The following is a 127,374-nucleotide window of genomic DNA, read 5'->3' as shown; positions in this document are numbered from 1 at the left end:
GGGATCATTTGATACAACAGCTCAACAATAGCTCAGTCTCAAGCAGTCTTTGTGCACCATCTATGTGGCATTCTGCTCATTACACCAAATCACTTCTTTTTTTCTTCTTCCTGAAAATGAATTAGACTTCAGTTACAGGCTCAGGCCACTGTGTGTCTTCATTGAGCGGTAAACATATTCGACGAGAGGAGATACCCAGTTCACAATGGGTTAGTGCTATCAGGAATCCTTGGGACGTCCCTAACCCTAACCTTAATCCTTACCTAACCCTAACGTTAACCTTAACCCTTACCTAACCATAACCTTAACCCTAACGTTAACCCTTACCTAACCTTAACCTTAATCCTTACCTAACCCTAACGTTAACCCTAACCTTAACCCTTACCTAACCTTAACCTTAACCCTTACCTAACCTTAACCTTAATCCTTACCTAACCCTAACGTTAACCCTTACCTAACCCTAACCTTAACCCTTACCTAACCCTAACCTTAATCCTTACCTAACCCTAACGTTAACCCTAACCTTAACCCTTACCTAACCTTAACCTTAACCCTTACCTAACCTTAACCTTAACCCTAACCTTAACCCTTACCTAACCTTAACCTTAACCCTTACCTAACCCTAACGTTAACCCTAACCTTAACCCTTACCTAACCCTAACCTTAACCCTTACCTAACCTTAACCTTAATCCTTACCTAACCCTAACGTTAATCCTTACCTAACCCTAACCTTAATCCTTACCTAACCCTAACCTTAACCCTAACCTTAATCCTTACCTAACCCTAACCTTAATCCTTACCTAACCCTAACGTTAACCCTTACCTAACCCTAACCGTAATCCTTACCTAAACCCTAACGTTAACCCTTACCGAACCCTAACGTTATAACCCTTACCGAACCCTAACGTTAACCCTTACCCTAACCCTAACCATAATCCTTACCTAACCCTTACCTAACCCTAACGTTAACCCTTACCTAACCCTAACCTTAACCCTCACCTAACCCTAATCCTTACCTAACCCTAACCTTAATCCTTACCTAACCCTAACGTTAACCCTTACCTAACCCTAACGTTAATCCTTACCTAACCCTTACCTAACCCTAACCTTAACCCTTACCTAACCCTTACCTTAATCCTTACCTAACCCTAACCTTAATCCTTACCTAACCCTAACGTTAACCCTTACCTAACCCTAACCTTAATCCTTACCTAACCCTAACGTTAACCCTTACCTAACCCTAACCTTAATCCTTACCTAACCCTAACCGTATAATCCTTACCTAACCCTAACCGTATAATCCTTACCTAACCCTTACCTAAACCCTAACGTTAACCCTTACCTAACCCTAACCTTAATCCTTACCTAACCCTAACGTTAATCCTTACCTAACCCTAACGTTAATCCTTACCTAACCCTAACCGTAATCCTTACCTAACCCTAACCCTTACCTAACCCTAACCCTTACCTAACCCCTAACCCTTACCTAACCCTAACCCTAACCCTTACCTAACCCTAACCTTAATCCTTACCAAACCCTAACGTTAATCCTTATCGTAAACATTTTAAATGTCTACTTCAATGGAGTTACTACTGACGTCCCAAGGATCCCAAATAGCAAGGGCCAACGTTAGGTTAAGAATTGTTTGGTTTAAAGGGGCATTCGGCAGTTGCCACGTCCATTTTTTAAATAAATGATTAAGTACCCATTTAGTCTTGAGGAATATAACTTATAAATGCCTCATAAGCTTAGTTTAATTGTCGTACCCCATCAGAACCCAAAATATAAGCTTGTTTTACTCGAATGGTTGTAAGCAAAGTAAATGTAGCCTCAAAACATGGTTACAATTATAACATATAAATAATTGTGACACCATGGATGGTCAGACCTTGCATCCATAGCTTTCACTCGCTGTACGTGGGTGTTTATATTTCTCCAGCCCCATCCCTCAGTTTCTTTACAAAAAACGCTTTGTTGTTGTTTCAACTGCTGATTGCTCCTTTAAAGGGGAAGTGGCAGCCATGGATCACATTCATTCATCTTTATCAGTTCATTACAATCCTGTACTTTCACCTGTTTAGTGTGAATGTATAAAACCCTAAATGAATGTTGTCTTCTCTACCTCACAGTCATTGTGTGGATTGGAAAGTACCTGCCTGGCTTCCCAGCTGTGGTGGTGAATCTGATCTCTCCCTGTTAAGGACTAGTTGTGTGTCATCAATATTGTCTAAATATGGGCACTTTGCTCATAGTCATGTGATTCCCATGGTGGTTTATTTGATCTTGTGGTTTCACGTCATTCTCTTTGTTTGAGAGTGCAGCAGAAGAATTTAGATATATCCTCCATCTCTCCTCATTGGCAGACCGTGTGAGAAGAAACCCCCACTTTGTCCTTTGTTAGCAGCCCTGGCATATACAAGCACATTTTTCCCAATTCCCAGTCACATTCACAACAGTCTGATGCAGCACTATACTGATCCCTTCAATTGCTCATCCCTAACAAGACTCAGGACAAGGCCCAGATGCAGAAGCAGGAAGCAGACAGTTAGAATCTCAGATGCTTATTACAAAACAGGGGTTAGGCAAACTGCAGGTCCAGGGCAGGCAGAGGTCACTAATCCAAGGCAGTGTAAATCAGGGAAAGAACTGCAGGCAGGCTCAGGGCGGGCAGGATGGTCAGAACCGGGAGGACTGGAAACCAGGTAAACACGCTGGTAAGACTTGACATGACAAGACAAACTGGCAACAGACCAACAGAAAATGCAGATGTAAGTACAAAGGGGATAATGGGAGACACCTGGTGGGGTGGAGACAAGCACAAGACAGGTGAAACAGGTCAGGGTGTGACAATGCAGCTTTTCAAAAACAGCGGTCCACTCCACACCACTCCACACCACTCCACACCACTCCACACCACACCACTCCACACCACTCCACTCCACACCACTCCACACCACACCACTCCACACCACTCCACCACTCCACACCACCCACTCCACTCCACACCACACCACTCCACCCACACCACACCACCCACCCACACCACTCCACCCACACCACCCACACCACCCACACCACCCACCACTCCACCCACACCACCCACACCACTCCACCCACTCCACACCACCCACACCACTCCACCCACTCCACACCACACCACCCACACCACCCACCCACCCACACCACACCACTCCACCACACCACTCCACACCACCCACCCACCACACCACACCACTCCACTCCACACCACTCCACCACCCACACCACTCCACACCACACCACCCACCCACACCACCCCACCACCCACACCACTCCACCACTCCACACCACTCCACACCACACCACTCCACACCACCCACCCACTCCACTCCACACCACACCACACCACACCACCACACCACCCACCCACACCACACCACCACACCACCCACACCACACCACTCCACCCACACCACACCCACACCACTCCACCCCACCCACACCACACCACTCCACTCCACACCACACCACTCCACACCACACCACTCCACACCACACCACACCACACCACACCACTCCACACCCACACCACACCACCACACCACACCACACCACACCACACCACACCACACCACACCACACCACACCACACCACACCACACCACACCACACCACACCACTCCACACCACACCACACCACACCACACCACTCCACACCACACCACCCACACCACACCACTCCACACCACACCACACCACACCACACCACACCACACCACTCCACTCCACTCTGAAGAGAAGCTGCCATTGAAAAGAGACAGCCTACTACTTCCTGGTCCAGTGAATGGGATTTCTGTGTCACAATCATACTTGTCATTCTGAACCTCAGAATGCCTCTCTCTGTTTCTCTGTGCTGGACAAGACCTCTAGTACAGATGTAGGATCTTAATTTGAGCCTGTTTGCTACAGAAATAAAATAATCCTGCATCAACAGGAAATGTGAATTATTATGTGGATTATAATGAATGGACATTTTTTGTTGTTGTAGGACTTGATAAAAAAATATTTGGTATGGAAAATCAAGTCTGGATTTTTTTTTACGGAAATGACAAATCTTAAAATCCTTTGTAAACCTTGAATACACTACAAGTTTGCATTTCCTGCCGTGCAGGAAACTTCCTGCAACATCAGGATGATCAAACGAAGATATGCCATGCAGCTCCGCTGTCTGTGGTTATTTGCTGCGTGTGACTGGAGGGGAGTGGTGCAGTAGTGCTCACAGGCTACCATTTATTATACATTTTACTTGCAAACGACTGGTGGCTTTATGGAGTGCATCATTAGGTTGCTCTGAGCTAGTCAGTGTAACTGGTATAGTGACACAAGGACCAAACGAGCAAGGCGAATGCCCCGCCCACCTGAGGATTTGTCTTTTTCAGCAATCTATTTCCTGTGTTTGAGGGTTGCAAAATCCACTTGTCACTTAAATCTCTTTCATAATCTTGCTTTTTTCCCCCCATTAACGTTACGACCACGGAAATGTTTCAAACAAACCCCATTAATGGCTGAAATGGGCTCAAGGGGATACATTGGTTTTCCACTGAATCTGTAAGAATACGAAAGCTTCGTCTGGGATTTAACACACTGTCTCGACACTTACATCACAAAAAGAGAGGAAAGATAGCTTTATTTTGATGGGTGTAGATATTTCATTGGAATTGAAAAAAAGTGATAATTTAACACAGTTTAAATGTTTACAAATCAGAAGCACTGAAATTAAAGAAACTTCCGAAAATGACCACTCAGATTATAGTGATATTATATCTGATCTCATTAATAATGTATAGTATGTGTAGATAAATGTAATCTAGAGCCAAGCATGTTCATTTTTAAACTGGGGGTATCCTGCTACAGTAAACATGTCATCCCCCACAAATTATAAAGCACCCCCCCTTAGGCCAATTGAGATGTCATGTGAGACTAACACATTTCAGTTCATTACTATAGCTCCAGCCTTGGGCCAATCAGTGTAATTTTGTAAATGACGGATCTCTATGGCAAGACGTGTGTTGTTTTAGGTACTAGTCTAGAAAATATTGGGTTGAGAGACCTTTGTCAATGGATGCCACATATCAAGATTCTTGCAGATCGGTAATTCAGTGCCAGAAGACTAGCGTTTAAAGGGTTTTTCACAAAATTCAAAATGTCAGAAAATTCATAATGTCGGACCTTATGGTTTCCTTGTGAGGAGAGGGACATATGTACCGAATTTCAAGACTATAGGTCAAACTTGGTGAGGGGTGTGACCTTTCAGAGTTTGCATTTTCAATGCTTGTATAGCGACACAATCTGCCCAATCAGTGTGCTTTTTAAATGCTGGATCTCTATGGCAAGACGCATCGTCCACGAGTTCCCTCAAAATCAGGCCAAAGTTGTCTGATATATCCTGTGTGGCTGACTAATATGCGAACGAACGTACAGACTGACAGAGACAGATCCACAATCCCTCCCCGATTTCATGGTGACAATGAGGCAGTCTAGACAGAGCAGGTGAGTGCAGGTAGGGTAGACAGAGCAGGTGAGTGCAGGTAGGGTAGACAGAGCAGGTGAGGTGCAGGTAGGGTAGACAGAGCAGGTGAGTGCAGGTAAGTGCAGGTAGGGTAGACAGAGCAGGTGAGTGCAGGTAGGGTAGACAGGTGAGGTAGGGTTGACAGGTACGTGCAGGAAGGGTTGACAGACAGGTAAGTGCAGGTAGGGTAGACAGAGCAGGTGAGTGCAGGTAGGGTAGACAGAGCAGGTGAGTGCAGGTAGGGTAGACAGAGCAGGTACGTGCAGGTAGGGTAGACAGGTAAGTGCAGGTGACAGAGCAGGTACGTGCAGGTAGGGTTGACAGACAGGTAAGTGCAGGTAGGGTAGACAGAGCAGGTGAGTGCAGGTAGACAGGGTAAGAGCAGGTAAGTGCAGGTGAGTGCAGGTAGTGCAGGTAGAGTAGACAGAGCAGGTGCAGGTAGGGTAGACAGAGAGGGGCAGGTAGGGTAGACAGAGCAGGTAAGTGCAGGTAGGGTAGACAGACAGGTAAGTGCAGGTAGGGTAGACAGACAGGTACGTGCAGGTAGGGTAGACAGAGCAGGTGAGTGCAGGTAGGGTACAGACAGACAGGTAGGGTTGAGACAGGTAGGCAGGTAGGGTAGACAGAGCAGGCAGGTAGGGTTGACGTGCAGGTAGGGTAGACAGAGCAGGTGGGTGCAGGTAGGGTAGACAGAGTGCAGGTAGGGTAGACAGACGTGCAGGTAGGGTAGACAGAGCAGGTAGGGTAGACAGAGCAGGTGGGTGCAGGTAGGGTAGACAGAGCAGTTACGTGCAGGTAGGGTAGACAGAGCAGGTGAGTGCACAGGTAGGGTAGACAGAGCAGGTACGTGCAGGTAGGGTAGACAGACAGGTAAGAGCAGGTAAGTGCAGGTAGCATAGACAGAGCAGGTGAGTGCAGGTAGAGTAGACAGAGCAGGTACGTGCAGGTAGGGTAGACAGAGCAGGTACGTGCAGGTAGGGTAGACAGACAGGTAAGTGCAGGTAGGGTAGACAGAGCAGGTACGTGCAGGTAGGGTAGACAGACAGGTAAGTGCAGGTAGGGTTGACAGACAGGTAAGTGCAGGTAGGGTAGACAGAGCAGGTGAGTGCAGGTAGGGTAGACAGAGCAGGTGAGTGCAGGTAGGGTTGACAGACAGGTAAGTGCAGGTAGGGTAGACAGACAGGTAAGTGCAGGTAGGGTTGACAGACAGGTAAGTGCAGGTAGGGTAGACAGAGCAGGTGTGTCGTGGTTGCAGCCCTGTTCCTCACCGCTATGTTAATTTATTAATATATGCAAATAGACCTAGACCATCTGTGTGAAGGTGTCTTAGGCATGTTGCAAGGGGGCATGAGGACTGGAGATGTGGCCAGGGCAATAAATTGCAATGTCCGTACTGTGTAACGCCTAAATGACAGAGCTACAGGGAGACAGGATGGGCAGCTGATCGTCCTCGCAGTGGCAGACCACGTGTAACAACACCTGCACAGGATCGGTACATCCGAACATCACACCAGCGGGACAGGTACAGGATGGCAACAACAACTGCCCGAGTTACACCAGGAACGCACAATCCCTCCATCAGTGCTCAGACTGTCCGCAATAGGCTGAGAGAGGCTGGACTGAGGGCTTGTAGGCCTGTTGTAAGGTGGCTCCTCACCGGACCTCACCTTCAACAACATCACCTATGGGCACAAACCCATCGTCGCTGGACCAGACAGGACTGGCAGAAAGTGTTCTTCACTGACCAGTCGCTGTTTTGTCTCACTAGGGTTGATGGTCGGATTTGCGTTTATTGTCGAAGGAATGAGCGTTACACCGAGGAGGTGGAGGGTCCGTCATGGTCTGGGGCGGTGTGTCACAGCATCATCTGACTGAGCTTGTTGTCATTGCTGGCAATCTCAATGCTGTGCGTTACAGGGAAGACACCCTCTTCCCTCATGTGGTACCCTTCCTGCAGGCTCATCCTGACATGACCCTCCAGCATGACAATGCCACCAGCCATACTGCTCGTTCTGTGCGTGATTTCCTGCAAGACAGGAATGTTAGTGTTCTGCCATGGCAAGTGAAGAGCCCGGATCTCAATCCCATTGAGCACGTCTGGGACCTGTTGGATCGGAGAGTGAGAGCTAGGGCCATTCCCTCCAGAAATGTCCTGGAACTGGTGGAATAGAGGGGTAACATCTTAAAGCAAGAACTGGCAAATCTGGTGTAGTCCGTGAGGAGGAGATGCACTGCAGTACTTAATGCAGCTGGTGGCCACAACAGATACTGACTGTTACTTTTTTTTTAAACTTTTGATTTTGACCCCCCTTGTTCAGGGACACGTTATTCCATTTATTTTAGTCACATGTCTGTGGAACTTGTTCATTTTCTGTCTGTTGTTGAATCTTGTTTTGTTCATACAAATATTTACATATGTTAAGTTTGCTGAAAATAAACCCAGTTGACAGTGAAAGGACATTTCTTTTTTTGCTGAGTTTATATGAATGCATTCTAAGAAATTGTTGTTGTTTTTTACAATAAAATGAAAACCCGAATTCACACCAAAATCACTGAACTCCATTCATTATTTGTCCGTGCCAGTAAAATGTTTTATATTCTATAACCCTAACCCTAACCTTAACCCTAACCTTAACCCTAACCTTAACCCTAACCCTAACCCTAACCCTATCCCTAACCCTAGGCCTATTCCTAGTTCTGATAGAAACCTATATATCCTTTCAAAGATCCATGGCCTAGCTCTACAAAGAGCTCTACAGGGCCCAACCCTAAGGAGGATCTACAAGAGCCTTAGTTCCCCATCACCTAAAGCCCAATCCCCAAGGCCCAAGGCCCAATCCCCAAGGCCCAATCCTAAATCCCCAAAGTCCCAATCCCCAATGCCCAATGCCGAATCCCCAATCCCCAATGCCCAATGCCCAATGCCCAATCCCCAATCCCCAATCCCCAATGCCCAATGCCCAATCCCCAATACCCAAGGCCCAATACCCGAGGCCCAATCCCCAATACCCAATGCCCAATCCTCAAGGCCCAATCCCCAAGGTCCAATCCTCAAGGTCCAATCCCAAAGGCCCAATCCCAAGACCCAAGACTCTTCTGAATGTATTACTCCTCATGCAAATGTGGCTTTCCAAGGACAGGACTCCAGTTCTCCTTCAGATGAATCACTTCCATTCAGTCCCCAGAACAGTTGACTATTATACCAGACTGTACATTATAATTACCATCCTTCCTTGTTGAAAGACTATGTGCATCTGCACTGTGCGTAATACATTACTACCATACTTCCACAAAGCCAATGAGTGTATCTATCTCTAATCCATCTCCATCTAAATTATGTGGAGACTGACTGATATGTAACTGAGTGGTTGTTCTGCATGACTCAATGGTCTTTTGGTGGCTTGCCGCTGGTTAAGGGACAGTGAGCATCAGTTACGTGGCGGCTGGGACTCGGCGGGAGGAGGGTGCCCCTGGAGAGTGGGTGTGAAGGGGAGATTCTGTGAGCTCCTTCCAGGGGCGGGAGGCTGACTCTCAGGGGCACAGTCGGCTGCAGCTGTTCTCTGAGCTGGTTCATGGCTGCAGATGGGCAGAAGTGAGTGGTGGAGCACAGCATGGCTCTGTCATACCCCCCCCACCAGGGCAAACTGGGTGGGGGCGTGGGTGGGGGGGGCTTTCTTCTGGCAGGGACACAGAAGATGAGCCCACCATTCCACAAGTGAATCCGAAGGCCTTGGGTCAGCCATGTCCAGTGTGTGTGTGTGTGTGTGTGTGCATGTTTTGCGTGCATGCATGCGGGCATGTGTGTGTGTGTGTGTGTGACACTCACACGTTGCAGTCATGAGGTTGGCTCAATGGCTGTGTTGATCCACTCTCCACGGAGGGTGTGGGAGGGTTGTGGGGGCGAATGGGTGACCAATGAACACACTGTCTTATTGTATGGGTCGCTACTGGACATGCTGGGATTTGTAACGCAATATGGATTTCACTCATTTGATTGGCAAGTGAGGCTGGACTTCCTTTTGATTCATCACGACCTGTTTGATTAGTGTGAGGGTTAGGATTGGTGGAATTAGTGGGAGTGGTGATGCAGAAGGTGGGAGTGCACTTTTCTGTCATATAGTGTGGAAAGAAGAGGGAGGGAGGGAGGGAGGGAGAGAGAGAGAGAGAGAGAGAGAGAGAGAGAGAGAGAGACACCAGTCTTGGCTGTGTTTTTGCTGGTCACCAGTCTTTCGCTGTGTTTTGAGCAGTGTTGACCAACATACCAGTATAGTGTACCAGTATATGTTGGTCACTAGTGTACCAGTATGTGTTGGTCACCAGTGTACCAGTATATGTTGGTCACTAGTATACCAGCATCAAGGTGCTTCATTATTTAAGACATTACATTACTTACAGGTAACTGCCAGAATAAAGGAATCACCAGCATAATGTCTTATCTGGAGTACTCCTGTCTTATCCGGTGTCCTGTGTGAATTTAAGTCTCTAATTCTCTCTTTCTCTTATTCTCTCTTTCTCTCGACGAAGAAGAACCTGAGGGGGGCTAGGGTCAGTCTGTTATATCTGGAGTACTTCTCCTGTCTTATCCGGTGTCCTGTGTGAATGTAAGTCTCTAATTCTCTCTTTCTCTCATTCTCTCTTTCTCTCTCTTAAAGGACCTGAGGGGGGCTAGGGTCAGTCTGTTATATCTGGAGTACTTCTCCTGTCCTATCCGGTGTCCTGTGTGAATTTAAGTATGCTCTCTCTAATTCTCTCTCTCTCTCTCTCTCTCTCTCTCTCTCTCTCTCTCTCTCTCTCTCTCTCTCTCTCTCTCTCTCTCTCTCTCAAAGGACCTGGGGGGGGCTAGGGTCAGTCTATTATATCTGGAGTACTTCTCCTGTCTTATCCGGTGTCCTGTGTGAATTTAAGTATGCTCTCTCTAATTCTCTCTTTCTTTCTTTCTCTCTCTCGAAGGACCTGAGCCCTAGGACCATGCCTACCAGGACTACCTGCCATGATGACTCCTTGCTGTCCCCAGTCCACCTGGCTGTGCTGCTGCTCCAGTTTCAACTGTTCTGCCTGAGGCTATGGAATCCTGACCTGTTCACCGGACGTGCTACCTGTCCCAGACCTATTATTTCACCATGCTGGTCATTTATGAACATTTGAACATCTTGGCCATGTTCTGTTATAATCTCCACCTGGCACAGACAGAAAAGGACTGCCCACCCCTCATTGCCTGGTTCCTCTCCTGGTTCCTTCCTAGGTTTTGGCCTTTCTAGGGAGTTTTTCCTAGCCACCGTGCTTCTACACCTGCATTGCTTGCTGTTTGGGTTTTTAGGCTGGGTTTCTGTACAGCACTTTGATATATCAGCTGATGTACGAAGATTTTTTTGTGTTGATTTAACAGGGCGTTGGGCCACGGCCAGCTGTCAGAACAGCTTGCAACACCACTCTCCCAACAGAAGTACCATCATTTGGTGTTTTGCTGATGGTAGTCGGAACACACTGTCTCAGGCGCTGCTCCAGAATCTCCTATAAGTGTTGAGATTTGGTGACTGACTGACTGACACACACACACACACACACACACACACACACACACACACACACACACACACACACACACACACACACACACACACACACACACACACACACACACACACACACACACACACACACACACACACACACACACACACACACACACACACACACACATACACACACACACACACACACAGGAAACATACTATGTAGATGACTCTAAGTATAATAGGTCGTTAATTGCTTAATTATCTCAGGAACCACACCTGTGTGGGAACACCTGCTTTCAAAATACTTTATATTCCTCATTTACTCGTGTCTCCTATTTTTGGCAGCTACCTGTATATCACAAGACCTTACTTCGAGGGCCTAGTTTTTCCCTGATAGAGTGGCCACATCAGGCCTGCAAGTCACATTATGCTTCCAGTCATTGCGCTAACGCTAATTAGCATTGGCTCGTGAAACTACCTCTAACTTCCTTCATACTAAAAAAGTATATCCATGATGGTATCTCTTGTAGCTAATGATATTCATAAAAATCCCCCTAAAAATATTTTAAAAATGAGATATTCACATTTTTTTGTGGACCCCCCCAACAGCTCAGACCCCAGTTTGAAAACCCCTGAGCTAGACCATTCTGGACCAGCATCACCAGCATAAACTGGTCCACAGCATCACCAGCTGGTCAGCCAGTCTAACCAGCTAGATCATGCTGGTCAGACCAGCTTGACCAACATAGATCAGCTTGAAATGTAGACTGGCCTATGCTGTATTTTGCAGCAGGCCAGTCTACATGACCTACCTGTTATGAGAATATGGTTTCCTGAAAAACAAGATCTCTGAGGATTTTTCCTTTTACTTTGGCGCATTGATCAACAATTAGCTGTGGGCTGTTGTATTGATTTTCCACTGGGCGTGACAGAGGGTCAGGAGTGTTGAGGATGAAAACAACCACCAATCCTCCCGTCTTCTCCTCCATTTTTAATGCACTGCGCTGGAACAGCTCAAGGGGAACAAAACCAACTGTGACTAACGTCACCATTCCTCTTGAATGATGACCCCTCTGGAAATCCTGCATCACACCACTCCAGACCTCTCACAGGGAAGAGAAATACCTTTTCAATTCCTCTAGCTTCCAGTCTATTCCAGTCATTCACTCCACAACCTCCTTATCTCAAGGCCAAGTCATCACATTGTTCTGCGATAGGCGAGGTGCCGTCAATTAAGTCAGCTAAAATAAATTGAATACAAACACCATTTCATGGGTGTGAAACAATGGATGCAGAGGAAGCAAGCGAGGGGAGGATGGGATGGAATGGAATAGTGTGGGATGGAATGGAATAGTGTGGGATGGAATGGAATAGTGTGGCATGGAATGGAATAGTGTGGGATGGAATGGAATAGTGTGGGATGGAATGGAATAGTGTGGGATGGAATGGAATAGTGTGGGATGGAATGGAATGGAATGGAATAGTGTGGGATGGAATGGAATAGTGTGGGATGGAATGGAATAGTGTGGGATGGAATGGAATAGTGTGGGATGGAATGGAATAGTGTGGGATGGAATGGAATAGTGTGGCATGGAATGGAATAGTGTGGGATGGAATGGAATAGTGTGGCATGGAATGGAATAGTGTGGCATGGAATGGAATAGTGTGGGATGGAATGGAATAGTGTGGAATAGTGTGGCATGGAATGGAATAGTGTGGGAATAGTGTGGCATGGAATGGAATAGTGTGGAATGGAATAGTGTGGGGGATGGAATGGATGGAATGGAATAGTGTGGCATGGAATGGAATAGTGTGGGATGGAATGGAATAGTGTGGCATGGAATGGAATAGTGTGGGATGGAATGGAATAGTGTGGGATGGAATGGAATAGTGTGGCATGGAATGGAATAGTGTGGCATGGAATGGAATAGTGTGGCATGGAATGGAATAGTGTGGCATGGAATGGAATAGTGTGGCATGGAATGGAATAGTGTGGGATGGAATGGAATAGTGTGGCATGGAATGGAATAGTGTGGGATGGAATGGAATAGTGTGGCATGGAATGGAATAGTGTGGGATGGAATGGAATAGTGTGGGATGGAATGGAATAGTGTGGGAATGGAATGGAATGGAATGTGTGGGATGGAATGGAATAGTGGAATGGAATAGTGGGGATGGAATGGAATGGAATAGAATAGTGGGAATGGAATGGAATAGTGTGGGATGGAATGGAATAGTGTGGCATGGAATGGAATAGTGTGGAATGGAATGGAATAGTGTGGCATGGAATGGAATAGTGTGGGATGGAATGGAATAGTGTGGCATGGAATGGAATAGTGTGGGATGGAATGGAATAGTGTGGGATGGAAATGGAATAGTGTGGCATGGAATGGAATAGTGGGGATGGAATGGAATGGAAATGGAATAGTGTGTGGGATGGAATGGAATGGTGGGATGGAATGGAATAGTGTGGGATGGAATGGAATAGTGTGGGATGGAATGGAATAGTGTGGCATGGAATGGAATAGTGTGGCATGGAATGGAATAGTGTGGCATGGAATGGAATAGTGTGGGATGGAATGGAATAGTGTGGCATGGAATGGAATAGTGTGGCATGGAATGGAATAGTGTGGGATGGAATGGAATAGTGTGGCATGGAATGGAATAGTGTGGGATGGAATGGAATAGTGTGGCATGGAATGGAATAGTGTGGGATGGAATGGAATAGTGTGGGATGGAATGGAATAGTGTGGCATGGAATGGAATAGTGTGGCATGGAATGGAATAGTTCATGGAATGGAATAGTCCTGGAATGGAAATGGAATAGTGTGGCATGGAATGGAAAATGGAATAGTGTGGCATGGAATGGAATTTGGGCATGGATTTTGGAATAGTGTGGGATGGAATGGAATAGTGTGGCATGGAATGGAATAGATTAAAATGGAATCAAACCTTGATGAATGAATAGTTGATTGGATTGGAATGAAATGGAATAGCTGTGGAATGGAATAGTGTGGATGGAATGGAATAGTGTGGAATAGTGTGGGATGGAATGGAATAGTGTGGGATGGAAAATAGTGTGGGATGGAATGGAATAGTGTGGATGGAATGGAAAATAATGGAAATGGAATAGTGTGGGATGGAATGGAATAGTGTGGCATGGAATGGAATAGTGTGGGATGGAATGGAATAGTTTGGAATGGAATAGTGTGATGGAATGGAATAGTGTGGGATGGAATGGAATAGTAACGGAATGGCCTCAATGGAATAGTGTGGGATGGAATGGAATAGTGTGGGATGGAATGGAATAGACCATTGGAATGGAATAGTGTGGGAATGGAATGGAATAGTGTGGGATGGAATGAGACCATTGGAATAGTGCATTGGAATATTGGGGAATGGATGGAATGGAATAGTGTGGGAGACATGGAATACTATGAGCCGTGGGATGGAATGGAATAGTGTGGGATGGAATGGAATTCTCCCCATAGTGTGGGATGGAATGGAATAGTGCCCTGGAATGAATAGTGTGGCATGGAATACTGTGTGGAATGGAATGGACAGGAATGGAATAGTTCATTTAATGGAATAGTCTCCTGGAATGGAAATGTGGATAATGGAATAGTGTGGCATGGAATAGTGTGGGAGATGGAATGGAATGAATTAGTGTGGCATGGAATGGAATAGTGAGAAAACATGGAAAAATAGTGTGGGAGGAATGGAATAGTTCTGTGTGGGATGGAATGGAATAGTGTGGGATTTTAATCTCTTGGGGTTTGTAGAATGGAATAGATGGAATGGAATAGTGTGGCGTGAAAATAGTGTTTGGAATGAATAGTGTGGATGGAATGCCACTGAGGGGAATAGTGGCTCAATAATAATGTGGGATGGAATGGAATAGTGTGGGATGGAATGGCATCAAACACCTGGAAACCAATGTGTTTGATGGATTTGAATAGTTGGGATGGAATGGAATCCAGTGGAATAGTGTGGGATGGAATGGAATAGTGTGGCATGGAATGGAATAGTGTCCTCCCGAATAGTGTGGCAAATGGAATAGTGTGGAATGGAATAGTGTGGGGAAACTCCTGTGTTAGTGATGGAATGGAATAAAATCACATCTGGAATGGAATATATTCAGAGTGTACACAATGGAATAGTGTGGGATAATGGAATAGTGTGGGATGGAATGGAGTGCTCTGTGTGACCTATGAGCGCAAGGGTTTCACAAATACCCTCTGAATGGCACAATGGAATAGTGGCATACACAATCCATGTCTCAATGGAATATCTCAAATGTCTTAAAAATCCTTCTTGGAATGGAATAGTGTGGGATGGAATGGAATAGTGTGGCATGGAATGGACACTGATTGAAGTGAGTTTAAACAAATCATGGAATCAATAAGGGATCATAACTAGTGTGGGATGGAATGGATTCACCTGGTCAGTCTATGGAATGGAAAGAGCAGGTGTCCTGGAATGGAATAGTTTTGTACATGGAATGGAATAGTGTGGGATGGAATGGAAGACAGCAAAATAAATCCCACCTTAATTATTTCACCAGTTTCATTAAATGACCGGTTACCACCACCCAATGACATAATTGCAATCTCCTGATTTGTTTCGGGGAAGGGGGACATGCCACTCAAAATAATGACTGAACAAACTAATTATGGGGCAATCTAATTTATTTGTAATGGAGATACTCTCCCCAACTATTCACACAGATGGGAAATACAAAAACCTCCCAGATTATAGGGATTACCCAAATCAGACAAAGATTTTACGGACCCCACATTGTTGAATGACAGCAGGGGTTTTTGGAAGGGTTAAGATTTATAGTCATCTTTATCTCTCTCTGGTTCATCGTTAGGGAACAAATCACTGTTGTTCCTCTAGTCCCATATATCACTGTTGTTCCTCTAGTCCCATATATCACTGTTGTTCCTCTAGTCCCATATATCACTGTTGTTCCTCTAGTCCCATATATCACTGTTGTTCCTCTAGTCCCATATATCACTGTTGTTCCTCTAGTCCCATATAATCACTGTTATTCCTCTAATAGTCTCATATATCACTGTTGTTCCTCTAGTCCCATATATCACTGTTGTTCCTCTAGTCCCATATATCACTGTTGTTCCTCTGGAATAGTCTCATATAATCACTGTTGTTCCTGGAATAGTCCCATAATGGATCACTGTTAGTTCCTCTAGTCCCAATATATCACTGTTGTTCCTCTAGTCCCATATATCACTGTTGTTCCTCTAGTCCCATATATCACTGTTGTTCCTGTCCCATATATCACTGTTGTTCCTCTAGTCCCATATATCACTGTTGTTCCCTTGACTGAATAGTGATTAAATGGAAAGTAGTGTAGTCTCATATATCACTGTTGTTCCTCTAGTCCCATATATCACTGTTGTTCCTCTAGTCCCATATATCACTGTTGTTCCTCTAGTCCCATATATCACTGTTGTTCCTCTAGTCTCATATATCACTGTTGTTCCTCTAGTCCCATATATCACTGTTGTTCCTCTAGTCCCATATATCACTGTTGTTCCTGGAAAAATAATCTAGTCTCATATATCACTGTTGTTCCTCTAGTCCCATATATCACTGTTGTTCCTCTAGTCCCATATATCACTGTTGTTCCTGTCCCATAGATCACTGTTGTTCCTCTAGTCCCATATATCACTGTTGTTCCTCTAGTCTCATATATCACTGTTGTTCCTCTAGTCCCATATATCACTGTTGTTCCTCTAGTCCCATATATCACTGTTGTTCCTCTAGTCCCATATATCACTGTTGTTCCATGTCCCATATGATCACTGTTGTTCCTCTAGTCCCATATATCACTGTTGTTCCTCAGTCCCATATATCCCTAGTCCCATATATCACTGTTGTTCCTCTAGTCCCATATATCACCTCTAGTCCCATATATCACTGGTTACCACCAGTCCATATACACTGTTGTTCCTCTAGTCCCATATATCACTGTTGTTCCTGTCCCATATCTCACTGTTGTTCCTCTAGTCCCATATATCACTGTTGTTCCTCTAGTCCCATATATCAGTCCTCTAGTCCCATATATCACTGTTGTTCCTCTAGTCCCATATATCACTGTTGTTCCTCTAGTCCCATATATCACTGTTGTTCCTCTAGTCCCATATATCACTGTTGTTCCTCTAGTCCCATATATCACTGTTGTTCCTCTAGTCCCATATATCACTGTTGTTCCTCTAGTCCCATATATCACTGTTGTTCCTCTAGTCCCATATATCACTGTTGTTCCTCTAGTCCCATATATCACTGTTGTTCCTCTAGTCCCATATATCACTGTTGTTCCTCTAGTCCCATATATCACTGTTGTTCCTCTAGTCCCATATATCACTGTTGTTCCTCTAGTCCCATATATCACTGTTGTTCCTCTAGTCCCATATATCACTGTTGTTCCTCTAGTCTCATATATCACTGTTGTTCCTCTAGTCCCATATATCACTGTTGTTCCTCTAGTCCCATATATCACTGTTGTTCCTCTAGTCCCATATATCACTGTTGTTCCTGTCCCATATCTCACTGTTGTTCCTCTAGTCCCATATATCACTGTTGTTCCTCTAGTCCCATATATCACTGTTGTTCCTCTAGTCCCATATATCACTGTTGTTCCTCTAGTCCCATATATCACTGTTGTTCCTGTCCCATATCTCACTGTTGTTCCTCTAGTCCCATATATCACTGTTGTTCCTCTAGTCCCATATATCACTGGTGTTCCTCTAGTCCCATATATCACTGTTGTTCCTCTAGTCCCATATATCACTGTTGTTCCTCTAGTCCCATATATCACTGTTGTTCCTCTAGTCCCATATATCACTGTTGTTCCTCTAGTCCCATATATCACTGTTGTTCCTCTAGTCTCATATATCACTGTTGTTCCTGTCCCATATATCACTGTTGTTCCTGTGACATTTTGTTGGGGGGGCCCACCTGGGGGGGGCACGCTCACCTTGCGAAGAAAGCATTTTAGTGCCCCTTTTCTTGACAGTGCATAGAAAACATTTAAGTTTAGGGTTCATTTCCTGCAATTCTACACATTTTGCAATGGTGTGTAGAGAAAATATTGCAGTTTTAAAATCAAATCAAATCCAATTTTATTTGTCACATACACATGGTTAGCAGATGTTAGTGCGAGTGTAGCGAAATGCTTGTGCTTCTAGTTCCGACAATGCAGTAATAACCAACAAGTAATCTAGCTAACAATTCCAAAACTACTACCTTATAGACACAAGTGTAAGGGGATAAAGAATATGTACATAAAGATATATGAATGAGTGATGGTACAGAGCGGCATAGGCAAGATATAGTAGATGGTATTGAGTGCAGTATATACATATGAGATGAGTATGTAAACAAAGTGGCATAGTTAAAGTGGCTAGTGATACATGTATTACATAAGGATGCAGTAGATGATATAGAGTACAGTATATACGTATACATATGAGATGAATAATGTAGGGTATGTAAACATTATATTAGGTAGCATTGTTTAAAGTGGCTAGTGATATATTTTACATAATTTCCCATCAATTCCCATTATTAAAGTGGCTGGAGTTGAGTCAGTGTGTTGGCAGCAGCCACTCAATGTTAGTGGTGGCTGTTTAACAGTCTGATGGCCTTGAGATAGAAGCTGTTTTTCAGTCTCTCGTCCCAGCTTTGATGCACCTGTACTGACCTCGCCTTCTGGATGATAGTGGGGTGAACAGGCAGTGGCTCGGGTGGTTGCTGTCCTTGATGATCTTTATGGCCTTCCTGTGACATCGGGTGGTGTAGGTGTCCTGGAGGGCAGGTAGTTTGCCCCCGGTGATGCGTTGTGCAGACCTCACTACCCTCTGGAGAGCCTTACGGTTGTGGGCGGAGCAGTTGCCGTACCAGGCGGTGATACAGCCCGCCAGGATGCTCTCGATTGTGCATCTGTAGAAGTTTGTGAGTGCTTTTGGTGACAAGCCGAATTTCTTCAGCCTACTGAGGTTGAAGAGGCGCTGCTGCGCCTTCTTCACGATGCTGTCTGTGTGAGTGGACCAATTCAGTTTGTCTGTGATGTGTATGCCGAGGAACTTAAAACTTGCTACCCTCTCCACTACTGTTCCATCGATGTGGATAGGGGGTGTTCCCTCTGCTGTTTCCTGAAGTCCACAATCATCTCCTTAGTTTTGTTGACGTTGAGTGTGAGGTTATTTTCCTGACACCACACTCCGAGGGCCCTCACCTCCTCCCTGTAGGCCGTCTCGTCGTTGTTGGTAATCAAGCCTACCACTGTTGTGTCGTCCGCAAACTTGATGATTGAGTTGGAGGCGTGCGTGGCCACGCAGTCGTGGGTGAACAGGGAGTACAGGAGAGGGCTCAGAACGCACCCTTGTGGGGCCCCAGTGTTGAGGATCAGCGGGGTGGAGATATTGTTGCCTACCCTCACCATCTGGGGGCGGCCCGTCAGGAAGTCCAGTACCCAGTTGCACAGGGCGGGGTCGATACCCAGGGTCTCGAGCTTGATGACGAGCTTGGAGGGCACTATGGTGTTAAATGCCGAGCTGTAGTCGATGAACAGCATTCTCACATAGGTATTCCTCTTGTCCAGATGGGTTAGGGCAGTGTGCAATGTGGTTGAGATTTCATCGTCTGTGGACCTATTTGGGCGGTAAGCAAATTGGAGTGGGTCTAGGGTGTCAGGTAGGGTGGAGGTGATATGGTCCTTGACTAGTCTCTCAAAGCACTTCATGATAACGGAAGTGAGTGCTACGGGGCGGTAGTCGTTTAGCTCAGTTACCTTAGCTTTCTTGGGAACAGGAACAATGGTGGCCCTCTAGAAGCATGTGGGAACAACAGACTGGGATAGGGATTGATTGAATATGTCCGTAAACACACCAGCCAGCTGGTCTGCGCATGCTCTGAGGGCGCGGCTGGGGATGCCGTCTGGGCCTGCAGCCTTGCGAGGGTTGACACGTTTAAATGCTTTCCTCACGTCGGCTGCAGTGAAGGAGAGTCCGCATGTTTTAGTTGCGGGCAGTGTCAGTGGCACTGTATTGTCCTCAAAGCGGGCAAAAAAGTTATTTAGTCTGCCTGGGAGCAAGACATCCTGGTCCGTGACAGTGCTGGTTTTCTTTTTGTAATCCGCAAGCTAGCTGCAATACTACACATTTTGCAATGGTGTGTAGAGAAAATATTGCAGTTTTAAAGCTAGCTGCAATACTACACATTTTGCAATGGTGTGTAGAGAAAATATTGCAGTTTTAAAGCAAGCTAGCTGCAATACTACACATTTTGCCATGGAGCGTAGAGAAGATTTTGCAGTTCTACAACTAATTCCATGCAATTACTACACAAATGTTTCCATAGGGTGGAGAGAAATGTTTGCAGTTTTGAATATGATATCTGAGTTAAAGTGACTATAAAATAAATAGGAGCCACCCCGGTCTGTAATTTTACCATGATTATTACAAGTTTAGATACTGTAGCTGGCTAGACTAATTTACCAATCTTAAAAATCTTACCTGAGATGCGCTAATTGAGTGACTGCCAGTGACTGACATAACAAGAGGAAAACTACTGATTCACAACCCAACTTCAAAATTTCACCTGGTGTATTCTACTATTCTAACTCTCAACAGTTGAGACTCTGGCTGACTTTCATTTTTATTTTATGTGTTAATAATTCGCATCAACAATTTGCCCTTTTCTTCCTTCTTTTTTTTTAAGGGGGGTGCGTGCTAGTTGCCCATCCCTGGATTATACAATAGGACTATTGTAAGGGTGCTATGACATATTAGTGAGTGACCATATCAGGGTTGCCTTCCCAGCCATTTACTATTGCTGAGTAATTTCCTCAGTAAAAAAAAAAAACAGGGTCAGCTTTCTGTCCATGACTCGTTGGCTGAGTGACTCACTCAGTTGGTTGGTCAAACTACCTCCACCCAACAAGGGTTGGCCTGGAAACCAACGACATAGAATGGATATGTGCGTGGTCAGCTGATTGGAGGTTCTGACTAGAGGGAGCATAGCTACGACCAGAAGTTTATTTTTTGTAGCAGGTTACGAGAATTTATGCAGAAGGGTAGGATGACTAACTTGGCAGGTTAGGAGAAGGTTAGGATTGGGGTTGGCTATTTGACAACACACAGTTAAGGCAAGGTGAAACTCCACGTATTCTGAACAAAGTTATTCTAGCTAGGTGGAAAGAAACTAATGCTATATTGTTATGTTCCTCTGCACCTTTGTAGAAAAACAGAGACTTTCACATACAGTAACTGTGGTTATTTCAATAGGGAGGTAAGAGAAGGAAGTGGTGTGTATTTATATAACAGATTCTGGTTTGATGAGGAACGCTTACTTAAACCTCTTGGCCCCTTGGGAGCATCGGGCTTCCACCATGGCTCTCCACCTCAGTCTCTTCTGTGAGAAGGCGTTTGCCTCTAGCAAGGAGATCCCCGCTTTACTCAGTGGAGCGTCTTCACTTGTTTTTTGGCCTTCCCTGCCTGAACATATTACTTAGAACCTTTGTATCAATCTGTGACAAGTGCATGAACTTTGAACTCAACAAAACAAACCACACCTCTGAAGAAAATAGTCCCAACAGGGCAATATCATGCAAATTCTCAGGGTGCAAAGTGTTTGGGTTGGATGAATTGCACAACGGGTAGAGTCATGGGTTATAACTCAGCCAAGAGAGAGAGAGAGAGAGAGGGCCAAGGGATGAATGAATCATCCTAGGTATAACGTAAATTAAAGATATCAGAGACAATGGTCACATTCTGCCTCTCTGGGGAAATGAAATGATGCCTACACTCAGATGATGTTCTTTTTGTAAGAGCAAGTTGATGAGAACATGTGGAAAGGGGTTAAGCCTGGTCCCAGATGTGTTTGTGCTATCATCAACTTGCCATGACAATGAGAGACAACGAGTTGACATGATAGAACAAAGATCTGGGACCTGGCTAGAAAGAGGTTGCTCTGTTTACCACTTTTTTTTTTTGGTTATATGCGACATACAGCTTCTGAGAAAATGCCAAAGATCTATTGTAATCATGCTGTACCCATGCAGATGGCGATTAACAAACTGAATAAACATCTACTCCAATATGTTACACCCTGAGTAAGTTAATATGTAACCGACAGGTGTCTTTATTTTGTACGACACATTTATTGTAATAGGCGTCCGTCTGACCTGCCACAAGAATTTATGCTCGTTCATGTCTCCAAGTATGGCGGCCTCTATTTTCTAATAAAGTGGAGCTAAATAGGCTAGTTTGGGATCTCAGACTTGTTTGTTGTAAAATAAGTAACATTGCAAACTGACTAATTGTAGACTGACTAACTGTCTAATACAAAAAATAAATAAAAGTTAAATGTCACTATTGCATGCTTTAAATCATACATATCTGACAAATTATCTCACAAGAATCTGTCGATGATTATTGATGATGATATATGCCATCAGTTGAATAGAAATTCCAATGACATACTTTGATTCATAAAGGACATCGTGGCGGGAAAAGGACTATGTATGCATGGCACATGAAACATGTAATCTGTCACTAGTCAGAAAGGAGCATACTGCTTGTGTAAAATACCACATAAAATTGACATGTAAAACGATAATAATTAGCAGCCCATTGACAAGTTAGTAAAATAGATACCACACCGTACATATCATTCTTAGGAACAGTTGTTTTATTCATCCGCGACAACCGACGATTTGCAATAAAGTTCAGCCTAACAACGACTGTGCGGAGTGATTTATTTAAAGGACTACACCCAAGCGCAACCCGTTGGCTGTGTGGCTTCTCTTCTTCTGCCCAAACCCAGAAGACAGCGGGGACGAGACGGAGCCGGGGAATTGTTGGAGACTTCAAAATCACCGAAAGAAAATACAGCTTAATAGAACCACCACTGTTGCTCTAGAGTACCTGTCACATATATATATTTAAAAAAAAATCTCTATATATTTCCACATTTGAACTAATACGCAAGTATGTCCTGGCAAGGCTACGTGGATAACCTGATGGCCGATGGCAGCTGCCAGGACACCGCCATTGTTGGTTACACGGACGCCAAATACGTCTGGGCATCGTTTCCCGGTGGTACATTTGTTAACATAACGGTAAGGACATTTTAATAATAATTAAAAGACGAATCTACGAACCCGGTAAATGCTGGTATTTTAGTCTGTTGTTTAAATATGGGTGTTGGGGCCCTGCCTATAAGAGGGAAAGCCCCAGACGGAACGATAAGGCAGACAGGCAGCATGTGTTAACTAGTGAGTTCACTAACACATGGTATCCGGTGTTCTTCGGTACAGCTATTAGACTTTTCACATGGTTATTTGAAATATTTAGTGACTAGGTTTAGGACCACACAATACATTTTTTTTTAAATGAGTTGTGATCTAGCAAACTAACTGTTAACTTTAACCAGCCGACTGACATTTTTTTTTAAACTAGTTATCAACACATTAGCCAGGCTATTTTTGGCTTCTCCCCACATTTTTTTAAGCGTTAAAAGCGTGCGTTCAGAAACTTGTTACCACAAATGATCAATTATATCTAGCCGGCAATGCGGGCTTTGGGAGGAGCGGCGGCGAAAAATGGCACAATATCTCAGGTCATCCAGATTCCAATATAATTAGGCAACGTTGGCGGATCATTGCGCTTCATGCACAGTTAAATGTACCATTGTGGACTCCGCGGAGTTCGTAAATGCGTTTGTGAATCAGGGCCTTCGCTGCAATTCTGCCGCCCCTTTTTAATTTCCCAAGATGGCGCCTGCATTCATTTGTACCCTTCCAGTCTACACAAGTAATCGTATGGAAACTTAAATGTATAGGCACCAGCTCGAAGCACATTGGTCGTTGTACAATAATCTACCATACAATTCGTTTGGAAGTGTATTAAGTTAACGTATTGCGTCACTCTTGGTCATTCATGAACCCTCCATTTTGTTAGTTCGCAAGCATGGAAATGAACTATTTAGCTAAGTAAGATTGCTTGTTAATTTCCAGATTGCAGCGTTTACATTCGCTCGCGCGGCAGGGCATTTCTTCTGTAGTTTCCGTCAGGCTCGTAGTTGGATACATGCTGGATTGATAAAACATGTTTTTTAGCTACCAAACGTTGACTTATCTTTCTAGCTAGGATGGGACTGCGGCAGGATGTATGATACCACACTACAGTTGAAATTGCGGGTCCTGTATCGATATCCGTGTGCTAAATGGGGGGTTAAATTTTAAGTGAGCTGCTTCCTTGTCACTATTCAAGTTAGCTAAGCTGTGGCTAGACAGTTAATCATTAGCTGTTTGGTACCCTGGGCACATTCTCATGGATGTGAAATGAACGAGTTGGCACTTGCTCTGTTAGTCTTATGCTCAAATGTTACAGGTTGTAGGCAAGCTGTCAAGTTGTCCTACTGTATATTGCCTCTGTGGACAGCGTTGCTCTGGTTTCAGCTAACCTCAAGGTCGTTATTGTAAATAAGAATTCTCCTTGCTCCTCCCTGGGCTCGAACCAGCAACACAGCGACAATTAGCGCGTGCTAACTAGCTAGCCATTTCACTTCGGTTACACGAGCCTCATCTCGGGAGTTGATAGGCTTGAAGTCATAAACAGCGCAATGCTTGACGCACAACGAAGAGCTGCTGGCAAAATGCACGAAAGTGCTGTTTGAATGAATGTTTACGCGCCTGCCTCTGCCTACCACCGCTCAGTCAGATTATATGCAACGCAGGACACGCTAGATAATATCTAGTAATATCATCAACCATGTGTAGTTAACTAGTGATTATGATGTTTTTTTATAAGATGAGTTTAATGCCAGCTTGTGACTTTTACCTTATATAATATAATAATAATATATGCCATTTAGCAGACGCTTTTATCCAAAGCGACTTACAGTCATGTGTGCATACATTCTACGTATGGGTGGTCCCGGGAATCGAACCCACTACCCTGGCGTTACGAGCGCCATGCTCTACCAACTGAGCTACAGAAGGACCACATTGGTTTACTACATTTGCATAACAGGCAACCTCCTTGTGGAGTGCAACAAGAAAGTCACAGGTCGTTATTGCGTTGGACTAGTTAACTGTACGGTTGCAAGATTGGATCCCCCGAGCTGACAAGGTGAAAATCTGTCGTTCTGCCCCTGAACAAGGCAGTTAACCCACTGTTCCAAGGCTGTCATTGAAGATAAGCATGTGTTCTTAACTGACCTTCCTAGTTTAATAAAGATTAAACAAAGGTGTAAAACAAATCGGCGCCCAAAAATACCGATTTGTGATTGTTATGAAAACTTGGAATCGGTCCTAATTAATCGGCCATTCCGATGAATCGGCCGACCTCTATACAAAACGAAGGGGTGGTATGGTCTTAGCAGTTAGTAGATGGGTAGCCTGGCAGGTAGGAGTGTTGGGCCAGTAACCGAAAGGTTGCTGGGTCGAATCCCTGAGCTGACAGTAAAAATCTGCCATCCTACCCCTGAGCGTTGTAGTTAACCGGCTGTTCCCCAACCCCCGAAGACGTGGATGTCTTATGGCAGCCCCCCCCACACCTCTCTGATTCAGAGAGGACGTTGGGTTAAATGCGGAAGACACGCATAAGTTGAATGCATTGTTGACTAGGTATCCCCCTTTCCCTTAGTACTGTATTATCGTTGAAATCTAACTGGTCTTTTTCCAGCTAGAGCTACTTACTAGCTGTGCCATGGTATGGTCTACTGAGAGTACATATTCAACAAACCACATGAGGAATTTGGACACTGTCCTATGGTTACGCTGTATCAGTCTCTAGCACAAGGTACCCTGAACAAATAATTAGGCATGTTTTTTTGTGCCTGGTAGGATAAATGTGACCTGCAATACTTATGAAATGAACTGGACAACAGCGACTCCAAACAATTCCTGATTTTATTTCCAAAGTCAGACTGCATTTGACTGCCAAATAATGCTCTCAGGAACTTTGCGTATTTTTATTTAGCTGAGAGTCCTGCTATTTTAGACGGTGTATTGCAGAAAATAAGGCTGTAACATTGGCCCTCAACTTATTGATAGTGGAATAATGATTTAAAAAAAAATATATATATATTTATTGAAAATGAATGGCTTTCAAACTTTACATGGTCATCCGTAGGTTGAAGAAATCGACATCATCGTAGGAAAAGACCGAGAAGCGTTCTTCTGCGGTGGGCTGACCCTAGGCCAAAAGAAATGCTCCGTCATCAGAGACAGCCTCCACACCGACGGGGACTGGACAATGGACATCAGGACAAAGAGTCAAGGAGGAGAGCCCACGTATAACGTTTCCATAGGCAAAGCCGGCAAAGGTAGTGTCCATCCCATTTATTCACTGCTCACTCAAAACATTAAACGCTGCAGTTTGCTGTGCATGTACAATATACTGGTATTAACTTACGGTTCGTGCAGTATAATGGTTTTTAACTTGTCCGGGGATGGTTAAATTTAGATGGGGAATGTTCAATTTCAAGTGTTTATTTTTTTAAAATATTTTTTTCAGGTCAAGAAAGCCAATCAAGTAGAAATGTCAAATAAGTGTTAGTTTTGTATCAGATCTGATTCGAGCACACTGATTTAACTGCTAGCCAGTCAAATTATCCACCAATTCTATGTTGATCGGCCCAATTTTGAAGGTGAGATGGTCATTTGAAAAACAATATGCCTGTGAGTTGGGCCTTTTCCCGGTTTCTATTCTGCCACACCCCCTATAGCAGGATTAAGTCCATAACTCCCCCGACTTGCAATACACAGGTGGGAGGTTTTCTGTCGCTGGGCAACCTTTCTCTTTTGGTTTCGGTTCTTCCTCCTGATAAGACTCCCCTATCCCTCTAATTGACGCACCTTTCTCCTCACATCAAGTTACCCCCCTCTTCAGATAGTGGTACTGAAGGATTTTTGCTTCTGTTGAAATGTATTGAGGTACTTGCAAGCATACTGTATTGTGTTTTAATATAGGTGTTAGTGAGTTAAAGCATTCCCTTTCTCATTACTCCTTACTGCTGGCATGCCGTGTGGACTCGGTTCCGGCATGCCGTGTGGACTCGGTTCCGGCATGCCGCGTGGACTCGGTTCCGGCATGCCGCGTGGACTCGGTTCCGGCATGCCGCGTGGACTCGGTTCCGGCATGCCGCGTGGACTCGGTTCCGGCATGCCGCGTGGACTCGGTTCCGGCATGCCGCGTGGACTCGGTTCGCTAAGTAGAGGATAAAGGAAAGGCTTCAGACCAGGGCATTTTTCTTTCTAATTTACCAAATTTGTCTTTGCTGCCCCCCTCTTTTTATATATATTTTTTATAATACTCTTCCTCGGTTTAGAAACTGAGCCATTTGTGGTCGTTGCTTACTGCAGTTAATGTCAAGGCTTCCAAATGGGTAAAGACACCATTTATGGACTTTGCTAACATAAGGGAATGATTCAGACATTCCACTTATTATTTCAGAAGAGTAGGAAGGTTAATGTTAGCGTACAGTAAAATAGGCTAATGGACTGGTTTGGAATCGTCAGCGCTATTGCATCATTTTAGTGACCGCGTTGCATGTTTTTCTTCCCCCCCGTCCAAGGCCAGAAGCTTTTAACAAAGTGAATGCTTGGCATATTGGCTATGGGTGGGAGCCTCTTCCTGTCTTCCTTCATACTATAACCACCTGCTTGTTTTGATTGGACTTTTCTTGAACTGAGAAAAAAAAAAATGATTTTAACGATCTTCCATCTTCAAATTCTCTAAATTTTCCTTTTTTTTTCAGTCTTGGTTCTTTATAATGGGCAAAGAAGGGGTCCATGGAGGTGGATTGAATAATGTGTAATGGCTAAATATTTGAGTGATTCGGGGTTCTAGTCTTGACTTGGCCTTAGTGTTGTAGTTGAGGGGAAAGTTGTTCTTTTCAAGCAGTCCTATTTAAAAATGTCCTGGAAGGGTTAGTAGCAGTACAGGATCACATGGTCAAGACCCTGACATCCACAATGTAGCCCCCCCCCCAACACATCTGTTCATTTCTGCTCTTGTCCCCCCTTGTGTACTTCAGCGTTGGTCTTAGTCATGGGAAAGGAAGGTGTCCATGGAGGACAGCTCAACAAGAAGGCGTTTACAATGGCTGACTACCTGAGGAAGGCTGGATACTAAAGCAGCATCGGCCCAGCCACCTAGCAGCTCACCCATAACACACACTTCCAGTTCTAGTTGGTAGTTGCTTACTTTTCTCCCCAGACCCTCCTTTTGTCCCCTGTCCCCCCCCCCCTCTTTTTTTGTGTTTGATTCCCCTTTTCTCTTGTTCTTTCCCCAGTCATCTTGATGCATTCACACTGTGTGTACTCAATCCCATTCTAGCACTGTTGCACCATAGTGAGAAAAAAAAATATTAAAAAAATAAAAAGAGCATGTTGTTAACAGGACATTGTGACAAATCTATACTTGTTTAAAAAAAAAACTTTTAAAAAACAACCTTGCACCATTCTGGCCAATGCTCAGTGAAAAAAAAAAAACTAAAATAAGAAAAAAATAAAGTGAAGGAAACCTAAAATTGATGAGCTGAGATTTTGTGTGATTGTCCCCCGGAAGTTCACTCTTGAGCAGCCGATGCCTTTGGAGCACTTGAGCTGTAACCAAGCTCATTGTCTTCCTTTTCTAGAGCATGTTTTTTTTTTTTGTGGGGGGGTCATGCATATCTTCGAGGCTACTGAAATACTGTTGTTCCCTCTGCCCCCTCCCTGTAACTCCTGCCAAATGTCTGTAGCTCCTTCCCCCTCTTCCTGTTTGTCCATAGGTGACACTACATCAGTACGCGGGGGGAACACTCCATTAACCAATCACTACACCCTAAAGTCCCCTGTATCTCCCTCTCTGAGCCACACTACTCTACCGGATGGGGGGGGGTGCACTTCAATGCAGTCATGGCAGGCTTATCAGTTCTGGTATTGATTGAGTCAGAAGGCAAAACCGACATGGTTGATGCAGGCAGAATCTCTTCCATGTCCTCTTCATGACTACATGAACCCCATCATGGACATTCCATCGTTACAATGGCTCAGACACTTAACTGTTTGCCAGCTCCTGTAATGCATTTCCTTTATTTTTAAAGGCTGCCATTTTGGACAGTAGATACATCCAGTTTGACATTTTTCATAGGACCAATTTTAGTGACAGCTTTGGGTATATATACAATTGCTCTAAATCATTGTGAAGGATGCCTTCTAGCCTCCTCTTTCCCGCTGAAGGCAAAACAACACTAATGTAAAACCACATCTTTCTGTTGAAGGCAAAAGGGAGGGAGGGTTTGCGGTGGATGAAATCGAGCGGTCATAAGTTGACAACTTCCGATTTTTTTATTTTTATTAAAGAAATGAATTACTGCATTTCTAAACTCATGCTGTGTGAAGAAACGACTGTGGAATAAATGGCCTTGTACTCGTGTTCAACTAAGATATGGTATCTTTTCAAGCTCTGTACTTAAATGTAATGTCCAATTTGAAAAGAACTTTAAAAAAAAATATATATAAAGTAGAAATTACACAATTGAAATGGGAGACGGGATTGGTTGGAATAAAAACTCTTTGATTGTCTTGTGGAAACTTGTATACCAAAGCTGTGTATCCTGTACCATAATGTTGAAACATCGATTTCTATTGTATAATGGATTTTTAACAGCTGCCCAGGAAGGAGTCATTTCATTGGCACTTTTTTTTTTTTTTTTTTTTTTTTGCATCAGTGCCAATGTTCAGGCCTTGTGGGGTGTGTGTGTGTTCTAATTAAACTTAATTTGCTGACTTTCTTTCCCGACACTTCTTTTCTTAAACTTGGGATAGTCTCTTTAACACTTCATATGCATAAACCAAGAAATGCCATACATTAATTTATCACCTTGTTTACAGACAGATCAAATAAATCAATTCCAACCAGATTGCTTTTGTGCTTTTTTTTTTTTTCTCCAGTTGAACTGTACCCTCTTTTCGGCAGGGGGAGGACCTTTGCTCTGGGGAAAGGATTTTTGAGCCAGAGCAGCAGTTTTCAGAAGGCTGTATGTAATTGGTCAGTTTAAAAAAAAATATATATATTTTTTTTACCATCCTAGCCTGGTGCTCAATAGTTCAACTGAGATGCTCTTTGTTAACCCCACCCTGAAAAGAAAGTTGTTGGGAAATGTGGAAGTGTTCCTTAGTAGAGGCATGAGGCACATTTACACCTGGGATTTTTTTTTAAGACTTGATATTTACTGAATGTGTTGTGTTTCTGATCAAAGTAACCAAACTAGGAATATAGAGTCAAGTTGTTGCAGTGACATTCATTACGTGTGATTTGACTTGGTCTCCCACCTTAAATACAGCTTTCTCATAAAGGGTGTAGTCCACGACTTGGCAAGTATCAGACCATTGGAACAGGCTTTTCCCCCTCGTGTAACCTGCATCAATTGGACACAATACAACTTGTTTTTTCCCCCAAGCTGGCGTCGAAGTAATTTGTCTCGTTATGTCATGGGGAGCGATCTAGGCCACCATGTAGCCTGTTTACCTACAGGTCTGATCCAAGAGACGGGGTTTCAGAAACCATTGTCCTGGCTGCAGTGTTATACTGTAACGTTGGCGATTTGAATGGTTTACTGATCCTCAATACCTGTCCTGATCAATTATTACAATTCTGTACAACCGTAGCCCTGTTTCTACCTAGTGCAAACGTGAGGTACTGTGTCCTGGTCTTGTCTATACATTCTGATTGTTTACAAATGGTATTAAAAATGTCTGCACTGACATTTCCTAGGGTCTTTAATGCAAATTTTAACAGCTATTCTTTCAATATTTTAAGACTCATTAATCTGTCACTGGTGCCACCTGTCAATGATTAGAGAGGGTGGATTTAATAAATGATTTCTCTGTTCAGATCTGTCTACACTTGTAAGATATCCAGACACAATGCGTGTTTGACTAACCTCTCGGTGTTCAGAATGATCTGCTTACACTATTTGGCAACGTGGGTACAAACAGAATTTGGACCAGATCAGGACAAAGGATCCAAGTGAGCACAGGACTGAACACAATCACTGAGGCTGTGTGCCATAACTAGAACTCTTGAACTGAATGGAGGGCATCAGAATTCTGTAGACGTAACAAATGTGTTTGTTTATTGAAGTGAAATTAGATTGAAAGTAGACAGTGGTAAGACATATCACATAGAAAGGAAAGGCAACAAGGACTTAACGAAACGCTTCATGTTAGGGGAAAAAATATAAATGCAACATGCAACAATTTCAAAGATTTTACTGACTTGGTTCATATGTAAATTGAAATAAATTCATTGAGCCCTAATCTATGGATTTCACATGGCCGGGCTCAGCCAATCGGAATGAGTTTTTCCGCTACAAAAGAGCTTTACTCCTTGGCAACCCCCCCCCCCCCCCACACAGGTAAAGAAGTCAGATGTGGAGGTCCTGGGCTGGCGTCGTCTGTGGTTGTGAGGACAGATGGACGTACTGCAAAATTCTCTAAAAATGAAGTTGGAGGCAGCTTTTTGTAGAGAAATTAACATTAAAGTATCTTGCAATAGCTCTGGTGGACATTCCAATTGCACACTTATCTCAAAACATGTGGCGTTGTGTTGTGACCTATTGTCCTCATGTGTAATGATCATCCTGTTTATTCAGCTTCTTGATAAGCCACACCTGTCAGGTGGGTTATTTTGGCAGAGGAGAAATGCTCACTAACAGGTATGTCAACAAATGTGCACAGAACAAGATTTTTTTGTGTGTGTGTGTGTATGAAACATTTCTGGGATTTGTTTATTTCAGCTCATGAAACATGGGACCAACACTTTACATGTTGCGTTGTATATTTTAGTTCTGTATACTTGAACTACCTACTTACAGTATTAATGATATGACACCAAATACATGTGGCAAGACCTATCTACCAATGATGTCTTGTATTTCAGGGAAATGATCTCTCTGGTATGTCTAGATCAAGACCTATCTACCAATAATGTCTTGTATTTCAGGGAAATGATCTCTCTGGTATGTCTAGATCAAGACCTATCTACCAATGATGTCTTGTATTTCAGGGAAATTATCTCTCTGGTATGTCTAGATTAAGCCAACAGGCTGCTTGTATAGCAGTGTAGACGTGGGTATTAATCTGAACATAACGGTCTCCCCACCCCCATTCTGCTTGTATTACATATTGACTTCTGAGAGGAAACACATAACATTGGGGCAAACTAACAACTTCCTTTGGCTGAATGCAGCACCACAAACAGGTTGTTTTGGCCTTTGCATTATCAACGTACCAGCTCAGTCGTATCCAAATCGTACTCTACGACTCCATTATCTCTGGCTCGAGACCGATTGACCAAAACCCTGTTCCCATGGCCTCGTTTCTATATATACCTTATGGGAAAGATCAGTTCAATCCATTTATAAAAGGCTGCTGAATACTGCTTGATATTTCTATACAAGCAGTAAGTGTGTATATATATATATATATATACAATATTAGAACTCCTCACCTTCTGATACAGAGGCATACAGATACGCAGGCTACCAAAATAATGTTTTAAGATGTTACGGATAGTGATCTATACATTTTTTTTTTTTTTACACACACACACACAACGCATTCCTTCGTAGTTGGTGTCGAGCCCTTTCTCACAGTGATGAGTGTAACCGCAGTCGGAGGATTGTCTCCGGTGTTCTTACCACCCCATACAGACTTAACTACAGTGAAATGCAGTGCAGTCTACTGCAATGTTCCTGTGAAATCAATGTCGTCGGTTAGCCCAAAACACACGATGACACTGCTCAGTAATCAGGTTAAACATACAACAAACAGATTATTATGGTGATTTGCATTCTAAACTTAAAGTGGGAGATAAAACTAATTTTTTTATTAAACGGGGACTTCCAAATGAAACACACAGTCACGGGTGAGTCTCCAGCGTGAGTCTCTGCTGCTGCAAGCCTGTAGGGTGAGTGGGGAGGGAGAGGCGTGGGAAACCGGGTCACCTGTCCGTCAACTCAGGCCAACCAATCAGGCGCGTCATGGTCATCGGGACGAGGCTCCTGCAGCTGGACCACCACCGTCTCAGTCTCCACGGTGACGTCCTCCTCCTCGCTGTCGTCGCTGGTGTCTTCGTACTCCGAGGACTCCTGATCGGGCTCGGAGCGAGAGGCCCCCGTCGCGGTGCCGAAGGAGTGGCCGCTGGCGGAGGCCTGGGAGCGTAGCAGCGGAGTGCTCTCAGACACCTCGTTCTCCTCGGTCCCGCTGTCGTCCTCCGAGTCCGAGTCGCCTGCGGAGGGGACCACCTTCTGCTTGCACACGGGACATGTCTTCTTGGTCTTGGTTAGCCAGGGGTCCACGCATTTGCTGTGGTAAGCTACAGGGAGGGAGAGGAGACACGACCCAGGTCATTACAATCAGAGGCAGCATCATGGAGGTGTTTTACCCTGGATACAGATCATTAGGGTTGGAAATCACAAGGTAATCCTGAGTTTAAATGTAAATCGGTTCATTTCCTTCCAATAAAAGTCATGAATTAATTCAAGTTCACAAAACCCAAAATACGGATGTGACATTGAATTCTATTCGAGACGTTCCCCAAAGTTGAGCAGCGTCCGATGTCCAGGAGCCTAGTGTGGTTTAGTGTTCCCACTGAGATATCACGTTCACATGACCTGTTGGGGGTAGAGGACAGTTGGTTGTTGGGTGTATGTGTTGGGGGGGGTAGACGACAGTAGGATGTTGGGGGGGGTAGAGGACAGTAGGTTGTTGGGTGTAGAAGACAGTAGGTTGTTGGGTGTAGAAGACAGTAGGTTGTTGGGTGTAGAAGACAGTAGGTTGTTGGGGGTAGAGGACAGTAGGTTGTTGGGGGTAGAGGACAGTAGGTTGTTGGGGGTAGAGGACAGTAGGTTGTTGGGTGTAGAAGAGAGTAGGTTGTTGGGTGTAGAAGAGAGTAGGTTGTTGGGTGTAGAAGACAGTAGGTTGTTGGGGGTAGAAGACAGTAGGTTGTTGGGGGTAGAGGACAGTAGGTTGTTGGGGGGGGTAGAGGGCAGTAGGTTGTTGGGGGTAGAGGACAGTAGGTTGTTGGGGGTAGAGGACAGTAGGTTGTTGGGGGTAGAGGACAGTAGGTTGTTGGGGGTAGAGGACAGTAGGTTGTTGGGGGTAGAGGACAGTAGGTTGTTGGGTGTAGAAGAGAGTAGGTTGTTGGGTGTAGAAGAGAGTAGGTTGTTGGGGGTAGAAGACAGTAGGTTGTTGGGGGTAGAAGACAGTAGGTTGTTGGGGGTAGAAGACAGTAGGTTGTTGGGGGTAGAGGACAGTAGGTTGTTGGGGGTAGAGGACAGTAGGTTGTTGGGGGGGGTAGAGGGCAGTAGGTTGTTGGGGGGGTAGAGGACAGTAGGTTGTTGGGGGTAGAGGACAGTAGGTTGTTGGGGGTAGAGGACAGTAGGTTGTTGGGGGTAGAGGACAGTAGGTTGTTGGGGGTAGAGGACAGTAGGTTGTTGGGGGTAGAGGGCAGCAGGTTGTTGGGTGTAGAAGACAGTAGGTTGTTGGGGGTAGAGGACAGTAGGTTGTTGGGGGGGGTAGAGGACAGTAGGTTGTTGGGGGTAGAGGGCAGCAGGTTGTTGGGGGTAGAGGACAGTAGGTTGTTGGGTGTAGAGGGCAGCAGGTTGTTGGGTGTAGAAGACAGTAGGTTGTTGGGGGTAGAGGACAGTAGCTTGTTGGGGGTAGAGGGCAGCAGGTTGTTGGGTGTATGTGTTGGGGGGGAGAGGGCAGTAGTGTGCTGGGGGTGTGTGTTGGGGGGCATGGCAGGTCAGGCTCACCGTGGGAGCAGGGAAGAACCCGGAGCTTGTCTCCATCCTCATACTCGTCGAGGCAGATGGCGCACACATCGTAGACGTCGCCTGGGTCAAAAAGACAAAGCTCAATGGCAGGACGATATACAGAAACATCCTCCTTATGAAGACATTGTGTTGCCTGCATTTATTTAAATGACGAGCTGAGTCAGACTACTGACAACTGACTCATTCCCCTACATTCTCACACCACACTGGTCATTCCCCTACATTCTCACACAGGTCATTCCTCTACATTCTCACACAGGTCATTCCCCTACATTCTCACACCACACTGGTCATTCCCCTACATTCTCACACAGGTCATTCCCCTACATTCTCACACCACACTGGTCATTCCCCTACATTCTCACACCACACTGGTCATTCCTCTACATTCTCACACAGGTCATTCCCCTACATTCTCACACTGGTCATTCCCCTACATTCTCACACTGGTCATTCCCCTACATTCTCACACTGGTCATTACCCTACATTCTCACACAGGTCATTCCCCTACATTTTCACACAGGTCATTCCCCTACATTCTCACACCACACAGGTCATTCCCCTACATTCTCACACCACACTGGTCATTCCCCTACATTCTCACACCACACAGGTCATTCCCCTACATTCTCACACCACACTGGTCATTCCCCTACATTCTCACACCACACTGGTCATTCCCCTACATTCTCACACCACAGGTCATTCCCTACATTCTCACACCACACTGGTCATTCCCCTACATTCTCACACCACACTGGTCATTCCCCTACATTCTCACACCACACAGGTCATTCCCCTACATTCTCACACCACACTGGTCATTCCCCTACATTCTCACACCACACTGGTCATTCCCCTACTTTCTCACACTGGTCATTCCCCTACATTCTCACACTGGTCATTCCCCTACATTCTCACACTGGTCATTCCCCTACATTCTCACACTGGTCATTCCCCTACATTCTCACACTGGTCATTCCCCTACATTCTCACACTGGTCATTCCCCTACATTCTCACACCACACAGGTCATTCCCCTACTTTCTCACACTGGTCATTCCGCTACATTCTCACACAGGTCATTCCCCTACATTCTCACACAGGTCATTCCCCTACATTCTCACACAGGTCATTCTCCTACATTCTCACATTGGTCATTCCCCTACATTCTCACACCACACTGGTCATTCCCCTACATTCTCACACCACACTGGTCATTCCCCTACATTCTCACACAGGTCATTCTCCTACATTCTCACATTGGTCATTCCCCTACATTCTCACACCACACTGGTCATTCCCCTACATTCTCACACTGGTCATTCCCCTACATTCTCACACCACACTGGTCATTCCCCTACATTCTCACACCACACAGGTCATTCCTCTACATTCTCACACCACACTGGTCATTCCCCTACATTCTCACACCACACAGGTCATTCCCTACATTCTCACACTGGTCATTCCCCTACATTCTCACACTGGTCATTCCCTACATTCTCACACTGGTCATTCCCCTACATTCTCACACTGGTCATTACCCTACATTCTCACACAGGTCATTCCCCTACATTTTCACACAGGTCATTCCCCTACATTCTCACACCACACAGGTCATTCCCCTACATTCTCACACCACACTGGTCATTCCCCTACATTCTCACACCACACAGGTCATTCCCCTACATTCTCACACCACACTGGTCATTCCCCTACATTCTCACACCACACTGGTCATTCCCCTACATTCTCACACCACACAGGTCATTCCCCTACATTCTCACACCACACTGGTCATTCCCCTACATTCTCACACCACACTGGTCATTCCCCTACATTCTCACACCACACAGGTCATTCCCCTACATTCTCACACCACACTGGTCATTCCCCTACTTTCTCACACTGGTCATTCCCCTACATTCTCACACTGGTCATTCCCCTACATTCTCACACTGGTCATTCCCCTACATTCTCACACTGGTCATTCCCCTACATTCTCACACTGGTCATTCCCCTACATTCTCACACTGGTCATTCCCCTACATTCTCACTGGTCATTCCCCTACATTCTCACACCACACAGGTCATTCCCCTACTTTCTCACACTGGTCATTCCCCTACATTCTCACACTGGTCATTCCCCTACATTCTCACACTGGTCATTCCCCTACATTCTCACACCACACAGGTCATTCCCCTACTTTCTCACACTGGTCATTCCGCTACATTCTCACACTGGTCATTCCCCTACATTCTCACACAGGTCATTCCCCTACATTCTCACACAGGTCATTCTCCTACATTCTCACATTGGTCATTCCCCTACATTCTCACACCACACTGGTCATTCCCCTACATTCTCACACCACACTGGTCATTCCCCTACATTCTCACACAGGTCATTCTCCTACATTCTCACATTGGTCATTCCCCTACATTCTCACACCACACTGGTCATTCCCCTACATTCTCACACCACACTGGTCATTCCCCTACATTCTCACACAGGTCATTCTCCTACATTCTCACATTGGTCATTCCCCTACATTCTCACACCACACTGGTCATTCCCCTACATTCTCACACTGGTCATTCCCCTACATTCTCACACCACACTGGTCATTCCCCTACATTCTCACACCACACAGGTCATTCCTCTACATTCTCACACCACACTGGTCATTCCCCTACATTCTCACACCACACTGGTCACTCCCCTACATTCTCACACCACACTGGTCATTCCCCTACATTCTCACACTGGTCATTCCCCTACATTCTCACACCACACTGGTCATTCCCCTACATTCTCACACCACACTGGTCATTCCCCTACATTCTCACACCACACAGGTCATTCCCCTACATTCTCACACCACACTGGTCATTCCCCTACATTCTCACACCACACTGGTCATTCCCCTACATTCTCACACCACACAGGTCATTCCCCTACATTCTCACACCACACAGGTCATTCCCCTACATTCTCACACCACACTGGTCATTCCCCTACTTTCTCACACTGGTCATTCCCCTACATTCTCACACTGGTCATTCCCCTACATTCTCACACTGGTCATTCCCCTACATTCTCACACTGGTCATTCCCCTACATTCTCACACTGGTCATTCCCCTACATTCTCACACTGGTCATTCCCCTACATTCTCACACCACACAGGTCATTCCCCTACTTTCTCACACTGGTCATTCCGCTACATTCTCACACAGGTCATTCCCCTACATTCTCACACAGGTCATTCCCCTACATTCTCACACAGGTCATTCTCCTACATTCTCACATTGGTCATTCCCCTACATTCTCACACCACACTGGTCATTCCCCTACATTCTCACACCACACTGGTCATTCCCCTACATTCTCACACAGGTCATTCTCCTACATTCTCACATTGGTCATTCCCCTACATTCTCACACCACACTGGTCATTCCCCTACATTCTCACACTGGTCATTCCCCTACATTCTCACACCACACTGGTCATTCCCCTACATTCTCACACCACACAGGTCATTCCTCTACATTCTCACACCACACTGGTCATTCCCCTACATTCTCACACCACACAGGTCATTCCCCTACATTCTCACACCACACAGGTCATTCCCCTACATTCTCACACTGGTCATTCCCCTACATTCTCACACTGGTCATTCCCCTACATTCTCACACTGGTCATGCCCCTACATTCTCACACAGGTCATTCCCCTACATTCTCACACAGGTCATTCCCCTACATTCTCACACCACACAGGTCATTCCCCTACATTCTCACACCACACTGGTCATTCCCCTACATTCTCACACCACACAGGTCATTCCCCTACATTCTCACACCACACTGGTCATTCCCCTACATTCTCACACCACACAGGTCATTCCCCTACATTCTCACCACACTGGTCATTCCCCTACATTCTCACACACTGGTCATTCCCCTACATTCTCACACCACACTGGTCATTCCCCTACATTCTCACACCACACTGGTCATTCCCCTACATTCTCACACTGGTCATTCCCCTACATTCTCACACTGGTCATTCCCCTACATTCTCACACTGGTCATTCCCCTACATTCTCACACTGGTCATTCCCCTACATTCTCACACTGGTCATTCCCCTACATTCTCACACTGGTCATTCCCCTACATTCTCACACCACACAGGTCATTCCCCTACTTTCTCACACTGGTCATTCCCCTACATTCTCACACTGGTCATTCCCCTACATTCTCACACTGGTCATTCCCCTACATTCTCACACCACACAGGTCATTCCCCTACTTTCTCACACTGGTCATTCCGCTACATTCTCACACTGGTCATTCCCCTACATTCTCACACAGGTCATTCCCCTACATTCTCACACAGGTCATTCTCCTACATTCTCACATTGGTCATTCCCCTACATTCTCACACCACACTGGTCATTCCCCTACATTCTCACACCACACTGGTCATTCCCCTACATTCTCACACCACACTGGTCATTCCCCTACATTCTCACATTCTCACATTGGTCATTCTCCTACATTCTCATTGGTCATTCCCCTACATTCTCACACCACACTGGTCATTCCCCTACATTCTCACACTGGTCATTCCCCTACATTCTCACACCACACTGGTCATTCCCCTACATTCTCACACCACACAGGTCATTCCTCTACATTCTCACACCACACTGGTCATTCCCCTACATTCTCACACCACACTGGTCATTCCCCTACATTCTCACACCACACTGGTCATTCCCCTACATTCTCACACTGGTCATTCCCCTACATTCTCACACCACACTGGTCATTCCCCTACATTCTCACACCACACAGGTCATTCCTCTACATTCTCACACCACACTGGTCATTCCTCTACATTCTCACACCACACTGGTCATTCCCCTACATTCTCACACCACACAGGTCATTCCTCTACATTCTCACACCACACTGGTCATTCCTCTACATTCTCACACCACACTGGTCATTCCCCTACATTCTCACACCACACAGGTCATTCCCCTACATTCTCACACAGGTCATTCCCCTTTTTTACTAAGTTCTCACTCTTTCCAAAATGGCTGCCAGGTAGGCGGCTGATGAATAGGGCCTAGACGCATTTCCTTTTTCAGTCCTGACGTTCCGGAGGACTTCTTGAAAAAAACGCTGGGCCCTCTCTTACAAGCCCAGGAATTCTAAATGCACTCCCTTTTGAAATTCCACAGCATTCTTCCCTGCCACTTCGCTTGTGGGGAGGAGGATGTGCAGTGCTGTGGAGGGGCCGGTGTTTATGCAAGCTTTAAATGAGCATGTTTTTGGCTGTTCCCCAGTATCTGTGCCAGGACTGCATGTGACCGTATAAGGATGAGGAGTCACGGCCACTCCCCCCCTCAATAACGTCACTCTCCCTCTTTTCTTTTTGTTGCCCCCCCTTGCCTCTGTCTCGATCACTTTTTCTCAGACTGTCTCTGTTGCCTTTCTCCAACTCTCTTGCTTCTCTCTGTCACACTTCCTTTCTTTTGATAATTTGCAGTCTCTCTTCCTTCTCTCTCTCTCTCTCTCTCTCTCTCTCTCTCTCTAACCCAGTGCTGGACAGAGGGGTGAGAGAAGGGGAGTGTTTTATAAAAGCCATGGGTTCAGCACACTCAGGAAATGCTGAACTGTGTCGCTGGGCTATTCTGAGTGAAGTTTAGCACTAAGCAGAAAAATACTTCCAACACCACAAACTCAGCAGTGATGCACTGCTTAGTATTATTAGTTGTATTAAGTAAGACATAGTGAATAACACAAAGGCACAAACACAGTGACATCTAAGACCTGCTCCGCAGCGTAACAGCTCAGTTTAATAATCTGACATAGCAAAGTAAACAACGTTTGCCTTTATGGTCAGTACTCTGTTCAGTTTGTTTAAAAATATATAATTTAACCTTTATTTAACTAGGAAAGTCAGTTAAAAACAAAATTCTTATTTACAATGACTGCCTACCCCGGGCCAAACCCGGAACGACGATTGGACAATTGTACCCAGCGCTATGGGACTCCCAATCACGGCCGGTTGTGATACAGCCTGGACTCAAAACAAGGGTCTGTAGTGACGCCTCTGGTGACGCTTCTAGCTAGCACAGAGATGCAGTGCCTTGCGCCACTCGTGAGTCCAAACTTGCCTCACTTCAAGTTCATTTTACTTTACAGTCCTCATATTATGGTTTCTACATTACTACGAGGGCCTTTTCCGATCGGTCTGATTTCAGTATATTTTCCAAGGCCACTGTCCCTATCAAGCAGTTCAAGTTTGTGTCGGTCAGAGAGAAGCATGGCGGCAGAATTATCTGGTTGAACAAAATTCACTGTCTTGGTCATCCCTTCTCACAAAAGCAAAGGGATTAAACTACTCAGGCTGATGTGAGCATTTGACTCACATGATGTGAGCATTTGACTCGCATGATGTGAGCATTTGACTCGCATGATGTGAGCATTTGACTCGCATGATGTGAGCATTTGACTCGCATGATGTGAGCATTTGACTCGCATGATGTGAGCATTTGACTCACATGATGTGAGCATTTGACTCACATGATGTGAGCATTTGACTCACATGATGTGAGCATTTGACTCACATGATGTGAGCATTTGACTCACATGATGTGAGCATTTGACTCACATGATGTGAGCATTTGACTCACATGATGTGAGCATTTGACTCACATGATGTGAGCATTTGACTCACATGATGTGAGCATTTGACTCACATGATGTGAGCATTTGACTCACATGATGTGAGCATTTGACTCACATGATGCGAGCATTTGACTCACATGATGCGAGCATTTGACTCACATGATGCGAGCATTTGACTCACATGATGCGAGCATTTGACTCATTTCCTGGAACTTTACACTCAAATATATTTAGTACTGTTGGTAGTGATGATATCACTATTTACATTAGATACATCACAAGTCAAAATATGTGGGAACGAAGGATTCAATAAAGTTTTTTTTTAACACAGCAGCATCAAAAATAATAATAATTGAAGCATTAAACCTTCAACCATTTGGAAGAGTCTCTGTTTAGCCAATAATGTTAAATTAGACTCTGTATACGGTTTGATTAACACGTTATTAGCCCATTATCGCAGACATCGTGTTGAAGAGGCCCCTAAGGGGTTTTGGGGGCCAGTAGTTTAAAAAGAGCCAGAATGTCAATGCAAGTCCTCCATTTTGCTCCAGCCAGTCAACCAGGCAGCATTCCTTGGTCTTAGGAAGAAGCATACTGCACTACTGAACTAATCAGAGCGAGGAGACAACAATGCACACTTGTGACTTTGTGTGACGGGCACAGATCTGCACAGCCACCTACAGATAGAAGGGCTGTAATATCACCATCTTCCTGCCTCACTGTTCACAAAGCCTCAGAGTGTATATATTCAGCCCAGGGCTGGAACAGGGGAAGGGAGGAGCGCACACAGTGACTCATCAGTCAGAGAGCCCCGGGGACAGACGCAGAGGGCAGGGGTCAGAGGGAGAGCCCGGTCCCTCTCAGACATGGAGCAATGAGGTGCCATCTTGGGTTGAGTGGTTTTAGAAGGGTGAACTAGAGCGAGGGGAAATGAATCTCCCTGGCTTTCTCTGGTATTGGAGGTTGTTGTGTCTGCTCCTCATCTGGTGGCGACACCAAACACACACCCTCTGCCTTAACCAGGGGCGGCAGGGTAGCCTAGTGGTTAGAGCGTTGGACTAGTAACCGGAAGTTTGCAAGTTCAAACCCCCGAGCTGACAAGGTACAAATCTGTCGTTCTGCCCCTGAACAGGCAGTTAACCCACTGTTCCTAGGCTGTCATTGAAAATAAGAATTTGTTCTTAACTGACTTGCCTGGTTAACTAAAAGGTCAAATAAATAAAAAACATAGCCGGAAAGACAGTCAAAAAGCACACAGTCACACGGTAACCTTATATGGATGATGCATAGGCTAGCAATAAGGCTAAGTCAATACTCGAGGAGCTAGAAAACTGCATTAGCATCCTAAGACCACAGGAACTAAAACTAGGGATAGCATCAAAGCTAATTCAAGGGCTAACAACAAGACTAGCAAACGGTTATCATCAACACAAGGGTACAAAAATGTCACACAAGGCCCTATGCTCCAGAACATTAGAATTACATCATACCAGCCTAGTATTATTGTATACCTTTACATAATACTCCAAGGACTAGTATTGTGTGGTAATTACGCTGCTATTGTACATGGCATTGACACAGGTACCGGTCTATTCAGAGCCCCTCCATTGTGCTCTATATGTAGTGTGTTCTGCCTGTGAGTCTCATCTCCAGACATGCAAGTCTGACATCATTCCACGCCCGTCTCTCTCTCTCTCTCTCTCTCACACACACACACACACACACACACGCCAAATTCCTCATTAACGCTGCAGGCTAGACGCACCGCTCTGCAACGGCACAGACAATACGCTAGGCCCGGCTAATCAGCTAGCATCTCGGCCACATGTCACCCCGCTGCCCATAGAAGCCTGCATCGCTCAGTTAAGGGAATTAATACTCGCTTTATTCACACCACTGGAGGTGTAATTGCATCAGTGCACACTGTGCTTCTCTGGGATGAGTCTCTCAGCCCCAAACAGCCCCTGGAATGACAGGGAAAACAAGTCAAAAGACCTAGCGTGCTAACACTCCAGTGTGATATCAAAGATACTGGTGGTAACGAACTGAAGATAGTTCATCTGCGTCATTTCCAAAGGGAGCATATGAACACAGTGGGTAGAACAAGTAAGGAGGTGGGTTAGAGCCAAGGACGAACGAGCGAGATCCTATTGGTGTGTTTTTAGCATGTATCTGCATATTTCCGTTAAGGAACGCCTACTCTGAAGTGCGTGTACCCAAGAACTCAATTCGCCCTGGAAGCTTTGGCAAAGGGTCGTCAGAATGTCAGAAACAGAATATTTCTTCGATGTGAAAATGTTTATTTTTATTTTTTTAAAGGTCGGCCCAGTTTCATCTAGCTCCCTCTTCCTGCTACTGGACTTCCTCTCAGGACCATATTTGGTGGTGACTGGAAGTTCTAAAAACAGATGCTTCCGATTTATACCCCCTATTTTACCTTTATTTATCCATTTAACCAGGCAAGTCAGTTAAGAACAAATTCTTATTTTCAATGACGGCCCAGGAACAGTGGCCCAAGGAAGCCTCTTTAAGACTACTGGTATGGGCATGAGGTATTTGTAGGCTTAAGGTGAGCAAAACCATGCAACCTACTTTTAAAAATCTTTTTAATTTTGACCTTTTATTTAACTAGGCAAGTCAGTTAAGAACAAATTCTTATTTTCAATGACGGCCTAGTGGGTTAACTGGTCTAGGAACAGTGGGTTAACTGGTCTAGGAACAGTGGGTTAACTGGTCTAGGAACAGTGGGTTAACTGGTCTAGGAACAGTGGGTTAACTGCCTCGTTCAGGGGCAGAACGACAGATTTGTCAGCTCGGGGATTTGAACTTGCAACCTTCCGGTTACTAGTCCAACGCTCTAACCACTAGGCCACCCTGCATGAACTATCTGTGGTGATACCATTATATTAGCATTAGCATTGTTAACACTGGCTGTAGGTTAGATGTGTTATCAGCAAAGGACATAGAGGCCAGTGTAGAGAAAAGTTGATTTAAATTGTCTGACTTGTAGGAGACGATGCGATAAAATCATTGCGGCGCGTGGTTCCCATCTTCAATTAACATTTTCATTTTGCAGTGTGCACAGACTGGTTCCAATCCAGAGCCCTTCGTGACAGGCCTTCTCTTTCAGTTGTCCACACACACACAGTCTTAGCAGTGTAAGGTACACACACACAGCTCTTCCAACTCCAGCTAGCCACACAAGGTCAAATCCAGACCAGATGAACACGCACACAACGCACGCACACACACACACACACACACACACACACACACACACACACACACACACACACACACACACACACACACACACACACACACACACACACACACACACACACACACACACACACACACAATGAGGACCAGGCCCCACAAAACCATTCAAAACAGACAGACGGCATCACAGTATCACACAGCCTGCTAAAACAAATCCCTAGAGACCAGACTCAGCAGGCATCAAGGTTTAGCTGAGGGGGAGGAGGCGGGTGGCTGAGGGCACCATTAGGCATCATTACCACATCGCAGCAGAAGCCAGAAAGCCAGCCAAGACAGAAGAACTCTGCTGTCGCAGAGTGGTGTTAGGGATAGCTAAAAATACCCCGGGCTGGAGAAAGTGAGTACTGAGTTGGTATAAAAAAGGTAGAAAAGAGCCATTGGTGTAAACAATGAGCACAGAACGAGTCAGACGAGCCATTTTAAAAGGCTCCGTGAGTCATCAGCCGCCCCATGTAGAGAGAAATATGGGGAGGCTGCAAGGTTTGGCCACGGACCAGTGCGAATCTGGGATGCCATTCCATCCCGGAACATCGCTCCGCTATACTAGTTATCCAGCTACTCACCTTCCATTTTGAAATGGCGCCAAGCTGGCAAACCCACTCCGGCCTATTAGGAACAACTAACAACATTGGAATACTCCCCTTCAGTCCTAACAGGCCAATCAGCAGCAAGAAAACCCTCAGATCATAGTTTTAAATACAAAACAGTCCAATCTCTGTCGTTGATAACACTCAATTCTATCCCCTTACCTGCCACTACTTAAACGCTCTGTAAAAACGTCAAGCTACAGGCCGGAGTCCCCAGAGAACCATTCTGTGCGATGATTGCAGGGATCCAGAGTTCGGGGCTTAAAAGGGTGATTTAGGTAGAGATTCGGTGTCCCCGCTTTGTATGGCCACAACACTAGCAGAGCGAGCAGAAACCCAGCTAACTGATGGACCCGTTCCCTGGGACGTCTGAACTCTATGGAACGCCCGCGGAAACTGTCAGTTAGACAAGGGCTGTCACACACACACACACACACACACACACACACACACACACACACACACACACACACACACACACACACACACACACACACACACACACACACACACACACACACACACACACACACACACACACACAGTTTGTGTGTGTTGCCCGTTTGCCTCTCCTCAGAGCACATGCTACTGCCAGCCGGAGGGAGGAGTCTCGCCAGACCCCCATTATAAGCTCTGCGAGGGGGCTACTTAGTATGCGCCAGCCAGACTCAGACAAAATCTCCTCAGTGTTCCCTGCACAGCAGATCTTTAATGGCTTCTCACCCCAAGCCCGGCAGGGGCATCTAAACTCCTTCCCAGTGTTAAAAGAGGACTGACATTCGCAGACTATCTTGGACAAATCCCTATCAGCAATGCAAAAACATGGACTATAAATTCCTCCTGCACTGAGAGAGACAAGAGCAAAAATGGAGGAAAACCTCTCAAATCCAGGAGTTTAAAATACCTCCCTCAAGGTAACCAGAAGATGTATTTGTATTGAGAGTGGCATTACTCACCTTCAGCCCTGTATTTAGTCTCAAGAGTAAGGAGCCTTAATCTGTGGAGTTGGCTTTTTGGAAAATCAAGCACTATTTCTTTATATATATATATATATATATATATATATATATATATATATATATATATATATTTATATATATTAACCTTTATTTGACCAGAAAGGTCATATATATAAAGGTCACATATTTCCAATGACGGCCTGGCTAATCTCATTATTTCATAAGTCGTTCTTAACGTCACTCTCATCGTGGCCCAGTCACATGACACAAGGCATAGCGTGTCTAGAGCCGGTTGAGGTCAGTTTGGAGTTCTCATCTTGGACGAGCTAGATCAGCGTTTACGGTCAACTGTTCGTAGAGGACAAAGGTCGATAGATCAATGCCCTCATACAAGGGTAAGTGTTCTCTCCGATCATAAAGACAGATTTCAATCTTTGTATTGTTGACGCATACAAAAAGGCAAGCAAATAAACAGACACAAAACTATTTTACAGACTCTGTTCTCCCATGTCTCCATGTACACAGGTACTCCCTCAGCAGGGACGACCTGAACCTGTGCTGAAGCCGTTTCACATTAACGCAAAGTGAGAAAAACACAAGAGGATACCACACATCCCTAACAGACATTACTACAACAATTCACAGATGTAAAAAGATCGGGGCATTACACAACATGAGGGGAGTGCCATCCCCATGCTTAACACAAAACCGTCCAGATTGCCATGGCGATAGCTTTTTCCCTCCATACCTTTCTTGTACTTGTGAATGGGGAGTTTCTTCAGTTGGTCCTTGCGCAAACGGCTTCTCCGAGCCCTGTGTCTGTCCTGGACAAACTTGGTGATCTGAGCGAGGAGGGGAAAAGTCAACAGTCAGTTAGGGAGTTTTTAAAGCCCCTGAAACCTCGTCGGGAAAAATCCTGATGAATACTCCACAATAGTTTTTCTGAACCTCACAACGCCATTGTACTTCGAACCCTCTTGCCAAAAGTCTAACGTCACTATTCGATTGACAGTTATTTTCAAATTATAAGAGAATTCTCTGCAGTTGAAAAATTCCACAACCAATTCTAAAGCAATATTTGTATATACAAGCATTTCGCTACACTCGCTTTAACATCTGCTAACCATGTGTATGTGACAAATAACATCTGCTAACCATGTGTATGTGACAAAAATTGGATTTGATTTACATTTTAACAGAAGTACATTAATCAATGTTTTTGTGTCAATTCTGTTGGAAATGGGATGACTTGGGTAACTGGTTCTTCTTCTAGTAATAATGTTCGAGTGAGCTAGAAAAAAAATCGAATGAGCACGAGCTCTGCTATTTGTCCTAGCTTGATGATATCGTCACCAGCGCGATGCCTAGTGCCCTCAGACCAGAACATCCTAGAAAAACTCTCTACTCCTGACATTCCCACAGATCTGCCATGCCACCATTGACTCAATCACATTAAACAAATGAACTCTACCAGTGTATTTGCCTACCATGAAAACAACGATGAGGATGAGGCAGATTCCCACGGTGATGAGGAAGGGGATCAGGTAGTATTCCAGAGGCAGGCTGAAGTCTGGCATGAGGACCACATGACCCCTGGAGGACAACAAAAACAACAGCACCATTATGGAGACATATTCAAGTGTTTAAAATGGATCGTCGGCTAGCCTTTTGTAGGGAGTTTTTCCTAGCCACCGTGCTTCTACACCTGCATTGCTTGCTGTTTGGGGGTTTTAGGCTGGGTTTCTGTACAGCACTTTGAGATATCAGCTGATGTACGAAGGGCTATATAAATACATTTGATTTGATATCTTTGAGGAAGTCGAGACATTTGATTTTTTTTAAATCCCAGATTATCCACTGATCTCGGGCAGAGCGCTGGGAACGTGATGACAAGTCAACACATTGTGTTACATTATTATGTCATAAAGATGGACACATATTTCTTTAAAAAGATGGACAATCCGGTTTATGTTGTCATTCTACTGAATTCATTGAATAAAAGGAATATATTATTTAACAACATGACGCAGACAGATTTATGTGGACATCATTGTTAGAGAGCCCAGTTCGACTATGCCAGTTAAAGGTGCCTGTAATGTCCGAGGCTTGAATTATGTTGATAGACATGGAAATAAGATGTAGGTCTCCGACTCACCCCTTGTCGTATGTGTAGTCTTCTTTCAGAGAGTTGGCAGTCTCTTCACTAACAAACACTGATGGAATGTCGATTTGCTTCAAAATATCCACTAAACGGGAAAGGAGGAGGGGAAGTTATTTATACACATGTGGAGTGGCTACATACTGATGTTCATCATGAAATAACATTACGTTTTGAAGGAAAAGCCAAGACACGAGTCAGCTATTGGGGACAAATACTGGAATAGAAAGAAGTATATCTGTATATCAACGCAGTTCAACGTCTGGCCTTATCTGAAAACATTTACATCAAGTCACTACAGTTCAACATTTACATCAAGTCACTACAGTTCAACGTCTGGCCTTTTCTGAAAACATTTACATGAAGTCACTACAGTTCAACGTCTGGCCTTATCTGAAAACATTTACTTAGATAGACCAACACCATGGCGAACCCCAGATCTTTAAAGCTGTCAGATGTGGTAGTTTTCAGTTGAGGTAGTTTTCAGAGGAGGTAGTTTTCAGTTGAGGTAGTTTTCAGAGGAGGTAGTTTTCAGTTGAGGTAGTTTTCAGTTGAGGTAGTTTTCAGTTGAGGTAGTTTTCAGTTGAGGTAGTTTTCAGTTGAGGTAGTTTTCAGTTGAGGTAGTTTTCAGATGAGGTAGTTTTCAGAGGAGGTAGTTTTCAGTTGAGGTAGTTTTCAGATGTGGTAGTTTTCAGTTGAGGTAGTTTTCAGAGGAGGTAGTTTTCAGTTGAGGTAGTTTTCAGAGGAGGTAGTTTTCAGTTGAGGTAGTTTTCAGATGTGGTAGTTTTCAGTTGAGGTAGTTTTCAGAGGAGGTAGTTTTCAGTTGAGGTAGTTTTCAGAGGAGGTAGTTTTCAGTTGAGGTAGTTTTCAGATGTGGTAGTTTTCAGTTGAGGTAGTTTTCAGATGTGGTACCACCACTATACTACCCCTCTACTACACTACCCCTCTACTCCACTACTATACTACTATGTGACCCCTCTACCCCTCTACTATACTACCCCTCTACTATACTACCCCTCTACTATACCACCCCTCTACTATACCACCCCTCTACTATACCACCCCTCTACTATTACCACCCCTCTACTATACTACCCCTATACTCCACTACTATACTACCCCTCTACTCCACTGCTATACTACTCCTCTACTATACTACTCCACTACTATACTCCACTGCTATACTACTACCTACTCCACTACTATACTACCACTCTACTCCACTACTATACTACCCCTCTACTCCACTGCTATACTACTCCTCTACTATACTACTCCTCTACTCCACTACTATACTACCCCTCTACTATACTACTCCACTACGAAACTACTCCACTACTATACTACCACTCTACTCCACGACTATACTACCCCTTTACTCCACTACCCCTCTTCTATACTACCCCACCACTATACTACCCCTCTACTATACTACCCCTATACTCCACTACTATACTACCCCTCTACTATACTACCCCTATACTCCACTACTATACTACCCCTCTACTATACTACCCCTCTACTCCACTACTATATGACCCCTCTACTCCACTACCCCTCTACTATACTACCCCTCTACTATACTACCCCTGTACTCCACTACGATATGACCCCTCTACTCCACTACCCCTCTACTATACCACCCTTCTACTATACTACCCCTCTACTCCACTGCTATACTACTCCTCTACTCCACTACTATACTACTCCTCTACTCCACTGCTATACTACCCCTCTACTATACTACTCCACTACTCCACTACTATACTACCACTTTATTCCACGACTATACTACCCCTCTACTATACTACCCCTCTACTCCACTACTATACTAACCCTCAACTATACTACTCCACTACTATATTATTCCACTAATATACTACCCCTCTGCTATACTACTCCACTACCCCACTAATATACTACCCCTCTACTATACTACTCCACTACTACACTAATATACTACCCCTCTACTATACTACTCCACTACCCCACTAATATACTACCCCTCTACTATACTACTCCACTACCCCACTAATATACTACCCCTCTACTATACCACCCCTCTACTATACTACCCCTCTACTATACTACCACACCACCCCACCACTATACTACCCCTCTACTATACTACCCCTATACTCCACTACTATACTACCCCTATACTTCACTACTATACTACCCCTATACTCCACTACTATACTACCCTTCTACTATACTACCTCTCTACTCCACTGCTATACTACTCCTCTACTATACTACTCCTCTACTCCACTATTATACTACCCCTCTACTATACTACTTCACTACGAAACTACTCCACGACTATACTACCCCTCTACTCCACTACCCCTCTACTATACTACCCCACCACCCCACCACTATACTACCCCTCTACTATACTACCCCTCTACTCCACTACTATACTACTATACTACCCCTTTACTATACTACCCCTCTACTCCACTACTATACTCCCCCTCTACTATACTACCCCTCTACTATACTACCCCACCACCCCACCACTATACTACCCCTCTACTATACTACCCCTCTACTCCACTACTATATGACCCCTCTACTCCACTACTCCACTACTATACTACCCCTCTACTATACTACCCTCTACTCCACTACTATACTACCCCTCTACTATACTACCCCTCTACTCCACTACTATACTACCCCTCTACTCCACTACTCCACTACAATACTACCCCTCTACTATACTACCCCTCTACTATACTACCCCTCTACTATACTACCCCTCTACTATACTACCCCTCTACTCCACTACTATACTACTCCACTAATATACTACCCCTCTACTATACTACTCCACTACCCCACTAATATACTACCCCTCTACTATACTACTCCACTAATATACTACCCCTCTACTATACTACAACTCCACTACCCCACTAATATACTACCCCTCTACTATACTACTCCACTACTACTCCACTACCCCACTAATATACTACCCCTCTACTATACTACTCCACTACTACTCCACTACCCCACTAATATACTACCCCTCTACTATAATACTCCACTACCCCACTAATATACTACCCCTCTACTATAATACTCCACTACCCCACTAATATACTACCCCTCTACTATACTACTATACTACTCCACTAATATACTACCCCTCTACTATACTACTCCACTACCCCACTAATATACTACACCTCTACAATACTACTCCACTAATATACTACCCCTCTACTATACTACAACTCCACTACCCCACTAATATACTACCCCTCTACTATACTACTCCACTACTACCCCACTAATATACTACCCCTCTACTATACTACTCCACTACTACCCCACTACCCCACTAATATACTACCCCTCTACTATAATACTCCACTACCCCACTAATATACTACCCCTCTACTATAATATTCCACTACCCCACTAATATACTACCCCTCTACTATACTACTCCACTACCCCACTAATATACTACCCCTCTACTATACTACTCCACTACCCCACTAATATACTACCCCTCTACTATAATACTCCACTACCCCACTAATATACTACCCCTCTACTATAATACTCCACTACCCTACTAATATACTACCCCTCTACTATACTACTCCACTAATATACTACCCCTCTACTATAATACTCCACTACCCCACTAATATACTACCCCTCTACTATAATACTCCACTACCCCACTAATATACTACCCCTCTACTATACTACTCCACTACCCCACTAATATACTACCCCTCTACTATAATACTCCACTACCCCACTAATATACTACCCCTCTACTATAATACTCCACTACCCCACTAATATACTACCCCTCTACTATAATACTCCACTACCCCACTAATATACTACCCCTCTACTATAATACTCCACTACCCCACTAATATACTACCCCTCTACTATACTACTCCACTACCCCACTAATATACTACCCCTCTACTATAATACTCCACTACCCCACTAATATACTACCCCTCTACTATAATACTCCACTACTACTCCACTACCCCCACTAATATACTACCCCTCTACTATAATACTCCACTACCCCACTAATATACTACCCCTCTACTATAATACTCCACTACTACTCCACTACCCCACTAATATACTACCCCTCTACTATAATACTCCACTACCCCACTAATATACTACCCCTCTACTATAATACTCCACTACCCCACTAATATACTACCCCTCTACTATACTACTCCACTACCCCACTAATATACTACCCCTCTACTATAATACTCCACTACCCCACTAATATACTACCCCTCTACTATAATACTCCACTACCCCACTAATATACTACCCCTCTACTATAATACTCCACTACCCCTCTACTATAATACTCCACTACCCCTCTACTATAATACTCCACTACCCCTCTACCCCTCTACTATAATACTCCACTACCCCTCTACTATAATACTCCACTACCCCTCTACTATAATACTCCACTACCCCTCTACTATAATACTCCACTACCCCTCTACTATAATACTCCACTACCCCTCTACCCCTCTACTATAATACTCCACTACCCCTCTACTATAATACTCCACTACCCCTCTACTATAATACTCCACTACCCCTCTACTATAATACTCCACTAATATACTACCCCTCTACTATACTACCCCACTAATATACTACCCCTCTACTATAATACTCCACTAATATACTACCCCTCTACTATAATACTCCACTAATATACTACCCCTCTACTATAATACTCCACTAATATACTACCCCTCTACTATAATACTCCACTACCCCACTAATATACTACCCCTCTACTATAATACTCCACTAATATACTACCCCTCTACTATAATACTCCACTACCCCTCTACTATAATACTCCACTACCCCTCTACTATAATACTCCACTACCCCTCTACTATAATACTCCACTACCCCTCTACTATAATACTCCACTACCCCACTAATATACTACCCCTCTACTATAATACTCCACTAATATACTACCCCTCTACTATAATACTCCACTAATATACTACCCCTCTACTATAATATTCCACTAATATACTACCCCTCTACTATAATAATATACTACCCCTCTACTATAATACTCCACTACCCCTCTACTATAATACTCCACTACCCCTCTACTATAATACTCCACTACCCCTCTACTATAATACTCCACTACCCCTCTACTATAATACTCCACTACCCCTCTACTATAATACTCCACTACCCCTCTACTATAATACTCCACTACCCCTCTACTATAATACTCCACTACCCCTCTACTATAATACTCCACTACCCCTCTACCCCTCTACTATAATACTCCACTACCCCTCTACTATAATACTCCACTACCCCTCTACTATAATACTCCACTACCCCTCTACTATAATACTCCACTACCCCTCTACTATAATACTCCACTACCCCTCTACTATAATACTCCACTACCCCTCTACTATAATACTCCACTACCCCTCTACTATAATACTCCACTAATATACTACCCCTCTACTCCCCAAATGAACAGATGACCGTGTGTAGTGCTGCTGCATGTTTTACTCCAGTGCTAGCCTCTCTACACTGGCTTCCTGTCAAAGCAAGGGCTGATTTTAAGGTTTTACTGCTAACCTACAAAGCATTACATGGGCTTGCTCCTACCTATCTTTCTGATTTGGTCCTGCCGTACATACCTACACGTACGCTACGGTCACAAGACGCAGGCCTCCTAATTGTCCCTAGAATTTCTAAGCAAACAGCTGGAGGCAGGGCTTTCTCCTATAGAGCTCCATTTTTATGGAACGGTCTGCCTACCCATGTCAGAGAAGCAAACTCGGTCTAAACCTTTAAGTCTTTACTGAAGACTCATCTCTTCAGTGGGTCATATGATTGAGTGTAGTCTGGCCCAGGAGTGGGAAGGTGAACGGAAAGGCTCTGGAGCAACGAACCGCCCTTGCTGTCTCTGCCTGGCCGGTTCCCCTCTCTCCACTGGGATTCTCTGCCTCTAACCCTATTACAGGGGCTGAGTCACTGGCTTGCTGGGGCTCTCTCATGCCGTCCCTGCAGGGGGTGCGTCACCTGAGTGGGTTGATTCACTGTTGTGGTCATCCTGTCTGGGTTGGCGCCCCCCCACCCCACTTGGGCTGTGCCGTGGCGGAGATCTTTGTGGGCTATACTCAGCCTTGTCTCAGGATGGTAAGTTGGAGGTTGAAGATATCCCTCAAGTGGTGTGGGGACTGTGCTTTGGCAAAGTGGGTGGGGTTATATCCTTCCTGTTTGGCCCTGTCCGGGGGTGTCCTCGGATGGGGCCACAGTGTCTCCTGTCCCCTCCTGTCTCAGCCTCCAGTATTTATGCTGCAGTAGTTTGTGTCGGGGGGCTAGGGTCAGTTTGTTATATCTGGAGTACTTCTCCTGTCCTATTCGGTGTCCTGTGTGAATCTAAGTGTGCGTTCTCTAATTCTCTCCTTTCTTTCTCTCTCTCTGAGGACCTGAGCCCTAGGACCATGCCCCAGGACTACCTGACATGATGACTCCTTGCTGTCCCCAGTCCACCTGGCCATGCTGCTGCTCCAGTTTCATCTGACCTGAGCCCTAGGACCATGCCCCAGGACTACCTGACATGATGACTCCTTGCTGTCCCCAGTCCACCTGGCCATGCTGCTGCTCCAGTTTCAACTGTTCTGCCTTACTATTATTCGACCATGCTGGTCATTTATGAACATTTGAACATCTTGGCCATGTTCTGTTATAATCTCCACCCGGCACAGCCAGAAGAGGACTGGCCACCCACATTTACATTTACATTTAAGTCATTTAGCAGACGCTCTTATCCAGAGCGACTTACAAATTGGTGCATACACCTTATGACATCCAGTGGAACAGCCACTTTACAATAGTGCATCTAAATCTTTTTAGGGGGGGGGGGTGAGAAGGATTACTTACCCTATCCTAGGTATTCCTTGAAGAGGTGGGGTTTCAGGTGTCTCCGGAAGGTGGTGATTGACTCCGCTGTCCTGGCGTCGTGAGGGAGTTTGTTCCACCATTGGGGGCCAGAGCAGCGAACAGTTTTGACTGGGCTGAGCGGGAACTGTACTTCCTCAGTGGTAGGGAGGTGAGCAGGCCAGAGGTGGATGAACGCAGTGCCCTTGTTTGGGTGTAGGGCCTGATCAGAGCCTGGAGGTACTGAGGTGCCGTTCCCCTCACAGCTCCGTAGGCAAGCACCATGGTCTTGTAGCGGATGCGAGCTTCAACTGGAAGCCAGTGGAGAGAGCGGAGGAGCGGGGTGACGTGAGAGAACTTGGGAAGGTTGAACACCAGACGGGCTGCGGCGTTCTGGATGAGTTGTAGGGGTTTAATGGCACAGGCAGGGAGCCCAGCCAACAGCGAGTTGCAGTAATCAAGACGGGAGATGACAAGTGCCTGGATTAGGACCTGCGCCGCTTCCTGTGTGAGGCAGGGTCGTACTCTGCGGATGTTGTAGAGCACCCCACATAGCCTGGTTCCCCTCAAGTTTTCTTCCGAGGTTTTGGCCTTTCTAGGGAGTTTTTCCTAGCCACCGTGCTTCTACACCTGCATTGCTTGCTGTTTGGGGTTTTAGGCTGGGTTTCTGTACAGCACTTTGAGATATCAGCTGATGTACGAAGGGCTATATAAATAAATTTGATATGGTTTGATTTGTGTGATTGTGCAGAGGAGGATTGTCAGGTGGGGGGGGACTTACGATCATTGGATCCCATGCTGATTAAGTCATCAGAGTCCACGTTGTGAACAATGGCCGACTTGTACCCGGCCTTCTGGGCATTAAGCACCTGCGGGAGAGAAAATATTTGTGTTCAGTGTGTGTGATTCCTATGGATCAGTGAGCGTTCAGCCAGCCCACCTAAACACTTGGACCACCACAGAACAGCTTATATTCACAGGCTCAGGATCAGACAGTAGCTATCCCCATACTGTAGTAACTATCTCTATACTGTATCCATACTGTAGTAACTATCTCTATACTGTATCCATACTGCAGTAACTATCTCCATACTGTATCCATACTGTAGTAACCATCTCCATACTGTATCCATACTGTCGTAACTATCTACATACTGTAGTAACTATCTCTATACTGTATCCATACTGTCGTAACTATCTCCATACTGTAGTAACTATCCCCATACTGCAGTAACTATCTCCATACTGTATCCATACTGTAGTAACTATCTCTATAATGTATACATACTGTACCCATACTGTATCTATACTGCATCCATACTGTAGTAACTATCTCTTTACTGTTGTAACTATCTATATAATGTAATAACTATCTCCATACTGTATCCATACTTTAGTAACTATCTCCATACTGTAGTAACTATCCCTATACAGTAATAATTATCTCTATACTGTAGTAACTATCTCTATAATGTATACATACTGTACCCATACTGTATCTATACTGTAGTAACTATCTCTATATCCATACTGTAGTCACCATCTCCATACTGTATCCATACTGCAGTAACTATCCCCATACTGCAATAACTATCTCCATACTGCAGTAACTCTCCCCATACTGTAGTAACTATCTCTATATCCATACTGTAGTAACTATCTCCATACTGTATCCATACTGCAGTAACTATCTCTATATCCATACTGTAGTAACCATCTCCATACTGCAGTAACTATCTCTATACTGCAGTAACTATCCCCATACTGTAGTAACTATCCCCATACTGTAGTAACTATCTCCATACTGTATCCATACTGCAGTAACTATCTCCATACTGTATCCATACTGCAGTAACTATCTCTATATCCATACTGCGGTAACTATCTCTATATCCATACTGCAGTAACTATCTCTATATCCACACTGCAGTAACTATCCCCATACTGTAGTAACCATCTCCATACTGTATCCATACTGCAGTAACTATCTCTATATCCATACTGTAGTAACCATCTCCATACTGTATCCATACTGCAGTAACTATCTCTATATCCATACTGTAGTAACCACCTCCATACTGTATCCATACTGCAGTAACTATCTCTATATCCATACTGTAGTAACCATCTCCATACTGTATCCATACTGCAGTAACCATCTCTGGTGAGAAAAAGAAGAAGAAAACAGGCTACGGTCCCCAACACCTCTGCCAATTTTGCCCTCATTCCAACTCATCAAAACAGAAATATATTATTTACATAAGAAGTCAGACCCTTTGCTTTGAGCCCTGAAATTGAGCTCAGGTGCATCCTGTTTCCATTGATCATCTTGGAGATGTTTCTATTACTTTGATTGGAGTCCACCTGTGGTAAATTCAATTAATTGGACATGATTTGGAAAGGCACACACCCGTCTATATAAGGTCCCACAGTTGACAGTGCATGTCAGGTCGAAGGAATTGTCCGTAGAGCTCTGAGACAGGATTGTGTCGAGGCACTGATCTGGGGAAGGGTACCAAAACATTTCTGAAGGTCCTTGGTCAGGGAGGTGACGAAGAACCCGATGGTCACTCTGCCAGAGCTCCTCTGTGGAAATGGGAGAACCCTCCAGAAGGACAACCATCTCTGCAGCACTCCACCAATCAGTCCTTTATGGTAGAGTGACCAGACGGGAGACACTCCTCAGTAAAAGGCACATGACACCCTGCTTGGAGTTTGCCAAAAAGGCACCTAAAGGACTCTCAGAATACAATGGTGCAAAAAAGTATTTAGTCAGCCACCAATTGTGCAAGTTCTCCCACTTAAAAAGATGAGAGGCCTGTAATTTTCATCATAGGTACACTTCAACTATGACAGACAAAATAAGGGGGGGAAAAAATCCAGAAAATCACATTGTAGGATTTTTAATGAATTTATTTGCAAATTATGGTGGAAAATAAGTATTTGGTATTTCTCTATACTTTGGTATATACCCTTTGTTGGCAATGACAGAGGTCAAACGTTTTCTGTAAGTCTTCACAAGGTTTTCACACACTGTTGCTGGTATTTTGGCCCATTCCTCCATGCAGATATCCTCTAGAGCAGTGATGTTTTGGGGCTGTTGCTGGGCAACACGGACTTTCAACTCCCTCCAAAGATTTTCTATGGGGTTGAGATCTGGAGACTGGCTAGGCTACTCCAGGACCTTGAAATGCTTCTTACGAAGCCACTCCTTCGTTGCTCGGGCGGTGTGTTTGGGATCATTGTCATGCTGAAAGACCCAGCCACGTTTAATCTTCAATGCCCTTGCTGATGGAAGGAGGTTTTCACTCAAAATCTCACGATCCATGTCCCCATTCATTCTTTCCTTTACACGGATCAGTCGTCCTGGTCCCTTTGCAGAAAAACAGTCCCAAAGCATGATGTTTCCACCCCCATGCTTCACAGTAGATATGGTGTTCTTTGGATACAACTCAGCATTCTTTGTCGTCCAAACACGACGAGTTGAGTTTTTACCAAAAAGTTATATTTTGGTTTCATCTGACCATATGACAATCTCCCAATCTTCTTCTGGATCATCCAAATGCTCTCTAGCTAACTTCAGACGGGCCTGGACATGTACTGGCTTAAGCAGGGGGACACGTCTGGCACTGCAGAATTTGAGTCCCTGGCGGCGTAGTGTGTTACTGATGGTAGGCTTTGTTACTTTGGTCCCAGCTCTCTGCAGATCATTCACTAGGTCCCCCCCGTGTGGTTCTGGGATATTTGCTCACCGTTCTGGTGAACATTTTGTCCCCACAGGGTGAGATCTTGCGTGGAGCCCCGGATCGAGGGAGATTATCAGTGGTCTTGTAGGTCTTCCATTTCCTAATAATTGCTCCCACAGTTGATTTCTTCAAACCAAGCTGCTTACCTATTGCAGATTCAGTCTTCCCAGCCTGGTGCAGGTCTACAATTTGGTTCCTGGTGTTCTTTGACAGCTCTTTGGTCTTGGCCATAGTGGAGTTTGGAGTGTGACTGTTTGAGGTTGTGGACAGGTGTCTTTTATACTGATAACGAGTTCAAACAGGTGCCATTAATACAGGTAACGAGTGGAGGACAGAGGAGCCTCTTAAAGAAGAAGTTACAGGTCTGTGAGAGACAGAAATCTTGCTTGTTTGTAGGTGACCAAATACTTATTTTCCACCATCATTTGCAAATAAATTAATTAAAAATCCTACAATGTGATTTTCTGGATTTTTTTTCTTCTCATTTTGTCTGTCATAGTTGAAGTGTACCTATGATGAAAATTACAGGCCTCATCTTTTTTAAGTGGGAGAACTTGCACAATTGGTGGCTGACTAAATACTTTTTTGCCCCACTGTATATATATATATTATAAGTTGAAATGTTTATGTTTCTGTCTCCATATGATATGGTAAAATATATCCAATGCAAAAAAAAAACATTTAAAATGGTATTAATTTGCATATATTTCCATCAATTCCCATATATTCCCGTTAATTCCAATGGAAAGTTTACACCTCTGAATATTCCCCTAAAATGTGCAACCCTACTAAGCACACAGCCAAGACAAATGTGAGAGTGGCTTCGGGACAAGTCTCTGAATGTCCCTTGAGTGGCCCAGTCAGAGCCCGGACTTGAAGCCAATCTAACATCTCTGCATCGACTTGAAAATAGCTGTGAAGCGATGCTCCCATTCAACCTGACAGAGCTTGAGAGGATTGGCAGAGAAGAATGGGGAGAAACTCCCCAAATACAGGTGTGCCAAGCTTGTAGCGTCAAACCAAAGAAGAATTGAGTCTGTAATCGCTGCCAAAAGGTGCTTCAACAAAGCAAAGGGTCTAAGTTCTTATGTAAATGTAATCAGTTTTTAAAATTTTTAATACATTTTCAAACATTTCTAAAAACCTGCTTTTGCTTTGTCATTATGGGGAATTGTGATGTCATCATGGGTATTGTGATGTCATTATGGGGTATTGTGTGTAGATTAAAATACATTTTAGAATAAGGCTGTAACGTAACAAAATGTGGAAAAAGTCAAGGGGTCTGAATACTTTCCGAATGCACTGTATATGCATACTTCCATGCTTAGTTGAGGTATTTTCTGTTTGGCAGCCATTTTGTTCAGACCTGCATGGTCTTTCTCTGTGTGGATCATCATGATCTATACGCACGCACGCACGCACGCAGGCTGGGTTGGCAGGGCAACCTGTTATGGTTGGTGCAGTATTCCAGTTTAAGTCATGGTTGGAATTGTTGAAGAAGCCTGTGATATTGTTGTGTGTGTGTGTGTGTGTGTGTGTGTGTGTGTGTGTGTGTGTGTGTGTGTGTGTGTGTGTGTGTGTGTGTGTGTGTGTGTGTGTGTGTGTGTGTGTGTGTGTGTGTGTGTGTGTGTGTGTGTGTGTGTAAAAAGGCAATTGCCTGTTTCCTTTACTCACAGAGTAGACAGCCAAACAGACTGTCACAGTAAGTGTGGTAAACTAGAGTTCCCCCCCCCCCCTTCCACCCTGCTGTAGTCTGTACTAGTTTCTCTCTCTCGCCCGAACACGCACACACTCACACACCCGAATGCGCGTGTGTGCGCGCACACACACACACACACACACACACACACACACACACACACACACACACACACACTTGCCCGAACACGCACGCGCGCACACACACTTGCACAAACACACACACTCGCCCAAACACACACACTCGCCCAAACACGCACACACACACACACACTCGCCCGAACACGCACGCACGCACACACACACGCGCACATACACTCGCCCGAACACACATGCACACACCTTTTAGCTACAGCCAAATTTTTGCATAAACACACTACGGTCTTTAAATGTCCAGTTAATGGAGAGGCCAAGACCCCACACCTTCCCCTAACTACACAGATCATAGGCTTTAAATTCAATCAAGACCAAATCAAATACTTAAATGTACAATTAGACTAAGTGAAAGGATGTAAGTGTAGTGTGTAAGTGTAGTGTGTAAGTGAAGTGTGTAAGTGTAGTGTGTAAGTGAAGTGTGTAAGTGTAGTGTGTAAGTGAAGTGTGTAAGTGAAAGAATGTAAGTGTAGTGTGTAAGTGTAGTGTGTGAAAGGATATAAGTGTAGTGTGTAAGTGAAGTGTGTAAGTGAAGTGTGTAAGTGAAAGGATGTAAGTGTAGTGTGTGAAAGGATATAAGTGTAGTGTGTATGTGAAAGAATGTAAGTGTAGTGTGTAAGTGTAGTGTGTAAGTGAAAGAATGTAAGTGTAGTGTGTAAGTGTAGTGTGTAAGTGAAAGAATGTAAGTGTAGTGTGTAAGTGTAGTGTGTAAGTGAAAGGATGTAAGTGTAGTGTGTGAAAGGATATAAGTGTAGTGTGTATGTGAAGTGTGTAAGTGAAAGGATGTAAGTGTAGTGTGTGAAAGGATATAAGTGTAGTGTGTATGTGAAGTGTGTAAGTGAAAGGATGTAAGTGTAGTGTGTAAGGATGCTACAATTGCAAAACGAAAAACAAATGTCATATTAGACGCTTGAATCACTGTAGATGCCTAATCCAACTTCACTTACAAAAACAAAACATAAAAAGGAATAAAATCCTTCTACGAAGTCCCCTCATAAATGATTTGGGGTAAAGATGTGTTATCCTTGGTGTAAATTGCAAGTGAGAGTGAGGCACAGGGAAATACTGTATCAAAATAAACCATGAAGAGAGCTGAGAAATCAGGTTCTCTCAGTCACACGGAACTCACTGTGAGCCCTGATAGCCGGAGCAGCGAACCTCATCTGTTGAGATAAATAATGGATGTGTGGCCCTCTCAGTGGCTTTCAGAGATGCTGTGTTGTGTATCCCCCCTTCCCCCTCCCATCCACTGAATGTACCAAAGTAGCCTAGCGATAGCTTGTTTGAGCCCTGAGCCTAAAGGTTATTCTAGGCTTTCACTCCCCACATTGTACCCAATATAATAGTCTGGTATAATTTTATGTTGCTGTGCTAAGATAACAAAATGTAACTGTTCATTCAGACAAAGCGGATGAGCGAAGAGTTGTTTGACAGAATCAAGATGCTAGCAGACATTAGCGCAGCCTTTTGTTAGTCACGGTCATTTTCTGCGCTCTGATTCGTGTGTGTGTGTGTGTGTGTGTGTGTGTGTGTGTGTGTGTGTGTTCTTTGTGTGTCTCCTTAAGGAGGCTGCCTTTGAAGAGAGACAGAGAGAGCCAGCAGATCATTCTTGTTAAGTCTAACAGCCCTGATGCTGTCTCAACCCACCCCCTTCATTCCCACTGCATAAAACGCTTACAAACTGGAACAGAGGAGACAATTCCAACCCAATGAGGCAAGAGTTCTAGACTAACTTTTCCCACTGGTGCTACCAACTTTTTCAGTTGGCGGCACAAGCACATGATTTGGTTTCAGCTGCACGGCGAGAATGACCTGTGCTCGGTTTTCCAATCGCGCTGGAAAGTGCGTCGTAAGAAGAATTTGTCGATACTGATAGTATCAAAACAAAGGGAGCGCTGTTCCCAGGTCAGCTTTCTCCATTCAAATCTTACCTTGACATAAGAATTATTTCACAATACTGATGACGGATCAGCACCTAGTGAGATTAAAGCTGCTACGCCTGCACATTTTGAGGTGGCTTATTCTAATGCTTTTCCAATAAAAATGCACTAAATCCCAGATTCGGTATATCATTGCAGACGTTATACAGATCATGAAATAGACTGAGACAAAGTACAGACAGTATCCTACAAGAAGCTAAATGGAACAATTGATTGCACACTGCCTTTTGCCAGTCATCTCAGTTTTAATTAGAAGCATTTTATACATGACCTGTATCAATTGCAAAGACAATAGGCGGCGGCGCACAATTGGCCCAGCGTCGCCGGGGTTCGACCGTCATTGTAAATAAGAAATAGTTCTTAACTGATTTGCCTAGTTAAATAAAAGGTTAAATAAAATGACAAAAATAATAAAGTTATCGGAGGTCACAGAGAGATGAAAACCATGTGATTATGTTTAACAGAGATCTTCTTTGTATAAAGTGACACGGGAGAGAGAGGGAGGGGAAGCATCTAAAGACGCACTAGGCTGTTCTACGAGTAGTCTTGAGGCAGGCGTTAAGATTCCAAGCATTTTCAAGTGCAACGTTAACAACGATGGTTTTGGGAAATAGCTCAAGAGATTTAGCGATGCTCCTACGAAAGGTTCTGAAGATGAACTTAGCCTTAAGATGCCTTTGGGGAAACCATGCCCACAATGTACCTGCATTCCTTTCCAGAACCAGGCTAATAACGACTAGCCGTATTTTAAAATTAGCATGCCCTTGCAGAGCTTGACATTCAGGTCAATTTACCAGCGGCACATCTGGCCATTACCAACCGAAACCTAACCGAATTAAAATAATATTGGCCCGGGAAAGTGGGTGTTGCGTAACATTTAAATGTTATCTTTAAATTTGCAGGCTTAGCAAGTAGCCTACAATAACCTACCCTCACAAATAATTACACTTTAACGTTACAATATCTTATTTTCATTGACTGTTTAGAGGGAACAGATTTAAGCCTTTGCACAATCTCAAAAGGGGGTGTTATTGTCAGAGAACAACCCTATAAACTCAGTTTGCGTTTTTCCCGGTTAAATTTTTCCCAGGTTTCCGAGTTTTCCTGTTCATTTTCAGATTTCACTCACTTTTTTATAGAAAAACTAAAACAATGTTTAAAGCATATCAGGATGTCTGGAAACAAACAAGTTGCCCTTTGATTCAATTGCAAGATACTTGTGGTGGTTTTGTACAGGACTAGAGACTGTTGTGGTGGTTTTGTACAGTACTAGAGACTGTTGTGGTGGTTTTGTACAGTACTAGAGACTGTTGTGGTGGTTTTGTACAGTACTAGAGACTGTTGTGGTGGTTTTGTACAGTACTAGAGGCTGTTGTGGTGGTTTTGTACAGTACTAGAGACTGTTGTGGTGGTTTTGTACAGTACTAGAGACTGTTGTGGTGGTTTTGTACAGTACTAGAGGCTGTTGTGGTGGTTTTGTACAGTACTAGAGGCTGTTGTGGTGGTTTTGTACAGTACTAGAGACTGTTGTGGTGGTTTTGTACAGTACTAGAGGCTGTTGTGGTGGTTTTGTACAGTACTAGAGACTGTTGTGGTGGTTTTGTACAGTACTAGAGGCTGTTGTGGTGGTTTTGTACAGTACTAGAGACTGTTGTGGTGGTTTTGTACAGTACTAGAGACTGTTGTGGTGGTTTTGTGGTGTTGTTTTTGTACAGTACTAGAGACTGTTGTGGTGGTTTTGTACAGTACTAGAGACTGTTGTGGTGGTTTTGTACAGTACTAGAGACTGTTGTGGTGGTTTTGTACAGTACTAGAGGCTGTTGTGGTGGTTTTGTACAGTACTAGAGGCTGTTGTGGTGGTTTTGTACAGTACTAGAGGCTGTTGTGGTGGTTTTGTACAGTACTAGAGGCTGTTGTGGTGGTTTTGTACAGTACTAGAGGCTGTTGTGGTGGTTTTGTACAGTACTAGAGGCTGTTGTGGTGGTTTTGTACTGTTGTGGTGGTTTTGTACAGTACTAGAGACTGTTGTGGTGGTTTTGTACAGTACTAGAGACTGTTGTGGTGGTTTTGTACAGTACTAGAGACTGTTGTGGTGGTTTTGTACAGTACTAGAGACTGTTGTGGTGGTTTTGTACAGTACTAGAGACTGTTGTGGTGGTTTTGTACAGTACTAGAGACTGTTGTGGTGGTTTTGTACAGTACTAGAGACTGTTGTGGTGGTTTTGTACAGTACTAGAGACTGTTGTGGTGGTTTTGTACAGTACTAGAGACTGTTGTTGGTTTTGTACAGTACTAGAGACTGTTGTGGTGGTTTGTACAGTACTAGAGACTGTTGTGGTGGTTTTTGTACAGTACTAGAGACTGTTGTGGTGGTTTTGTACAGTACTAGAGGCTGTTGTGGTGGTTTGTTGTGGTGGTTTTGTACAGTACTAGAGGCTGTTGTGGTGGTTTTGTACAGTACTAGAGGCTGTTGTGGTGGTTTTGTACAGTACTAGAGGCTGTTGTGGTGGTTTTGTACAGTACTAGAGGCTGCTGTGGTGGTTTTGTACAGTACTAGAGACTGTTGTGGTGGTTTTGTACAGTACTAGAGACTGTTGTGGTGGTTTTGTACAGTACTAGAGGTTGTTGTGGTGGTTTTGTACAGTACTAGAGGCTGTTGTGGTGGTTTTGTACAGTACTAGAGACTGTTGTGGTGGTTTTGTACAGTACTAGAGACTGTTGTGGTGGTTTTGTACAGTACTAGAGACTGTTGTGGTGGTTTTGTACAGTACTAGAGACTGTTGTGGTGGTTTTGTACAGTACTAGAGACTGTTGTGGTGGTTTTGTACAGTACTAGAGACTGTTGTGGTGGTTTTGTACAGTACTAGAGGCTGTTGTGGTGGTTTTGTACAGTACTAGAGGCTGTTGTGGTGGTTTTGTACAGTACTAGAGACTGTTGTGGTGGTTTTGTACAGTACTAGAGGCTGTTGTGGTGGTTTTGTACAGTACTAGAGACTGTTGTGGTGGTTTTGTACAGTACTAGAGACTGTTGTGGTGGTTTTGTACAGTACTAGAGGCTGTTGTGGTGGTTTTGTACAGTACTAGAGACTGTTGTGGTGGTTTTGGACAGCACAATGTACAATGTAGGCTACATGTAATGGCAGAGTTGGCAAAACAAATCCCCGCGATTGATACAAATCCTCATGTTACCGCTCATTACATTTTTTACATGCTTTATTTAACTAGGCAAGTCGGTTAAGAACAAATTCTTATTTACAATGACGGCCTACACCGACCAAACCCTAACCCGGATGACGCTGGGCCAATTGTGTGCCCAATCACGGCCGGTTGTGATACAGCCTGGAATCAAACAAGGGTCTGTAGTGACGCTTCCAGCACTGAGATGCAGTGTCTTAGACCGCTGTGATACAGCCTGGGATGGAACCAGGGTCTGTAGTGACACCTAATAATAATAATAGTAATATATGCCATTTAGCTGACGCTTTTATCCAAAGTGACTTACAGTCATGTGTGGTATGGAACCAATCGTCTGGCGTTACAAGCGCCATGCTCTACCAACTGAGCCACAGAAGGACCACTCCAGCACTGAGATGCAGAGCCTTAGACCGCTGTGATACAGTCTGGGATGGAACCAGGGTCTGTAGTGACGCCTCCAGCTCCAGCTCCAGCTCCGTCTGGACTACTGCAACTCGCTGTTGGCTGGGCTCCCTGCCTGTGCCATTAAACCCCTACAACTCATCCAGAACGCCGCAGCCCGTCTGGTGTTCAACCTTCCCAAGTTCTCTCACGTCACCCCGCTCCTCCGCTCTCTCCACTGGCTTCCAGTTGAAGCTCGCATCTGCTACAAGACCATGGTGCTTGCCTACGGAGCTGTGAGGGGAACAACACCTCAGTACCTCCAGGCTCTGATCAGGCCCTACACCCAAACAAGGGCACTGCGTTCATCCACCTCTGGCCTGCTCGCCTCCCTACCACTGAGGAAGTACAGTTCCCGCTCAGCCCAGTCAAAACTGTTCGCTGCTCTGGCCCCCAATGGTGGAACAAACTCCCTCACGACGCCAGGACAGCGGAGTCAATCACCACCTTCCGGAGACACCTGAAACCCCACCTCTTTAAGGAATACCTAGGATAGGATAAGTAATTCTTCTCACCCCTCCCCCTTAAGATTTAGATGCACTATTGTAAAGTGACTATTCTACTGGATGTCATAAGGTGAATGCACCAATTTGTAAGTCACTCTGGATAAGAGCGTCTGCTAAATGACTTAAATGTAAATGTAAAATGAGATGCAGAGCCTTAGACCACTGCACCACTCGGGAGCCCCTTAATTGGGATGTTTTTGGGGGAAAGCCTTGACAACCCTATGATGATGGTTGAAGTGAAGAGCTCGTCAGAGGACTTAGTGTTTTTGTTCATGTTGTTCAGTGTTCTTAAAGGTTGACTCAGCTAAATGACTTTGCCACCAGCCACACTGCAAATAAGCATCCTTTGGGGATAAAAAATAAAAAGTATTCTATAAGCGTGACTTTTTTCATGTTATTTAAGTGTTCTTGAAGGGTTCTCGTGTACTGGTGAGAGGACACTCAGGCTGCTTCTCCTCTAATGCCAGTGTGTCGTCTGCCTGGAATCTGAGAGGAATTCAACCTCTACTGGCTCACAGAATGTTTGTATGGGCAGAGATAAGGACATTCAGTGCATTCCTCACTGCGGAATGAGAGAGAGAAACAGCGAGAGAGAATGAAAAGAAGAAAAAAAAAAAGGTGTAAATCAGAGCCTACCGAGACATGAAACCTCACAATGAGAAATCGATAGCACACATACATGCTTGGATGGACAGACACACACACACACACACAGCTCTTTTCTTAATCCCAGCCTGAAGGCACCACATGTCTGCAAACAAGCACCAGAGTAACAACATCCTCGATCAGAATTGAACAGCCATTATTGTTAATTACTGTAATTCCCGGGTGACAATAAAACAAAAGCACTTTAAAATGAAGCATTTCCTTAACCGTTAGCTTGACAAGAGTATTTATTGAAGTCTAAACCTCTAAACTGAGGTCTACGGTCAGAAACAAAAATGCTTCACGCTCTTCATTTTAGCACGCTGGAAGCCGGAAGGTTAGCGAAAAGGATAACTAGAACACTGAATGAACATAGCATTTTCGTGAAGCCTCAGTGAAGGGTTAGTAACCTGTGTATGACCAATTATAGAGAGACTCGACTAGGGCTTTGGCAGTCGTTGCATTTTGTCAGCCGGTTATTATCATGCAAACGACTGCCGGTCTCACGGCTATTGACCATTAATAAACAAACACTTTCAGCATCTCCAGGCCTCCAAACATACAATTCTCTGACGCCTTCAGAGCATCTATATATAGATTTAAAAAATAAGTCAATTTAATATAAATCATCGTAATAAATACATTATTTTAGTGAGGTCAACAACAAGAAAAAGCATTATGATATGAAGAAAATGTATTTCAGAAGAACAGAATTGGAGTCAGCGTACACTATGTTATCTGGCTATGCACCATGCCATAGGCTGTAGGCCAGTTCATTTATACTGAACAAAAAAAAATCTAAAACGCAATATGTAACGTGTTGGTCCCGTGTTTCATAAGCTGAAATAAAAGTTCCTAGAAATGTTCCATGTGCACAAAAAGCTTATTTCTCTCAAAATGTTTGACACAAATCTGTTTCCATCCCTGTTAGTAAGCATTTCTCCTTTGCCAAGATAATCCAGGTGTGGAATATCAAGAAGCTGATTAAACAGCATGATCAATACACAGGTGCACCTTGTGCTGGGGAAAATAAAGGACCACTAAAATGTGCAGCTTTGTCACACATGTGGTCCTTCTGTAGCTCATTTGGTAGAGCATGGCGCTTGTAACGCCAGGGTAGTGGGTTCGATCCCCGGGACCACCCATACGTAGAATGTATGCACACATGACTGTAAGTCGCTTTGGATAAAAGCGTCTGCTAAATGGCATATATTATTATTATTATTATTATATTACACAATGCCACAGATATCTCAAGTTGAGAGAGTGTGCAATTAGCATGCTGACTGCAAGTATGTCCACCAGAGCTATTGCCAGAGAATTGAATGTTCATTTCTCTACCATAAACCGTCTCCAACGTTGTTTGTGAGAATTTGGCAGAATGTCCAACCGACCTCACATCCGCAGCCCAGGACCTCCACATCCAGCTTCTTCACTTGTGGAATCGTCTGAGACCAGTCAACCTGGACAGCTGATGAAACCTTGGTTTTGCACAACCAAAGGATTTCTGCAAAAACTGTCAGAAACCGTCTCAGAGAAGCTCATCTGCGTGTTCGTTGTCCTCACCAGGGTCTTGATCTGACTTCACCTGCATTGCTTGCTGTTTGGGGTTTTAGGCTGGGTTTCTGTACAGCACTTTGAGATATCAGCTGATGTACAAAGGGCTATATAAATCAAATTTGATTTGATTTGATTCAGTGGGCAAATGCTCACCGGCACACTTGAGAAGTGTGCTCTTCATGGATGAATTCCGGGTTTCAACTGTACCGGGCAGATGGCAAACAGTGTGTATTGCATCGTTTGGACGAGCGGTTTGCTGATGTCAACGTTGTGAACAGAGTGCCCCATTGTGGTGGTGGGGTTATGGTATGGGCAGGCATAAGCTACAGACAACGAACACCATTGCATTTTATTGATAGCAATTTAGCAATGATCTGTACACAATTCCCGGAAGCTGAAAATGTCCCAGTTCTTCCATGGCCTGCATACTCAGACATGTCACCCATGGAGCATGTTTGGGATGCTCTGGATCAACGTGTACAACAGCATGTTCCAGTTCCCACCAATATCCAGCAACTTCACACAGCCATTGAAGAGGAGTGGGACAACATTCCACAAATCAACAGCCTGATCAACTCTATGAGAAGGAGATGTGTCATGCTGCATGAGGCAAATTATGGTCACACCAGATACTGACTGGTTCTCATCCACATCCATATCTTTTTTTTTTAAAGGTATTTGTGACCAACAGATGCACATTTGTATTCCTTGTCATGTGAAATCCATAGATTAGGGTTTAATGAATTTATTTAAATTGACAGATTTCTTATTTGAACTCAGTAAAATCCTTGAAATTGTTGCGTTTAAATTTTTAGTTCAGTGTAGCTGACAAGATATGCACAAGTCCTGTACAATTCTTTTATAAGAGTAATACAAATGAATTTAGCTGACTAAAATGGATATGTTTCCCCCATTCTGGAGTGAGTGTGCATATGAAGTAGCTATGTTGAGCGTATCAATGATCACTTGAAACAGGTCCTATATGCTAGATTTAGAGATATTTGGCTAATTTAGTTGCGAATGATAAAGAACATTAGAAGTTTGGTCTGCTTGATGGGACTACAGGCTGTTGAGGATTTGGAAAAAGTCACAAAAGAGCTCTGTTTCTTACCTCAGGCGGCACACCCCATTCTCTAATCATGTGATCATATTTTCACCCGTCAGAGTTTACTAAACGTGTAAAATGTGTTCTAATTTAGAACGGGGAAAATACATGTCATGTACGCACTCAAATAGCGAATGGAGGCCGTCTTCCCGCAGTCACCTCATGCATCAACCACTGTTTGAGGAGCAGGTGATATCCTGCCCAATCTCTGTATGCCATGGGCTCTCCAACCATGTTCCTGAAAGCTACCCAGTTTTTCATTTGGGAAACCAAGTGAAATATTGTTTTCACAACAAAACATATTTCATTAAAAGTGTTGACAACTCTGTGCACTTGCTTGAGAAAGGAATTAAAGAGAAAGGAGGAGGATATGGAAACTCAGATATTCTACAGGGAAAAAGGTAACGTGTCAGCCTATTAATTACGAAAGTATTTTTTTTAAATGCTCTATTACTAGGCTATTCAAAATCAAATACAGATTCACTATAATTGTAGGCTAACTCTAAGTCGCCCGGCACAATCAAAGAACCAACAGCATCACCTAGGATACGTTCTCTCCCAGACTCATGGAAAGACAGTTTTGAGCGCAGCACAAGGTAGCCAGTCCATCCAGTAAGCATAGTAATACAGTCCAAACTCTAAGGATAGACTAGACCACTTATGTACCAAAGATATTTCTTGATAAAAAAATCTGCCGTGCGTAATATGCGGTTGGAGGGGGCAGGACTCGTATATCGGCGTATGCAGCAGCTCTGATATGCGTATGGGTGTTCTAAATTCAACGCTTTTAAATAATCAATACTGTAGAAAACGATGTCCACTTCGTTGTGTTTGATTTGAAGCCCTGAGAGAGCCCTGAGAACCAGGCCAATGGGACCTGATGGAGGGACAATAGAGCCCTGAGTACCAGGCCAATGGGACCTGATGGAGGGACAATAGAGCCCTGAGAAGGCCAGGGACCATGGAGGGACAATAGGACCAGGCCAATGATGGAGGGACAATAGAGCCCCAGGCCAATGAGAACCAGGCCAATGGGACCTGATGGAGGGACAATAGAGCCCTGAGAACCAGGCCATTAGGACCTGATGGAGGGACAATAGAGCCCTGAGAACCAGGCCAATTAGGACCTGATGGAGGAGCCCTGACACCAGGCCAATGGGACCTGATGGAGGACAATAGAGCTCTGAGTACCAGGCCAATGGGACCTGGTGGAGGGACAATAGAGCCCTGAGAACCAGGCCATTAGGACCTGATGGAGGGACAATAGAGCTCTGAGTACCAGGCCAATGGGACCTGATGGAGGGACAATAGAGCCCTGAGTACCAGGCCAATGGGACCTGATGGAGGGACAATAGAGCTCTGAGTACCAGGCCAATGGGACCTGATGGAGGGACAATAGAGCCCTGAGTACCAGGCCAATGGGACCTGATGGAGGGACAATAGAGCCCTGAGAACCAGGCCATTAGGACCTGATGGAGGGACAATAGAGCCCTGAGAACCAGGCCATTAGGACCTGATGGAGGGACAATAGAGCCCTGAGTACCAGGCCAATGGGACCTGATGGAGGGACAATAGAGCCCTGAGAACCAGGCCATTAGGACCTGATGGAGGGACAATAGAGCTCTGAGTACCAGGCCAATGGGACCTGATGGAGGGACAATAGAGCCCTGAGAACCAGGCCACCTGATGGAGGGACAATAGAGCCCTGAGGACCTGATGGAGGGACAATAGAGCCCTGAGAACCAGGCCAATGGGACCTGATGGAGGGACAATAGAGCCCTGAGTACCAGGCCAATGGGACCTGATGGAGGGACAATAGAGCCCTGAGAACCAGGCCATTAGGACCTGATGGAGGGACAATAGAGCTCTGAGTACCAGGCCAATGGGACCTGATGGAGGGACAATAGAGCCCTGAGAACCAGGCCATTAGGACCTGATGGAGGGACAATAGAGCCCTGAGTACCAGGCCAATGGGACCTGATGGAGGGACAATAGAGCCCTGAGTACCAGGCCAATGGGACCTGATGGAGGGACAATAGAGCTCTGAGTACCAGGCCAATGGGACCTGATGGAGGGACAATAGAGCCCTGAGTACCAGGCCATTAGGACCTGATGGAGGGACAAGGACAATAGAGCCCTGAGTACCAGGCCAATGGGACCTGATGGAGGGACAATAGAGCCCTGAGTACCAGGCCAATGGGACCTGATGGAGGGACAATAGAGCCCTGAGTACCAGGCCAATAGGACCTGATGGAGGGACAATAGAGCCCTGAGAACCAGGCCAATAGGACCTGATGGAGGGACAATAGAGCTCTGAGTACCAGGCCAATGGGACCTGATGGAGGGACAATAGAGCCCTGAGTACCAGGCCAATGGGACCTGATGGAGGGACAATAGAGCTCTGAGTACCAGGTCAATGGGACCTGATGGAGGGACAATAGAGCCCTGAGTACCAGGCCAATGGGACCTGATGGAGGGACAATAGAGCCCTGAGACTTGGGCACTACCAACGCATGTCCAGAGTGCATAAGAAGAGATTACAGTGACTCTCAACGGTCAACGGTATTTTGCTGTGGTCATGTGACTCATGACTCATGACTGCCAGTAATACGGTCACCGTAACAGACCTCTAGACTGGACCATCTGTGTGGCAGAGCTGGACTCTCTAGCGTCCTGATGCGTTGGTGACAGAGTGGGGTGCAATGTGAGCTTCCAGGCTTCTGCTCAGTATCAGCAAGGATGTGTTTGAATGTATGTCCTCACAAAGCAACTGGGGGTCAACCAAGGAATGTTTATTGGTGGTCACTGGTCAGTGTCAGTCACCAAGGAAAGGTGTTAGCTACCTCTCATGTGCAAACATTCAGGTAAAGTGAGGATTGTTGACGATCCATGACAAATTCACACAATAATTATTATTTTTTTTTCAGTGCTTTTCATCCCATTTCCAGTTTGACTGTAGAACATTCTAAGTCGGGTTACCCTTTGAACTTAGGTAGACTCAAGAGAAATGGCGTGGCTACGAGCAGCACAGCAGATATCGAGATGAGGGAGATATGCAAAGACTTCGCTCCACCAGTCACACACAGTATCTGTGCATGGGTTCACTTCACGCTGTTAAGAGCGTGGTAGGCACGGGACAAAAACAGCGGGGAAGTTGAGCCTCACGCTTTAAACGCTCTTAGTTGTGGAAATTGACCCCACAACCTACTGCACCTACGTTATGTCGCTGAGTCTATCTTTAATGACAATTTGATTGAGATATGGTTTACTAGATAGTGCTAAACACAAAGTTCTGTTAATTAAGCTCATTTCATTACCTGTGCCTTGCTTGTTCTGCCTCAGTGCTATACGTTCTCCCTCATATGAACATACACAAGTCAATGTCAGAAAGGGAATTTAAAACATTTTTAAAAAGAGGGAACACTAGCAATTCAATTCCCAAATGTAGACTCTTATGACTTAATTAGCATGTGGCTACAAAACAGTATCCTATATGAATGTGGGTATGTCATGGTAAAAAAAACACTAACCAGGAACCAAACTATGTGAAAGGTGAACTTAGAGGAGGGAGAAGTGTTCTCGTATCCGTTTTAAATGGTGAAGAATAAATGAAATGAATTTGCAGTGGTGGTAGTGTGTGTGTGACACCATGTCCAGTACGGGACAGCTGGGTAAATGTGGGAGGCAGGAGTTAAGAGGAACATCATTGGTCATGGATAGAGCTGTTTAAATGGAACCATCTGGAGATGCATGACTAACTAGTACAGCACTGTAAACCTGTGGACTGCCTGATAGATAGTCTATGGGCAGAAGCATAGAGAGCAGAGAGGTGGACAAACTGTACTGCAACTGTCAACACTTGGAGTAATTACTTGTTACTTTTATTTCTTATTCTTATCCGTGTTTATTTTTTATTTTTTAAACTGCATTGTTAGTTAGGTGCTCGTAAGTAAGCATTTCACTGTAAGGTCTACACGTTGTATTCGGCGCGAGTGACTAATAATGTATGGGCAGGACAGGAAGTGGAGAAAGCTGTATAGTAAAATCAAAATACTCTCAAGAGAGAGCATTGTTTGCTGTTTGGGGTTTTAGGCTGGGTTTCTGTACAGCACTTTGAGATATCAGCTGATGTACGAAGGGCTATATAAATAAATTTGATTTGATTTGATTTGAAGTAAATAAAGAATATGAAATGTTTAAGTACTGTATTCCTCTAACGATGAAACCATTGCGCAAACAGTGGGATTCGTAGCCTCGTCTGTGATGACAGAGACAGTTGACAGCATCAGTAATCACTGACGCGTCAATGTGTGTGTTGCTGCATTGTCAGCCAGCACTGCAGAATCAGGGTCACTGTGGTGCAGCCAACAACCAACGTCTCCTGGCCTGGAGTTGTCAGCCTCTCCTCTCCTGGCCAACTGAGGCTCTCACCATTCTCCCTCCCTCTACTGTTTATACAGTAGCTGCACATCAGTTCCCCCATACGCTCCTCTCTAGGCTTGATTCACACTCCTTGATCTCTCTCTCCCTCCGTCTCTCACTTTCTCCCTTTTCCTTCTCTTGTTCTCCCCCCTTTCCCTGCATCAACCTCTCTCCCCTCCCCTTCTCTCTCTCTTGCTTTTGGAAAGAATCTGTTGCAAAGTGGGGCTGTTTCAAGGTTCAGACTTCTGATTAGATAAGAGCTATTGAAACTGTAGGGAGGGGCTTTGCAACTGATAATGCTGCACAGCTGCACTATAGCGCTGAAACCCTGTGTGTGTGTGTGTGTGTGTGTGTGTGTGTGTGTGTGTGTGTGTGTGTGTGTGTGTGTGTGTGTGTGTGTGTGTGTGTCACTCCCTGGAGATGAGATCACCAGGCCACATGTCATTAAGGTCAGGGGAGCAGAGCAGGACGGACTGTGTTGATACAACAACAGCACAGAGACATAACAACAGGAGATAAGCCACATCCTGACCCAGACGAGTCATACACATCCTGACCCAGACAAGTCATACGCATAGGACACACCCTGACCCAGACGAGTCATACACACCCTGACCCAGACGAGTCATACACATAGGACACACCCTGACCCAGACGAGTCATACACACCCTGACCCAGACGAGTCATACACACCCTGACCCAGACGAGTCATACACATCCTGACCCAGACGAGTCATACACACCCTGACCCAGACGAGTCATACACACCCTGACCCAGACGAGTCATACACACCCTGACCCAGACGAGTCATACACACCCTGACCCAGACGAGTCATACACATAGGACACACCCTGACCCAGATGAGTCATACACACCCTGACCCAGATGAGTCATACACACCCTGACCCAGACGAGTCATACACATAGGACACACCCTGAGCCAGACGAGTCATACACACCCTGACTCAGACGAGTCATACACACCCTGACCCAGACGAGTCATACACATAGGACACACCCTGACCCAGACGAGTCATACACACCCTGACCCAGACGAGTCATACACACCCTGACCCAGACGAGTCATACACACACACACCCTGACCCAGACGAGTCATACACACCCTGACCCAGACGAGTCATACACATCCTGACCCAGACGAGTCATACACACCCTGACCCAGACGAGTCATACACACCCTGACCCAGACGAGTCATACACACCCTGACCCAGACGAGTCATACACACCCTGACCCAGACGAGTCATACACACCCTGACCCAGACGAGTCATACACACCCTGACCCAGACGAGTCATACACACCCTGACCCAGACGAGTCATACACACCCTGACCCAGACGAGTCATACACATAGGATTAGGGATATATTGGTGAACATATTAGAATCGGATGACATTAGCTAAAAAATGCCAACATCGGTATTGGCCGATGTGCAGTTACATTCAGGTTCTGATTGAATCCAGGCTGTATCACAACCAGCCGTGGTTGGATGTCCCATAGGGTGGCACACAATTGGCCCAGTGTCATCCGGGTTTGGCTCGGTGTAGGCCGTCATTGTAAATAAGAATTTGTTCTTAACTGGCTTGCCTAGTTAAATAAAGGGTCAATAAATCAAATTTAAAAATGTAGTTTAATTAACAAGTGGATTATTTTCAGTCGTAGCTGCTTAATAACCTCTGTTTACTACTCTGAACACGTGTCTTAATAAATCCATGGTATTTCGTTTCACTGAATCTCAGTCTGTACATTTGGGTAATAAGTGGAGGTGGATTTACTGATATAAATTTGTTTGCTCATCGATCACAGATAAGGGTCGAGGTCTATTATTTTTGCTCGAAGGAAACTCCAAAATCCTGCGGATGTTGTGAAATATGAACCTGAGACTCGTATGCTTTTGAAAATATAAGATTGCTGTTGTTTTCTAAATCAGTATCATGATGAAGAAACCTTCACAATATAAGTCCCTTTTATGCCTGCTCCCCTAATAAAAGGGGAGTGCGGGTAGGAAAGAGATGAAACGTGGATCAAAAAAAGCATGGGCTTGTCTCGGCTTCCGTTTCAAAATACAGATTTTTTTTATATGACAGCGGTTCTACATGTTGCCATAATGCAAGACGTGTGGGAAAAATGCTTGTATTTCATTCTGTTTACTCTGTGTGTTGACTGTGATCGGTGTTGGTGTAGGTCTGTCTTGTCTATCTTGTCTGGGGTAGGTGTAGGTGTGTCTAGGTCTGTCTTGTCTGGGGTAGGTGTAGGTCTGTCTTGTCTATCTTGTCTGGGGTAGGTGTAGGTGTGTCTAGGTCTATCTTGTCTGGGGTAGGTGTAGGTCTGTCTTGTCTATCTTGTCTGGGGTAGGTGTAGGTCTGTCTAGGTCTGTCTTGTCTGGGGTAGGTGTAGGTGTGTCTAGGTCTGTCTTGTCTGGGGTTTTTTAAATGTGACTGGGTCTGTCTTGTCTGGGGTAATGCAGGTGTGTCTAGGTCTGTCTTGTCTGGGGTAGGTGTAGATGTGTGTGGTCTGTCTTGTCTGGGGTAGGTGTAGGTGTGTCTAGGTCTGTCTTGTCTGGGGTAGGTGTGTCTAGGTCTGTCTTGTCTGGGGTAGGTGTGTCTAGGTCTGTCTTGTCTGGGGTAGGTGTCTGGTCTGTCTTGTCTGGGGTAGGTGTGTCTAGGTCTGTCTTGTCTGGGGTAGGTGTAGGTGTGTCTAGGTCTGTCTTGTCTGGGGTAGGTGTAGGTGTGTCTAGGTCTGTCTTGTCTGGGGTAGGTGTAGGTGTGTCTAGGTCTGTCTTGTCTGGGGTAGGTGTAGGTGTGTCTAGGTCTGTCTTGTCTGGGGTAGGTGTAGGTGTGTCTAGGTCTGTCTTGTCTGGGGTAGGTGTAGGTGTGTCTAGGTCTGTCTTGTCTGGGGTAGGTGTAGGTGTGTCTAGGTCTGTCTTGTCTGGGGTAGGTGTAGGTGTGTCTAGGTCTGTCTTGTCTGGGGTAGGTGTGTCTAGGTCTGTCTTGTCTGGGGTAGGTGTAGGTGTGTCTGGGTCTGTCTTGTCTGGGGTAGGTGTAGGTGTGTCTAGGTCTGTCTTGTCTGGGGTAGGTGTAGGTGTGTCTAGGTCTGTCTTGTCTGGGGTAGGTGTAGGTGTGTCTAGGTCTATCTTGTCTGGGGTAGGTGTGTCTAGGTCTGTCTTGTCTGGGGTAGGTGTAGGTGTGTCTGGGTCTGTCTTGTCTGGGGTAGGTGTAGGTGTGTCTAGGTCTGTCTTGTCTGGGGTAGGTGTAGGTCTTGTCTGTTTAATTAACCAAATAAATTAACAAAATAAATGAACTATCGATTTTATTCATTTGGATGTATCAAACAAAAAAATGCCATTCCATTGTTAAAAACAATACATTTCATTAGTCTGACAATGTTTCTTAGGACCTGCCTCAACTAATCAATTATGGATTATTTTCTATGGTGTATATTGACAAGATAAAAATTTGACGTTCTGCCCCTGAGCAAGGCAGTTAACCCACTGTTCCCTGAGCAAGGCACATTACCCACTGTTCCCCTGAACAAGGCAGTTAACCCACTGTTCCCCTGAACAAGGCAGTTCACCCACTGTTCCCCTGAACAAGGCAGTTCACCCACTGTTCCCCTGAACAAGGCAGTTCACCCACTGTTCCCCTGAACAAGGCAGTTCACCCACTGTTCCCCTGAGCAAGGCAGTTAACCCACTGTTCCCCTGAACAAGGCAGTTAACCCACTGTTCCCCTGAGCAAGGCACTTAACCCACTGTTCCCCTGAACAAGGCAGTTCACCCACTGTTCCCCTGAGCAAGGCACTTAACCCACTGTTCCCCTGAACAAGGCAGTTCACCCACTGTTCCCCTGAGCAAGGCACTTAACCCACTGTTCCCCTGAACAAGGCAGTTCACCCACTGTTCCCCTGAGCAAGGCAGTTAACCCACTGTTCCCCTGAGCAAGGCACTTAACCCACTGTTCCCCTGAGCAAGGCAGTTCACCCACTGTTCCCCTGAGCAAGGCAGTTAACCCACTGTTCCCCTGAACAAGGCAGTTCACCCACTGTTCCCCTGAGCAAGGCAGTTAACCCACTGTTCCCCTGAACAAGGCAGTTCACCCACTGTTCCCCTGAGCAAGGCAGTTAACCCACTGTTCCCCTGAACAAGGCAGTTCACCCACTGTTCCCCTGAGCAAGGCAGTTAACCCACTGTTCCCCTGAACAAGGCAGTTCACCCACTGTTCCCCTGAGCAAGGCAGTTAACCCACTGTTCCCCTGAACAAGGCAGTTCACCCACTGTTCCCCTGAGCAAGGCAGTTAACCCACTGTTCCCCTGAGCAAGGCAGTTAACCCCCTGTTCCCCGCGCGCCGAAGACGCGGATGTCGATTAAGGCAGCTCTCCGCACCTCTCTGATTCAGAAGGGGTTGGGTTAAATGCAGAAGACACATTTCAGTTGAATGATGTTCAGTTGTACAACCGACTAGGTATCCTCTTTCCTTTCAATGGATTTATTACATTAGATGACCACCCACATCACAAGAATGTGGTCAAAATTGGCCCGTTTGTCATATAAACATTACCCAATTTGTTTTACAGACAAAATACCATAAATCCTAAGTGAAAGCAGTAATAGTCATAAGGTCAGTGACAGAACCGAAGCAGGGTCGGGCTGGTTAGTGCTTGGATGGGAGGTGACCTGGGAACACCAGGTGCTGAATGCTGAGGTCAAGAACTACAAGACCGTACTGTAAATCAGGAATTATAAACAGAACTCGTCACTTTTATATGTTTATGGCAAAAACTAAATATAAGTTTGTCGTTTGTCCATTTGCTTTGGCAATGTAAAAGTAAGTTTTCTTGGTTCGTTGGCAAGTTTTTTTTAGGGGGGGGGTTGTTCGGGCATTTTGTTCCGGAGGCAAGCCAAAGTTTTAAGCCAAAGTCCACGCCCCTTCGTCTGTGATTGGTCAACAGTAGGGATTCATTCAAAGAGGGACCACTCACTTTCATGCACATTTTTTAAATAAGAAATACGACACCTAACGTCTTAGATGTAAAATCGCAACTAAGATCTCTTCGGGGGGGGAATCTAAATTAATAACAGATTTCTTGAGTTATCTTGTATTAATTCTGACTTTTGAGGAAGTGTATACTGGCTGCGGCGTCTCAAAATGAACAAACAGCTTTTTTTTGCAGCTTTTTTCTCAAGCAAATGTCTCGTAAGGGAGGATGCGAGCACACTCATTTGGTTCGTCTAGCCGCGTTCGGATAGGCGCCAGCCAAACTGAAGCATTTTGACGCCTTGCCTTCACACTGTATGACAGAGCATGTGCGTTACACAACACGGCCATTTTGTCCCTCTATATTAAGAGTGCGTTTCGTGGTGAGGGGCAGGAAAAGGGTTGATTCACCGGCCTTCCGCTTTCTGTCCCAGGCGAAGCTTGGTAAGGAGGGGGAGGGGGGGGGTCTCTTTTCACACAGGCGGACACGGAAGGGAGGGAGGGGGGTGAGAAAGTGGGGCGGGGGTAGTGTAGTGTCGGGTTTCCTTCCCCCACGGCTGGGGTCAAATGGGTCACCAACCAGCCCCCGCCCCTTCATCTCCCCTCATTTCAGAGGCCCAGCATGCAGGAAGTGCTAACCTTGCACCCCTCCCTCTTCATTCTCCTTTAGCTGTGAGCCCTCCAAAACTAATCTACCCCAGGAGGCTCCTGTTCTAAAACATTCAGGTCAATTTGTCAATGGCATTTGGCCCAACGCTATTGGCCTGGGCCAATATCTCACAGGGTAGTTAGTGGGTGATGTGTGTATCATTTCAATATCAGCTGATTTTATCTTTCATTAAATCAGACTGACCAAACTAACCTACTCTTCATACACAAATAATTACATTTTAACTTTGCAATATCATATTTACTGTTTAAAAAAATAAAATAATAATAATATTTGTTGGGGGAAAAAATAAGGGTGTTAATTGTGATTTTGACCAATCAGCAGGCTGATTTTATAGGGCCCTACAACTGAAGCCTGCTGATTGGTCAAAATCACCTAACAATAACACCCCAATAAATAAATAAAATAAATAAATAAAAAACAGTAAATATGATATTGCAAAGTTAAAATGTAATTATTTGTGTATGAAGGGTAGGTTAGTTTGGTCAGTCTGATTTAATGAAAGATAAAATCACCTGATATTGAAATGATACACACATCACCCACGACCCTGTGGTTTTTCCCCATTAGTTTCTACTCAAGGGGTTGCCCTTGAAATACAATTGTGCAGCTAGCAAGAAACCGTTGTTTGACTGCAGTGTTTCTGTACTGTCAGCGTTTAGCCTACATGTGAAGGCAGAGTTTGACAGAACATAAATACAACTCATCATCATATCATTCTGCCTGGTAGGCCTACTTTGCAGTCATCATTTAAATTGGGGAGATTTTTTGGGGGCGGGGGGAGGAGTATATTCATTCAACCAAGACTTTGAACCAAACAAACATTTGTAATAACTGGTTTGTATACACATTGTTGCCTTAGATAACAGTTACTAGTAGTTCTAACAACCTAACCTACCGATGTCGCTCTTCTGTGAGCTGATCCGTGCGACAACCAGCTGAGAGCTGCACGACAGATGATTCCTCTCCAACTAGGCTGTGTGTGCAGCACGCGGACGCTAAATAATCTACATAGTGAACTAACATTAATTATATATCCTAGATTGAAAATAGCAGACCACTGATGTGGATGGTACACTGGCCCAGTGGGTCTCCAACAACCTCCCTGGCTATCGGTTAGCCCTGTATGACTAAAAGGAGTACTGGAATCCTCCTCTCACTTCCTGAGAGGAGGATTCTCTCTCTGATTCTGTCTCCTCTCACTTCCTACCATCTCTGTGTGATTCCGTCTCCTCTCATTTCCTACCATCTCTGTGTGATTCTGTCTCCTCTCATTTCCTACCATCTGTGTGTGATTCTGTCTCCTCTCACTTCCTACCATCTGTGTGTGATTCTGTCTCCTCTCACTTCCTACCATCTGTGTGTGATTCTGTCTCCTCTCACTTCCTACCATCTGTGTGATTCCGTCTCCTCTCATTTCCTACCATCTGTGTGTGATTCCGTCTCCTCTCACTTCCTACCATCTGTGTGATTCCGTCTCCTCTCACTTCCTACCATCTGTGTGTGATTCTGTCTCCTCTCATTTCCTACCATGTGTGTGTGTGATTCTGTCTCCTCTCATTTCCTACCATCTCTGTGTGATTCTGTCTCCTCTCACTTCCTACCATCTGTGTGTGATTCTGTCTCCTCTCATTTCCTACCATCTGTGTGTGATTCTGTCTCCTCTCATTTCCTACCATCTCTGTGTGATTCTGTCTCCTCTCACTTCCTACCATCTGTGTGTGATTGTCTCCTCTCATTTCCTACCATCTCTGTGTGATTCTGTCTCCTCTCACTTCCTACCATCTGTGTGTGATTCTGTCTCCTCTCACTTCCTACCATCTGTGTGTGATTCTGTCTCCTCTCACTTCCTACCATCTGTGTGTGATTCTGTCTCCTCTCACTTCCTACCATCTGTGTGTGATTCTGTCTCCTCTCATTTCCTACCATCTGTGTGTGATTCTGTCTCCTCTCACTTCCTACCATCTGTGTGTGATTCTGTCTCCTCTCACTTCCTACCATCTGTGTGTGATTCTGTCTCCTCTCACTTCCTACCATCTGTGTGTGATTCTGTCTCCTCTAATTTTCCTACCATCTGTGTGTGATTCTGTCTCCTCTCACTTCCTACCATCTGTGTGTGATTCTGTCTCCTCTCACTTCCTACCATCTGTGTGTGATTCTGTCTCCTCTCACTTCCTACCATCTGTGTGTGATTCTGTCTCCTCTCACTTCCTACCATCTGTGTGTGATTCTGTCTCCTCTCACTTCCTACCATCTGTGTGTGATTCTGTCTCCTCTCATTTCCTACCATCTGTGTGTGATTCTGTCTCCTCTCATTTCCTACCATCTGTGTGTGATTGTCTCCTCTCACTTCCTACCATCTCTGTGTGATTCTGTCTCCTCTCATTTCCTACCATCTGTGTGTGATTGTCACCTCTCATTTCCTACCATCTGTGTGTGATTCTGTCTCCTCTCACTTCCTACCATCTCTGTGTGATTCTGTCTCCTCTCATTTCCTACCATCTCTGTGTGATTCTGTCTCCTCTCATTTCCTACCATCTCTGTGTGATTCTGTCTCCTCTCACTTCCTACCATCTCTGTGTGATTCTGTCTCCTCTCATTTCCTACCATCTCTGTGTGATTCTGTCTCCTCTCACTTCCTACCATCTCTGTGTGATTCTGTCTCCTCTCATTTCCTACCATCTCTGTGTGATTCAGTCTCCTCTCATTTCCTACCATCTGTGTGTGATTCCATCTCCTCTCACTTCCTACCATCTGTGTGTGATTCTGTCTCCTCTCATCCTCTCTATACTCCTGCTCTGATGTCACAGACACAATAAAACTGTTCTCTCCCTCTGTTGTGAGGAACTGTGTTTCCTTGTGCACGACTGTGTGTTTCACCTTCATCCTCAGCACTGTTCATTTGAAGCATGTATCATATGTTTTCATCTGAGAGGCAGACAGTCTATGATGCTAACAGCTCAAATGATCAAAATCAGAGCTTTTCATTCCGCCCCTCGCTCTCTCCTCACATATCGCCTCCCCCACCCTCCCTATTACCTCCTTTTCTTCTCACACACCCCTCTCTCTCTCAACGGTTCAGAGCGCCGTGTAAACATTTAAAAAACGTCTCCTTTGTTGCGGAGAAGAAAATTAGGCCTACTATGCTGCTACACTAAAGTCTTTGTGGATTTTCCATTCATTAAAAAAGGGTTTTAACTCAGATTAGTAGGTCTAAACTGTCCTGAAATAACCAAGTCTCTGTCTCTCTTTGGTTGGAGCTCGATTGCGTTGAGACATTGGCTTAAGGTAAATGTGTCTTATCCATCTGCTAGCCCCGGCCAGCTAGTCTCCAGCTCACCTAGCTACTCACTGGATCCTATGATCACTCGGCTACACATGCCTCTCCCTAAATGTCAATATGCCTTGTCTACTATCTCCCGCTCGCCTAGCGTAGTAGTGACTACCGAACGGCTCCCTGACTCACCTATTGCTGCTCATTGGAACCTCTGATCACTCGCCTACACAGCTGCTGGACTGTTCACTAACACAGTACCTCATTTTGTTTATCTGTCGGCCCCAGCGTCGAACTCAGGTCCTGTGTTTACCTAACTGACCCTCTCTGCCTATCCATCACATTTACCCGTTGTTGTCTTAGCGCTCTCGATCAACACCTGTGATTGCTTTATGCTTCTCTCTAATGTCAATATGCCTTGTCTACTACTCTTTTGGTGAGTTCTTATTGTCTTATTTCATTGCAGAGCCTCCAGCCCTCCTCAACATGACTTAGCTAGACCTTTTGTCCCCCCCCACACATGCGGTGACCTCACCTGGCTTAAATAGTGCGTCCAGAGATGCAACTTCTCTCATCGTCTCTCAATGCCTAGGTTTACCTCCACTGTACTCACATCCTACCATACCCTTGTCTGTGCATTATGTCCTGAATCTATTCTACCACGCCCAGAAATCTGCTCCTTTTATTCTCTGTTCCCAACGCACTAGACGACCAGTTCTTATAGCCTTTAGCCGTACCCTTATCCCACTCCTCCTCCGTTCCTCTGGTGATGTAAAGGTTAACCCAGGCGCTGCAGCCCCCAGCTCCACTCCCATTCCCCAGGCGCTCTCATTTGTTGACTTCTGTAACCGTAAAAGCCTTGGTTTCATGCATGTTAACATCAGAAGCCTCCTCTCTAAGTTTGTTTTAGTCACTGCTTTAGCACACTCCACCAACCTTGATGTCCCAACCGTGTCTGAATCCTGGCATAGGAAGGACACAAAATATCCTGAAATTTCCATCCCTAACTATAACATTTTCCGACAAGATAGAACTGCCAAAGGGGGTGGAGTTAGCTGCAGAGTTCTGTATTACTGTCCAGGTCTGTGCCCAAACAATTCGAGCTTCAACTTCTAAAAATCCATCTTTCCAGAAATAAGTATCTCACAGTTGCCACTTGTTATAGACCCCCTTCAGACCCCAGCTCTGCCCTGGACACCATATGTAACTTGATCACCCCCATCTATCTTCAGAGTTTCTACTGTTAGGTGACCTAAACTGGGACATGCTTAACACCCTGGTCATCCTACAATCCAAGCTAGATGCCCTCAACCTCACACAAATTATTAAGGAACCTACCAGGTACAACCCTAAATCCGTAACTATGGGCACCCTCTTAGATATCATCCTGACCAACTTGCCCTCTAAATACACCTCTGCTGTCTTCAACCAGGATCTCAGCGATCACTTCCTCATTGCCTGCATGAGTAATGGGTCTGCGGTCAAACGACCACCCCTCATCACTGTCAAATGCTCCCTAAAACAGATATAGCCTTTGGTTCACCCCAGACTTGACTGCCCTTGACCAGCACAAAAACATCCTGTGGCATTCTGCATTAGCATCGAATAGACCCCGTGATATGCAACTTTTCAGGGAAGTCAGGAACCAATATACTCAGTCAGTTGGAAAAAGCTAGCCTTAGCCTTCCTAACAGAAATGTGCATCCTGTAGCACTAATTCCAAAATGTTTTGGGACACTGCAAAGTCCATGGAGAATAAGAGAACCTCCCCCCAGCTGCCCACTGCACTGAGGCTAGGAAACACTGTCACCACCGATAAATCTACAATAATCGATCATTTCAATAAGCGATCATTTCAATAAGCATTTTTCTACGGCTGGCCATGCTTTCCACCTGGCTACCCCTACCAACATCTCAGCACCCCCTGCAGCAACTTTCCCAAGCACCCCCCCGCGTCTCCTTCACCCAAATCCAGACAGCTGATGTTCTGACAGAGCTGCAAAATCTGAATCTCTACAAATCAGCTGAGGTAGACAATCTTGACCCTCTCTCTTTCTATAATTATCTGCTGAAATTGTTGCAACCCCTATTACTAGCCTATTCAACCTCTCTTTCGTATCGTCTGAGATCCCCCATTTTCAAAGGGGGAGACGCTCTAGACCCAAATTGTTTTAGACCTATATCCACCCTGCCCTGCCTTTCTAAAATCTTTGAAAGCCAAGTTAACAAACAGATCACCAACCATTTCGAATCCCACCGTACCTTCTCCGCTATGCAATCTGGTTTCTAAGCTGTTCATGGGTGTACCTCAGCCACACCCAAGGTCCTAAATGATATCATAACCGCCATCGGAAAAAGACAGTACTGTGCAGCAGTCTTCATCGACCGGCTTTCAACTCTGTCAATCACCACATTCTTATCGGCAGACTCAAAAGCCTTGGCTTCTCAAATGACTGCCTCGTCTGGTTCACCAACTACCTTTCAGATAGAGTTCAGTGTATCAAATCGGAGGGCCTGTTGTCCGGACCTCTGGCAGTCTCTATGGGGGTGCCACAGGGTTCAATTCTCGGGCCGACTCTTTTCTCTGTATACATCATTGAAGTCGCTCTTGCTGCTGATGATTCTCTGATCCACCTCTACGCAGACGACACCATTCTGAATACATCTGGCCCTTCTTTGGACACTGTGCTAACAAACCTTCAAACGAGCATCAACGCCATACAACACTCCTTCCGTGGCCTCCAACTGCTTTTAAATGCTAGTAAAACTAAGTGCATGCTCTTCAACCGATTGCTTCCCGCACCTTCCCGCCCATACAGCATCACTACTCTGGACGGTTCTCAATTAGAATATGTGGACAACCACAAATACCTAGGTGTCTGGTTAGACTGTAAACTCTCCTTCCAGACTCACATTAAACATCTCCAATACAAAATTAAAACTAGAATCGGCTTCCTATTTCACAACAAAGCCTCCTTCCCTCATGCTGCCAAACGGACCATCCTACCAATCCTTGACTTCAGCGATGTCATTTACAAAATAGCCTTCAACACTCCACTCAGAAAACTGGATGTAGTCTAACACAGTGCCATTCGTTTAGTCACCAAAGCCCCATATACTACCTACCACTGCAACCTGTATGCTCTTGTTGGCTGGCCCTCGCTACATATTCGTTGCCAACCCCACTGGCTCCACGTCATCTGTAAGTCTTTGCTAGGTAACGCCCCGCCTTATCTCAGCTCACTGGTCACCATAGCAACACCCACTCGTAGCACGCGCTCCAGCAGGTATATTTCACTGGTCATCCCCAAAGCCAACGCTTCTTTGGCCGCCTTTCCTTCCAGTTCTCTGCTACCAATGACTGGAACGAATTTCAAAAATCACTGAAGCTGGAGTCTTATATCTCGCTCTCTAACTTTAAGCATCAGCTGTCTGAGCAGCTTGCCGAACACTGTACCTGTACATTGCTCATCTGTAAATAGCCCACCCAGCTACCTCATCCCCATATTATTACTTACCCTCTTGCTCTTTTGCACCCCAGTATCTCTAATTGCACATCATCATCTGCACATCTATCACTCCAGTATTAATACTAAATTGTAATTATTTTGCCACTATGACCTATTTAATGCATTACCTCCCTACATTTGCACTGTACATCGATGTTTCTATTGTGTTATTGACTGTACGTTTGTTTATGTGTAATTCTGTTGTTTTTGTTGCACTGCTTTGCTTTATCTTGACCAGGTGGCAGTTATAGGGCACCAAGTTAATGGAACACGAGAGAAGCAGGGGAAGAGCGGAGGGAAGAAGGGATGGGTTCAGTGCCAGAACAGGAAGTCCTGACTGGGCAAAAGCCATTTCCTGTGTACTGTGCTGCATGTAAAGAGGGGCTCGAGGTAGAAGTTGTGCCTTAGGATCAGCTTTCCCAATCCCATCAGGAGGTAAAAGAGGAAACTGACTCTGGATCAGTGCTAAGTGGTAACTTCATCGTAGACCATAAGGGGGCCTTGATGTAGAATTAAAACACAAATCTAGGATCAAATTATCCCAGTGGGGGAGGCTAAAATATCTCCATCTTGGATAAGTGGCTAGGGGCAACTTAGGGGAAATCAGTAATACATCATATGAGGAGGTTTTTGTGAGTGCGATGCACCCTACCTTGATGTCGAAGTTACAGTCGAAGCGCTTGATGAGCACGATGAAGGCGCCAGTGAGGTTGTCCCGGATAGGGGGCGGGTCGATGGGCTCGCAGGCATTTTCGGGCCGTGCACCAATCAGAAAGCCCTGTGGGTGTGACATCACAGTACAGTTAGAGCATCAGTTATTAGCTGTTTAAACAGTGTGTGTGTGGTGGATTCTGGCGACTAAGTAACTTTACATTCCAATACCAAAAACAGAAAATTGTGGTGGTGTCCATTTGAATCTTTGCTCTCAACAGAAACATTCGCTGGAAATAAATATTCCCTGGAATCTAAATAAATATTCACTGCAAGATCAAACATCTAAAATTAGATCAATTAGACTAGAGAGAAATGATGAGCCACGTACTGAACTAAGACAACAGAAATGACATAACATTTCAATAAAATAAAAAAATGGAAATGGCTAATGTAACAGTCAATATGGGTCCTAAATTTTGATTTAATTAAGGCGGAGTGAGAGAGAGTGAGTGAGTGAGTGAGTGAGTGAGTGAGTGAGTGAGTGAGTGAGTGAGTGAGTGGGCACCGGAGGGGAGAGAGAGAGGGGGTAGAGAAAACGAGAGAGGGGGAGGGAGAGAGAGGGGGAGGGAGAGAGGGGGGGGGAGAGAGAGTGGAGGGAGAGAGAACGAGAGAGGGGGAGGGAGAGAGAACGAGAGAGGGGGAGGGAGAGAGAACGAGAGAGGGGAGGGAGAGAGAGGGGGGAGGGAGAGAGAGTGGAGGGAGAGAGAACGAGAGAGGGGGAGGGAGAGAGAGTGGAGGGAGAGAGAACGAGAGAGGGGGAGGGAGAGAGAACGAGAGAGGGGGAGGGAGAGAGAGGAGGGGTAGAGAGAACGAGAGAGGGGGAAGGGAGAGAGAGGAGGGGTAGAGAGAACGAGAAAGAGGAGGGGTAGAGAGAACGAGAGAGGGAGGAGGGGTAGCGAGAACGAGAGAGGGGGGAGGGAGAGAGAGGGGGGTAGAGAGAACAAGCGAGGGGGAGGGAGAGAAAAAGAGTGAAAGTGAGTTTGGCTGGTAAACTTGGTTTGAGATGTGTAGCCATATTGGCAGTCCTTGGGTTATAATGCTATTTTCAATGGAATATCGGTGCCAACATTGGCCAAAATGGTAACATCTATAGACCCAGTGAGTCAGACTCCACAAGGTGTGATCCACAGAGCACTGTGCTGATGGCACCCAGCAGGTCCTGCAGCTCTGGAGTCTCGGATCCGCCTCGGGCATGACTCAGCCTGTCAGAACACAGCCAGAGAGGCAGGCCTAATTTCAGGGCCTGATGCTGTCCAATTACACTGAGGTACTGTTCAAGTGTTTCCATTCAGGGAGAGGTGTTTCTTCAGTGAGTGAAACGTTCATTACATTGCAGACAGAAATGTAATGAATAGAGCCTAATGACACAATTCTCTTCTACAAGACAGATAATCATATCTATTCTGCACATTCTATTTCTATCTGAATATTCTGTAATGTCCATCTTGAATAAACTGCTGCTCTCCAGTGTTTTGTCCCACCGGCTTCACGGTAACCTCACGCCGGCCGGCTTCACGGTAACCTCACGCCGGCCGGCTTCACGGTAACCTCACGCCGGCCGGCTTCACGGTAACCTCACGCCGGCCGGCTTCACGGTAACCTCACGCCGGCCGGCTTCACGGTAACCTCACGCCGGCCGGCTTCACGGTAACCTCACGCCGGCCGGCTTCACGGTAACCTCACGCCGGCCGGCTTCACGGTAACCTCACGCCGGCCGGCTTCACGGTAACCTCACGCCGGCCGGCTTCACGGTAACCTCACGCCGGCCGGCTTCACGGTAACCTCACGCCGGCCGGCTTCACGGTAACCTCACGCCGGCCGGCTTCACGGTAACCTCACGCCGGCCGGCTTCACGGTAACCTCACGCCGGCCGGCTTCACGGTAACCTCACGCCGGCCGGCTTCACGGTAACCTCACGCCGGCCGGCTTCACGGTAACCTCACGCCGGCCGGCTTCACGGTAACCTCACGCCGGCCGGCTTCACGGTAACCTCATGCCGGCCGGCTTCACGGTAACCTCACGCCAGCTGGCTTCACATTTAACCAGATTTATTGATTTGATAATGTCTATCACATTTCCTTACACTATTAAAGGCTGCAAAATGTAACATATAAATGTGTTATAGATCTGTAATTCTCATTGAAAAGACAGATCTGTTCTATGTGCGCCATTTCTATGCTTCCCGTTCTTAAGGCTGAGAGAGAGGGTTGTGTCCCAAATTGTTATTTATTTATCTAGGCAAGTCAGTTAAGAACAAAATTCTTATTTACAATGACGGCCTACACCAGCCAAACCTGGACGACGCTGGGACAATTGTGCGCCGCGCTTTGGGACTCCCAATCACGGCCAGTTGTGATACAGCCTGGAACGGAACCGGGGTCTGTAGTGACGCCTCCAGCACTGATATGCAGTGCCTTAGACTGCTGTGATACAGCCTGGAATGGAAGCAGGGTCTGTAGTACTGAGATGCAGTGTCTTAGACCGCTGTGATACAGCCTGGAATGGAACCAGGGTCTGTAGTACTGAGATGCAGTCTCTTAGACCGCTGTGATACAGCCTGGAATGGAACCAGGGTCTGTAGTACTGAGATGTAGTGTCTAAGACCGCTGTGATACAGCCTGGAATGGAACCGGGGTCTGTAGTACTGAAATGCAGGGTCTTAGACCGCTGCGCCACTTGGGAGATAAAATGGCACCCACCCTATTCCCCATATACACAGAGGCCTATAAGGCCCGGTCAGAAGTAGTACACCATGTCGGCATTAGGGTGCGATCTGGGACGCAGCTGAGCTGTAAATTGCTGTGGGATTGGGTGGGGGTGGGGCCTTGACTCAGCACCAGCTACAGCCAGCGGTGAACGTTTTAGTGGAGGACCTTGAGTTCAGTCTCGGGAGTCATGCCAGTGCCTAGAACTTCAAAACAGACCCAGACTTCCTGCATTGCCAGTACTTTTCTCTGTGTGTGTACATACACTGCTAAGACTGTGTGTGTGTGTACCTTACACTGCTAAGACTGTGTGTGTGTGTGTACCTTACACTGCTAAGATTGTGTGTGTGTGTGTACCTTACACTGCTAAGACTGTGTGTGTGTGTGTACCTTACACTGCTAAGACTGTGTGTGTGTGTGTGTGTGTACCTTACACTGCTAAGACTGTGTGTGTGTGTGTGTGTGTGTGTGTGTGTGTGTGTGTGTGTGTACCTTACACTGCTAAGACTGTGTGTGTGTACCTTACACTGCTAAGACTGTGTGTGTGTGTGTGCTAAGAGTGTGTGTGTGTGTGTGTGTGTGTGTGTGTGTGTGTGTGTGTGTGTGTGTGTGTGTGTGTGTGTGTGTACCTTACACTGCTAAGACTGTGTGTGTGTGTGTGTGTGTGTGTACCTTACACTGCTAAGACTGTGTGTGTGTGTGTGTGTGTGTGTGTGTGTGTGTGTGTGTGTATTCTGAATGGCAGCGACACAGCTCTTACAAGCTGCCACATCGAGGTCAATCTCTCCAAATAGAAAAGGATGATCAATGAAAGAGTCAAACGTATAAAAACATACCATCAACTTCCCCAGAGGATGGACAGCAACTCATATGTACAGGTAAGTGTCCAAATGAAAAGGTAACACCAACATAGTGTCTTTATAGGGGCGTTGGGTCACGACCAGCCAACCAGAACAGCTTCAATGCACATTGGCATAGATTCTACAAGTGTCTGGAACTCTATTGAAGAACTCATAGAGTGTCTGGAACTCTATTGAAGAACTCATAGAGTGTCTGGAACTCTATTGAAGAACTCATAGAGTGTCTGGAACTCTATTGAAGAACTCATAGAGTGTCTGGAACTCTATTGAAGAACTCATAGAGTGTCTGGAACTCTATTGAAGAACTCATAGAGTGTCTGGAACTCTATTGAAGAACTCATAGAGTGTCTGGAACTCTATTGAAGAACTCATAGAGTGTCTGGAACTCTATTGAAGAACTCATAGAGTGTCTGGAACTCTATTGAAGAACTCATAGAGTGTCTGGAACTCTATTGAAGAACTCATAGAGTGTCTGGAACTCTATTGAAGAACTCATAGAGTGTCTGGAACTCTATTGAAGAACTCATAGAGTGTCTAGAACTCTATTGAAGAACTCATAGAGTGTCTGGAACTCTATTGAAGAACTCATAGAGTGTCTGGAACTCTATTGAAGAACTCATAGAGTGTCTGGAACTCTATTGAAGAACTCATAGAGTGTCTGGAACTCTATTGAAGAACTCATAGAGTGTCTGGAACTCTATTGAAGAACTCATAGAGTGTCTGGAACTCTATTGAAGAACTCATAGAGTGTCTAGAACTCTATTGAAGAACTCATAAGAGTGTCTGGAACTCTATTGAAGAACTCATAGAGTGTCTGGAACTCTATTGAAGAACTCATAGTGTCTAGAACTCTATTGAAGAACTCATAGAGTGTCTGGAACTCTATTGAAGAACTCATAGAGTGTCTGGAACTCTATTGAAGAACTCATAGAGTGTCTAGAACTCTATTGTAGGGATGCGACATCATTCTTCCACAATAAATTCCACCATTTGGTGTTTTTGTTGATGGAAAACGCTGTCTCAGGTGCCTCTCCAGAATATCCCATTAGTGTTCAATTGGGTTGAGATCCGGTGATCTGGTACGCCCTTTAAAACCTCTTTCGGTTCTCTGAGACTCCTCCTTCAAAGTCAAAGATCTTTTATTCTAGCCAAAATAAATGGGCAACTGGGCATTTTTATACATGTAAGTATGATGGGATTGTTAATTGCTTAATTAACTCAGGAACCATACAGGTGTGGAAGCAACTTCCTTTCGATATGCTTTGTATCCCTCCTTTACTCAAGTGTTTCCTTTGATGTAGTCAGTCACTCCAAAAGCTCGTTCCATTCTTGATTTGATACAAAGAGGTAGTGAAGAACTGGCAATGGAAGCCGATACACGGTCTACTTTATATTGAATCCGATGTTACAGGAAGGCCATAAAGATCATCAAGGACAACAACCACCCGAGCCACTGCCTGTTCACCCCGCTATCATCCAGAAGGCGAGGTCAGTACAGGTGCATCAAAGCTGGGACCGAGAGACTGAAAAACAGCTTCTATCTCAAGGCCATCAGACTGTTAATTAAACAGCCACCACTAACATTGAGTGGCTGCTGCCAACACACTGACTCAACTCCAGCCACTTTAATAATGGGAATTGATGGGAAATTATGTAAATATATCACTAGCCACTTTAAACAATGCTACCTTATATAATGTTACTTACCCTACATTATTCATCTCATATGCATACATATATACTGTACTCTATATCATCGACTGCATCCTTATGTAATACATGTAGCACTAGCCACTTTAACTATGCCACTTTGTTTACATACTCATCTCATATGTATATACTGTACTCGACACCATCTACTGTATCTTGCCTATGCTGCTCTGTACCATCACTCATTCATATATCTTTATGTACATATTCTTTATCCCCTTACACTGTATATAAGACAGTAGTTTTGGAATTGTTAGTTAGATTACTTGTTGGTTATTACTGCATTGTCGGAACTAGAAGCACAAGCATTTCGCTACACTCGCATTAACATCTGCTAACCATGTGTATGTGACAAATAAAATTTGATTTGGTTTCAAAAAGGAACACAGACTGTAAATCTCCATGGATACAAAGCCTGCTATGACATCACTGCCTCATATTTTCACCTGGCTCAGAACAAGCTACAATAGCTCCCCCTGTTGGCAATGGACCCACAAAAACACTCAAAAGGAAATGCCTAAACACACCTCTGTACAAAGCACAGTATACTTGAGGGAAAATACAATAAAACACATGACATTTTTTGAAACGTTATTTTTTTAAAGTTTAACAACAGATTGTTCGTTTCAGGTTTTGAATTTTGAATTCACAAACAATACAGTCATCTTCCTCCTCCTGCACCACGGGATTGCCTAGTGGTCGTGAAACCTAAAATCAGACTGATTCAAATACTATTTAAAAAATACTTGGGAGTGTTTTCTTTGGCCTGACAGATTATGAATATTACAATGTTGAAACTATTTGATCATGTGGTTTAAATGGAACAAAGTCAATCAAGCACAGATTAAGACAGTATTTGAACCCAGGTCTATACCTAATCCCAGTCCGTAAATGTCACTAACACAGACCCCGTTTATGGATAAGAGGAAAAACAGAGGAATTATTAAATATAGTCTCCAGTTTGTGCAGTTTTAAGCAGATTAAAATGAATGAATCTAAAAATCAGATTAGTAGAGAAGGTTTCATAGATACACTGCACACAAAGAGGAGCCGCTCAACCAATTCTACTGTGTATTGAAAAATGGCTAAACCCCTCAATCTCATATGTTATAATGAAACTACTAAGCACATACACACTAAGCAGATGACATAACAAGGATCTAACATGGAAGGGTATTTGTAGACGGCACAAAAAAACTGGGAACTAAACCAGCCGAGCCAAACATTTTATCGAGGAAATCAACTTATATCGGCACCCAGAAACATATCAACTTCTCCATTTTAATGTTGATCTGTCACATGAAATAAGGAATCAAGTGGAACATTTTTACAGCCCAAAAAATGTATGTATGTATGTATGTATGTATGTATGTATGTATGTATGTATGTATATAATATATATATATACACACACACACAAAAATGTTTTTTTTACTTTTTTTTTTACAAATGTTAAAATTTTCCTTCCACTTTGACAGAGTATTTTGTGTAGATTATTGATTTAAAAAATCAATTTTAATCCCACTTTGTAGCACAACAAAATGTGGAAAAAGTTAAGGGATGTGAATCCTTTCTGAAGGCCCTGTAGCTGTGTGGACTGGAAATGGATCAGCATGACCTTTGCCCTGGAAAGATGTGTACATAGCCGCATCCCAACTCCAAAGCCACAGGCCGAATCCAGCTACTGCCCTTCAGCTTCCCAGGCCACTCCCCCTCCTGCATCCCGAGCCAGACATGTGACAGGATATGACACCATATGGCACCGTGCTTCCTGTCCCTGCTAAAAGCCAGTCACTGTTCCGTGAAGTTCCCCCCCAGGGCAATTATCTGCTGCTTCATCACTAATTGAACAAAGCCCTACCCCAAATCAACTGGGTAGAGACTCTTGAGGAAGGATACTAAAATTAGTCTCAACTAATCACAGATCTGACATGACTTGATAGGGGTAAATCAGCAGTACCATCCCATAGCCTACAGCATTCTAGTCATGTTAGATTAGCGATTAGACTACCCCAAAGTAGGGAGGAATAACATATTTCAAAGTAAACAAGGCCTAATCTAACACCAGTTCTTGCAACCTTTGCTTGGCAGCTTAAACCATCCCAGGTTACGCTGGTATCGATGTTCAGTCTATATTTTGTAAGAAGAGTGGAAGTGAGAGTCCTGTGCTTCGCATGAGGAACACACCATTGCCTACCCGTTGACCAAATTAAAAGAGGAAGGGGTGTATTCAGGGGAATTCCTACCGATGTAGATAGAACGAAGCTGACAGACAACAAGTGATTTTTCAACATGATACATTTCAATTAGAAAGTTCTGGTACATCCTCTTGAACAGACACAAGATTTAGCGGGAAAACCTCTGTTCATGACACACAGTGTTCTATAAGAGAACATCAGGACTCGGCTACATTTTCCCATCAGTTCTATTATTGCCTTTAGTACTATTTCACCCTTGAGGGAATGGCTGGCGCACATGCGCTTCGCACACTTTTCTTGTGTGTAAGAGATTAATGTTCCCAGTTGTCCCATTTGGGACACACGGCTAGTCGTACACTGTGCCATTTCGTGGCATGGGAGGGGTGTGGTTCCATTGAAAGAAAGCCCAGACTGAGGCACACTGGGAAATCATGGGAGACAAGCAAGCTGGTAAGTGTCTTGTGATTCTGGGACAAACTGCAGGCTCCATTGTAGGATGGAAGGTTTGTTCCATCAGCACTGCAATCCCCTGGGACATGGAAGCTGCTGCAGTTCATTCCTAAACATTCTTCTCTCAGTTCTTCCACAGTTCACTGGCCTTCACAGGGACTGGAGAGGTCAAAGCAATAAGAGAATAGTAGTGGTGTTCCATAAAGCTACAATCAGCAGTTGAAACAATAACAAAGCTAACTCACCGCCCCTGTTTTAGTAAAAAGCTGAGAGGTGATGCTGGAGAAATGTAACCACTCAAATTCATAACCAAGCCATGGATGTAAGGACTGGCCATCCATTATATCAAAATTATAGTTTTAACCATGTTTTGAAGCTATACGAAGTGTTTGTAAACAACGTAAATGTAAACAAACATTGGAGTAAAACAAGCTATACTTTAGGTTCTGATAGGAGACAACAGTTGAACTAAGCTCATGAGGCATTTATAAGTTACATTCATCAAGAATCACTGGGTACATATCATTACTTTAAAAAAAAGTCCAAATGGATGTATAAACTACAGATTGTCCCTTTAAGCACCAAACAGAAGAAATGGGTTCTGGGTCAGTGCACCCGACTGCACAGATAATCACTGGACAGTAGACCGAAACATGGTCGACACGCCACATTTACCAAACAGTTTGTTAACACAGCAGGACAAGTTACTGTCCAAACACTGACAGCATGCCACCGGTACAACTGCAACCGTCACAGGCCGACCTGCCGAAGCCAAATGGCAGCCGAACTAACATGTACGAGACCATATTGTTTTTACAAGATGGAACAAGATGTCAAGTGAGTCGATGAGCCCTAGGGTGTGGGCTGCCACGCCTGCCTTGCTCAAAGCGCCGCAGTGCATCCACACAGACGCTGGCAGAGAGTTCAAACGGGTGGGTGAAGTGGCTTAGCTCCAGCTGGGGGGGTTAGAAGTAGAGCTGGGAATTGCCAGGTACCTCACAAAACGATATCACTATACTTCTGTCTGCTGTAGAAGGACAAGAGAGTTTTAAAATCAGTCATGGAAATAAAAGTGCTCACTATTTTAAAAAAGATGGAGAACAAGGGTGAAAAATACTGGAGTTTTGGCGAATATAACTATCGATTTTTCAGAACGAATTTTATTTGTCACATGCTTCGTAAACAACAGGTGAAGACTAAGAGTGAAATACTTATGGGCCCTTCCCAACAACGCAGAGGGAATCTTTTAATTGTATTTTTTTAAATCAACAACTGAGCTTGTCTAACCCTTTCACAGGATTGGTTAACTCGAGGTTTCAAGGGTCTCCACCGAGCTAGGTATATCTAGTGGCTTAGCTCCAGCTGGGGGGGGCTAGGTATATCTACTTTTAGTTTTAATGCACCGTATTGCTGGAACAAAATCTATGATGTTCTGGTGCCGTTGAAAGCAATTGAAAGTATTCCTTGGTGACTTATTTCTGAACAAATTCTGGGCGATTTGTTTTATTTGTGCTTGACAGTCGTTCCGTCTTCACGACTGTGCTGGTGTGTGTGGACCATGATAGGTCCTCAGTGATGTGGACACCGAGGAACTTGAAGTTTCGACCCTCAACCCACTACAGCCCTGTCGATGTGGATAGGGGGGGTACTCACCCCTCCGTTTCCTGTAGTCCACGATCAGCTCCTTCGTCTTGATGATGTTGAGGGAGAAGTTGTCCTGGTACCACACTGCCAGGTCACTGACCCCTTCCCTCTAGGCCAGACATGGGCAACTTTGTGGGGTGGGGCCCACAAAAAATCTGAAATCATGAGGGGCTGCAGTTGCTCACGGGTCTGCATCCACCCCCATTGAATAGGGAGTACAGGAGGGGAATAAGCATGAACCAGATGTTGTAGTTGCGGCCCGTCAGGAAGTGTAGGATCCAGTTGCAGAGGGAGGGTTTCAGTCCCAGGGTTGAGCTTAGTGATGAGCTTGGAGGGGACTGTTGATCATCTGTAGATCTGTTGGGGCGGTATGCTAATTGTAGTGTGTCCAGGGTGTCTGGGATGATGGTGTTGATGTGAGCCATGACCAGCCTTTCAAAGCACTTCATGGCTACAGATGTGAGTGCTACGGGGCAATAGTCATTTAGATAGGTTACCTTGGCGTTCTTGGGCGCAGGGAATATGATGCTTGATACATGTAGGTATTACAGACGGTCAGGGAGAGGTTGAACTTGCCAGCTGATCCTAGTTACCCGAGTTAGAGACCTGATAATCTGTCTGGCCACGTGGTCTTGTGAATATTAACCTGTTTAAAATGTCTTTCTAACATCTGCTACAGAGAGCGAGATCACACAGTCGTCGGGACCAGCTGGTGCGCTCATGCATGGTTCAGTGTTGCTTGCCTCAAAGCGAGCATAGAAGGAATTTAGCTCATATGGTAGGCTCGCGGCTGGGTTTCCCTTTGTAATCCGGCATTGTTTGCAACCCCTGCCACAGCCGATGAGCATCATAGCCGGCATAGTATGATTGGATCTTAGGCCTGTATTGATGTTTTGCCTTTTTGATGGCTCGTCAGAGGTCGTAGTGGGATTTCTTACAACCGTCCGGATTAGCGTCCGACTCCTTGAAAGCAGCAGCTCTAGCCATTAGCTCAGTGCAGATGTTGCCTGTAATAAATGGCTTCCGGTTAGGATATAAACGTACGGTCACTGTGGGGACAATGTCATCAATGCACTTATTAATAAAGCCGGTGACTGATGTGGTAAACTCCTTACTGTTATCGGATAAGTCACATAACTTATTCCAGTCTGTACTAGTGTAACGGATGTGAAACGGGACGGTCTAAAGTTATACTGTTACACTAGCGAAAGTGTCCTGTATCTTAGCATCCACTTCGTCGAACCACTTCTGTACTGAGCGCATCACTGGTACTTCCTGTTTTTGCTTGTAAGCAGAAATCAGGAGTATAGAGTTATGGTCATATTTGCTAAATGGAGGGCGAGGGAGAGCTTCGTATGCTTCGTACGAGTGTAGGTGATTGAGTTGAGTTTTTCGCCTCTAGTTGCACAAGTGACATGCTGGTTAAAATGAGGTAAGACGGATTTCAGTTTCCCTGCATTGAAATCACTGGCCAATAGGAGCGACACCTCTGGATGTACATTTTCTTTTTTTGCTTATGGCCCTATACTGCTCGTTGAGTGCAGGCTTAGTGCCAGCATTGGTTTGTGGTGGTAAATAGACAGCTACAAAAAAATATAGATTAAAAACTCTTGGATAGGACGGCTTATCAGCATATCATGAGGCATTCTCCATCACTAGGGAGGAGAAGTACAGAGGTGGAGTGAGAGGCAGTAAATAAGAAAGAGAGAGGAAAAAATTAAATGGATTGCTTGGAGAGAGAGCGAAACAGAAAAAACACTGAAAAAGAGAATGAGAGTAGGCCTTTAAATTACTCAGCTTTCATCACCCCGATGCCTTATGTAAGTAAGCCTGGCAGGCTGCGCACACAGACGTGACCCCGCTCTTCGCCAGCCCACCCCTGTCCCAGCCCCCCACTCACCGTCCCAGCCCCCCACTCACCGTCCCAGCCCACCCCCTGTCCCAGCCCACCCCCCAGCCACTCACCGTCCCAGCCCACCACCAGTCCCAGCCCACCCCCTGTCCCAGCCCCCCCCACTCACCGTCCCAGCCCACCACCAGTCCCAGCCCAACCCCTGTCCCAGCCCACCCCCACTCACCGTCCCAGCCCATCCCACCCCCCACTCACCCTCCCAGCCCACCCCCCCACTCACCGTCCCAGCCCACCCCCTGTCCCAGCCCACCACCCCCACTCACTGTCTCAGCCCACCCCCCAGTCCCAGCCCACCCCCCCACTCACCACCAGTCCCAGCCCACCCCTGAGCCCCCAGTCCCAGCCCACCCCCTGTCTTAGCCCAACCCCTACCCACCGTCCTAACCCACCCCGTCCCAGCCCAACCCCTACCCACCGTCCTAACCCACCCCATCCTAGCCCAACCCCTACCCACCGTCCTAACCCACCCCGTCCTAGCCCAACCCCTACCCACCGTCCTAACCCACCCCGTCCTAGCCCAACCCCTCCCCACCCCATCCCCAGCCCAACCCCCGTACCCACCGTCCTAACCCACCCCGTCCTAGCCCAACCCCTACCCACCGTCCTAATCCACCCCGTCCTAGCCCACCCACCGTCCTATCCCACCTTCCACCCACTGTCCTAGCCCACCCACCCTGCCACCGTCCTAACCCACCCCGTCCTAGCCCACCGTCCTAACCCACCCCGTCCTAACCCACCCCATCCTAGCCCACCGTCCTAACCCACCCCATCCTAGCCCACCCTCCCACCGTCCTAACCCACCCCGTCCTAGCCCAACTCCCACCTACCGTCCTAACCCACCCCGTCCTAGCTGGCTGATTTTCCCTTTAGAATCTGATTGTCTGTAGACCCTGCCACAAACGTCTCCTGTCTGAGCCGTTGAACTGCGACTCCACTTTGTCTCTGTCTTGACGTTTTGTCTGTTTGATTGCCGAACGGAGATCATAACTACACTTTGTATTCCACCATATTCCCAGTCACCTTGCCGTGGTTATAAATGCGGTTGTTTGCTCTTTCAGTTTCGCTAAACGCGTGTTCGTGATTTTATGGTCATTCATGGTCAATTACACCAAAAACCTCCAGTAGTCTATCCTACTTCCTGTTTGTGGTGATCGCCGGCGCGCCGGGACAGTTGCACCTATATCTAAACCGGCACCTCTATCGGAGTTCACCACCAATTAACAGAGAGACTGAAATAAATGATTCATCATGGACGTTTCAACAAGAGACTGAAATGAACGATTCATCATGGACGTTTCAACAAGAGACTGAAATGAACGATTCATTATGGACGTTTCAACAAGAGACTGAAATGAACGATTCATCATGGACGTTTCAACGAGAGACTGAAATGAACGATTCATCATGGACGTTTCAACGAGAGACTGAAATGAACGATTCATCATGGACGTTTCAACGAGAGACTGAAATGAACGATTCATTATGGACGTTTCAACAAGAGACTGAAATGAACGATTCATCATGGACGTTTCAAACAAAGAGGTTAGTGAGAGAGCAAGGCAAGCATAGTGATGGAAAACAAGCTCTTCACTGGGGGGGAACGACGACAATGGCCTGGCTTAGAAGTGCAGACATGAGTCAGCCCTGTTGCCAGCTGTGTGTGGGTCAACAATGAGTGGGCACCTCACAACCCATGACCTCATTCTCATTAGAAAGCCATGGTTATCTTGCTGCTACATTCACAACACAGTGCACTTTACTGTAGTTCCAGGTTGGCCACTGGACCACAACTGGGCTCACTACTAATCTGCATCCAAAAATGCATCATATTCAGTGCATACACTTTGACCATAGAGAGAGAGAGAAACTGTATATACTGTATTTCATTGGTTATACTTTAACTAGTGTCAATAGCAGTAAAAAAATAAATGACAGGGTATATGTAACAGTCGACTTATCGAGTCCTTGTAATGAACTGCAGGGATTTGTAAGCCTGTCATTAAACATTGGCATTTGACGGAAAGAAAATGACCCTTGTTGTACCCACCTTGAGTCCATCGCTGGGCAGCCGGTACCCAAACCGTGCAGGCAGGTCATCAAAATTACCTGTCTTGTTGTCAAATGTGTACTGAAAGAGAAAAAAAAGAATACAAATCACATCACGTGGTGTTAATAACTAATAGTTCTTCGTCAGTCATTCAGTCTGTCTGCGTGTCTATACTTCAGCCAGTCTGTCTGCGTGTCTATACTTCAGCCAGTCTGTCTGCGTGTCTATACTTCAGCCCGTCTCAGTCTGCCAGTCTGTCTGCGTGTCTATATCCTTCTGTCTGCGTGTCTAGCCAGTCTGTCTCAGTCTGACTCACGGCAGAGATGTCGGCCTCAGCCCTGTCTCTGTCTGAGTGTCTATCCTTCAATCTGTCACGGGCAGCAGGTTGAGGAAGGCGAAGAGCTGCACGCCCGTGAAGATGGTGTAGATCTGTGTGGCAGACAGCATCAGCATCCCAAGGGAGATCCTTCAGCAGCATCTTGCATCTCCGCACTGTGCCAGTCAACTGACACACACCAGTCTGTCTGACACCTTCAGCCCGGACGGACTGCCCGTCCCAGCACTGGCTGCTCTCACACCTGCCAGTCTGTCTGAGTGTCTACACCCGTCTCTGTCTGCGTGTCTACACACACACCACTGTCTGCGTGTCTACACACACAGCCAGTCTGTCTGCGTGTCTACACACACACACCTTCAGCCCGTCTCTGTCTGAGTGTCTATCCTTCAGATTGTCAATGTCTGTAGGCCTACGTCTGCTCCCAACCTCCCACAGAACAAACATCCCAAAGTTCCCCGGGACAACTGCAATTATATATGTCACTACGTGAAATCTGGTGTGACCCTGCTCGGTTCTGAAATCTGGTGTGACCCTGCCCGGTTCTGAAATCTGGTGTGACCCTGCCCGGTTCTGAAATCTGGTGTGACCCTGCCCGGTTCTGAAATCTGGTGTGACCCTGCTCGGTTCTGAAATCTGGTGTGACCCTGCTCGGTTCTGAAACCTGGTGTGACCCTGCTCAGTTCTGAAACCTGGTGTGACCCTGCTCGGTTCTGAAATCTGGTGTGACCCTGCTCGGTTCTGAAATCTGGTGTGACCTTGCTCGGTTCTGAAACCTGGTGTGACCCTGCTCGGTTCTGAAACCTGGTGTGACCCTGCTCAGTTCTGAAACCTGGTGTGACCCTGCTCGGTTCTGAAATCTGGTGTGACCCTGCTCGGTTCTGAAATCTGGTGTGACCCTGCTCGGTTCTGAAATCTGGTGTGACCCTGCTCGGTTCTGAAACCTGGTGTGACCCTGCTCGGTTCTGAAACCTGGTGTGACCCTGCTCGGTTCTGAAATCTGGTGTGACCCTGCTCGGTTCTGAAATCTGGTGTGACCCTGCTCGGTTGGTGTGACCCTGAAACCTGGTGTGACCCTGCTCGGTTCTGAAACCTGGTGTGACCCTGCTCGGTTCTGAAATCTGGTGTGACCCTGCTCGGTTCTGAAATCTGGTGTGACCCTGCTCGGTTCTGAAATCTGGTGTGACCCTGCTCGGTTCTGAAATCTGGCGTGACCCTGCTCGGTTCTGAAACCTGGTGTGACCCTGCTCGGTTCTGAAATAAGACCGTAGTGAATTTGTCATTGATTCATGCCTAACACACTTGCACACACACAAGATTGAAGTAGTTAAGCCTACTAGCTTGATAGCAGGGTTGGGGTTAATTCCATTTCAATTCTGGAAGTACAATGAAATTCCATGCAATGAGGAACATTGAAACGCCCCATATATAAATTGCCTGGCTCCCCACAGGTGCCACTTTGGTTTTAGAAGTGAGGGGGACATGACCCCCAGATCCTCCGTCAGGTTCTCTCCTAGAGTTTTTGGGGTCATCTAAAGCGAACTTCCTGCATTTTTACACAATCCCAACGAGTCGTCTCTATTTAGAACGATATGTAATTAAGCTTGGTAAGAGATCATTATTAAATATGTTTCAGTGATTAATAAAGACTTTTGATCAATAATAAATATTGTGTTGCACCTTTAACCAAGACTAACAAATGAACAACACTTGAGAAAAAAAATAGACTTAATTGTCTTTATTAACACTTCCTCTATATCAAATTTCAGCCAAACCGCCCAGCCAGCCCAGGCCACCTGCACGCCCGGCCCCCACCAGTCTAGTCAATATACACTGCTCAAAATAAATAAAGGGAACACTTAAACAACAGAATGTAATTCCAAGTCAATCACACTTCTGTGAAATCAAACTGTCCACTTAGGAAGCAACACTGATTGACAATAAATTTCACATGCTGTTGTGCAAATGGAATAGACAAAAGGTGGAAATTATAGGCAATTAGCAAGACACCCCCCAATAAAGGAGTGGTACTGCAGGTGGTGACCACAGACCACTTCTCAGTTCCTATGCTTCCTGGCTGATGTTTTAGTCACTTTTGAATGCTGGCGGTGCTTTCACTCTAGTGGTAGCATGAGACGGAGTCTACAACCCACACAAGTGGCTCAGATAGTGCAGCTCATCCAGGATGGAACATCAATGCGAGCTGTGGCAAGAAGGTTTGCTGTGTCTGTCAGCGTAGTGTCCAGAGCATGGAGGCGCTACCAGGAGACAGGCCAGTACATCAGGAGACGTGGAGGAGGCCGTAGGAGGGCAACAACCCAGCAGCAGGACCGCTACCTCCGCCTTTGTGCAAGGAGGAGCAGGAGGAGCACTGCCAGAGCCCTGCAAAATGACCACCAGCAGGCCACAAATGTGCATGTGTCTGCTCAAACGGTCAGAAACAGACTCCATGAGGGTGGTATGAGGGCCCGACGTCCACAGGTGGGGGTTGTGCTTACAGCCCAACACCGTGCAGGACGTTTGGCATTTGCCAGAGAACACCAAGATTGGCAAATTCGCCACTGGCGCCCTGTGCTCTTCACAGATGAAAGCAGGTTCACACTGAGCACACGTGACAGAGTCTGGAGACGCCGTGGAGAACGTTCTGCTGCCTGCAACATCCTCCAGCATGACTGGTTTGGCGGTGGGTCAGTCATGTGTGGAGTGGCATTTCTTTGGGGGGGCTGCACAGCCCTCCATGTGCTCGCCAGAGGTAGCCTGACTGCCATTAGGTACCGAGATGAGATCCTCAGACCCCTTGTGAGACCATATGCTGGTGCGGTTGGACCTGGGTTCCTCCTAATGCAAGACAATGCTAGACCTCATGTGGCTGGAGTGTGTCAGCAGTTCCTGCAAGAGGAAGGCATTGATGCTATGGACTGGCCTGCCCGTTCCCCAGACCTGAATCCAATTGAGCACATCTGGGACATCATGTCTCGCTCCATCCACCAATGCCACGTTGCACCAGAGACTGTCCAGGAGTTGGCGGATGCTTTAGTCCAGGTCTGGGAGGAGATCCCTCAGGAGACCATCCGCCACCTCATCAGGAGCATGCCCAGGTGTTGTAGGGAGGTCATATAGGCACGTGGAGGCCACACACTACTGAGCCTCATTTTGACTTATAATAATAATAATAATATATGCCATTTAGCTGACGCTTTTATCCAAAGCGACTTACAGTCATGTGTGCATACATTCTACGTATGGGTGGTCCCGGGACTTGTTTTAAGGACATTACATCAAAGTTGGATCAGCCTGTAGTGTGGTTTTCCACTTTAATTTTGAGTGTGACTCCAAATCCAGACCTCCATGGTTTGATAAAATTGATTTCCATTGATAATTTTTGTGTGATTGTGTTTGTCAGCACATTCAACTATGTAAAGAAAAAAGTATTTAATGAGAATATTTCATTCATTCAGATCTAGGATGTGTTATTTTAGTGTTCCCTTTATTTTTTTGAGCAGTGTATATATCAACTATCTCCCAACACAATTTCCTTCCCAGTTCCCTCCCACCTTACATTTTTTTAATTCCCAAGGGAAAGGTTTGGAAACAAAAACATTAAAAACACATATCACCTCAAATATACATTACCACACAGAAACAGCAAATCCTCCATATACAGAATCTCATAGGACTAATAGTACTGTAGAGCTCTTTTTACTAACACACAATATAGCTGGGTCGCCCCGTTCTGCCCCTAGGGGTCCACCACCCTGCAGCGCCCCAACCCAACACTATAGGTCGACCGATTAATCGGAATGGCCGATTAATTAGGGCCGATTTCAAGTTTTCATAACAATCGGTAATCTGCATTTTTGGACACCGTTTTATGGCCGATTACATTGCACTCCACGAGGAGACTGCGTGGCAGGCTGACGACCTGTTATGAGAGTCCAGCAAGGAGCTAGCTATAGCATTAAACTTATCTTATAAAAAACAATCAATCTTAACATAATCACTAGTTAACGACACATGGTTGATGATATTACTAGTTTATCTAGCTTGTCCTGCATTGCAAATAATGCGGTGCCAGTTAATTTATCATTGAATCAGAGCCTACTTCTCCAAACGGGTGATGATTTAATAAAAGCGCATTTGCAAAAAAAGCACTGTCGTTGCACCAATGTGTACCTAACCATCAATGTCTTTCTTAAAATCAATACACAAGTATATATTTTTTTTAAACCTGCATATTTAGTTAATATTTCCTGCTAACATGAATTTAGTTTAACTAGAGAAATTGTGTCACTTCTCTTGCGTTCAGTGCAAGCAGAGTCAGGGTATAAGCAGCAGTTTGGGCCGCCTGGCTCGTTGCAAACTGTGTGAAGACCATTTCTTCCTAACAAAGACCGTAATTAATTTGCCAGAATTGTACATAATTATGACATAACATTGAAGGTTGTGCAATATAAGAGCAATATTTAGACTTATGGATGCCACCAGTTAGATAAAATATGTAACGGTTCTGTATTTCGCTGAAAGAATAAATGTTTTGTTTTCGAAATGATAGTTTCCGGATTTGACCATATTAATGACCTAAGGCCCGTATTTCTGTGTGTTGTTATATTATAATTAAGTCTATGATTTGATAGAGCAGTCTGACTGAGCGGTGGTAGGCAGCAGCAGGCTCATAAGCATTCATTCAAACAGCACTTTCCTGCATTTGCCAGCAGCTCTTCGCTGTGCTTCAAGCATTGCGCCGTTTATGACTTCAAGCCTATCAACTCCCGAGATTAGGCTGGCAATACTAAAGTAATAATATATAATAATAATAATAAAGTACCTATTAGAACATCCAATAGTCAAAGGTATATGAAATACAAATGGTTTAGAGAGAAATAGTCCTATAATAACTACAACCGAATATTGAAGACTCATGTTAAAAGGATCCACCAGCTTTCATATGTTCTCATGTTCTGAGCAAGGAACTTAAACGTTAGCTTTTTTACACGGCACATATTGCACTTTTACTTTCTTCTCCAACACTTTGTTTGTGCATTATTTAAACCGAATTGAACATGTTTCATTATTTATTTGAGGCTAAATAGATTTTTATTGATGTATTATATTAAGTTAAAATAAGTGTTCATTCAGTATTGTTGTAATTGTCATTATTACAAATATATATATAAAAAATAAAGAAAAACGGACGATTAATCGGTATCAGGCTTTTTGGGTTCTCCAATAATCGGGCATCGGTGTTGAAAAATCATAAATCAGTCGACCTCTACACAACACACCCCACTCAGCTTTAAGACCTTAGTGAAACATTCATTTATTGGTTTTGGGTTTGTTAGGCCAAGGCCAGAGTGACAACCCACAGGACTGAGCAAGCCCAGCAGCGAGGGTTTGCCTAAATAGGTATCTCCCCTGACGAGGGCATGTTTTCAATACAGACTCCTTTAACCGTACTGTATTCCATATAAGGCATCCAGGCCTTATGAAAGTTCCCCCGTATACTCTTAATATAGTAATAAACTCAAGCTAGCAATACATAACTTGACATTGTGGGAGGATAACCAATCTTCCAATTAATGTGCATTTCTTAGCCACTATAAATGCTAGGTTACTCAGTTTCTTCAGTTAAGTCTCCAGTATCAACATTTCCAAGCAAACAAAAACAAGGAGAAGGGAGAATCTGTAGACATGCTGAGATAAAAGTACATACTCTTTGCCAGAATTCTGCCAGCCTTCACAAGACCATAACATATGCAAATATGTCCCTATTGTGTTTTACACCTCCAGCAGAGCAACTACATTTCTCAGTGCATGATATTCAGTTTCACTGGCATATAGAACGTTCTACGGATGGTTTTAACATGCAGTCATTTATGTCTAATATTATAGGAACATGACTGGGCATTCTAACAGATCTGTATTCATTCATCATCATCAATAGCTTCTACCGGGTCTTCCTCACATTTTTGTTTTGTGTCATCAGGAAAAGCCTCTATCAACCCTTGATACAGTTTGGAAATCAACTTGAGGTTAGTCAGACTGCCTTATTAAAATACTTTACATCTTTGAAGCTTATTGCTTGTCCAGTGTTTGCTGCACAGAGAGAATAAAAAGTGTTGTATCTTCACAAATTTACCTCAGCTCCGTCAGACCCGTCTTCCTCGGCTGCCTGACCCTGCTGAGACCTGTGTCACCATCACAGACTGATCTTCCCTGGTTACCTGACCCTGTTGGGACCCGTCACCATCTGATCCTCATAAGATCAGGCATGACGAAGAATTACCTTGGTGTACATTATATTATCCAAGAAAAGAATCAATGGTTCAATAATTGAAATTACTGTTATTCCCAGATCCCAGACTGTAGCTTTAAGCTTCTGTCCTGTAGCTACTGTAGGTCTACCCATCAATTCAAGATGGAACTGTCTCATTCACTGATATTGTTAATGTTAATATACTTCAAAATTCAGCTGAGCTCTGTAGACTGGTCTTCCCTGGCTGTCTGACCCTGTTGGGACCACTGTCACCGTCTGATCCTGCTAAGACATGATGAGTAGTGTTGTGTACTGACAATACACTAGAGGGCTGCATTCCCTTGTGATGCCCGTGAGTCCAGACAGAGATCATTGCAGTGTGGTTGGCATTGTTCGTGCTGCGAACAGTCGGATTAAAATATTTGTTGTTGTCCCACAGATGATTTGAAAACAGGCATCTTTCTGCTTTGTATGCGTTAGCCTAGCTATTGTATTTAAAAGCACATACTTATTCACTCGCTCAGAATTTGCTGCTTCAACATCAGTAGCCTTCCTCTCCTAGGTGGGTGTGAGTGTTCAAGTGTCCCTAGTATGTGTCGTCTCATTGAAATAGACTAGGCTGTATACATGGTCGGAGAATCACGTGGCAGTTAACTTAATGTAATATTTAACTTAAATATTATTAGCCTGTAGTTTACTACAATGTCTGTAAATAAATAGGCTATTGATAATGGAAAGAAGTCGAGGGCGTTCAACCAACGCGAGTCAAAGTGCACTCAAATGTATTCATTGAAAAGGAAAAAGGCTACAATGGTGCGCGAGCGTTGCACATTTTCCATTTCAATAAAGTATTGGTTACCAATTTATTTGTCTCTGCCTGCAAATCGTCCTCCTAAAAAGGTAGGCTACATCCTATAGGTCTATGCAAAACATAGCACGTGTCACTGTCATCATTCTTGCTGTTTCAAGTTCAGTAGCCATACCTGAGAAACCAGGTGCATGTGTGGTCTCATTTAAATAGACTAGGATATAACCTGTGTGGAGAAGCACTGGGTAGTTATCTTTCCAAGGAAATGTACTTCCTAAGTAGTTTACTACATTGCTTAGAAATAAGCCGAAATATTGATCACCCATATTTCTCAGTCTGAAAATCTTCCCACTCCTAAAAAAAAAAAAGAAGGTAAGCTATAAAAAAAAATTGAGAGAAAGTAAGTCTCTCCAGCTCTGCTCTCTTCAATCTACATATTCCATAGTGGCTGATATAGCCTAATAATACAATGTAAGGGCCATGTGAGAATCTCTGGTAATTTAAATGTACTTTTGTGCATATAAGGCGCAAAATTGTTGGGACCATGCGGTGGCGGGTGGGAGTCGTGTTGTTACTGTGTCACAAGACGCAGGCCTCCTAATTGTCCCTAGAATTTCTTAGCAAACAGCTTGGAGGCAGGGCTTTCTCCTATAGAGTTCCATTTTTATGGAATGGTCTGCCTACCCATGTGAGAGACGCAAACTCAGTCTCAACCTTTAAGTCTTTACTGAAGACTCATCTCTTCAATGGGTCATATGATTGAGTGTAGTCTGGCCCAGGAGTGGGAAGGTGAACGGAAAGGCTCTGGAGCAACGAACCGCCCTTGCTGTCTCTGCCTGGCCGGTTCCCCTCTTTCCACTGGGATTCTCTGCCTCTAACCCTATTACAGGGGCTGAGTCACTGGCTTACTAGGGCTCTTTCATACCGTCACTAGGAGGGCTACGTCACTTGAGTGGGTTGAGTCACTGATGTGATCTTCCTGTCTGGGTTGGCGCCCCCCCTTGGGTTGTGCCGTGGCGGAGATCTTTGTGGGCTATACTCAGCCTTGTCTCAGGATGGTAAGTTGGTGGTTGAAGATATCCCTCTAGTGGTGTGGGGGCTGTGCTTTGGCAAAGTGGGTGGGGTTATATCCTTCCTGTTTGGCCCTATCCGGGGGTGTCCTCGGATGGGGCCACAGTGTCTCCTGACCCCTCCTGTCTCAGCCTCCAGTATTTATGCTGCAGTAGTTTGTGTCAGGGGCTAGGGTCAGTCTGTTATATCTGGAGTACTTCTCCTGTCCTATTCGGTGTCCTGTGTGAATTTAAGTATGCCCTCTCTAATTCTCTCTTTCTCTCCCTCGGAGGACCTGAGCCCTAGGACCATGCCTCAAGACTACCTGACATGATGACTCCTTGCTGTCCCCAGTCCACCTGGCCGTGCTGCTGCTCCAGTTTCAACTGTTCTGCCTGTGATTATTATTATTTGACCATGCTGGTCATTTATGAACATTTGAACATCTTGGCCATGTTCTGTTATAATCTCCACCCGGCACAGCCAGAAGAGGACTGGCCACCCCACATAGCCTGGTTCCTCTCTAGGTTTCTTCCTAGGTTTTGGCCTTGCTAGGGAGTTTTTCCCAGCCACTGTGCTTCTACACCTGCAATGCTTGCTGTTTGGGTTTTAGGCTGGGTTTCTGTACAGCACTTTGAGATATCAGCTGATGTATGAAGGGCTATATAAATCAATTTGATTTGAGTGAGAAAAGTAGGGAACTAGCTAGGGATTTCATTGCCATACTGACTAATATATATTTTTTTTTAAACTCATATTGCACTGAAAAAACAAAATATCAATCTTCAATCATTTGGCTGATGGTTTCATCATTTGATGCAGGACTAATGTGATTGAGGTAAAAACAATAGCTAACGTTAGCCAACTTTTGGTCAGCTCTCTCCCTCGCTCTAATGGTACATAAACAGCTCTCTCCCTCTCTCTAATGGTACATAAACTTGTGAAGAGCTGGCCTGGCTATGGTAGCTACTAGCTACTGTAGCTAATTCATTCACCTCAGTCAAGAGGGAAAGAAACATTAGCTAATGTTACATGTCAGTTACAATACTAGCTCAGCACTGTGAACAAAGACTAGATCATTTTTTTCCGGTTAAGTTAAACTGCTGTTACCTTGCCAGCTACATCAGTCAGCTAAAGAGTAGCCAGTTTCTGCTCTGCTTGCTTTTACAACTCGGTGAAAGAGCGCAACACAGACACTGAATTATGCTCAACTCTCCAGTGCTGGTCCAGCCAGCCTTCCAAAAGCTTTGCCTTCACACAGCCTGTCAACCCGCTCTGTGGCGTTTGCATGGTCCTAAATCCAGCCGGCTGAACACTACAAACAGCATACCCGACTGCTCGGAGGCGACCTCTTGGTCCTAAAGCCCATTGATGCAAATCACATTCCAATGATAAATGCAATTTCAGAATGTGGGGGGCCATGACCCCCGTCCCCCCGTCTGCAGTGAAAGTTGCACCCCTGGCTACCCATCCACATCGTTCTGGCCAAACACATTCTGACTGTTCTGATTGGTCTCAGAAAACAACCGTTGGGCCAGAGCCAGCCTACATGATGAAGTGATCAACTTTGAAATTCTGATTGGTTAGATTTGTTAGAGATGATCCAATCGCTGATGAATTTGTTTTGTACAACGCCCCTCCTTCTGAAGTCACACAAAATGACTTCTTGGATGCCAGACTCAAACAATGTGTCTACGTTCAATGGAGCAGCAGAAATCAAATTCAGTGTGAGTCGTCTAAAGAAAATATATAAAAGGCTTATCAAGAGTAGAACTACTGCTAGGGCCCTGTGCTTCTCAGTGATGACCGGTGTCGGACAGAGAGGAAATAACATGCATTAGACTACATCAGATAGCAATACAGCATCACCAAGCGCTACTAATAACACAAAATATCTCCTTGAATATTCATTTAAACATGACATGTTGTATGTTTCAAGGTGGCACAGGTGTGTAAAACCACAAATAAACAATTCCAAGTTTCAAGTAGGTAGGCCCTTCCTAAAGTACGAGGACATTTGCTGTGAGATACTTTCTACAGATGTAATGATCTTTGTAAAGTAAAGCCTAAAAGTAGAAGTCATCGTATTAGTTGCAAAAGAAGGATGATGTCAAAGTCATGTGGCAATGTCGTCCCATGTAATGTGCCTACCCAGCAGCATCACAGATAGCGACTTTAACCACATAGCCTACTTGGATAACAACCTATTCAGTTAGCCAAGCTAACTTCCTAGTTAATATTATTCTTGTCGCAAATCTCCCATCTATCTAGCGAGCTAACTTAATCATAGCCCAATATTGGACTAAAGAGCCTAACGTTACTCCTTAGTCCAAGGACCTTAAAAAGACAAAACAGCCAAATACTCCATCTAAACGTGAATCGATTCTCCATTGCGGTACAGTTATAGAAAAATACATCCCTGTACATCAAACATTTCACAAATGCAAAATACACACTTACTGTACACTGTTTTAACCGCGTTTAACACAGCAGCCGACAGTATTTTTCATTGACAAGACAACACGTTTGTGGTATATGTCTTCCGTTTACACATACAGTAACTTAGGTGTTTGGAAACGCAGATAGCTAATTAGCACAAGTAGTCCACTCGGTCTCCCGTCTGTTTTCCTGTAAACAAGAGCTGTAACATGGAAATATGGCCATATGGGAACCATAATCCTATAAAAAAAAGGCGTGTATCAATATGACCTTTTGTTTTCCACAACCGTACCGCAAGCGATGCGTCGCGGATAACCTCCCCCATACAGAATACGCCTTCGTGCAATGACTAGTATGTGTAATGTTATGGAACTGAGAGTCATGACCACCGGCTAACGTAAACACAGCTGCAAAAGTGGTGAATCGGGTTTTATGATACTAACAATATATGGCGGCTGTAGAGGTGCCAACCCTATTTAGCAAGGCTATTGCACGTCTTCTAAATATACCCGATGGAGCAAGCTACCATTGTTAGCAAGCTCAATACCATTATTAGGCCAGCTTTGCAACTCCCAAGCTTGATAGCAACATCATGACATGACTCGAGTCTAAACACCAGCGTATTTGACGTTGCTAACAGCTAGCTATATCAGTGCTAGCTACAAATGCAAGTTAGCTAGCTAGATAACTAACGTTAGATCGTGGAAAGTTACCTTTGAATCAGACCGAAGTTTCCTCTGGTTTAAAAAATATATATGCGAATAATATAGACATTACAATAAATTGCTATCTATACTTATGATCGCAACAACTGTATTCCTTTACTTTAACATGCCAGTACAACAAAACGTCAACAATAATCCCGAACTAGCCAGTTTCCTCTATCTGCAACCCCCGCCCCACCCGAGCAGATTGTTGCTGCTGATTGGACGGAAGGACAATCAATCTTTCCTTTCCGAAACTGTTTCCAGGGGGTAAACATAACCACGTGATGCATCGTGTATTTACAGTAGAGAAATTATCTCAAATATATAGTCTTTGTACGTGTGGGGTGTGTGACCACGTATGCAAAGGTTTAAATTGAGTGGCTGACAGTTTGACTATGAATTCGAGCGCAAGATGTGGGATAATAATAGCGAAGTTTATGGCGGGGCAGTGCTGGCCTGGAACCCGCATTTGCTGGCCTGGAATACATTGTTAATAATATATTTTGGAAGGTTTGGTAATTATACCACACAAATATCTGCTTTTTAACAAGGTCAAAGAGGTCTCTTTCAGAATTATCCATAAGTATAACTCTGTGAATCATTAGCTGAAAAACAACAAAAAAGTACCTTGACTGTACTTTTTGGGAAAAGCATCCAGAAAAAGTTTTGCATTCATTTTGGCATTGTCTACGTGTAAAGAAATTATTGCAAGGTATTTATAGATGTATAATTGATAATAGTCTTGAATACTTTTGTTTATAATGGGGTAATGTGCTGCTTGGTTTCATTAACTATAATATACAAAAAAAGTATTTAATGTAATTGCAATAATGGGGAAAAAGTCATTAAAACATGTACATTCACTAATAAAGACCCAGTCTTCCTTGTTTTCTGTAAGGCATTCTAGATTATTCTACATTCTTCAAATAAGAAAGCTGTAAAAACAATAAATAGCTGTTTTTTTAAAGGCCTTTGAATTATCTGTAATTGGATGTTTGTTTGGTTGTATAATTCCTGTATTGACACTGGTGTTTTGTGTAACAATGAGAGTACCACAGAGTCATACCCATAAAACCTTTTTATCGTGGGGTATTTTAGAAACACTTCAAATAATTGCTTTTGAATACCGTCTAAATCTTTCTAGGACAAGGGGACTTGTATCAATATATTTGTCTGTATTTACCCCCTCAAAATGAAATGCTAATTAGCTGCTAATGTGGCTATCATAAAGAACTACAAATGTCGTACTACCGAATCGAGGCAAAGGTAAGAATCTCTGGATTAACTATCTAATGTCAGCTAAATGTAGTAATGAATAAATTGGCTACATTTCTTTAAATGGACAATTGTTAACTGTCTTGTTCAAGTTTTAAATTGAAAGGTATCAGCTGGAGATGGTGTGCAGCAGTTTGCAGGGATTTGTAGTTTTGCATGATGTCTACTTTGATGCTAATTAGTATTTTCCAACCTGAGAGTAAATAGAGCCGAAATATATTGATAAAAGTCACCTTGTCCGAGAAAGATTTACATGGTTAGCAGAACGTTACACCAGGGTAAGCCTACACAACACACAGCCCTTATTGTAAGTGCGGCAGGTAGCTTAGTGGTTAGAGCGTTGTCTCCTGACCCCTCCTGTCTCAGCCTCCAGTATTTATGCTGCAGTAGTTTATGTGTCGGGGGGCTAGGGTCAGTTTGTTATATCTGGAGTACTTCTCCTGTCCTATTCGGTGTCCTGTGTGAATCTAAGTGTGCGTTCTCCAATTCTCTCCTTCTCTCTTTCTTTCTCTCTCTCGGAGGACCTGAGCCCTAGGACCATGCCCCAGGACTACCTGACATGATGACTCCTTGCTGTCCCCAGTCCACCTGGCCATGCTGCTGCTCCAGTTTCAACTGGCCTGGGCCCTAGGACCATGTCCCAGGACTACCTGACATGAGGACTCCTTGCTGTCCCAGTCCACCTGGCCATGCTCCTGCTCCAGTTTCAACTGTTCTGCCTTACTATTATTCAACCATGCTGGTCATTTATGAACATTTGAACATCTTGGCCACGTTCTGTTATAATCTCCACCCGGCACAGCCAGAAGAGGACTGGCCACCCTACATATGCTCTCTCTAATTCTCTCTTTCTTTCTCTCTCTCGGAGGACCTGAGCCCTAGGACCGTGCCCCAGGACTACCTGACATGATGGCTCCTTGCTGTCCCCAGTCCACCTGACTGTGCTGCTGCTCCAGTTTCAACTGTTCTGCCTTATTATTATTCGACCATGCTGGTCATTTATGAACATTTGAACATCTTGGTCATGTTCTGTTATAATCTCTACCCGGCACAGCCAGAAGAGGACTGGCCACCCCACATAGCCCGGTTCCTCTCTAGGTTTCTTCCTAGGTTTTGGCCTTTCTAGGGAGTTTTTCCTAGCCACCGTGCTTTTACACCTGCATTGTTTGCTGTTTGGGGTTTTAGGCTGGGTTTCTGTACAGCACTTTGAGATATCAGCTGATGTAAGAAGGGCTATATAAATACATTTGATTTGATTTGATTTGATTTAGTAACCGGAAGGTTGAAAGATCGAATCCCAGAGCTGACAAGGTAAAAATCTCTCATTCTGCCCCTGAACGAGGCAATTAACCCACTCTTCCGAGGCAGTTAAACCACTGTTCCTAGACTGTCATTGAAAATAATAATTTGTTCTTAACTGACTTGCCTAGTTAAATAAAGGTTTAAAAGATGTTTCTAAAATCTCCTATGGGATAAATTAATGGTGGGAAAGTTATTGGAACCATTTCCATGTTTGACCGCTAGGTTTTATGGGTATTATGACATCTCCACTGTGGGGCTCTATACCTTATGAAAGTCCCACCTACTTCCTGGTGCAAGTCACGTACTGTTTCTGTGATGGGTGTCAAGGTTACATCATACAATTTATGAAAATGGGGTCATTCATATATCTACAATTATATTTGTGGATTAATTTACCTTTACCCAGTGCCTTTGATGAAGGTTTTTGATTACAAAAAAACCTGCAATGAAAGATAGCCTAGGCAGTCGATAGTGAGTGCTAGAGCTGCACTATCATCTTGGATTGATATACTTGTATCCCCTGTGGACCGGCTAAATTATATAAATTATTATCCTCCTTAAGTAGCTTTAATCAACAATTTAGGATGTTGCACATTTAAAAAAAAAAAATTAACCTTTATTTAACTAGGCAAGTCAGTTAAGAACAAATTCTTATTTTCAATGACGGCCTAGGAACAGTGGGTTAACTGCCTGTTCAGGGGCAGAATGACAGATTTATACCTTGTCAGCTCGGGGGTTTGAACTTGAACTTCCGGTTACTAGTCCATCGCTCTAATCACTAGGCTACCCTGCCGCCCCTTAACCCACACACTTGGGTTAAGGCAGTGTGCATCATCTTAATTTGTCATAAAAAACTAAAATGATGGTGGAAAATTGTGCTTTATTAAGACAGTACACATATGTTTCCAGGTATTCAGTGGCCTGCATACTAACCAGACATGTCACCCATTGAGCAAGTGTGGGATGCCCTGGATCGACATGTATGACAGCTTGATCCAGTTCCCGCCAATGTCCAGCAACTTCGCACAGCCATTGAAGGGGAGTGGGACAGCATTCCACAGGCCACAATCAACAGTGAATGCCTCCCAAGTGGCCCAGTGGTCTAAGACACTGCATCGCAGTGCTAGCTGTGCCACTAGAGATTCTGGGTGCGAGTCCAGGCTCTGTGTCAGTGATCTAAGGCACTGCATCGCAGTGCTAGCTGTGCCGCTAGAGATTCTGGGAGACCCATGTGGCGCTGCACAATTGGCCCAGTGTCGTCCGGGTTCAGGGGAGGGTTTGGCTGGCCAGATGTCCTTGTCTCATCGCGCTCCAGCGAGTCTTGTCTCATTGCTGCAACTCCCGTACGGACTCCGGAGAGGCAAAGATCGAGAGCCATGCGTCCTCCGAAACACAACCCAACCAAGCCGCACTAATTCTTGACACAATGCCCACTTAACCCGGAAGCCAGCCACACCAATGTGTCAGAGGAAACATCATGCACCTGGCAACCGTGTCAGCATACATTGCGCCCGGCTGGCCAAACCCTCCTCTAACCCGGACGACATTGGGCAAATTGTGCGCCGCTTCAAGGGTCTCCTGGTTGCGGCCGGCTGCAACAAAGCCCGGGATTGAACCCGGGTCTGTAGTGACGCCTCAAGCACTGCGATGCAGTGCATTAAACCTCTGCGCCACTGAGTCGGCCTAATTTAAGAGTTTTGAACAAATTCATTTCTTTAAAAATGAAGGAGAAGCAAGAGAGAGAGGGGGAGAGAGAGAGGTGACAACGATGTAGACTGTGTGTAGTGGTTATAATATGAAGGTTTGGCTTGGAAAGGTTTGTTCACCTGGTCACAGACAGCTGATGTGTTATACACTGAAGTTCACAAGCGAAGGGAAAAGGTGAGAGGAGGAGAGTGTGTAGTTGCGAGAAGGATTTATACAATGAGCAAAATGATCATGCTGTTTGTATGTGGCTGCTATGACAGTGAACTGTGTTTGCGTGTGATCAGGGGTGTATCCATTCCGCCAATTCTGTTGAAAAACATTTCTTAAACGGAAGCAAACAGAACCAAACGGGGATAAACATACCTGAATTTGTCCAGTAGAAACTCTCGTTTGCACCTATATCAGCTAGATGCAGGCAAGAGTGTCCAAGGTAGCATTGAATCTGTCACTGTCATTCTCTCGACCTATGCACTTACGTTGTAAACTTTCATTCATTGGCTAGGTTGTAGCAACCTCATGATGAGATATAAGGAAAATAAGAGCATTGTGTATTAGCCTAAACTTAGCGTTGTTACATTGAGCTGGGTGAATGGAATATGAATGATATACTGTAATAGACTGTATACTGTAATAGATATACTGTAATAGAAATAAGGCCATGCTCATAGTAAAAATAATTGTCCTCCCTCATCTTAAATGTCACCGACCGCCACTGGTGTGGGGACTATTATTGATGGCATAAGTAGCTGATTGCTGACCTACACTCTTTTGATGTTATGACTACCCTCGCATTGATCAATTCCCCCACCTACATTCAAAGGTCTTGGGTGAAACAAACCATTATTGATTGAAGAGCTAGGAGTGACAACTGTTTTGCCTTTGTGTGATAGAATCCTGCTCAGCTCCCAGCACTCAGAGACAAATAGTTATTTTAAAAGGTCACATGCAAATTAGTTGAGTCCTCTGTAAAACTTTACAATGCAATTGTAAAAGTCTACCAAACAATCATGTGACGGTAACGGAAATTCCTTTGGCAAGCAATCACATCTTTCAGTTAGGCAACAACCCTTCTTTCAGTTAGGCAACAACCCTTCTTTCAGTTAGACAGCAACACTTCTTTCAGTTAGGCAGCAACACTTCTTTCAGTTAGGCAGCAACACATCTTTCAGTTAGGCAGCAACACATCTTTCAGTTAGACAGCAACACATCTTTCGTTGGGCAGCAACACTTCTTTCAGTTAGGCAGCAACACATCTTTCAGTTAGGCAACAACCCTTCTTTCCGTTAGGCAGCAACACATCTTTCGTTGGGCAGCAACACTTCTTTCAGTTAGGCAGCAACACATCTTTCAGTTAGGCAGCAACACATCTTTCAGTTTGGCAGCAACAAATCAAATCAAATCAAATGTATTTATATAGCCCTTCGTACATCAGCTGATATCTTAAAGTGCTGTACAGAAACCCAGCCTAAAACCCCAAACAGCAAGCAATGCAGGTATAGAAGCACGGTGGCTAGGAAAAACTCCTTAGAAAGGCCAAAACTTAGGAAGAAAACCTAGAGAGGAACCAGGCTATGTGGGGTGGCCAGTCCTCTTCTGGCTGTGCCGGGTGGAGATTATAACAGAACATGGCCAAGATGTTCAAATGTTCATAAATGACCAGCATGGTCGAATAATAACAAGGCAGAACATCAGCAACATCAGCAACACATCTTCAGCAACACATCTTCAGCAACACATCTTCAGCAACACATCTTTCAGTTTGGCAGCATACTGCATTGTAGATTTTCTGAATGGCATGGAGATGATCAATGTTGGTATATTTATTATCTGCGTTTGGTCCTAACAAAATTGACTTATTGGAGTCCCCCAAAATCGTTATTACTTTTACCACATGAAAAGGGGCTTTGGATTGTTCTACCATTGAATGATGAACATTTTTTCTGCAAGTGTCTTCACTTTTTTTAGTGTTTTTTTTTACAGTTATTTGTCTAGTGGTTTTACTGAGCTCTATTGAACCAACCACACTGTTCTAACATGACAGCAAACCCAGACTGGAGCCTAGTTGTAGACAGACCATTCATTATTTTGTGTGTCTTCGCCCCACTTTTCTCCCCGTGTTCACCATTGAATCTTGTGAACTGAAAAGGAAAAAAACAATCTCTAATCATTGTTCTATTTGCTGCCTATGTTACCATAGGAACCAAACACAACTCATCCAGATGACCTCTAAATAGAGCACAGCAGTCCCTCCCACAACCATGAAATCCTCAATGGCCTTCTTTAACTCATTGTTACCTCAAGAAAGATAGTTTTTCTGAATAAGAGGATGCTGCCTAGTGGTTAGAGGGGAGGGGGCCAGGTAGCCTAGTGGTTAGAGGGGGGGGGGCAGGTAGCCTTCTTAATGAAGTCAACTATAGGCAACGTAGGTGGAAAATCACGTTAATTTGTATGCTGAATAAATTATCTCTTTAAAATGGCATAGTTTGTCTTTGAAACAACTAAACGAGCTGAAAATAGCATAGTTTGTCTTTGAATCAAGATGAAACGAGATGAAAATAGCATAGTTTGTCTTTGAAACAAGACGAAACGAGATGAAAATAGCATAGTTTGTCTTTGGAACAAGACGAAACGAGATGAAAATGCATAGTTTGTCTGAAAACGAGTCACGAAGTATTCCCCACATGGAAGTTTTTTGTCTGTGTTGGTACATATCTGGCTATCCAGAATCATAAAAACTCATTGACTTGTGCGCATTGTTTCTGTGACGTTATCAACTAATCCATCTATAGCACCAAACTGGAATTAAAGTCATCACACAAGGCTGGTGTATCAATGTCGCACTGTGGTGTGATCTGGTTGTACGAGTGGAGATATCTAGTAGGTGTGACTTTGTTATGGACCTTCCTTGGGGTGTGTGTGAGTGAAACATGTGTTCATGTGAATAATCTGAATGATATGTTTTATAGCCCGACTGTAGTCACCTGCTCTGATGTGAATAATCTGAATGATATGTTTTATAGCCCGACTGTAGTCACCTACTCTGATGTGAATAATCTGAATGAGATGTTTTATAGCCCGACTGTAGTCACCTGCTCTGATGTGAATAATCTGAATGATGTGTTTTATAGCCCGACTGTAGTCACCTGCTCTGATGTGAATAATCTGAATGATATGTTTTATAGCCCGACTGTAGTCACCTGCTCTGATGTGAATAATCTGAATGATATGTTTTATAGCCCGACTGTAGTCACCTGCTCTGATGTGAATAATCTGAATGATATGTTTTATAGCCCGACTGTAGTCACCTGCTCTGATGTGAATAATCTGAATGAGATGTTTTATAGCCCGACTGTAGTCACCTGCTCTGATGTGAATAATCTGAATGATATGTTTTATAGCCTCTGACTGAATGAGATGTTTAGTCACCTGCTCTGATGTGAATAATCTGAATGAGATGTTTTATAGCCCGACTGTAGTCACCTGCTCTGATGTGAATAATCTGAATGATATGTTTTATAGCCCGACTGTAGTCACCTGCTCTGATGTGAATAATCTGAATGATATGTTTTATAGCCCGACTGTAGTCACCTGCTCTGATGTGAATAATCTGAATGATATGTTTTATAGCCCGACTGTAGTCACCTGCTCTGATGTGAATAATCTGAATGATGTGTTTTATAGCCCGACTGTAGTCACCTGCTCTGATGTGAATAATCTGAATGATGTGTTTTATAGCCCGACTGTAGTCACCTGCTCTGATCTGAATGATGTGTTTTATAGCCCGACTGTAGTCACCTGCTCTGATGTGAATAATCTAAAGGATGTGTTTTAACACCAGACAATGTATCTATATGCAGTGCTGGAAAAAGTACCCAATTGAGTAAAAGTAAAGACACCTTAATAGAAAATGACTCAAGTAAAAGTCACTCAGTAAAATACTACCTGAGTAAAAGTATTTAGTTTTAAATATACTTAAGTATCAAAACTATATGTAATTGCTAAAATATACTTAAGTATCAAAAGTAAAGGTATAAATCATTTAAAATAAATAATATAAATCAAACCAGACGGCACAATTTTCATGTTTTTTAAATCTACGGATAGCCGGGGGCACACCAACACTAATTCACAATCGAAGAGTTTGTGTTTAGTGAGTCCACCAGATCAGAGGCAGTAGGGATGACCAGGGATTTTTTTCTTGCTAAGTACGTGAATTTGACCATTTCCCTGTTCTGCTAAGCATTCAAAATGCAACGAGTACTTTTAGGTGTCAGGGAAAATGTATGGAGTAAAAAGTCCATCATTTTCTTTAGGAATGTATTGGAGTAAAAGTTGCCCAAAACACAAATAGTAAAGTGAAGTACAGATACCACAAAAAACTACTTAAGTAGTACTTTATAGTATTTTTTCTTAAGTACTCTACACCCTATTCCCTATGTAATGCCATACTTTGGACCAGGGATCATTCAGGACTTACTATTTCTGTATCATCACATTGCCACATGACCCACAGTTTTATGTTTACTATCTCTGTGCTTATCAGTAGGCAAGTAGACATGTTTACTATCTCTGTGCGTATCAGTGGGCAAGTAGACATGTTTACAATCTCTGTGCTTATCAGTGGGCAAGTAGACATGTTTCTGTGTGTCCTGCAAAGGTATAGCTCTTCCCTCTCTATCTGTGTGTGTGTGTTCGTGTGTGTTTGTGTGTGTTGTCACTTTCTCTCGTGAACACAACACCATCCGTCATACCCTTCTCTATGCCCCCCCCTGCCTCTTCCCCCTTGCAGAGAGGCTTCCTTAGATCCACCAAACGTCCCGGTCTCCCTTCCCTCCCTTCCCTCCCTGGCACTTCCTTAGACACACCAAATGCCACCCTGTCTCCTTTCTCTCCCTGGCCCTCCCCAGAATGGTCCCCTCAGACAAACCCTAGATACAAACTTCAACACGACACACACACTGCACTCTGTGGTTAGAGTGGTGGAGAGGGGCATCTTGCCATGAGGGTCTTCATCGCCTTCGATGGTTCCTGTGAGCCTTTTGACGTCTCTCCTGACCAGACCGTGGGGAGCGTAAAACTGATGGTCAAGGTAATTAAACCTCTAAAAGAGGCCCTTGTTAAGTACTGTAGTTATCTGGTAATATAGCAGTGTTTACTCCCCTCTCTCTGTTTGTACAGCTATGGGAAAGGAAGATGATTCGAAGAAGCAATTTGTTAATTTGGCTGGTGTCAAGTAAAGTATGTGACTAATACTTACAGTAGGAGACATGTGATGGGGTGATAGTACCTACAGTAGGAGACATGGTTATGTGATGGGGCGATAGTACTTACAGTAGGAGACATGGTTATGTGATGGGGCGATAGTACTTACAGTAGGAGACATGTGATGGGGCGATAGTACCTACAGTAGGAGACATGGTTATGTGATGGGGCGATAGTACTTACAGTAGGAGACATGTGATGGGGTGATAGTACCTACAGTAGGAGACAAGGTTATGTGATGGGGCGATAGTACTTACAGTAGGAGACATGTGATGGGGTGATAGTACTTACAGTAGGAGACATGTGATGGGGCGATAGTACCTACAGTAGGAGACATGGTTATGTGATGGGGCGATAGTACTTACAGTAGGAGACATGTGATGGGGTGATAGTACCTACAGTAGGAGACATGGTTATGTGATGGGGTGATAGTACTTACAGTAGGAGACATGTGATGGGGTGATAGTACTTACAGTAGGAGACATGTGATGGGGCGATAGTACTTACAGTAGGAGACATGGTTATGTGATGGGGCGATAGTACTTACAGTAGGAGACACGTGATGGGGCGATAGTACTTACAATAGGAGACAAGGTTATGTGATGGGGTGATAGTACTTACAGTAGGAGACATGGTTATGTGAATGGGCGATAGTACTTACAGTAGGAGACATGGTTATGTGATGGGGTGATAGTACTTACAGTAGGAGACATGTGATGGGGTGATAGTACCTACAGTAGGAGACATGGTTATGTGATGGGGCGATAGTACTTACAGTAGGAGACATGTGATGGGGCGATAGTACTTACAGTAGGAGACATGTGATGGGGCGATAGTACTTACAGTAGGAGACGTGATGGGACGGTAGTACTTACAGTAGGAGACATGGTTATGTGATGGGGCGATAGTACTTACAGTAAGAGACATGGTTATGTGATGGGGCGATAGTACTTACAGTAGGAGACATGGTTATGTGATGGGGCGATAGTACTTACAGTAGAGGTCATGTGATGGGGTGATAGTACCTACAGTAGGAGACATGGTTATGTGATGGGGCGATAGTACTTACAGTAGGAGACGTGATGGGGCGATAGTACTTACAGTAGGAGACATGTGATGGGGTGATAGTACCTACAGTAGGAGACATGGTTATGTGAATGGGCGATAGTACTTACAGTAGGAGACATGGTTATGTGATGGGGCGATAGTACTTACAGTAGGAGACATGGTTATGTGATGGGGCGATAGTACTTACAGTAGAGGTCATGTGATGGGGTGATAGTACTTACAGTAGGAGACATGGTTATGTGATGGGGCGATAGTACTTACAGTAGGAGACGTGATGGGGTGATAGTACTTACAATAGGAGACAAGGTTATGTGATGGGGCGATAGTACTTACAGTAGGAGACATGTGATGGGGTGATAGTACTTACAGTAGGAGACATGTGATGGGGCGATAGTACCTACAGTAGGAGACATGGTTATGGTTATGTGATGGGGCGATAGTACCTACAGTAGGAGACATGTGATGGGGCGATAGTACCTACAGTAGGAGACATGGTTATGTGATGGGGTGATAGTACTTACAGTAGGAGACATGTGATGGGGCGATAGTAGCTACTGTAGGAGAGAGACATGGTTATGTGATGGGGTGATAGTACCCACAGTAGGAGACATGTGATGGGGTGATAGTACATACAGTAGGAGACATGTGATGGGGTGATAGTACCTACAGTAGGAGACATGTGATGGGGTGATAGTACCTACAGTAGGAGACATGTGATGGGGTGATAGTACCTAACGTAGGAGACATGTGATGGGGCGATAGTACCTACAGTAGGAGACATGGTTATGTGATGGGGCGATAGTACCTACAGTAGGAGACATGTGATGGGGTGATAGTACCTACAGTAGGAGACATGGTTATGTGATGGGGCGATAGTTCCTACAGTAGGAGACATGTGATCGGGTGATAGTACCTACAGTAGGAGACATGTGATGGGGCGATAGTACCTACAGTAGGAGACATGGTTATGTGATGGGGCGATAGTACCTACAGTAGGAGACATGGTTATGTGATGGGGTGATAGTACTTACAGTAAGAGACATGGTTATGTGATGGGGTGATAGTACCTACAGTAAGAGACATGGTTATGTGATGGGGTGATAGTACCTACAGTAAGAGACATGGTTATGTGATGGGGTGATAGTACCTACAGTAGGAGGCATGTGATGGGGTGATAGTACCTACAGTAGGAGACATGGTTATGTGATGGGGCGATAGTACTTACAGTAGGAGACATGTGATGGGGCGATAGTACATACAGTAAGAGACATGGTTATGTGATGGGGTGATAGTACTTACAGTAAGAGACATGGTTATGTGATGGGGTGATAGTACTTACAGTAAGAGACATGGTTATGTGATGGGGTGATAGTACCTACAGTAGGAGACATGTGATGGGGTGATAGTACCTACAGTAGGAGACATGTGATGGGGCGATAGTACCTACAGTAGGAGACATGTGATGGGGTGATAGTACCTACAGTAGGAGACATGTGATGGGGTGATAGTACATACAGTAGGAGACATGTGATGGGGTGATAGTACCTACAGTAGGAGACATGTGATGGGGCGATAGTACCTACAGTAGGAGACATGTGATGGGGTGATAGTACCTACAGTAGGAGACATGTGATGGGGCGATAGTACCTACAGTAGGAGACATGTGATGGGGTGATAGTACCTACAGTAGGAGACATGTGATGGGGTGATAGTACTTACAGTAGGAGACATGGTTATGTGATGGGATTGAAATTATGATAATCAACTATGTTTACGTAGATTTTGTTGTCTATTTTACTATTATAAACTGGGTGGTTCGAGCCCGAATGCTGATTGGCTGACAGCCGTGGTATTTCACTGGTATGACAAAACATACATTTTTACTGCTCTAATTACATTGGTAACCAGTTTATAATAGCAATAAGGCACCTCGGGCTTCCCGAGTGGCGCAGTGGTCTAAGGCACTGCGTAGTACTAGCTGTGCCACTAGAGATCCTGGTTCAAGTCCAGGCTCTGTCGCAGCCGGCCGTGACTGGGAGACCCATGGGGTGGCGCACAATTGGCCCAGCGTCATCCGGGTTAGTGGAGGGTTTGGCCGGCAGGGGTGTTCTTGTCCCATCAGCACCAGGCGCAGTGCACGCAGCAGTGCACCCTGACACGGTCGACGCGGCTGGCTTCCAGGCATGGTGACATGAAGCAGTGTGGCTTGGCTTGGCTGGGTTATGTTTCGGAGGACACACGGCTCTCGCCTCTCCCAAGTCCATATGGGAGTTGTAGCAATGGGACAAGACTGTAACTACCAATTGGATACCACTAAATTGGAAAAAAAAAAGAAGTCACCTTGGGGGTTTGTGGTATATGGCCAATATACCTCTGCGTTGCATTGTGCCTAAGAACAGCCCTTGGCCGTGGTATATTGGCCATATACCACACCTCCTTGGGCCTTATTTCTTAATTGTACACAATTGGACACTTTTAATATTATTGTATGGTAAACATTGACATCTGTCTGTGTGGGACACCCTCCATTACGGCTCCATCAGTGTTGAGCCCTCTCACTCTGATTGTATGGGACACTCAATTACGGCTCCTTGTGTTTCCAATCTTCTTCCTCTGGCAGGATTACTTCCACGTGCAACTGTCAGACGACAAGCAGGTGAGGCACTTCCTGGAGCTGAGCTTTGCTGGTGCCATCCTTCGGGACAACTGGGTCCTGACAGACGTTGGCATCACCCCTAGCAGTGCCATCTGCTGCCTGCTGAAGGTACCAGCCGAACACCAAGCTGTTTCTACCCGTGCTTGAAAATGCATATCAAAGTGAGCTGGTTATTGCTTGAAACAGCTTCATACTATCATTAACATAAAGTGTTTCAGATATAGTGTGGTAATATATAGTATGGTGATATATATAGCATGGTAATATATAGTGTGGTAATATATAGTATGGTTATATAGCATGGTTATATATATTATGGTGATATAGAGTGTGGTAATATATAGTATGGTTATATAGTATGATTATATATATTATGATGATATAGAGTGTGGTAATATATAGTATGGTGATATAGTATGGTTAAATAGTATGGTTATATAGTATGATTATATATATTATGGTGATATAGAGTGTGGCAATATATAGTATGGTGATATAGTATGGTTAAATAGTATGGTTATATAGTATGATTATATAGTATGGTGATATAGTATGATTATATAGTATGAAATATAGTATATAGTATGATTAGGTGATTTAGTTCATTCAAACAGGTGCCATTAATACAGGTAACGAGTGGAGGACAGAGGAGCCTCTTAAAGAAGTTACGGGTCTGTGAGAGCCAGAAATCTTGCTTGTTTGTAGGTGACCAAATACTTATTTTCCACCATAATTTGCAAATAAATTCCTTAAAAATCCTACAATGTGATTTTTCTCATTTTGTCTGTCATAGTTGAAGTGTACCTGATGAAAATTA

At 44.7% G+C, this 127,374-nt stretch overlaps 3 protein-coding genes and 3 long non-coding RNA genes across 17 annotated transcripts in view; 4 read left to right on the top strand and 2 right to left on the bottom strand.

The window, feature by feature from the left end:
• Positions 1 to 5,690: 5,690 nt before the first annotated feature.
• Positions 5,691 to 8,270, top strand: LOC127910832 (uncharacterized). Its single transcript, XR_008076290.1, has 3 exons — positions 5,691 to 5,732; positions 6,040 to 6,121; positions 6,634 to 8,270. It is a non-coding gene; the product is annotated as an uncharacterized LOC127910832 (long non-coding RNA).
• Positions 8,271 to 22,866: 14,596 nt separating this feature from the next.
• On the top strand, positions 22,867 to 30,011 carry LOC118401576 (profilin-2-like). Its single transcript, XM_035799202.2, has 3 exons — positions 22,867 to 23,214; positions 26,234 to 26,426; positions 28,140 to 30,011. The coding sequence occupies exons 1-3, from the start codon at positions 23,086 to 23,088 to the stop codon at positions 28,235 to 28,237; spliced, it is 420 nt and encodes a 139-aa protein (XP_035655095.1). The 5' UTR covers positions 22,867 to 23,085; the 3' UTR covers positions 28,238 to 30,011.
• Positions 30,012 to 31,198: 1,187 nt separating this feature from the next.
• LOC118401577 (E3 ubiquitin-protein ligase RNF13-like) lies at positions 31,199 to 102,164 on the bottom strand (the record flags this gene model as incomplete). The annotated part of the gene is made up of 10 exons (XM_052475812.1): positions 31,199 to 33,469; positions 34,911 to 34,991; positions 47,221 to 47,314; positions 47,960 to 48,065; positions 48,628 to 48,718; positions 56,375 to 56,462; positions 88,109 to 88,234; positions 101,697 to 101,777; positions 102,013 to 102,031; positions 102,070 to 102,164. Coding segments are annotated over 10 exons (1,140 nt in total), but the record flags the coding sequence as incomplete, so codon positions are not given.
• On the top strand, positions 34,998 to 38,858 carry LOC127910693 (uncharacterized). Of its 10 annotated transcripts, none has more exons than XR_008075779.1 (4): positions 34,998 to 35,165; positions 36,063 to 36,197; positions 36,611 to 36,820; positions 38,719 to 38,852. It is a non-coding gene; the product is annotated as an uncharacterized LOC127910693 (long non-coding RNA). The 10 variants fall into 10 exon arrangements; XR_008075778.1 differs by lacking the exon at positions 34,998 to 35,165 and adding an exon at positions 35,175 to 35,245; XR_008075781.1 differs by lacking the exon at positions 34,998 to 35,165 and adding an exon at positions 35,220 to 35,305 and having other exon boundaries at positions 36,038 to 36,197; positions 38,779 to 38,858.
• On the bottom strand, positions 72,155 to 73,133 carry LOC127910694 (uncharacterized). The gene is made up of 3 exons (XR_008075783.1): positions 72,874 to 73,133; positions 72,384 to 72,515; positions 72,155 to 72,227 (listed from the first exon to the last, which is right to left on the bottom strand). It is a non-coding gene; the product is annotated as an uncharacterized LOC127910694 (long non-coding RNA).
• Positions 102,165 to 122,462: 20,298 nt separating the features above from the next.
• LOC127910690 (protein ANKUB1-like) overlaps positions 122,463 to 127,374 on the top strand; it is an 82,983-nt gene continuing 78,071 nt past the window's right edge. Inside the window, exons 1-2 of one of the 3 annotated variants that reach the window (XM_052475397.1) lie at positions 122,463 to 122,660; positions 126,522 to 126,665. In XM_052475397.1, coding sequence (XP_052331357.1) covers positions 122,571 to 122,660; positions 126,522 to 126,665 — 234 coding nt within the window. In that variant the 5' untranslated portion in view covers positions 122,463 to 122,570. The remainder of the gene's footprint in view (positions 122,661 to 126,521; positions 126,666 to 127,374) is intronic. The other 2 variants (XM_052475398.1, XR_008075769.1) reach the window with 2 other exon arrangements.

The sequence above is a fragment of the Oncorhynchus keta genome, chromosome 22 (assembly GCF_023373465.1).
Source record: "Oncorhynchus keta strain PuntledgeMale-10-30-2019 chromosome 22, Oket_V2, whole genome shotgun sequence".
NCBI lineage: Eukaryota > Metazoa > Chordata > Actinopteri > Salmoniformes > Salmonidae > Oncorhynchus > Oncorhynchus keta.
Note: the sequence above shows the minus strand (reverse complement) of the source record. Positions and strands in the feature narration are given on the sequence as shown.

What these genes read in the sequence shown, in the direction of transcription:
- LOC118401576 (XM_035799202.2), top strand. Translation starts at nt 23,086, where the DNA reads ATGTCCTGGCAAGGCTACGTGGATAACCTGATGGCCGATGGCAGCTGC. An exon ending in GTACATTTGTTAACATAACG is followed by an intron (nt 23,215 to 26,233) that starts GTAAGGACATTT and finishes GGTCATCCGTAG; the next exon opens with GTTGAAGAAATCGACATCAT. An exon ending in CATAGGCAAAGCCGGCAAAG is followed by an intron (nt 26,427 to 28,139) that starts GTAGTGTCCATC and finishes TGTGTACTTCAG; the next exon opens with CGTTGGTCTTAGTCATGGGA.